The sequence below is a fragment of the Schistocerca americana genome, chromosome 4, assembly GCF_021461395.2.
Source record: "Schistocerca americana isolate TAMUIC-IGC-003095 chromosome 4, iqSchAmer2.1, whole genome shotgun sequence".
NCBI classification, from domain to species: Eukaryota; Metazoa; Arthropoda; class Insecta; order Orthoptera; family Acrididae; genus Schistocerca; species Schistocerca americana.
Window position 1 is genome coordinate 240,587,672 of NC_060122.1, and position 122,388 is coordinate 240,710,059.

The 122,388-nt window shown below is 39.9% G+C and overlaps 1 protein-coding gene across 1 annotated transcript; it reads left to right on the plus strand.

Moving 5' to 3' along the window:
- Positions 1–60,998: 60,998 nt before the first annotated feature.
- Positions 60,999–120,894, plus strand: LOC124612315 (structural maintenance of chromosomes protein 1B-like). The gene is made up of 4 exons (XM_047140439.1): positions 60,999–61,054; positions 82,645–82,823; positions 109,549–109,726; positions 120,715–120,894. The coding sequence occupies exons 1-4, from the start codon at positions 61,007–61,009 to the stop codon at positions 120,844–120,846; spliced, it is 537 nt and encodes a 178-aa protein (XP_046996395.1). The 5' UTR covers positions 60,999–61,006; the 3' UTR covers positions 120,847–120,894.
- The last annotated feature ends 1,494 nt before the right edge of the window (positions 120,895–122,388 follow it).

The following is a 122,388-nucleotide window of genomic DNA, read 5'->3' on the forward strand; positions in this document are numbered from 1 at the left end:
GGCTGTACACTTATAGGAGTAATTGAGATGGGATTGGTTGCAAATGTTGCAGGTTGGTGGCAACTGGAGGTTGGGACAGTGTTGGTACAGGTGGATCGCTTTGCAGTGGGAGGCAGGTAGGAGGATGTTTGCAGTCCGAAGTTAAACAATCATTGTAGATGAGGCATCTGTGGCAATGGTAGGCTCGGGATTGGGAGCAGGAAGGCTGTACTTTGTGTTTGTGGTAATAGATAAAGGCTCCATTCTGAAGGAGGTGATCAGTGATTGAGGGATCTTTGGAAAAGATGCAAATGAGGTATGTAGGATCAGAATGGTGATTAATTCAAAGGGCTTTTCAGATTTTGGAGTCAGGATTGGAATTTAGCTCCTGTTCAACTTCCCCCTCTGTGATCTTGGGACTTTTCAGATTTTGGAGTCAGTATTGGAATTCTCATGTTTAGCCTCCCCCTCTGTAATATTGGGGTCCACACACTTTATCACACCAGTGAAAGTGAAAGTTAACAGGGGGAGGGGGGAGGGGGGGGGGGGTGCTGAGTTTATCTTAGTCATTGTAGGCTGAGTGGCAGGAGGGAGCCATGTGGACCAAAATCAGGATCACGGCATTTGATGATTAACGGAATCTTTGCAAGGTATGAGTTGTGATATGTTGAGTTTCAGAAGGTACTTTTTTTATTTCTAGGGAAAGTGTTTTAGGATTGAAGAATCTGTGTAGGTGGTGTTTCTGCTTTTGTAGACAGCAACAACGGAGTTGCAGAGTATGCTGGAGTGGTAACATCTGCAAAAGAGGAGTTAATTAAGTTTGAGGGTGCAGTGTGTGAGAGTGGGAAGGCAGATGGGGACATCCAAGTAGTCGGGAGGGAAGGAAAGGAAGGAAGAGCTCCTACAGCGCAGAGCATTAGACGATGGCAAGAACAATTCCGCAGAAACTCGTTGTTTGTGTAAAGGCAAATCATCTGGCTGTCTCTGAGTGTCTGAAATAGACATTGAACGGATCTGCCATAGTTTCACAAGGAGTCCACAGACACCTGTTCGCCATGCAGCTCAACAGCTCAACATGCTCCTGATGTCCATCTGGTGTGTGTTGCATTGATGTTTACACATGAAACCATTTAAAATTCAGCTACTGCAAGCTCTTTGTGAAGGTGACAAACAACAATGGGTGGACTTATGTAATTTCGTTCTTGGCAAGATGGAGGAAGACAGTTTTCTTCCATGGTTAGAGTTTAGTGACGAGGCAACATTCCATTTAAAAGGAAAGGTAAACAAACCATAAACCATCATAATGTGAGTATATGGGATACGGAACAACCCCATGAAGTTGTACAACATGAGAGGGACTCTCCAAAATTTAATGTGTTCTGTGCAGTTTCGCAGGAAAAGGTTTATGGTCCATTGTTCTTTGCCAAGAACACTGTTACAGGAAGCACTTATCTCAGTATGCTTGGGAACTTTCTCTTCTCACAGTTGGAGACTGATTTGAATGACTTCGTTTACCAACCGGATGGGAAACCATCACACTGGAATCAGGAACTGCAGGAATTTTTAGATCTGAGGATTACTGAACAAGGCATCGGTTGCAGCTGATTAAATGATTCAGCCTTACATTACTGGCATCCACGGTGTCCGGAACTGACTGTGTGTATTATTTCTTGCCGGGGTTTATAAAAAAACTTGTATATGTGTCTCTGTTAACATCAACAATGAATGAACTGAGAAATTGCGTAACAGCAGCTGTAGAAGCTATAACTCAAGACATGCTCACTGCAGTGTGGGAACCATTTGAACTTCGCATTTTCATATTCCGTGCATCACGAGGGGCGCATATTGGACACCTACGAAAAGGTATGAAAAAAAGGACTTTTTGAGTTTCCCATTCCTCAAAAAAACATATATGTTTATTAGTTTCAGAAATATAGACGTGCCAAATCAGATGATTCTTTTTGATTCACGCTGTATAATACAAGAAGCTGTGATCCAAATCACTCACAATGAAAATCTTGCTTACTGTGCTAACGCTGTGTTACATGATCAATAACTTTGCGTATAGTCTGCATTTCCTGCTTTGTTTCAATGCTGGCTTTGAGCAAGAATTCAGTAAACATTTTGCCGAAATCTGTATAAAAACCAGTGTTGGAGGTTGTGATAACATCAAAGGAAACTTAAAATGTGGGAAATGTAATATGAAATCTTTAATGACAGGAAAGCATTGTACTGAGGGAATAGGGCTTCTGTTGGGACTGACAAAAGTCAACATAAAAAGCAGGGAAATGTTAAATACAGGAAAATAAAAGCGGGGTTTCACAGTATGTTGTATGAACATTAATTTAAACCACTAACTTTTCCTATCTGTGTGTTCTAACTACTTAATAGTTATGTTACTATTGGGTGACTACCAGTACATAATGTGTTGTGTGCTCTGTATATCTGCTGTCATTGCTGGCAAGATCAAAGATTTTTCTACAATACATCCTTTTCTGCTTGGTTTCATTTCCTAGAGTCCACCAGCTTAGCTTAGTACTAACATGCTTATCTACCATGCAGTGGGCCTGGGTTCAATTACTGGCTGTGTTGGACATTTTCTCCGCCTGTGGACTGTGTGTTGTGTTGTTGTTATCATCATCTCATCACCAAAGCACAAGTCACCCAATGTGGCGCCACCTGAAATAAGACTTGCACCTGACAGCTGAAGTTCCCCGGCACCCAGGCAACAATGCCATGTGTCCATTTCGTTTCATTTCCTAAAGTGCTGGGAAATTCTGCATCACTGGATAAATCCTTTACCATTTGTAGGACTGGTAAGTTTTACGGCTTTGAAGGGAAGCATGTTGTCACTTAACACTGAAATAATGTCATTTCCCCCAGAAAAAAGTGTATTTTTAATTGGGAGAACTCTGGGAAATTTCTTTTTTCTTGTCCATGTAATACACCTTGGTAAAGAAAGGTTTTGCATTTATATTTTCTGTTATTTCTTCACAAGCAATACAGAAATTGGTTTGAGGACGTCCAAATCACTGATCATAATTTTCGTGTAGGTACTTTCTTTAAGAGTCATATTTTACTTCTTTTGAAAGGTGTGGATGTTTTATTACAAAAGAGGTCATGCATGATTTTAATGTTATGTTCAGCACTCAAATCCTTTATATTCTGATTGTAGTAGTGTGTGTCAACAGGTAATTCGTTAATGTGTTTACACCAGTAAAATTTCTAATGTTATTCTGTATTGCATTACTGTGATATCCATGGTTGCCTCTTTTACCCACAGCAAACTGGTTTGCAGTAATGAACGACATTAATTGAAAGTTTGCTTTATTATTTACGCTAAATGCATTCTTTACATGATAAACAAAAATACTGTCTCATTTGAGTGGTGTTACTCTTTGAGATCACTTCCCTAAAGGTGATTTTCAGTAAATCAGCACCATTAAGAAAGTGTGCCACTCATTTTTAAAATATACGTCAAACAAAGTTTTGTAGCAAAGTTTCTTCTCATATGCACTTAACCTCTCAGTACGTTTATGTTTACAAGAGCGAACACCACTATTATTTGTCATAGATGGTACTGTTGCGCCTGTCCTATTACACATCACAAAGCTACATGTTTATGGGTAACGAACACCATTCTTCTTTTTTTATATAAACGAGAATGAAAGATCACAACAGCTCTAGACGTGTTAACGTGCTCACCTTTGTACCTGTCCCTGTGTATGCGTTGCCACGTTCAGAGTACCAAGTAAAAGGACTGGTGGTGTGTGTAAACACATTCAGAGCACACAGGGACAGGTACAAAGGCACACACTTTTAACACATTCAGAGCAGTTAAAGGGTTAATAGCTTTCAGATTTTATCCTTTGGTGAGCTAAAGTACACACATGCCCATGCCTTACATGCTAGTGACTAGACCGATAGTGCCAGTGCTCCTTTGCAGCAGATGAAATGGTTATGATGGTGATTGTGTCAGATGGGGTGGGTGGAGGGAGGAGGAGGCAGGATTTGGGTCGAAGGGAGGGAGGCGGATGGTTTGCTGGCTAGGAATGCCACAGGGGCGGGGGGTTGGCAGGTATTTATTCTGGCACAAACGTAACAGCCAGTGGGAAGCAGCACATGCTGAATGTGATGTGGAGACATGAATTGGGTGTGGACGACAGGATGGAGGAAGTAGAAACTTGGGTGGAGAGTGGCAGTGACTGTGAGTTACCTGTGATTGAGGCTCCTGCAGTCATCCTGGCCTCAGTCTCAAGTAACCCCTTTCTCTGCTTTCTCCACCCAACAGCTTCCCCTTCCTCCATACTGTCAGCCCCCCTTCCAGTTCACATCCCCATGTCACCCTCAGCATCGGTTGCTTCCCGTCAGCACGAAATGGGCAAAGTGCTGAATGGTGCACACCAGTATCCCCTCTCCAGAAAAGGGCAGATCAAAGGCCAAAGCCATGCTTATTGTCTTCTTATGCACACGGGATGTGGTTGAACACCACTTTCTTTCTGAGGGATAAACCTTCATTCGCACTTTCTACACGAAAGTGCTGAAGATGTTGAAGAAATGGGGGAACTGAGTGAAGGCAGTTACTGCTGTTAATTAGAAACTACATCATGGTACTGCAATAAACCACAGGCCATTGACTACCTGCCTTGGAATGGCATTGCAACATTTCCCTAGGCCCCCTGCATTACCGAAGTGGCCCAGCAGAGCTTTTTCAGTTTCCCTCAAATCAAGACAACCTTCAAAGTTCAATGCCCAGGCATGGTAAGAGAAATCAAAGTGGTATTGAAATAATTTCTGTAAAAGGTCTTCCAGGGCACCTTCCAAGATGGAAAATTTGTTCACAGAAGCATGTCAACACCTATATTTACTGTTTCAAAAACCTTAAATTGTTTGAGGTGATGTCTTCAATAATTTTTTTTCTCAAATTTGTGCTCATTACTCTTTATATAAACCCAGCATTCCACCCAGGATTTCCAAATATTGCATGAGTTGTATGAATCTGTTACAGACATAGAAATATGGTACATATCATGAAAATCTACCTGTTTAAATTGACGGAGGTGATTGCTATCAGCTGCAGCAGGACATTAAGCAGAATCAGTGGCAATGAACAAAAACGTGTACTGGGCCGGGATTCGAACCTGGGATCTCTTGCTTACTAGGCAGATGTGGTAACCAAAGCGCCATCTGGGACACGAGTGTTATTGCAACTGCATGGACTACCTTGGTATGCTTTAAGATCAATCTGCACGCTCATTAAATTCCATCTATCCACAGTCCTTGTCTTTTACACTCCTGCCCACTACTTAGAGATTCCCACAGGAGGTCGGACATATTTGTGCATTTGCATTGAAGAAAGTGGATCCATTGCCCAATCAGGCTTATGAATTATTTGAATGCTTGGTATCTGTTCCTTTGAAAGAACAGACACCACGCAGATCCATCACCTGTGAAATGCTGTATGTAATGTCCCGCTGCAGCTGACAGCAGTCATCCCCCTTCAGTTTACATGCAGTGTTTCACAGGTGCGGGGTATGCGTGGTGTCTGTTTTTTGAAGGAACAGATACCATGCATTCAAATAAATCTATACGTGTTTGTGATATATAGGTTAGTTATTTTATATGCACAACTTGCTTACATATGTAGATAAGGGATTTGATGTGGATGCTAACTGTGTGCAGTGGAATGTCAACAAGGAAAGGTTTCTATTTAAAATATTGTGTTCAAAAAGAAGTGTAATTTTATCACTTGCAATTTCCGAATATCATGTAAGATAAAATGTTTATATTGATGCAGACAAAATAGACCTGTGGACGAAAATAGTGAGGGAAAAGCAAGATATGTATGAGGATCTGCAAAAGGAGGAGGAAAGGTTGAGTATTGAGTTAGCAGCCCACAATGATGATACAGCTACTCTGGACAGAAAAATAAAAGAAGCAGAAGCAAGAGAAGAAATCATCTCAGAGAAAATTAAACAGGTTATTTTTCTTATTTATGTAATCTTCCTGGAATTTTTATCACCTTATATTATTAACACTGTGACATATTTACACTTCCTGCTTCCCAATAAAAAGTAAAAACTTGCAGATATTGTGTGCATTTGCATTAAAATCTGCATTTCACTTTTGTTTGGGGCTTTGGCATTCAGTGCTGTGGGATACATAAAATTTACAATATGGATCTCTTTTGTGTATTGACTTCCTGTGTTAAAACTGATTTCCGTTGTGATATGAGTAAAATTTTATATTGTGTCTGGGTATGAATGGTTAATATGAATGATTCAAACATTACACTAGAAGAAATGTGATCACTGACGGAATCCAGGAGCCACAGAGAAATGCATTACTGTATCAGCACTATGTTACAGTGCCAGTATTGCTAACCAATATACAGGGTATTACACCTGACTTTGCGACTTCATATATTACCGAAATGGAACAATGTGAATAATGCAGTTGGCCAGGGATGCCACTACATCATGGGCTTAAACACTGTGCCGGAATACATAATCCATAAAGGTCAATAAACACCACTTTCAGCACAAAGTTAAGTTTTTTATTAAACAGAACAACTATGCCTTTTCTGCAGAAATGAAAACTGGAGGTACAACTTAGTGATAAGACATGGTTCTAGTGCCATAAACACAATTATTAATAACATATAGCCCCCAGAAATTTCAAGGTTGTACATGACATCCAGTATGGAGAATTCACTTACAAATAACTAGTAACATCATGTCCGATAAACCTATTTCACCTCAACAGATGTTCAAAGTGCCCACCATTTGTATCAGTGCACCTGTGGAGACAATGTACAAGTGAGCGTTACAGAGATTGTAGTGTTTCCGCACACAGTGGTAATACATTTTTGTGTACCCTCTGCTGTCGTTGGGGGTTCATGGTACACACTTTCTTCCATCTACACCCCAGAGAAAGTAGTCTAATGGCATCAAGTCGGCAGATCAGGCTGGCCAGTTCACAGGACATTCCTGTCCAATCCAACAGTTTGGAAACATTGTATCCACAACTTCCCTAGGAACACTTGTGTAGTGTGTGGGGCATCCTTCAAGCTGTAACCACATTGACTGATGTGTTTCCAATCCCACGACCTCCATGAGAAGAGGTAGAGTGTCTTGCAGAAACTATGCATATTGCTTTCAGGTTAATGTTCCCTGATAAAAAGGGGGGCCTACAATACAGGTACCAGTTGTGCTGTACCAAACATTGACACCCCACTGTCGTTAAAGAGTTGCCACGCAGAGCAAGTAGGGACTTTGCATGGGTTGGTAGTGTGTGTTCCACATATTCACATGAGCATGATTTGTGAATGAAGCTTCATCCATAAACACCATATGATGTAGGAAGTCAGGATAACCTTGCAACCAGTGAAGTGCAAAATGACAGAATTCAGTGTGGGATACAAAGTCATTCCCACACAGTTCCTGCTGGAGTGAGATACAACATGGGTGAAATGAATGGCTGTGCAAAATTCTCCACACATTACTATGACTTATCTCTGAAGCGTGTGCAATCTGTCATAGTCTCACCTCAGGACTGTGCACTACAGCAACCAAAACAGCAATTTTTGTTGTTGTTGTTAGCTGTTGTGTTTGTACGTTGACAGTTTCTGGACGCCTAGCTGCCTTTTTCTGTGAGATTTGTACAGGTATTGGAAATTGTATGATGTGAAGGAGTCTGTTGATGTCAGTAGCATTCACTGTACATTGGTGCAATAGTGGTTGCATTTCTGTGACATTCACCATAAATAAACATCATATCTAGTTTTTCCTCATTACTGGAGACTGGCATATAGATGAGATGACCACAAATTTCACCAAAACAGGGAAACTGCCATCCAAAATGTATGTGCATCACATTGTATTTTCCTGTTTGACCATGATGGCAGTACAGCAGGTCCAAACAGGATACGCTAGTAGATTGAACAGTGTAGGTAGAGTGTGTCTACCGTTAGTGGTCTGTTTCACCAGGCTGCAGGACAGTGCAGGCATCCCTTGCCCTGCCCATTAGAGTAGAAACCGTGGCACTATTTTCATCCTTTAAAGGCTAATATTTTAGAATGTATGAGGCTTATAACATTAAAACCAAGTATACCATAATTAATTATACTTCTAGTTTTCATTTCTATAGGAAAAACATAAATGTTCCTTTTAAAAAACCTGACTTTGCGTGGAAAGGGTGTTCTTAAATTTTTTTCCGGTAATATGTGAGGTGGAAGAATTAGATGCAACACTTGTGCCCCCTATATAAATCAAATTTTTCAGCATTTGCTTCATTCCATGAGCTATTTAAAAGTGATTCTAATTTTTTTGTTTGGTGGTCCAGTCAGGACAGAAACTTGTCTCAGTGTTATTTTATTTGACAGAAGTCTTTTTTAAATAACAACCCAAAACAAAAATAAAATCACAAGGAAAAATGCACATAATTTGATCTCTTAATTCCATTACTATACTTTGTGGCTGTGGTTCCCAACTTTTATGAAACAATTATCCCCAAACGAAGACATCTAGAAACCAATACCCCTACAAGGTTTGGCATGTAACTAAAATTTAGAGTGGAGAAAAATACTGTTTATCCTATTTTTAAAGTTACAGAAAATTACAAACATTTCATCAATGTTCAACAAATGGAACATGTTTTGTAGGTGCTATATCAAAGAACTGATTGAACTTTGAACACAATTTACAATGTGCACTGGCTGACAAGGTGAAGGCCTCAGACATGGCCAACCGATTCAGTTCAAATTTGGCAGATCACTTGTGTACCCCTGCCCACTTTTGTGAAAATCACCCCTAAGGGTTATGATGAGCAATAAACCCAAAATTGGTGGGACCGATAGATAATTGTAAACAAAGCATTTTTTATCATCAGGTATGGGGTCTGCAAACACATACTTTTCCAGAAATCAAGGAAAGAAACTTTTACAGCTGCTGCTTATGTACCCACATGGTAAACACTTTTCAGCAAGAGCGCCAATAGTGCAGTGGTCAAGGTAACTGGCTGGGAAGCAGAGAACCTATGTTCAAATCTCGAGGAAACTGTACAGCTTTCATTTTTTTAAATTGTAGTTTTTTGTATCAGAATTCACAGGGATAGGAGTGTTAATAAGGTACACAACTCAACACGGAATAATTATAGTAATAAGATAGGCAAACTAATTTCCCAAACGACGTGGATTAGTAAAGAATTACTCTTTTAAGCCTTGTCACATGTAAACCGACTAAGAGTGCTGTAAGTTTCTCACGAGGGACCACAGATAGCCACCCACGTGACGTGGTTTACAGCAAGGCACGGGACAGAATGCACGCAGGGAGAGTTATGTTGTCCCAGTTGCCTGCTAGTCATATCATAGTTGTGAATCTCGAAGAGTGAGGGTGTTCAGCACAAACCTTATGGAAGTCAAAGAGTTGTTTTCTGTCATTAGGCTGCCAGGAACCTCGAGGATATATGTAATGATTTTTCATTGTTAATCCACCGAATAAAATATGTTATTTGAAAGAATACAGTGATCTTCCATAAATAACATATGACTTGTACAGTATGTAGTTTGTAGTAATTAGCTTCTCTGTTTATGCCATAGTAACTAGTTATTGTTTGTTGTCTCATATCTTTCAGTTGCTTAATCTGAATAATGGAGGATATATACGTTTCTACCAGCACTGAAATACATAGTTGGGAGCCTGTCTCAGACGATGGCAAGCAGGAAGTTACCGATGCTGTGTTTTGGTTTGTAAAAGTGTTGCAAGACAGATGTATTATCAATGCACTACTGGAAGAAGGCAGTTCTGTTTCTTAGCGCTCCAGAGTGATAGGAGTGGCTATCGTCGAGCAATTTTTGGAGCTGATGAACAAAATTACTTTTGTTGATACTGAATAACTGTACCATGAAGGCAAAGCAGAAGATGATTCAGTGGAAGATATCACGACTAGTGAATTGCAAAATGGTCATAACACTTTGGAAATGTCCACATTGCAAGCAGTCTGTGCTTCATCTGTTCCCGATGAGTATTACGAACCGGTTACTAAATGATTGAACTATGGCGCTATACCCCTTGAAGTAAAAGTAGAGGCGATAGCGCTAGCCAGGAATCGTCCAAATTGCGACATACAAACACTGCAAAAGAATGGAGCAGCAACAGCCCTGAATAGGAAGAAGGACCTAAAACTGTGGGAAAATGATATCATTAAAGGAGGGCAAGATACGACAAATACCAGGCGATAAATAAGTGTACATATGAACAATTTGTTGAATTCTGTCGTCATAACGAGAATGTAATGACGAGAATACTCCAGGAGTGGGCTCCAGGCGCAGTGCTCCAAAATACGACCAACAAGGATTTTAAATTTGCTGCATCATTATCTTGGGCAAGGAATTTCAAATCAGAATATAAAATTTGTCAACAGCACATTATTAAATACATCTCCCATAAGGAGGTAGAAAATATAGAAGATACACAGAAAGTGGCAGCTCTTTTCAGCACGCAAACGGCATTGCTTGTTACCGGATTTAATTGTTATTACGTGATCAACACCGATAAAACAGAATGTGAGTATTGGGTGAACATTCGACGCATGTAATCGCATAAGGGAGAAAAATGAACCCTTGTCACAGTTGGTAGTAAAAAAAACGTAACACATTCGTACAAGGCACAGTAGGGTACCACAGCCTCTGGAAAAGTATTGCCTAAGGTTTTCCTGTGTTTACAAGAAACGAATGTTACATTTGATCCTCGGGTTATAGAAGAGGTCAGTCGCTTAAGCAACTCGTTGAAAAATGTGTACATTACTTTCTCCAAATCCCAGAAATTGACAAATGCGATTTACAGAACATTTCTTGAGAATGCTTAACAAGCATACGTTGCTGATGACAAGTTTTGTCTAATATTGGACTCCTGGGGTGGACAAACTAACTCTCTAATGTATGACACCATGTTTATAGATGACAAGGGTCAACCGATGTGCACACTAAAATTAACTGCACACCTGTGTGTCAGCCGTGTGATGTTTATTTCTATTGCCAGGTTAAAAACTTTATTTCCAGGCTTCAGAATTGCAGTGTGCTTTTGAAAACCCAGTGGCAATTGCACAACCTCGTGGATGCAATAACTAATCACAACATAATTCATAACCAACTTTCAGCGCCGATTTTTCAGGCAATGATATTGTATGCATGGTATGCATCAAAATTAATTCCGGAAAAAGACATAGTTTAAAATGTAAACCAAGTTTGTTTTCCACCAACGCTTCAGAAGGGACAGTGCAGCTTTCGAAATATTACATTCATTACATGTTCTTGGTGCCGCGAGTATATTTGTTTCGGATGTTGATATGACAAGTACCATCCATCTAGTTGTTCGAAGAAAAGTGAGGGTACGTAACAGTGACCGGAAGAGCCATTGTAAAGTGAACAGGAGTAACATTTTAGTTGTTTACCATCCCAGTAGGTTTGAGAAATGTATGTGCCTACCTTTTTATCATTCCTTATCAATTTACTTACCTTATTAACCCTCCTATCCCTATCAATTGAGATATGGAAAAATATGAATGAGAAGAATAACATACACTAGGATCCTTGAGATTGCAACACAGGTTCATTGCTTTGCAACCAGTTACCTTGGCTGTTGCGCTATCAGCAACAAGGCATAAAAGTTTAATTCTTTAGTAATTCACATTGTTTAGGAAATTAGTTTTCCTACCTTATTACTATTATTATTCCATGTTGAGTTGCGTACCTTATTAACCCTCCTACTCCTAAGAATTCTGATACGAAAACTACAATTTAAAAAAATGAAAACCTTACAGTTTCCTCCAGATTCGAACACGAGTTCTCCGCGTCTCAGCTAATTACCTCTGCCATTGCATTCTTGGCATTCTCCCCAAAAGGCGTTTACCATGTGAATACAGAAGCGGCAGTTGCAAAAGTTTTCTTTCCTCGATTTCTGGAAAAGTGTGCATTTGTGGACCCCGTACCTATTGATGAAAAGTGCTCTATTTACAATTATCTATCGATCTCGCAAATTTTGGTTCGATTGCTCGTCATAACCTTTAGGGATGATTTTATCAAAAATGGGAGGGTGTAGAGCCAAAATATCGTATAGTTCTTTGTTTTAGCTTGTACAAAGGTGACCTGCCAAATTTGAGCCGAATTGGTTGGACATGTTGAAGGCCTTCTCCTTGTGAGACCAGAAATGATTAAATCAATGAGTTGGGCGGTACTGGTTATTTCTATGAACCTTTTTTTATATTCAGTTTGGTCTCGGCCAGTGCACATTGTAAATTGTGTTCCGAGTTCAGTCAGTTATTTACTTTCATTTTCCATCAGTTGCAAATCTAGTTTCATACCTATAAGTTGTGGAGAATGGGATCAATATTCTCATTGAGTTTTCTTATAATAATGTAAACTCATCTCCAATCTTTCTTCAAAATGTTGGTTATACTGTTTTAAAGTAATGTGTTTTCAGTGTGTCATCTGCAGACAGTCCCAGAAATTCTGCTTTGGCTGTAACTTCACTTTCTGCAAACATTTCTTCATTCACTGAAAACAGTTTTAAAAGCCAGGCATTTACTAGTTGATTCTCCGTTTTAGGAAAGTAGTGACAAAATTTATTATTCTATAATTATGACTAAGTTTTACAACATACTTTATTGGATCAGATACATTGATGATATCCATTGTTTAACTGTTGAATCTCCAGCAAAAATTGATCAGTTTCAAGCAGGTATAAACACAATAAACAAAAATATAAGGTTCACAATGGAGAAAGAACATGAAAACCAAATAAAATTCTTAGATATAACCATAAAAAAGAAACAAACAGCATAATTTTGAAATTTACAGTAAACCTACAACAACAGACACTGTCATATATCAGATTTCAAATCACCTACAGTCAGAAACAGTCAGCAGTCAGCGACATGGTTCATAGACTCAATGCAATACCACTCAGCACAGAAAACTCACAGAAAGAACTAGACGACAAACTAGACATCGTCGCACAAATAGGGACAAATGGTGGGTCCAAAAGCAATCTAATCACAAAGTTAAACAAAAAAATTGAACAACAAGTACAGTCAATAAACATGACACATACTCAGCCATAAACAGCAGAACAACAAAACACCACACAAACAAGCACACCCAGCAACAGAACAACAGCAACACAAAGAATACCTGAAAATGAGAAATAAGATTCTAGATGGTACACAATGACCTGCAAGTACAAATTCACACAAAAAAAAAAAAAAAAAAAAACCATTTTCATAAGACAAGGCATTCAAAACAGACAGTTCAGTCCAAAAGAATATACCAGACACCTACCAGGAAGCAGGAATATACCAACCTACAATGCAACACGTGATGGAAGATATGTAAGACAAACCAGCAGAACATTCAACACCTGGTGCAAAGAACATATGGAAATATGGGACAAGCCCTCAACTTTTGCGGAACATTTATGACAAAATAGAATAAATAATGAAAGACACCTCCTAACCCTATAAGAAAAAAATAGAATAAATAATGAAAGACACTTTCTAACCTTACAAGAAAATTATGACATATACAAAGCAAAGGCTGAAAGGAAGATCACTACTAAGTGACCAAGTGAATATGACTAACTACTGACTGTTTAACTGATTGATCATGTAATAGATGGTAATCCCAATAAATGATCTAAAATCCCATTCCTCTCACAAGAATATAAATGTATGTAAGAGAATAACGAAAATCCACTAACACACACAAGCAACAACAACAACGATAACAGAACTTACCTCTGCACACATACATCCACAGAAAAAAAAAAAACAGTTGAAAGTGAAACATGTGAAATTTGGCAACACTTACAGAACGAAATGCCACTAAAAACACAAAAAACGGCAGTTAAATTGCTATACCTTGAAAGCAGTGACCAAAACGAAAAGTGCAAACTGACAACCAGTTTGCCACATGAGAGGAAGCTGCCTGGGTTAAAAATAATGAATTAGACGCTGAACTGTGAATACTTCTTGGCTTAAAAATAATGAATTATATGCTGATTTGTAAGTACTTCTCCATTTTATTACAAAAAACCTCAATGAACTGTTTTAAATCTGTATCCTATTAGTGCAAACAATAACCAGTTATGTGTGAATGAAAAGAATCATGTAGTATTTTGGGACACCCACTACATATTTCTTTGTAACTAACATCTGGGTGAACAAGATAAATAAAAAAGACTTTATGTGTAGTATGCAAAAAGCGTTTCTCTTTTGAACTGCTGTAATTTATTATTGATTTACATCATGTATGAAAGAGTATTTTTCACTGCTGGCATAGAGTATCACTTTCAGTTCTGGGAACATTGAAATTTCTTGAATTTCCTTTCAGTTCTGGGAACATTGAAACTTCTTTAATTTCAGCCTGTGTTGGTAAAGCTCCAATCTGCAAAGAAAACTGGCAACTTTGTCTTGTACTGTGAGAATTATGCCTTATTTCCTAACAAGTCATTGTGAAGTGTGCTTCTACAAATAAAATCACAAGGCACTTCGGAAATAAATATATTATGTATTATTTTGGCATATAAGTCTTCTCATTTCCGTTCGTTACCATTTCCAGAAACAAAGTGGTTTCTTGTTGAAGCTTGAGCACTCTATGCAACACCTTGCCTCATTGTCACTACATGAGTAGGTACATTTCAGGTGCAAGTGTTTTCATTGCCAAAGCATAATGGCATATAATGCAATGGCTGAATGTTGCATTTGGAGCAAGTCCTTTCACCAGTGTGTGGAATCCAGAGTGAACCCTGAAATGGGAGGTGCTCAGGTGCTCTGCCTGTCCATACACCTACTAACTTCAATCTGTGCATTCTTATTCTTCACTGATCAGATAACATCATCAGCACATATGGTAGTATCCAGCGATTGCAAGAACACTTATTATTGTTTCAGGTCATCATTTTTTGTTTTCAAAAATAGACAGGCAGCTGGAAACAAGATGCAATATTGGTCGATTCATGTATAAATATAGTTTTATGCACCTGTCGTTTGTTTATTTTTCCACTATCCAATTCAGTGGTTCACACCATCATTTTCAGGTGGATAATTATTTAGTTACAAATCTAGTGGCAAAAAGTCTTGATCTTATTTCGTTGAGTACCATGTCCAAAATTTTTGAACACATGTCCCCAATGTGACTTCTAAATTTTAAGCGGCGGTAGCGCGCACAAAAGCAAGCCATGCCGCGATCGGCGACAGGCCATAAACACACAGTATCAGAGTACGACAAACAATGCATGACACAGCACAGTAATGCATTTTCTGCTTAGAGTGACGTAAACACCTATAACAAAGAAAACTGTGCTTATCAGATCAAAGAAAAATAAGCAATCAATTCAAACCAGATGAAGCACATGCAAAAGGAAGGGTACCCGTATAAATACGGATGGAGCGCCTGACGCATAGCAATGGCTCCCTGGTAAAGCTTAACTGCTAAGCTTACGACTCGAACAAAACTACTGTAGCTGTATCGTCATTCATTCAACCTAAATTGTCTCATATTACAGTGGACCAACTTTGTTTCGATTTGGAGATGCGGCCTAAAACTTTTCTCTTCCCTTGAATTTCGAGCCTCAAATTTCAGGTGCGGCTTAGATTCGGGAAATTTTTTTTCCTTGATTTCGAGTCTCATTTTTCAGGTGCGGCTTAGATTCGAGTGCGGCTTAGACTCGAGTAAATACGGTACTCAGGCTAGTATTAGGTCACTCCCTACACCCTCAGGTGGCATGGCTCCTAAAAGAAGGAAAAAGTGTTTAAAGTTCAAGTACTTAAGAGCCAGAAACTTACTATAATGCATTTAAAAAAAGTGTAGAAAAATTATAACATTATTAATCAATAACATAATGCAACTGACGTTTACTATATTGATTAAGTTTTTGTTTATGTCTGTTTGAAACTGAATTAATGCAATTTATATCTTGACATGCACATATTGCCTCAATTTATTATAAAGCACCTTCAGTAGTCTGGATTGTATATGTACAGGGCTATTACAAATGATTGAAGCGATTTCATAAATTCTCTGTAGCTCCATTCATTGATATATGGTCACGACACACTACAGATACGTAGAAAAACTCATAAAGTTTTGTTCGGCTGAAGCCGCACGTCAGGTTTCTGCCGCCAGAGTGCATGAGAGCGCAGTGAGACAAAATGGCGACAGGAGCCGAGAAAGCGTGTCGTGCTTGAAATGCACTCACATGAGTCAGTCATAACAGTGCAACGACACTTCAGGATGAAGTTCAACAAAGATCCACCAACTGCTAACTCCATTCGGCGATGGTATGCGCAGTTTAAAGCTTCTGGATGCCTCTGTAAGGGGAAATCGACGGGTCGGCCTGCAGTGAGCGAAGAAACGGTTGAACGCGTGCGGGCAAGTTTCACGCGTAGCCCGCGTAAGTCGACGAATAAAGCAAGCATGGAGCTAAACGTACTACAGCCGACGGTTTGGAAAATCTTATGGAAAAGGCTAAAGCAGAAGCCTTACCGTTTACAATTACAAGCCCTGACACCCGATGACAAAGTCAAACGCTTTGAATTTTCGGCGCGTTTGCAACAGCTCATGGAAGAGGATGTATTCAGTGCGAAACTTGTTTTCAGTGATGAAGCAACATTTTTTCTTAATGGTGAAGTGAACAGACACAATGTGCGAATCTGGGCGGTAGAGAATCCTCACGCATTCGTGCAGCAAATTCGCAATTCACCAAAAGTTTATGTGTTTAGTGCAATCTCACGGTTTAAAGTTTACGGCCCCTTTTTCTTCTGCAAAAAAAACGTTACAGGACACGTGAATTGGAAAATTGGCTCATGCCACAACTGGAGACAGACAGCGCCGACTTCATCTTTCAACAGGATGGTGCTCCACTGCACTTCCATAATGATGTTCGGCATTTCTTAAACAGGAGATTGGAAAACCGATGGATCGGTCGTGGTGGAGATCATGATCAGCAATTCATGTCATGGCCTCCACGTTCTCCCGACTTCACCCCATGCGATATCTTTCTGTGGGGTTATGTGAAAGGTTCAGTGTTTAAACCTCCTCTACCAAGAAACGCGCCAGAACTGCGAGCTCGCATCAACGATGCTTTCGAACTCATTGATGGGGACATGCTGCGCCGAGTGTGGGAGGAACTTGATTATCGGCTTGATGTCTGCCGAATCACTAAAGGGGCACATATCGAACATTTGTGAATGCCTAAATAAAATTTTTGAGTTTTTGTATGTGTGTGCAAAGCATTGTGAAAATATCTCAAATAATAAAGTTATTGTAGAGCTGTGAAATCGCTTCAGTCATTTGTAATAACCCTGTATTTACATGGTGCTTGACCCATTTATTGAGATGTGCATTGATCTAATTCAAAATCATCAACATAGTATTGCTATACTGTCTTGATCATAAGTTTAACATGGATGTCAACATTGTGCCTTGAGTCCCTGACATTGCATCTTGAATCTGGTGACTGTGGGACAGTATTTCATCAGTGTCTCAAATACTACTCAAAATAGGAAACAACAAGCAGCGAGTGAATATATCACAGTGCCCGAATACGGCGTGACAATTCAAAAGGTCGCTCATAATTCATAAGCAGCTTTTTGTTGCAGCTGCTGTGACGCTGTGACTGCCTGTATTCATATTATGACAATGTGTTCTCATTAAGTATGTAGTCAAAATGCAAAGAATCTAAAGAACATAAAGAACATTATAGACAAAAGCAAACATTATTCGAAGCTTAGGATAATAATTGTCCCATAAAAAAAATAATAAAAATGAAATTAAAAAAAAGATTGGAAATAGGTTGTGAGTGGTGTTGGCTGTGTTCAGTATTCATGGTTCAGATACAACAAATCTTCAGAGTCTTTGATAAACATTTTTGGACCGTCTCTTTTTGCAAGCAAGCAGTTCACTGGAAAGACTGTTTACACTGCACATTGTCCTACATTTTACTTTTCATGTTACCCACCAACAATAGATTTTTCCTCTCTGTTTAAATGAGAGTGCAGCACAATAAATACGGCACTTGCAATCTTGACTTACTCAAGCTGTGGCCCTGCATGCGCTACAACTGAAACCACTATGTGCGATGCAGCTCTGCATGTCACAGTGCAGTCCTGTCCAAACTGACTGCGTATGAATGCTCTACTTCTTTTGATGTACAATTGGCTGAATACGTTCGACATGGCACACTTATTATGTATATGCCTTAACATATGTAAATGTTAATTGTTTGGACACTTTGAAATTATACATAAGACAAATCTCAACAGGCAAGAAAGGTATGTAAAAGTTATTTCAATACATTGCTGTTGCGTATGCAGCAATATATAACATAAAGTGCAGCAGCTGAAAAGTAGCAACATTACTCATAAACATTACTGTATTCATGATCTTAAAGAAGGAAACAGGTATGCACACAATGCTCTTGAATTGTAAAAATGGAGGATGGAAAGGGATTCATTAATTTCTCTCAGGGGCATGATCTTGACACTTTAAGTAAGGACAGAATAGGATTCAAAAATCTCTTGCGGATGACTGCAGCTGATTTGAAAGACTGCTAAGAGATGTTGTATTGCATTGTATTGTATTTTCATTGGTCCTGTTGTCTACAAAGCAGCTTATGCATAAGACATTGGACAAGTCAAGTTATACAGCTGAAAGTCATTTCTAGGCATATGTATTTAGGGTTACAATAATACACTTATACATAAGTATTTATATAACACACTTCGTAAATTTAGGGGGATGAATGTCAAAAAAAGACAATTTCAGACTGCCAGTTTCTCTTTCCCTTACATTAGTTATCACACTCCACACTCAAAATTCACTGCTAATTTATCAGATGATGGGCAGTGAATTACTAAACTTCTAAATCATAATAAATATGACCACTGATGAATAGACAGCCACACATCATCAAACTGTGATGTGATGTGAGACTGTAAGATTGAGAAGACTCAAAATGTTTTACCGATTAGTCCCCCCGCAATCATTTGAGAATGATTGGGTGGGGGGGGGGAATACGTGAATCCAAGTTTTTTGATTTTTAATTTTTAATGCAAAATTACTTACAATGAAGAATTGCTGCAATGAAAGTGCATAGTGAACCAGTACATACTAAGTTTACAAGAGGAGTGCTGTTATGGGCAACACATCTGTATCATATGTGTTCAGGAGGCAGCTTGGCAAGCACAAGTGTCGTGATAAAATGAGATAGGCATACAGTGATATGTAGCACAAGCTGTAGATTTTAAATCTGTCGTTGGTTGCTTGATTGCAAGCAACGCCACTCACCATACTGTGATGATAGTGGATATTTTCTCTTTTCATGTTAATGATGCCATTTTAACACAATAAATTTCATAGATTTCTGTAAGGATTGTTCTCACTCTAAATTACCCTCTAATTCACAAGCTTGCAACCACTGTATGTCCATATTTGAGATCATAGACCTGTGTGTGCAACTTCTAGTCTGCTCTGAAAAAGCCTGGTGAAGCACTTGCGGAACTCAGTTCTTTCCTTACTGTGAAGTAATTTTTAGAGTGTAACTGTGTACGTCACTTTTGTTGATCTTATTTTGATTACTGTTCAGAGTGGCATCACAACTATGAAAAAGAAAAACATATTTATGTTCAATAGTTAAAAAATGGCAATGCTGTAAATTAGCAATTTCTTACCCAACAGTTGGTACTTGAATAGGGAACATTTCGAATGAAGAAAGAAACTCCTTTCTACATTCACATTCCTTAATTACAGTCCTTTGGCAGTATCAGGTTGCATGAGTGTTTTCAATTTTGCAGATAGAGAAGAGAATCAGTACCAGAGATCATGAGAAGTGGATGTTATCAACAACTATGGAAGTTCTTGAAACAAATTTGAAGCAGCAGCACCAGTGGCATATAAAATATTTGTTCGAGAGCAAAGTATGTCTATAACAGTATTTGCTAAATATTTTAATGATAAAATCTACTTAATTATAAAAAAAAGTTTGTAGATAGACAATAAATGTGATACAAGCATTATACCACTCATAGAAGTTGCCAAAATACCAAGTAGCTAAGTGCTCTCATTGTCAAATACGAGATCAGCATAGTTTGGGCAATTTGTGCTCCATTGTAAGCAGTAGTTAGTTTTTCAGTGCATCTCAATTTTTATGATGTCATACCTCTTGAACTATATGTCATACAAAGATATAAGTCTACAAGTACATTCAGTGGTTTATGTAGATACTGTCTGCAAAACATGTTGTGAATAGTTATTTCAAAAGAAGTAATAAATTAAAATGTCATGCATGATGCTGATGTTTTACTGAATGAACAGCAAAAATGTTGTAAACGGTAAACATTTCTCCTTTCATTGTTTTGTGTTGGGAGGAAGCAGGGGGGAAGGGGGGGGGGCAAGTCAATGAGAAAAATATTTCATAAAGGTTTGAAATTATGTGTAAAGTTTTCTGGAAGTCACTAAATGCTCTTATTCTCAAATTCTGGATGAATATTGTCTGGGTATTTTTGTGTCCCATGAGTTATGCTACCTCAAAACATATACACAGTTTCTGACTGTAATAACAATTGTCTTACTGTGTTAAACCTTTGTAACATAAGATTGTATCTCTTAATGAGTAGATTCAGTCAGCATTTTAATTCAGTCAATAATTGCATGAAGCATTGAAAATGAAGTTTGTGTTGGTCTTGGAAGCTGTTGATAGATAATCTGCAACTGGGATTGGATGACTGTGTCTGGGTTAGCCATGCTGTAATATAGATTAAAGAGATAGTCACAGTATCTCCCACAGTTTAACCCTGTAGCTTCCTACTGCAGTGCAGGCATGCTTCTGTTATTTGTTTTCTGGTATCAAAGCCAAAATGTTAAAATCATCAATTTCATTGTGCAGTTGGGACATGATTAGTGTCTTCAGAAGATTTTATTCTCTACGTGATGTAACACTTTTATAGATCTTACAAGAAATAAAAGAATAGAAATACATTGAGTATGGAAATTTTGTTCTTCCATATATTTGAAAGATTTATGCCACCTGGAAGTTTTCTCCTCTCTCCATTGAGAACCAAGAGTGGTGTCACTATCAGATTTCAGTTGCCTTCATAGCACTAGTTTCTGTGGAGAGTGATGTAAACTTCTGGTAGGCATGCCATATAAACAGCCACAACAACAGCACAAAACTTCTCATATTTATAGTATGGCTGTTGTATTTTTAAGAATATATAATTCAAGTGAATTTTGTAGCATAAACGAAAGGCAGAACAAACCTGCATCTATGGCAAACTATTGTGAACTGCACGGCAGAAGGTGCTTAGTGTGCTACCACATATTAGGATTTCTTCCTGTTCCAAGTGTGTATCGAGCATGAGAAGAAAACAAACAACTGAGCCTATGGGATCGTTTCATATCGTATCTCTATATCAAAGTATTTTTATGCATTGACTGATTCTAATTATGAATAACTAGTTATCACACGTGACTATTTGCATGTCAGTAGTTTTGTTATAATGACTGATAGTGAGTTAGTAAGCTATTGTATGTGCAATAAAGTCAGTTGCCCTCATGTGTCTTGCTGATTGGGCAAGTGTAGCTTATGATGTGCCCTATTCCAAACTGCCCCCTCCCCCAAACTACACCCCACCCCTGCACAGTGTTGGCACGCACAGCGTTGCTGCCAAGCATTGTGTGCAGAGGGGTGTGGATAGGAGTGTGTGTCCATGCACTGTGCCATTGAAGTAGCACATGTACATTATGTAACAAATTAAATAATTTTTTAACATTGTTTATGTTCACTAACATAAAAAAAGTTCCATTACCCACTTCACTGTCTTAGGGGTCAGACTTTTCTTTGTGTAACAGACAGAGCTACTCCTGTATTTACATGCTGGTGAGGTGGTTTGGGTGCTCTGGATCCAGAGGGCTATGCCGCAGTAGCGTAGCTACCAGCAGGGCTACCCATGCAGGACAGGCCAAAGAAGAGGAGTCAGACAAAGTGTGTCCCACAACGTCCTATTGATAACCTGTTCCTGTCCTATCCTATCCTAAGCCCATCCTTTTTCCTTATCATTTTCAATTTCTTACAACGTAGGGCAGGGAGGGCTCTAGAGGCATGGTGAAGCCAGTCTCCCTAAGGGACTAAACCCAATACAAATCCAAGCCCTCCAGGTTGTGGGTTGATCATGGGGCTAACAAACCCATATCAGAAAAAACATATTGTTACGAAACTCAAAGATAGGAACAGCTGGACTGATGATACTGATGAACAGCTCATGCAAGGAAAAGGACACCATAAACGGAAAAATGATATATACTTTGCTACTTGGAATGTAAGAACTTTGAACAAACCAGGAGTTCTACATGGACTCAAACAAGAGATGGAGAAATACTGTATAGGAGGAGGTCAGATGGAAAGGAGATGGGACCATAAGAAGTAGTAATTACACAATTATTTATAGTGGAGGAGACAGTGGTATAGTAGGTGGTACTGGCTTTCTTGTAGACAGTAAGTATAAAGCAGCAGTCATAAATGTTAACCCTCTAAATGAAAGGATGTGTACTTTGAGAATGAAGGCCCACATCTTCAACATCACTCTAGCATGTGTGCGTGCACCCACAGAAGATGATGAGGACGAAGTGAAAGATGAGTTTTATGGTCGACTGGAACAGGAATTAAAAGGCGTACCAAGGAATTATGTAAAGATAGTGATGGGTTACTTCAGTGCAGAAGTGGGAATAGAAGAAGCCTTTAGAGAAACAGTAGGAAATGAAAGCTTGCATGAGGTGTCGAATAAAAATGGACAAAGACTTATAGACTTTGCCATGGGCAATGCAATGGTAGTGAAGAGTACATGGCTCCAGAGAAAGAACATAAGGAAAGCCACACGGCGCTCATCAGACGGCACTACTTTTAATCAAATTGGCCATTTGGTAGTCGACAGGGAACATGTGTCTGAAATCCTTGAAGTTGGTAGCTGCTGGGGCCTGACTACGATTTGGATCATTATATGGTAAGAGTGAAATACAGACAACAGATAGCCGTATATAGATACAGAGGGAAAAGAAAAGCTCTGTAAAGATACAATGTTTTCAGATTGAATGAGAAGGGAGTATCCAAAAAGTATTAAACAGAACTGCAGAAGAAGTGTGAGGCTAAACAAAGCCAAGCCCTGAAAAGCATCAAAGGGAAGTGGAGTATGATTAAAGAGGCTCTATAAGAAACTGCTGAAGAAGTTTCAGGTTTAGAAGAGAAGCTGAAAAGGGCAGGATGGTACATTGGAGATTGTAAAATGGCAGTGGAAGAGAGAAATGAAGCAAGGAAGAAAATGATAAACAGGACAAAAGATCTAATATAGAAGAATTCATGAAGAAAAGGACAGAGGCAGATAGAATTTACAGAACAAAGAAATGAGAATTAGAGAGGAGTGGATTACGTAGCTAGAAGAGGAGTATAATGATCAAGAAGTAAGAAAATTCTACAAGAGTGTTCAGGAACTGAAGAAAGGCTTCCAGCCACGTACGGTGTTCTGCAGAGATAAAGAAGGAAATTTTATAGGAGGAGAAGAATAGGTTCTAGACTGATGGGCTGAATATTTCAGTGAGGTGCTGAATGTCACTACAGAAAGAGTAGTTCTGGAAGAAAATGAAACAGAGGGTGACCAACCGTGGCAGAATGTTAGTCACTACAGAAAGAGAAGTTCTGGAAGAAAATGAAACAGAGGGTGACCAACCATGGCAGAATGTTAGTCAGGATGAAAGACCTGTACCTATACCAACAGTAGAGGAAGTTAGGAAGGCAATTAAAAGCCTAAGGAATAATAAGGCTCCAGGTAGCAACAACATTTCAGCAGAGATGATCGAAAGTGGAGGTAAACATCTAACAAGATTGGTACATCAGCTGATAGTGGAAATATGGGAAAAGGAAGAGATGCCAGACCAGTGGAACATGGCCATTATATGCCCAATTCATAAGAAGGAGGACAAAGCAAACTCTGAAAATTATCATGGTATTGCTTTAGCCAGCGTTGCGTACAAAGTATTAGCCAAAATCATTGCTATGAGAGTTGCACCAGGATAGAAGGTGTGCATTGTGCTAAAGTGAGAGCAGGAATGGGATGGGCAATTGAGCACAGGGATTAGTGAGTGAATGGTGAGATCTGGAGGTTTCTGAAAATGAGAGCTATGTTGCAGAGAGAGAGAGCTCATGTGCACAGTTCAGAAAAGCTTGTGTTAATGGAAAGAATCCATATGGCATAACCTGTGAATAAATCATTGAAGATCAGGTAGCCTGAACCCCATTCTTCAGATACATATTCTGGCGGCACAAATTTGGTGACTAGATTGGGTGGGGACCTTGTCGTGTTGAAAGAACCTAGCCATCCTTGTAGACAAAGGAACTTCTTCCAAGAATGCTGGAGGCTCATTTTCATGAAAGTCTAGATAACGAGGCCTGTAAGATGATGAGGCAACACAACAGGTCCAGTCATCTGATTCCCTGTCATACTACACCATACATATAGAGAGAAGTGTCCTAGAGAGAATCTCGACAAAAGCATGTAAGTTTTTGTCATTACACCAATGTGAGTTACTTATTATTCATACCGTCATCAATAAACAATATTAAAGAGACAATTTGATGATTTATAACCATCCAGTGACAAAACTCCAACCATATACTTCCATCTTCTTCTCAAAGGTGTTTAATCCGCTGTAAATTATAAGGATAAAGGCTGTGCATACTTAATGGAACTTATTCTTGTATGTGTACATGTAAAATTACTTTGTCTACATTTTGAAGGGCCATGTTTTACCAATGGAGAAACATCTACTTATTCCACCCCCTGTTCATTTGTATTTTCAGATAAGGTATACTTGCTAGGCGTTGCACCATCTAACAGGGTTTAGTGAAATCACAAGCGAATGCACTTGAATCTAGCACTCTGCAGTCAGGAAATTGTCTACTGTACTGTCAATAAGCAACAGCATATCCATTACAAAAACATTCATAAATACCATGTCAGCTACTTATACTCAGTTGTGTAAACTCAAGCACAATCTCACAACGTTAACTTCCAAACAAAGCTGACAATCAATAACATAAATCAAAGTAACTGGAGTAGCAATATGCAAAATTATCTCTGTAACCAGTTATATTTATGTAATCAATAAAAATTGGGCACACACAGTATTTTATTCGAGTTAGTCTATACAACAACACCCTTCCTAAAATATTTACTATTTCTCATGAAACATCCTGTGTACTGACAACAAGTGTAAAGAACCTTACATATTATATCTAAAAACAAATATGATGTGACTTACCAAACGAAAGCGCTGGCAGGTCGATAGACACACAAACAAACACAAACATACACACAAAATTCAAGTTTTCGCAACAAACTGTTGCCTCAGGAAAGAGGGAAGGAGAGGGAAAGACGAAAGGATGTGGGTTTTAAGAGAGAGGGTAAGGAGTCATTCCATTCCCGGGAGCGGAAAGACTTACCTTAGGGGGAAAAAAGGACTGGTATACACTTGCACACACACACACATATCCATCCACACATATACAGACACAAGCAGACATATTTAAAGACCAATATGTCTGCTTGCGACTGTATATTAAATAATTTCAAACTATTAAAATATCATATGTTTCTTTTCAGATGAAGAATGTTGATCTGCCTTTTGTGAGAGGGAGTTTAGCTGATGTGTCATTAACATCATCTTCTTCTGATACTTCTGCAGAGAGGACAGTTCTTCGAAGTGATGAGTGGGTATTAATTTAGAAAGGCTACAGTCATGTTTTTGAAGAACCGCACTTAAATAAGCAGTGTGTTCGTTACGGAATCTCTACAGCAGGGCTCCTTATTTTGATTTTTGTGTTGAAAATGTTACTTCATTTACCTTATGGAAATTTAGTACTGTGTGTGGGGGGTGTTTCTTTCCCCCACTGCTGAGGTGAGGACTCATACAAGGAGATAGCTCATTACTAAAATTATACTCAGCACCCCCAGAGGAACATTTGAGGTTCCATAAAACAGTGATGTCAGACACCAGCAGGATTTTGGACAGTATCATATATGTGCTCTTTCCTGCTGCTTAGCAATGAATTGCCACTTTAATTTTCACTTCCATGCACCAGTTATTCTAAGTTCAAGATCGTATTTCCCAAATTTCAAATCTTTTACTTTTGGTCAAATGTTTACCTAGGTAAATATCTGATGAACAATCTCATTGTTGAAAATTCACACAGTATCATCAAGTGGAAACTTTGTATTGTTGCTACCGGTGGGAAAGTATTATAACTGAAGTTGTCAGTGAGATCAGTAGCTATGGCATTGAGACAACTGCCGTGCAAGTTTGCCAAGTTTTGTGTGAAGTTATAAAATAACAACAGTTTTTACGAAATTGTGTATTCTGTGGGGTAATCTCAGACGAAGTCGAGAATGTCTTAAAGCAAAAAAGGTACTAAAGTATTGTGTAATTACGACCCAAAACTTTTAGATAAAGCCTTACATGATTTTCAGTGTGGCAAATTGTCATAGAGAAGAGCGTGTGATTTGTGTGGTATACCTAGATCGACCCTGTAGAATAACTGACATGAGTGGCACTCTGTCTATGTAGTGTACTGTTGTATTCATTCTGTTTACAACACCACATCCTGAAAATGTAAAGTCCCCATGTATTTCCCACACATCCAAAAAGATTGAAGTACAACAAGTTCTAAGTAAGGAAGAAGAAGAAACATTGAAGTGATGTATCTTGAGGGCTGCATATTTGGGATTTCCTTTTACTAATTTGGGTATTAGATATTTAGAGAAAGGATATCTTAATAAATGTGGCCAAAAAGAGAAAAAAATTTCCAACAATCTACCTGGAGAAGAATGGACGCATTTAGGCCTCAAGCAGCATTCAGAAGATTTCTCCACTTGCCTAAGCGAAAATGTTAAAAGAGCTCATGCAGAAGTGAACAGAGTGACAGTTAAATGTATTTCTCCAGTATAAAGCAAATTCTGGAAAATCTGCTGCCTAAGCAACATAATCAACTATGACAAAACCAACATGTCTGATGATCTGGGCTAACAGCAGATAATTACAAAATGAAGGAGTAAGCATGCTGAAAAAGAGATGGATTCATTGAAATCTAGCATTTCAATAATGATGACAGCAAAACTGCTTCCTCTATTTGTCCTTTACAAATCTGAGCATTTGTGGGACACTTGGCAGGGATGTGGCCCGTGGGGACCAAGTTTCAGTAGAAATAAGAGCAGATGGTCTAATCTACTGATGTTTGAAGACTGGTTCTTTACAATCACTTTGTCCTATTTGAAGAAGCAAAATGGGCCAACAGTGATGACAGGGGACAACTTAACCAGTCACATTAACAAAGAGTGTTAGCAGAAAAATATTTAATTCATTCTCCTTCTTCCTAAAAGCACCCACCTCTTCCAACTGCTAGATGAAAGCTTTTTCAGACCAATGAAAGCAGTGTGGCAAGCCGTGTTAACTGGATGGAAGAAGTACACTTGTGGGACCATTTTGAGGATGCTTTTCCACCTCTTCTGAAGCATACACTGACTAAGCTTTCAGCAAACTCGGCTGAAAACATAAAAGAGTGGATTTTGTGCCACAGGCCTAATCTCATCTGATACAGATCACATCTTACAGAAGTGGTCTGATAACATGGAGTGCCGGCAAAGCAACACAGAGGCATGGACGTCCAGTTTTGAAGAAATTCCCAAAGAAGCTTGGTATCCTCCAGATAAGCCTGCAAACTCAGTGTTCCTCCTTGGAAATCGATTGTGTTCCATGACTTCCAGATTAACCAACACAGTACAGAAGCAAGTGGTAGTGCTTCTAACAGTAGTAAAAGTGAAACCAATCTAGCATCCAATGAAGTTTTGGTGCAGAAAGAAGAGACTTTTCTTGTTGTGGACTGTAAGTACATGTATGGAAACAAGGAGGACATGAGGGAGTATGTTGGCTTGGTCACAAATGTTGGTGCAAGGGAAATAAGTGTCAAATTCTTGCACCCACACAACAACAGTAGAAACATATTTATGTTTCCTAATGTCCCTGATGAAGAGACAATACAAAAAGAACAAGTTTTGTGAGGACATCCCACACCTCTGAGAAGATAGAGATGTTTATTTTTAGAGGAAATGTACTTAAGACGTGTTTGCCTTTGTAACTTTGTGGCCAATGTTTGAAGTATTCAACTTAATTTTGAATGTTGAGTAATAAAACTGATTTTGATCTTGTAATAGAGTTTCTTTGCTTTGTTCATGTTTTTAATATTTTGATTTAGAACTTTAAAAATTTGCAATTTTATTTGTTAGAAAATAACAATTGACCTCTAATATATAAAATTTTCATCTTCTCAATCCTTATTACTTATTCGTAATGATGGACACCTGTAAAACCTGCTAAAAGCCTTTAAAATCAAATACAAAGAATGGAGAATTAAAGAAGGGGGGGGGGGGTTAATTTATCTCGAAATTCCCCCATATACTTTGTAACTGGATAGAAATTAAAAAAAAAAAAATGTCCAAAATCATCCTAATTCATGGGGTATTTCAGACACTTTATTCGTCTGTCTCAGGCAAATATTCTACCTGTTTTTAGCATGTTTTATTCGTTATTCATGTACACAACCACATCAATAACAGACGATTCAATCTAACATAACCTATGCACATTGCAGTGAAAATAACCTCAAAACTGTCCAAAATCACCCTGTTTGACAATTCTTAATTTAGGAGAAAGAAGGAATATGTTTTTATGGTCAGTATTTGAACCATCATTGTTTTACTGATGACTGCACTCTGGTGCAGATAAACTTGAACAACAAATGGATGAACTGAATAGCACAGGTCTAAAATTATGTCTGAAAATCAATAGTAAAAAACCTAAATTCATTTATAAATTACACAACAAAAAGAAAATAGCTAAAATTAATAATGAAATCATAGATCCAGTTGAAGATAATGACTGGACAGACAGGAAAAATTACAAATAGATATGACCTGGAGTGCTTTCAGAAAAGTAAACTGTTTTTGTAATGAAGCTTGCAGTCTGGCTGAAACAGAAGGTTTAAAATCAGTATGTATTACTCAGCACAACAATGAACCATTTGTTTAGTGGCTTATTCTTGCGTTTCTTAGCATCCTGAGGCATAATATGAATGACATAAAGCCTTATCACCAATCCTTTTTTTAATTACCACTCAAATAAAAACAATGTATCTTTACTGTCTTCAATAATATGATTGTCTTATATATGCTGATTTAGTTAATACACTGGATATACCATAATTAGTGTCATAAAAGCATAGGGTTGATAATACATGGTACTAGAAGCAAATAAGTCTCAACAAACATAGATCCACAAACTAGGCATTTGCAAGATAATTGCAACTTTGTGGTTACTGGCCACCACTAACTTGATTTGGTGTAAACATCATCCCACTCAGTAAAAGGCAACAATACTGGACAACATTAGGAAGAGCTGTTAGAGGTAATTTTGTGGAAGTGATTAAGAAAAGCTATTACAGATAATTTGGTAGAAGTGCCAATGGTTTGAGTGACCATGAAACAGTTACATGATTGTAGTCGTAGCAAAAGGAGACGATCAAATTGTCGTTCTGGTACCCAGATACAGGCCTGTACCTGCCACCTTAATGAGTTTCGAATCCTTTCAACTAAGTTCGGATCATTTTGAAATACTTGATAAGCATTGACAAGTCTGTGCTTCAGTTCTTTAACTGTGTCAGCCGGAGTGGTGTACACTACACATGTAATCTGGCTGCAAAGTCAGAAATCCACGTGGTTTAGGTCAGGTGATCTTGGAGGCCTCTGTACAGGTCGTCCACACCCAGTCTATCTTGGCTGTCTTGTTGCATTAGATGTCGTCTCACCATGGCAACAAAGTTGACCAGTGCTCCATCATGCATGTACCACATCATCTGGCATTGCACTAATGGGATGTCCCCAAGCCATCCTGCAAGATGATGGTGCAGAAACCAAAGCTAATTTTGTCCATTCAATTTGTTTGGTAGGATGTGCAGCCCAATAAGATGGTCATCTGTTACCTGTAACCACACATTCAGTGAGGAAAGTCACCGATGTGAAAACTCATGCACAACTTGTGACTTTGAGCCTAGATGACATGAAAATTGTAGTAATCAAACACACTGTCACAAATGAACTCACTTCATCTGTAAATAAACAGTTATTGTGGAACGTAGGGTTGCCTACATCTTGTTGTAGCATTCCCTGGCAGAACGTTGGTCTAGGACAAAAATCCAACTCCATAAGACACTGAACTTATTGGAGGTGGTACGGGTACATTGCATTGTGATGCATTATTTTCCAACCACTATTGTGACTCATTCCAGGAATTCGTGTGGGAAGTCTCCACGTCAAGATTCCTAAGAGTGTTCTGTTTTTAGCAGCACCAGATCTTCAAGCACTCGTATAATTTGTGTAGACCTGCCCACTTATATAGCATGTGAAACACCCACAGTTTTTTGGAGACATTAATGCATCCATGTAAAACATCTGACTCTTGAGGTGCCTTCAGGCAGGGTATGCTTCTTGTTACAAGCATACAGCCTCCTGGACAGTGCTGGTAGCCTTACCACACATGAAATGCATATCCGCATACCTACACCTCAGTACTGTAATGTTCCACGTTACCACTAACACTCTACAACACAGCTGATGGTCCACAAACATTTGACATGAGTTACACACTGCCTCTGTACTATACTGTTGTATCCATTCAGTTTACAACTCCACATCTCAAAAATGTAAATAAAGACCACGCCACAAACTGACATGTGGTGCTGGCCGACAGTAGTCAGTAGTGGCTGGTAACCACAAAGTTGCAATTACCTCATAAACAGTTGTTTATGGTTCTAGGTTTACTGAGACTTTGTTGCTTCTATTAATTGTTCATTTTACAATTGCTGATGGCAGAGTGCAGAACTAAGCTTTGTTTTCACACTGACAAGGCCAAAGCTGTCCGACAGTACTTGACAGTACACGAAAGATGCACTTGGCTCGGCATTGTACAGTCATGTTATTGTCATAGAGTGTTACTACTGCTGTGTGTTCTTAGCATCCACTGAAATGGACAGTGATTGCACAAATATACGTTATTGAAGAGTATGTTCAGACAGAAAAGTCTTGATTAATAACATAGTTCAGTTCTCTCAAGAAGAAAAATGGAAAGGTTTATTAGTACTGTTAGAAAGAGCTCTGGAGAAAGCAGCAGCAACCATGGGAAAGAGTGCGAGGACAGTGCAAGATCTGAACAATGTTAAGACAGCCAGACAGAGTACTCAGGAAATTGTGACACGAAGAAAGAAGAGACTGAGGAAGAAAATGAAGTGTCTCGACGGCTTTGATAAGTGTTTACAGAAAAGAATGTCCTTGGAATGTTACGATGTTAAAAGAGAAATACCCACTATTTGAAAGCTTTACAGTGGGGTTATGGAGGATACAGACATGAAACAAACCAATTCAAGGGAAATTTTGAAGGATATGGGGTTTCATTTTAAAAATGTAGAAATAGCTGAACATTTCTGATTGAGATGGAGGACATTGTAACACGGGATGCACTCTTTCGTAGAGTGTTGAGAGGAAACAAGAAAGGTGCAACAAAACATGTTGTGTATACTGATGAAACATGGGTGCATATACATTATACTGTCAGTAAATGGTGGCAGGATAGTGACATGCCAGGTGTGTAGAAAAATGAAATTTCTGGACAAAGAGCAATAGTGGGTCATGTGGGAGAGAATGGGGATCATTGAGGGTGCAGAGCTACAATAGTGGGTCATGTGGGAGAGAATGGGGTTCATTGAGGGTGCAGAGCTAATCTATGATTTAAAATCAACATCAGAAGGATATCACAATGAAAAAATAGTTGCAAGAGTGCCTGATAACAGATATTCCAGGTGAAATTATTGTGGTATTAGACAATGCACTCTACCATCATGTTCACAAAAATAAAGCACCTAACACATCCTCTCGTAAAATGATACATAATCATGGCTGACTAAGCAGAAAATTCCATTTGATGCGGATTTAACACGCATTGAGTTCTTGGAAGTTGTGAAATGATCCAAAACAGAGCCAGAATATACAGGGGAGAGAATACTAAAAGAATCTAGGAAAGTACTTACAGTGTTACGCCTTTCACCTTACAACTGTGATCTAAACCCCTTTGAAATTATCAGGAATTTAATTGACAGAAAGTTTCATCAAACAACGTCAGCAGCATTACCCTTCTCCAAATTAAATGAATTACAATGACTGCAATATAGAGCGTTATGAAAAATGACTGAAAGAAAGCATTTCATAAAGTGAAGACTGTTGTGAACGAATACTGGCACTGGTCAATGAAACTATTGAGAGCATAATTGTTCAACTTCAACCAGACAGTGACAGTGAAATTTCGTCGAGTGGCTCTGAGGAGATATCGGACGAGGCAGATTCAGACTCAACGGAGGCAACTGCTTCAGACATCAGCAATAGCTCCACCAAGTCAGCAGATGAGGCAGAATTGTGTACAGAAGAGCTAGATGTTCAGCCCTTACATAAGGATTAAAGGTTGTTGGAAACATTATATTAACTTTTTTCTCTGGATCAAATTTTTTGTTCCTGTCTTCCTTTTTTAATTTGAAATCCTTGTGTATGTGATTTTAATTATTTTTATTTATGTATCACAATATCATAATATTTAAATGTTTGGAAATGCTGATGTATTGATTAAAAAACAAAAGTAGAATAATCTGTTTCTGTTGGTTGTGCAATGCGGTCAAAATGTATTTTTCAATACAAGATTTAATAATATTGTGATCAGAGTCATTTTGATAAAGATCTGAAAATTAAAAAAGTATTTTACAGCACCTGACAAGATTTGATCTCTCAATCTATTGCACAGTAAGCAGACATGTTGTCCACTTCACTACCTCAGCTGACAGTACGTGCCCTCCATTTTAATGGTGTAGATTCTCCTGCAAAATTCTGAAACTTCGATCCCTGTATATGTGTTTTATCTGCTGCACGTATCCCAAGTGCAGTTCATGAACCATGTTACATTTTCACTTAGCACAGTTATACCATTCGTGCATCATCCAAAACAACCAATAGCAGCATACATCAACGGTTCACAGTGCACTCAGTTATAATGGCAATTGTAAAATGAACATTTGATAGTATCATGTGCTTTTAACTGTATGTGTTTACACCATTAATTGTGACGCACCTGTACTTCTTATGTGAATAGGATAGTAAGGCAATGGATTAACATTAGTACAGAATAAACTGGCCTGCAAAGAAATCATTGAAGCCTGGAGAGAAGAACTTTTGCACAACTGTCATACTTCTGAAAAAAGTTCTGTTGCCACATTTATCCATTATGTTTGGCCTAAAGAAACAAGTCTTATCCAAACAATGAAATTGTTTCAAGTATCTGTCAGAAGTGAAATTACAAGAAGGCATGTTTGGTGGAGCCTGACTTTCAGAAAAGAATGTTCAATTTCAAAGTAGAATACAAAATGACTTTGTGTGAAAGGGAGGCTTGTGTATGATTCAAGGATGTTGTTACTAATTTCTTAGGTATGGGAAAGGTTCCAAATTACATTTCTGTTGTAGACAACAGATGGAACAGTTGAAGCACATAGGCTGCTTGCTGAGCCTCAGGATGCTAATTTGGAACAATCACTTTGATTTTTTTCTCTGAACATTTTGGCAGTGTCAGTGAGAAACAAGCTGAGGGTGTTTATCAAGACACCAGATTGGTGGAAAGATAATATCAGGTCTTCTGGAATATGAGTATGGTGGGAGACTACTGTTGGTCAATTCACAAATATCTTACAGAAGGTAATTTCTCAGAGAAAAATTTGTATTATACATGTTATGGAGAAGGTAGAGTGAAAAAGACCATGCAATTCTTACCTTATAAAGATAGTGTAATTGGATAGATAAAAAGATCTACTCACCAAGCAGCATCGGAGAACACATATACAAAAGGTATTAGAATTTGCAAGCTTTCAAGCCAGTGGCTCCTTGTTCTCTCAGAAAGGTTGAAGGGGAAGGATGAGGTGTGAAGAAAAAGAACTGGTGAGGTCTAGGAAATAGGGAAAGTATGGAAAAGTCACCCGGAAGCCCAAGTCAGGGGAGTCTTGCCAGACAGGATGAGAAGAAAGACTGTTTGTTGGGGATGCCTTGAATGAGATTTGCAAACCTGAGAGTTTAAAGGTGGAAGATAGGCTAATACACAAGGCAAAGATTACTGCCAAAACATCATGTATGAGTAAATAAGAGCAGAAAGCTAACTGCATTGTGTGTAGTAATGGTGGGAGGAGGTGGATGGGGGCATAGTCAGGTTAGAAAATGAAAGGTACAGAAAATTAAAAGGGAGTAAACAAAGGAATAGCTGCTGTGAAGAGAGACTGAAACCAAAGAAATTAACTTACATTAAGACCATGGGGCGGTGAGAACGGAAGACATTTTGTAACGCTAGTTCTTATCTGCAGAGTTCTGAGAAACTGGTGTGGGGGGGAAGAATTCAGGTTGAATGTGTGGTGAAACAGGCACTGAGGTTAAAACTGCTGTGTTGTAGAGCATTCTCTGCAACAGGATACTATGTGTTCCCACTGTACATCCTCTGCCTGCGGTCAATCATCCTAACTGATAACGTAGTGGTTGTCATGCTGATGTAAAAGGCAGAACTATGTTTACATAACAGCTGGTATATGGCATATGTTGTTTCACAGGTGGCTCTGCTTTTGATAGTGTATCTTTTGCCAGTTATAGGATTGGTAAAGGTGATGGCAGGAGGATGCATAGGGCAAGTCTTACAGCGGGGATGATCACAGGGGTAGGGTAGGGAAATGCATGCAGAAGTATCATAGAGCCTGACGGGGGTACTGCTGAGATTGCGAGTGTCATGAAAAGCTATTCTAGGTGTGGTGGGCAACATGTCAGATGGAATGGACCTCCAAGGACGATATTTCCAGGATTCCTGGACATAAGAAAAGATCAAGATGTTGATCTATGAAAAGTAGGTAGATGACAATAGAAAACATACCAGTTAGTGCCATGTTTGTACACAACATTTTGTTTGATTACTTTCTTGTATTTTGCAATGAATCATGACTGTTTTTTCCTTGTACTTGTGTCAACCCTGCTTCATTTATGGGGATGTAGAAAGTCCATAGTGATCAGTCTGTGTGCTTATCTTGAGGTCAGAAAAGAGTAGGGCTCGAGCAGTTCTGTATCACAGCTGGTAAAGAGAAATTCTGAATCCTCTGATATTGGTGAAAATACCATGAAGCAAATTTCGTGAGAATATAGAGGAACTTCATGTCTTCTACCACCAATAAAGAGTCACAGGGAGTAATAAGAAAGAAAATCCACAACTTCTGTTTAGTAAAGCAGTTATCAGCAGTAGCAGCCACACTGCAGAAACTGAAGACTGGATTGAAAAACTTTCCTGACACAAGTGGAACAACCCTTTGACATGCTAGTTGGAAACTGGGTTTCAGATACTAGAAGTTCAATGACATACATCTACAGATGGAAAGTAACAGAGTATCAGGAAAAAAGCAATGAGTTCTTATGGGAAATAAGACACTTGCAAAACACTGGATGCAGAATTTGTTACACTAATGAGAGTCGGTGAGGTGCAAAACATTCCAGAAAGTTTGGAAGACAGAAACAAAGAATGCTATATGTGTCAGAAAATTATGCAGTCATCACAGAGGAAGTGCTCAAGAGTGGAAAGGTGGGAAAGGAAGAATTAAAACGGCATCCAGTTCTGGAAAAAGGACTATAAAGTACAACATTCATGGAAAATTTTGTCTTGTGTTTTACTGGGCTTAAAGAAGGAGCTGATTATCATTCTGAGATGAATGCCAGACACTCCAAAGAGTGGTTTAGGATCATTCTCAAGAAATTATCAAACCAATCTGCAATTGTTATAGATGAGTCTCCATATCACTTGATGATGAATCCATAAAAAAAGCAGGGTTACTAGAACAACCAGGACCACACTTCAGGTTACAAGAATAATGTTTGGAAAGAATAGTGTGCTCAGTGGACAACGAAATTAAACTTCCGTGGTTAACTGTGCTGCATTGTGAATTCGGTGAGGCTGAACTTATTTGGACCTTTGTCAAGAACAAGGTAGCAAAGGACAACAAGAATTTTAAGATACATGATACTTTACAGTTGTGTTTCCCAAATGAAAAAACTTGAAAACAGATATGCACAGAGAGCCCACTGTCTTGACATAGCAATAGATGACTGCAATAGCAGCAGTGAGACCTCAATCAGCTGTCAAAATGATGAAGGGATATTTTATTTCAGTCAACATTGTTTTCTGCAATTTTTTTTGAGCTAATCAGTTTTTTATTTACGTTTAAAATGTATAATAATTTCACAGTTCATTTTTAGAGAGCTGCTTTATCAAGCTTTCACTTGCAATTTCCCATTTTATTACCCTCTACTCGCAACAGCAACTGAACATGGCAGTGCTATATTGAAATACGAATATAAAGTTGCCTTTCTTCAGTGGTGAATACTAACTTGTTGCACAGTACAGCAGTAGCAGTTTGTTGGTGGTAAGTTAACTACACTCCACCACAGTCCCACATAAATTGCAGCTACTGATGATGTTACTTTAAAAACTATTTAACTGAAAACAACTGGAGTGTTCATTACTATAGTGGACCTTCATTTTATGTTCTCTAATTTTATGTTTTTTGTGATTCTACACCATAAATTCGTAGCCCCTGTGAAATATCCATAAGATCAATGCTAAAAATTCTCCAATTTTACATTTCTTCCTAGTAAGGTTTACCATGATTCTACGTTCTTGTTTGATGTCTAACTTGACTTTGTTCCATTTTCATCCTATTGACTTCTGATGTGACTGAACAAAATATAAGTGTCACAAAAGACAGGCGGTTCACATAGCAGGTAGTGGCAGAGTTAAGGGAATATTTTAGGCCATTGTGGAGAGGAGAGATGTAAGAGAGGAAATGCTGATGTTATCCTTGACTGGCATTGCTAACACAACTTGCAATGTTTAACTTCAACGCACAGTTATGATACAAGTCCTGCTAGGTTGTGGCAGCAGTGGGAAAACAGGATAATCAATGCAAAGTGTTCTGGACCGAACCAATAAGTGACAAAAAGCTACAGCTCCCACCTTTTCTTGTGCCACATATAACTCAGTCTCATGTTCTTGCATTTATTTCCAATGTATTGTATTCGGCAACAATATCGATCATTAACCTTTCAAATTCAGACACTGAGTCTCGAAGAATATGCTCAATCAGAACCAAGGAAATGTTGACCATTTCCAGCTAGTGATCTCTTATGGGCTTGCAACTTGTTACGTCACCCAAAGCCAGTGCAGCTAACACACCACACTAACACGCATAATAAGGTTACAGACCTTAGCTTAAGAAGCATTTGAAATTCCTTAAGTACTGGATTATAAAGTATAAACAGGCACAAAAGCTATGAATCAGAGTCGATGCAAGAAATTCATTTTTCTCCTCCTAGGTAGCAATTTTACCAACACTGACATAACTAAATTGCAAATCCATGTACAAACAAGAAAGAACCTCATACGTCCTAGACTATTTTGCAATGGCGTGTTCATCTTTGTCGCAGTCTTCAATGGTGTTTAATGTGTTGTGACAGCAAATAGATTGTTATAAATGCAGCTGATTCATGAGACAGATAAACACTGAAATCACAGCAGGCTTAACTGTATTTCACATTCATTGGTATAAGTAAATACCACATGTGATGAGGGAAAACTTGTATATATATATATATATATATATATATATATATATATATATATATATATCTAAAAACAAAGATGATGTGACTTACCAAATGAAAGTGCTGGCAGGTCGACAGACACACAAACAAACACAAACATACACACAAATATGTGTGTGTGTGCGAGTGTATACCCGTCCTTTTTTTTCCCCCTAAGGTAAGTCTTTCCGCTCCCGGGATTGGAATGACTCCTTACCCTCTCACTTAAAACCCACTTCCTTTCGTCTTTCCCTCTCCTTCCCTCTTTCCTGATGAGGCAACAGTTTGTTGCGAAAGCTTGAATTTTGTGTGTATGTATGTTTATGTTTATGTTTGTGTTTGTTTGTGTGTATGTTTGTGTTTGTGTTTGTTTGTGTGTCTGTCGACCTGCCAGCACTTTCATTTGGTAAGTCACATCATCTTTGTTTTTAGATATATATTTCCTACGTGGAATGTTTCCCTCTATTATAACCATATATATATATATATATATATATATATATATATATATATATATATATATATATGTGTGTGTGTGTCTGCTTGTGTCTGTGTATGTGTGGATGGATATGTGTGTGTGTGCGAGTGTATACCTGTCCTTTTTTCCCCCTAAGGTAAGTCTTTCCGCTCCCGGGATTGGAATGACTCCTTACCCTCTCCCTTAAAACCCATATCCTTTTGTCTTTCCTTCTCCTTCCCTCTTTCCTGACGAGGCAACCATTGGTTGCGAAAGCTAGAATTTTGTGTGTATGTTTGTGTTTGTTTGTGTGTCTATCGACCTGCCAGCGCTTTTGTTTGGTAAGTTTCATCATCTTTCTTTTTATATATATATATATATATATATATATATATATATATATATATATATATATATACTCCTGGAAATTGAAATAAGAACACCGTGAATTCATTGTCCCAGAAAGGGGAAACTCTATTGACACATTCCTGGGGTCAGATACATCACATGATCACACTGACAGAACCACAGGCACATAGACACAGACAACAGAGCATGCACAATGTCGGCACTAGTACAGTGTATATCCACCTTTCGCAGCAATGCAGGCTGCTATTCTCCCATGGAGACGATCGTAGAGATGCTGGATGTAGTCCTGTGGAACGGCTTGCCATGCCATTTCCACCTGGCGCATCAGTTGGACCAGCGTTCGTGCTGGACGTGCAGACCGCGTGAGACGACGCTTCATCCAGTCCCAAACATGCTCAAAGGGGGACAGATCCGGAGATCTTGCTGGCCAGGGTAGCTGACTTACACCTTCTAGAGCACGTTGGGTGGCACGGGATACATGCGGACGTGCATTGTCCTGTTGGAACAGCAAGTTCCCTTGCCGGTGTAGGAATGGTAGAACGATGGGTTCGATGATGGTTTGGATGTACCGTGCACTATTCAGTGTCCCCTCGACGATCACCAGTGGTGTACGGCCAGTGTAGGAGATCGCTCCTCACACCATGATGCCGGGTGTTGGCCCTGTGTGCCTCGGTCGTATGCAGTCCTGATTGTGGCGCTCACCTGCACGGCGCCAAACACGCATACGACCATCATTGGCACCAAGGCAGAAGCGACTCTCATCGCTGAAGACGACACGTCTCCATTCGTCCCTCCATTCACACCTGTCGCGACACCACTGGAGGCGGGCTGCACGATGTTGGGGCGTGAGCGGAAGACGGCCTAACGGTGTGCGGGACCGTAGCCCAGCTTCATGGAGACGGTTGCGAATGGTCCTCGCCGATACCCCAGGAGCAACAGTGTCCCTAATTTGCTGGGAAGTGGCGGTGCGGTCCCCTACGGCACTGCGTAGGATCCTACGGTCTTGGCGTGCATCCGTGCGTCGCTGCGGTCTGGTCCCAGGTCGACGGGCACGTGCACCTTCCGCCGACCACTGGCGACAACATCGATGTACTGTGGAGACCTCACGCCCCACGTGTTGAGCAATTCGGCGGTACGTCCACCCGGCCTCCCGCATGCCCACTATACGCCCTCGCTCAAAGTCCGTCAACTGCACATACGGTTCACGTCCACGCTGTCGCGGCATGCTACCAGTGTTAAAGACTGCGATGGAGCTCCGTATGCCACGGCAAACTGGCTGACACTGACGGCGGCGGTGCACAAATGCTGCGCAGCTAGCGCCATTCGACGGACAACACCGCGGTTCCTGGTGTGTCCGCTGTGCCGTGCGTGTGATCATTGCTTGTACAGCCCTCTGGCAGTGTCCGGAGCAAGTATGGTGGGTCTGACACACCGGTGTCAATGTGTTCTTTTTTCCATTTCCAGGAGTGTGTGTGTGTGTGTGTGTGTGTGTGTGTGTGTGTGTGTGTGTGTATATATATATATATATATATATATATATATATATATATAAAACAGAAGCAAATAACCAGAGCCACTTCCTCATCCTCTCAAACCCAGAACCTCCCACAGAAGAACCACAAAAGTGCCCCACTTGTGACAGGATATTTTCCGGGACTGGATCAGATTCTGAATGTGGCTCTCCAGCAGGGATACGACTTCCTCAAATCCTGCCCAGAAATGAGATCCATCCTTCATGAAATCCTCCCCACTCCACCAAGAGTGTCTTTCTGCCGTCCACCTAACCTTCGTAACCTCTTAGTTCATCCCTATGAAATCCACAAACCACCCTCCCTACCCTCTGGTTCCTACCCTTGTACCCGCCTCCGGTGTGAAACCTGTCCCATGCACCCTCCCACCACCACCTACTCCAGCCCTGTAACCTGGAAGGTGTACACGATCAAAGGCCTTGGTGCACGGCCAGCACATCTTGGCACAGTGTTACACCGTCCGGGTTATCTGGATACTTCCCACTAACACCAACCTATCCGAACTCCGGAGATGGGAACTTGCTCTTCAATACATCCTCTCTTCCCGTTATCCACCAGGCCTCAATCTCCGCTAATTTCAAGTTGCCGCCACTCATACCTCACCTGTCATTCAACAACATCTTTGCCTCTGCACTTCTGCTTCGACTGACATCTCTGCCCAAACTCTTTGTCTTTAAATATGTCTGCTTGTGTCTGTATATGTGTGGATGGATATGTGTGTGTGTGCGAGTGTATACCCGTCCTTTTTTCCCCCTAAGGTAAGTCTTTCCACTCCCGGGATTGGAATGACTCCTTACCCTCTCCCTTAAAACCCACATCCTTTCGTCTTTCCCTCTCCTTCCCTCTTTCCTGATGAGGCAACAGTTTGTTGCGAAAGCTTGAATTTTGTGTGTATGTTTGTCTTTGTTTGTTTGTGTGTCTGTCGACCTGCCAGCACTTTCATTTGGTAAGTCACATCATCTTTGTGTGTATGTATATATATATATATATATATATATATATATATATATATAGAGAGAGAGAGAGAGAGAGAGAGAGAGAGAGAGAGAGACACGTGGAATGTTTCCTTCCATTATATATATATATATATATATATATACAAAGATGATGCGACTTACCCAGTCTCTCCCATCTACTCAATCTCCCACTTCCAGCACCACTCCCTCCAAAACCTCAAAATTCCAGTCAACACAATCTGGAACCACAACACCCTAATTCAGTAGTTAACCTTTCCTCCAAACCTCTCTCCCAATCCGAAACCTCTGTCCTATCCAAAGGCCTCACCTTCGGCCCCACTCCCAGATTCAACCAAACAGCCCTCGTCAAAGATTTACTGTCCTACACTCGTACTCTCTGCTGGAAATATCACTTTGCCACGGAGAAAAATGATCCTAATCCTACTCCTAATGATCCAACTCCCCAAGACACTATCCAAATTGAACCCTGCCTGGAACAGTTCTGTCCTCCGCCACAGCGGGACCCACCTCCTCTTCCTCAAGATCACCCTCTCCAAACCTTCCAGGAATTTCTGACTTCCAGCCTTGCCTCTCAATCCTTCTTAAAACACCTTAATCCTACTCCCAACTTCACCACTGCTGAAGCCCAGGCTATCCGTGATCTGAAGGCTGACCGATCCATCGTCATTCTTCCGGCGGACAAGGGTTCCACGACCGTGGTACTTGATCGTCGGGAGTATGTGGCTGAGGGACTGCGTCAGCTTTCAGACAACACCACATACAAAGTTTGCCAAGGTAATCCCATTCCTGATGTCCAGGCGGAGCTTCAAGGAATCCTCAGAACCTTAGGCCCCCTACAAAACCTTTCACCTGACTCCATCAACCTCCTAACCCCACCGGCACCCCGCACCCCTACCTTCTACCTTCTTCCTAAAATTCACAAACCCAATCATCTCGGCCGCCCCATTGTAGCTGGTTACCAAGCTCCCACAGAACGTATCTCCGCCTACGTAGGTCAACACCTTCAACCCATTACATGCAGTCTCCCATCCTTCATCAAAGACACCAACCACTTTCTCGAACGCCTGGAATCCTTATCCAATCTGTTACCCCCGGAAACCATCCTTGTAACCATTGATGCCACTTCCTTATACACAAATATCCCGCACGTCCAGGGCCTCGCTGCGATGGAGCACTTCCTTTCACGCCGATCACCTGCCACCCTACCTAAAACCTCTTTCCTCATTACCTTAGCCAGCTTCATCCTGACCCACAACTTCTTCACTTTTGAAGGCCAGACATACCAACAATTAAAGGGAACAGCCATGGGTGCCAGGATGGCCCCCTCGTACGCCAACCTATTCATGGGTCGCTTAGAGGAAGCCTTCTTGGTTACCCAGGCCAGCCAACCCAAAGTTTGGTACTGATTTATTGATGACATCTTCATGATCTGGACTCACAGTGAAGAAGAACTCCAGAATTTCCTCTCCAACCTCAACTCCTTTGGTTCCATCAGATTCACCTGATCCTACTCCAAATCCCATGCCACTTTCCTTGACGTTGACCTCCACCTGTCCAATGGCCAGCTTCACACGTCCGTCCACATCAAACCCACCAACAAGCAACAGTACCTCCATTATGACAGCTGCCACCCATTCCACATCAAACGGTCCCTACCCTACAGCCTAAGTCTTCGTGGCAAACGAATCTGCTCCAGTCCGGAATCCCTGAACCATTACACCAACAACCTGACAACAGCTTTCGCATCCCGCAACTACCCTCCCAAACTGGTACAGAAGCAAATAACCAGAGCCACTTCCTCATCCTCTCAAACCTAGAAACTCCCACAGAAGAACCACAAAAGTGCCCCACTTGTTACAGGATACTTTGCGGGGCTGGATCAGACTCTGAATATGGCTCTCCAGCAGGGATACGACTTCCTCAAATCCTGCCCTGAAATGAGATCCATCCTTCATGAAATCCTCCCCACTCCGCCAAGAGTGTCTTCCTGCCGTCCACCTAACCTTCGTAACCTCTTAGTTCATCCCTATGAAATCCCCAAACCTTCTTCCCTACCCTCTGCTCCTACCCTTGTAACCGCCCCCAGTGTAAAACCTGTCCCATGCACCCTCCCACCACCACCTACTCCAGTCCTGTAACCCGGAAGGTGTATGCGATCAAAGGCAGAGCCACGTGTGAAAGCTCCCACGTGATTTACCAACTGACCTGCCTACACTGTGACGCATTCTATGTGGGAATGACCAGCAACAAACTGTCCATTCGCATGAATGGACACAGGCAGACAGTGTTTGTTGGTAATGAGGATCACCCTGTGGCTAAACATGCCTTGGTGCACGGCCAGCACATCTTGGCACAGTGTTACACCGTCCGGGTTATCTGGATACTTCCCACTAACACCAACCTATCTGAACTCCGGAGATGGGAACTTGCTCTTCAATATATCCTCTCTTCCCGTTATCCACCAGGCCTCAATCTCCACTAATTTCAAGTTGCCGCCACTCATACCTCACCTGTCATTCAACAACATCTTTGCCTCTGCATGTCCGCCTCGACTGACATCTCTGCCCAAACTCTTTGCCTTTTAATATGTCTGCTTGTGTCTGTATATGTGTGGATGGATATGTGTGTGTGTGCGAGTGTATACCCGTCCTTTTTTCCCCCCAAGGTAAGTCTTTCCGCTCCCGGGATTGGAATGACTCCTTACCTTCTCCTTTAAAACCCACATCCTTTCGTCTTTCCCTCTCCTTCCCTCTTTCCTGACGAAGCAACCGTTGGTTGCGAAAGCTAGAATTTTGTGTGTATGTATGTGTCTGTTAGTGTTTCAATCGACCTGCCAGCACTTTCGTATGGTAAGTCACATCATCTTTGTTTTTAAATATATTTTTCCCACGTGGAATGCTTCCATATATATATATATATATATATATATATATATATATATATATATATATATATATATAAAACAAAGATGAGGTGACTTACCGAACAAAAGCGCTGGCAGGTCGATAGACACACAAACAAACACAAACATACACACAAAATTCAAGCTTTCGCAACAAACTGTTGCCTCATCAGGAAAGAGGGAAGGAGAGGGGAAGACGAAAGGAAGTGGGTTTTAAGGGAGAGGGTAAGGAGTCATTCCAATCCCGGGAGCGGAAAGACTTACCTTAGGGGGAAAAAAGGACAGGTATACACTCGCACACACGCACATATCCATCCACACATACAGACACAAGCAGACATATATATATATATATATATATGCTTTCACGAAACCTGATGTGTTGACATTACAGCAAGCGATGAGTTCAAAGTGCAAATGGCACTTATTGGCAATGCTGCAGAACGCTCCACTCCGACTGCTCAGCACATCAGTTAAGTAGGCTTCACACTACTTTTTGCAGTCATGATGTCACTAGTAGGCTTTGATTATTGATTTTTGCATGCACATGTGAAAGAGCCCAATGTGAACTGTGCATTTTGATTATTCATTTCCTTTGTATTGTGTGTGCTGCAGCAAGCCATTCCAGAGAAGTGGCACATCAAAAATGTATCACAAGCACATCATCCTCATCGTTAAAAGTCAGTTAATGAAGCATCAAAGATAAGGCTTCAATAGAAATTATGATACCCAAGCCAAGAGACAAAATTTAGACTCTTAATCCATAGCATAATGAATAACGTCTTTGTTTCTTGAGTTACGAAGTGGTGGGTTCTCATCATGCTGCTATGTAGTGTCGGAAGGGGAGTAGGGAATGGGCTAGGTGGGTAAGGACAGTGAATAACTAAGGTTGAGGCCAGGAGGGTTACGAGAACATAGAATATATTGCAAGGTGGGTTCCCACCTGCGCACTTCCGAAAAGCTGGTGTTGATGGTGGCACAGGCTGTGAGGCAGTCATTGAAATGAAGAACGTCATGTTGGGGGCCGTGCTCAGCAATGATGTGATCCAATTGTTTCTTGGCCACAGTTTGTCGGTGGCCATTCATACAAACAGACAGCTCATTGGTTGTCATATCCACGTAGAACACAGCACAGTGGTTGCAGCTTAGCTTGTAGATCACTTGATTGGTTTCATATGTAGCCCTGCCTTTGATGGGATAAGCGATACTAATGACCTTGGACTATTGCTATCCACCACCTCTACAACAACCTCCAAACCTCCCCCACATCCCCTCTAGCTGACAGACCCTGTATTGCAGAGGTGCTACATTTACTCCACCCTCAAAAACTCCCTCCCACCACTATAGCGAATCCAGAACCTTTCCTCCAAAAGCCTTAGCCCCACAGAAGTATCAATCCTTTCCAAAGGCCTCACCTTTAGCCCCACTCCCGAATTCAGTCATGGAGGACTTGTTAAAGACCTTCTCTCCTTGTCCCAGTTCCTTCAGTGGAAACACTTTTTTCCCATGAACCCTGCCAATCAGACTCTACTAAAGATCAATGTTGAACCCTGCATGACTCAGTTTGCTCCTCCATCCAACCATGATCCACTACCCCCTAGTCACCTCCTGTTAACTTTCCAGAATTTCTTGACCTTGAACCTTGCCTCTCCATCATTCCCCAAATCCCTCAACATGCAAAGTAATCTTGCAGACACAGAAAAAAAACTGCAGTCCACCACCTAAAAACTGATCCTGACCTTATAATCCCACCTGCTGACAAAGGCTCCACCAATGTTGTTTTCAACTGCAAAGATTACCTAGCAGAAGTACTGTGCAAGCTATCAAATTCATTCACCTACAAACCTTGCACATTGACCCCTTTCTAGAAATCCAGCGGAACTCCAGTCTTTCGTAAAATACTTAGGCCCAATCCAGAACCTCTCCCTGGAGTCCCTCTCTCTCCTTACCCCTACCACTCCCCACATCCCTACCTTCTATGTGCTTCCAAAAATCCATAAACCCAATTACCCAAGGCGCCCCATTGTGGCCGGTTACTATGCCTGCACCGAGAGAATGTCTTCTCTCATAGACCTACCTATTATCTGGAACCTACACTCCTATATAAAAGATACCAACCATTTCCTCCACCGACTCTCCACAGTTCCTGTTCCCCCCCACAGTTCCTGTTCCCTTACCACATGGTGCCCTTCTCATCAGTTTTGATACCACTTCCGTTTCAGTAACATCTCCAATGCCCATGGCCTTTCCATTATTGAGCATTACCTTTTCAATGCCCGACGGATTCCAAACCAACAACCTCCTTCCTAGTTGCCACAACCAACTATATTCGCACCCACAATTACTTCTCTCTTGCCGGCATTACCTACAAACAAGTAGGGGTTATGGCTATGGGCACCTGTGTGGTACCATCCTATGCTAACCTGTTCATGGGCCATCTACAGGAATCCTTCCTAAACGACCAGAATCCCAGACCCCTCACCTGGTCCAGACTCATTGGAGACATGTTCCTAATTTGGATTGAGGTTGAGGACAACCTGTCCACATTCTTCCAGAACCCCCCCCCTCCCCCCCCCCCCCTCCCCCCACTCGCTTCACCTGGTCCTACTCTGCCCAACAAGCACCTTTCCTCGATGTTGACCTCCACCTTAAATATGGCTACATCAGTACCTATGTCCATATCAAACCTACCAACAACCAGATGCAAGATTCATCCTCCCACCACCACCCCCTCCAGTCCGGTCATTAGCATCAACTATCCCATCAAAGGCAGGGATACCTATGAAACCAGTCATGTGATCTGCAAGCTAAGCTGCAGCTGCTGTGCTGCATTCTAAGTGGGCATGACAACCAACAAACTGTCTGTCTGCATGACTGGCCACCGACAAACTGTGGCCAAGAAACAGCTGGAACACCCCATTGCTGAGCATGCCACCCAATGTGATGTTCTTCATTTCACTGACTGCTTCACAGCCTGTGCCATCTGGATCCTTCCCGCAAACACCAGTTTTACTGAATTACACAGGTGGGAACTCTCACTGTAATATATCCTAAGTTCCCATAATCCTCCTGGCTTCAACCTTCATTAGTCATTGTCATTACCCATCTAACCCCTTTCCTTTTCCTATTCCAGCACTACACAGCTCTGTGTTCCACCATCACAGCCTCAGTCTTTTTACTTCTCTTCTTTTTCACTACCCTCACACCCTCCAGCTCCCCATCCTGCCCTTCCCCTTCCTCTACCTACCTCCCGCCTGCACCAAGCCGCACTCCCCCCCCCCCCCCCTCCGCCTCTCTACCTCGTCCTTGTATGCTCCCCCAAGCAGCCCTTTACAATCCCTCACCAGTAACCTGCTATCCCTCCCCCTCCCCACCTGAGCCTCCACTCTACCCCCATCACCCGGTTGCCTCTCCCATTTTGTGCTGCTGCTCACAGTCTGGCCTCAGCATCCAGAGATTGTGGGCATGTTTGTATCAGTTGTGTTTGCGTGTGTGTGTGTGGGGGGGGGGGGGGGGGGGGTGTTGCCCATTTTCGTCAAAGACCTTGTTGGCTGAAAGCTCACTTTTTGAAAGTCTTTATGTTGTGCCTATGTGCAGCTCAGCATCTCTGCTGTATAATGGGTAGGACCTGTCCTTTTCATAGTACTGAAACACAATATGTTCTGCAATATTTGCTCTTATTTAACATTTCTATTTGATCAGATATGAGAGGATGAAATAAATATTTGGCTATTTATTTGTGAATATATGGTGATTTCTGAGTGTGTAGTTAGGCAGGAACGTGAGAGGGCAGCATGCATTGCTGCAATTGAAATGAGGAGCAACAAAATTCATATTCTTCCTTGTCACAAATACTTCGCTGTTTATTTCTGAATATGTGGTGACTTGCGTGCGTGCCTGTTGAGACAGGAACCTAAGAGGATAGCTTTAATTGCTGAGGCTGAAATGAGTAGCAATAAAATTAATATTCTTCCTTCTCACAAATATTTGGCTCTTTGTTTCCAACTGTGTGATGATTTCTGAGTGTCTGGTTAGACAGGAACCTAAGGGGACTGCTTAAATTGCTGAAAGCTAAACAGTGAGCAATAACATTCATATTCTTCCTTGTCACAAATATTTCTAATGTTGTGCAATCATAAATACATTCCTGTAAAGAGTCCTCACTGCAACTGACATTCACCTGTCACTAACACATCCATAAATGTCATGTCGGCACTACAGCAATCGACAAATCGGTAGCCTTGTTTCGGGTCACCTTCACCGCAGATTACATCAGTTTTTACAAAAAGCTGTATAAAACATACTCGATGCCTCAGCACAATGTACAAGGAAAAGTTTAAAATCAGTACACTAGAGATCACAGCTCTCGTATGACTAGAGTATTCTGCACCAAACTGTGGCTGCACTGTCATTGGCTATGGGAGGAAAGTGCACACCCCACACATTAGATTGTGGCACCTGTCACTGTACTTAACAATTTTCAGTTCATTTCCCCAAATTCATCAATTATTGCTTTTTTTCTGGTTGACCACATAGGAAAGATATCTCAAAAACCCCTGCTTTGATGTATAATTTGTGGTTGTGGCATGTTGGAAAATAGCTCAATTATCTTGTACACAGATAACAATTTCGATTTTTTGACAAATTTTACTTTCCGTTGCACATCTGTGATTTATTTAAGAACAGATGGAATTCATTACCACAAATTGTTGTATAAACGTTGCACTATACATTAAATTTCATTCACTTATACAGATATTGCAAAATGTATTGGAAAATATTATAATTTTTAATTACATATGTTTTTGCTCACATTTTTGGGATTTTAACATTTTCCTTGACTCTGCATTTTCCTCAAATTTGCGTTTTTTAAAGTCTGGACTGCACTAAAATGTAAGATAGTGGTTTCACTGTAATGACATACAGTGTAACCAACTAAAGTTCAAGCTTTACACCTGTCCTTTCTCTGCTGCAATAGCTGCAATGGGAAGCTCAATCACAGTGTCTCACATTTGACATTGTAGCAATGAGATCACTAATCAGAAAGTAACTAAAATCTGCCTGTAAGTAGAAAAAGTTTGTATCTTAAATTGTGCAAAAGAAATTTTTCTCCTAGTGACAGTCTGGTGTTTATGACTTCCCAAAGATGAGTCACCAAAAAAATGCTCAGAAAAGCTTGCTTTCTCATAAATATTACCCTGTATGTTGCCCCCTTTTCTACTAATATGTAATATTCATACACCAAATAAAAGTAGATGTTTACATGATTATGATACAAATAATAGTTCTTGTACTCCATCTGTGTCTATCCTCTTCCCTGCTTCAACTTCAGCTCCACACATGAATTCTGTCCCCACCAGCCCACCTGCATAATCATTGTCTCATCTCTTCCAGCCTCTCCCTGCCACATCCCTGCATACTCCCAAGAGGCATCACAGCATCTTCTCCCACCCCTATTCAGCTGTTCTGCCACATCCCCATCCCACACCTCTTCTGCACTCCCACTACTCACCCCAGCCGAGACTGCTACTCACTTCAGTATGACCTCAGTGCCTGAAGATGAGAATGACCATATGTCTGTGTGTGTTGTGTACGTATGAATGGGTGTGTGTTTTTCATAAGTTGAAGGATTGTGTGTGATAGCATAGTCTACTTTTGAATGCACTTAAAGCTTGCCTGTTTGCTACTCATTGGCCCCTTTGGGCGGTGAGTGGAAATCTATCCTGATTCATATTGTCAGAGATGTATAGTGATGTCTGTAATGTTGTTTTGTATTTTTATAGGATTGAAGTAGATTTCAGTGACCTTACTGAAGAAGACAAGTCACTTTCTGCAGAAGATTTTGACAGTTTGATTGTTACTATGGAATCTGAAATTCAAGATTTGGAAAGCAACTCCCTGGATTCCCCAGACATAGCACAGGTTTGTATTATTGTGCCAGAATGTGGAATGTGGGCAAAAGACAGAGCAGTCAGAAAAATGCAAGCTTTTTGTGATTCTTTTGACATTTCACAAAAAAAAAAAAAAAAAATAAATAAATAAATAAATAAAATAAAATAAAATGCTCACAATGAAAAAGGTCAAAATTACCAAAAATAGTTTTGGAGACAAATAAAGAACCATATAAGGATTTCAACTTCACTTGTCCCAAATGCGAAACCTGTGACTGAACCAATGCGTCGTATTGCTCATTCACAAGTTTCTTTGATAAATTCACAACAAGGAAAATCAATGACTGTATAAAACATAATTTAATATTTCCTTGAAAATGAAGGGCTTATACAGAACACCTTAATCAACTGGCATTAGAAATACATAAAAATATGAGTTCCAAGAAACTATTCTTGACTGAAGGCAATAAGTTACTTACCTGAGCATGAATATGGGTTTGGAAGATGGGATTTCAGTCCTGTAATCCAGCATGATACAGATGAATGGAATAAAAAATGGCAACATTGATTTTTTTTAATGTGATTGCTGTTATTCTGTATAAAGTAACTGAACATTGCCCATGAAATAGAGAATTGCAAATTACAAAGGCGTGATTTCATGAAAAATTTATTCTTTGTTTTGTATTTTCCACACCTTGTATTGACCAAATATTTATTTACTATGCTATTCAATAAATATGTGTTTGCTGCAAGGCATGAAACATATGTCTGAGCTCTCCTGAAGCATTGTGTTATTCGACAAATTTTCTATCAGTTTAGCATTTTGTGAAACTGATTTTTAGAATTGGTGGAAGCACTATTGTGTGATTTGTGCATAAATATGGCTGTAGAAAGACTCATAAATTTTGCCAAAACTTTTTATTGCCACCAGTTGAGACGACTCATCTACTAAACAACATGTATCCACTGTTGACTTAGCCATGGTGAAAGTGCGTTCTAAACAAGTGCATTTGTCCCCTAAACTCAACTGACACGACGAAAACGTCCTCATTTATAGATTCTGTGGCACTGTCACCCAAAGCACAAATAAACGTATTAGACCAAGCAAAGGAAACGTATTAGACCAAGCAAAGGAAAATCCAGGATGGAATGTAACAATATTATGAAAAGGAAAGTTGCTGCTCACCATATAGCGCAGATGCTGAGTTGCAGATAGGCACAACAAAAAGACTATCACAAATAACTTTTCAACCAGCAAGGCCTTCGTCAAAGATAGACGAGTTGCAGATAAGCACAACAAAAAGACTATCACAAATAACTTTTCGACCAGCAAGGCCTTCGTCAAAAATAGATGACACACACACACACACACACACACACACACACACACACAACTGCAGGCTCTGAAAACTGAAGCTTCAGTTGTCAGAGACTGCAGTCAATCATGTGCGTGCGAGTTGCATTTGCTTGAGTGTGTGTGTGTGTAACTTATTAGGAATATAGGATAGAAATCCCCTGTCCATGTTAGCCCAAGCAAAAATATGGTGTCATACAGACTGAAATTCCAGCAGTAATAGTGGTAGTTATCCTAGTACCAGTTTGAAAAACATAGCAAAAACAAGAAAATTCTGCGCCAAGTGCTTCTGCAGTCACAGCAAGTGCAGTTGGCAACAGCATAATGCTATATGTTTTTCTTGCAACAAATATGGACATGTGAAAACTGTCTGTCCGGGCCGTCCATTGTCTTCACCATGGTGTGGTTCTACATTGCAAAGCATCACACTTCTGCCATCAACCCATACCAAAACTCCACTCAAAGATGGCCTCACTATTCGTTAACAATGTGAACATGGATTTCCAAGTGGATATCACAGCTTCTTCACTCCTAATTAATGCTGATACATAATGGTGTATCGGCCTTTGGAGGCAACTAAATATAATTTGGTGACATAAGTAACCAGCCTATTGCCTTAAAACGCCCAGTAACAGTCAGTGTTACGTATTGACGTGTATGTAGGCCATTAATATTCTGTTTAGTGTCTTCACCAGAAGACTAATATGATCCCCAAAGGCCTCAGCCATCTGAAAATTTCTTTCCTGGACACCAAGAGAAGTAGACCACTTGACAGGCTGTCATTCACCTACACTCTACTGTCAGACTGTCTAGAGGTAATCTCAAAAAATGAGGATTTCCAGTCAGCATTACCAGCTATGACTGTGGAGAAGTGCACACTGTGCACCACCCTCTCTACTACCAGCTCTGTCCCATATCTTGTGTTGATGCCTCTGACACAGATATGATAATAATAATAATTTAAAAACCAGTAGCAAAAAACATTTTGTTCTAGACTCCGTTACTGGCTTTGGTTTTCAAATACAAGATTCAGTATGCATCACATCTAACAGTATTCAGTTTAGTGATTTGATCACTTTATGTAAGAACAATTCTGATTTCTTTGAATGTAAGTGACTATATCATTAAAACATAATATTACTCCTCTTTGTTTCCCCAGAATATGGCTCTGAAATAGCAGTAAAGGAAGTGTTAAAGCAGAACTTGCTTGTTTGAATGTTTCTGCTGTTGTGGCATCAGTCATGTCTTGCAAATGGATAAAACACATGTATATAATTAAGAAACCTAGTGACACAGTTTGAATTCATAACGATTGTAAAGCATCTGTTAGTGCTCAGTCTAATGGCAATACCATGAAAAGGATTTATTGCTACTCATCATTTAGTGGATATGTTGAGCTGCAGACAGGCACAGCAAAAAGACTGCTAAACAAATAAGCTTTTGGCTGCCTCGATGGTCAGAGACAGTGGTCATGTATGTGTACGAGTTGTGAATATGTGTGTGTGTGTGTGTGTGTGTGTGTGTGTGTGTGTGTGTGTGTGTTCTCTACTTCATAAGGCCTTTCGGCTGAAAGCATACACAGTCAGCAGTCTTTTTGTTGTACCTGTCTGCAATTCAACATCACCACTATATGGTGAGTAGTAATCTTTCCTTTTCATAATATTTTTATTCCATCATGGATTTTCCGATGCTCAGTGTAATATAGATATTCATCTGCTTCTGCATCTGGAAGAGCTACTGCAGTGTTCCCCTTCCGTATGTGTGTATGGTGACTTGACTGTCACAGCATAAATAAGGAACACTGCGTGGCAGACTTTGTCAATTTGATGTGGTCTGAATTACCTTTTACTGTTCTCTTTCAAATATTGTCCCCTTTTTATTTTGTTCTTGCGGTCCAGCTACTCCGTACTACAGCCATGCACGAACTTATTCTTCTTGACTTCATCTCTTTCAGGGTAGTGCTGCAAGAGAGTGTCTCACTATTTCAAGCTGCTAAATGATGAACACATCTTCAATGATAATCATCTATATTGTTTCAACTGTGTACATTAATTGTGAAGACGGATCCAATTACCAGTGACTCGTACCTTCAAATACATCATTCACAACTTCTGACCACAACAAAGTCAAGTTAAGATTTAAGGTTTAGTGTCTTCCTCTGTCTTGAGCTTTTATGTTGCAGTATTTCTGTTTTCTCTGATGTGTTCATGACACCTTCAAGGTCCGCCATCAAGAAATAAATACCCACATCCAGCAAGTGTTACCTCACTCACCACACCATGCCTTACTGCTGCTTTGGACATGCACAGTATATTTTTCACACTGTATAAAATGTTTATAAAAGACATGGCCATATTTCGCCAGCATGAGTGTCTTAAGTGGAACATGGGTCATTCTCAAAAATAACCCATGTTACACTACAGATTCCCCCGCTGAGATGACAAATGTCATGTAGAACTCCTTTAACAGACTGTTTACAATCAATTCCTTTAACACACTGTTTACAGTTAAGTGTCACCTACTTGATATTTATTACAGTTTGTTATCCGATTTATTTTTCCTTAATAGGTGTATTGAATATTTTATTTAAATGTCCATACATAATTATTTATGTGGTCTCACAGAGTTAGCATGGAATGTGTCTATAGAAATCGAGCATACAACGGTGTTCGGGTTCAGTCAGTACGTACTCCATAGCAGTAATTGTGCTTCTCTCTTATAAGAGTGTGGGATGTATTTTCTTCTTTCAAACTGAAATATATTGTTAGGTAAGAGCAGTGGTTTAATAATAGCGATATGGTATACTTAATTTTATACTTATCCACACAAATCGTAGATTTTAAGACATCAACATACAAGGAATGCAGATTACCACATATTTGTTCCAGGGTAAATTGGTTTGCCCCTAACTAGTTTGGATACCCCCTTCGACGAAGTGAGCAATTGTCTTAATAACTGAGTTCAACCCTTTTTATTGGCAGATACTGTACAATCATTCTCCCTTTCAGATAAAATGTCCCCTATTCATTCCCTATCAAAACCAGTTTTGGCTCTCCCTCAGTGGCTTTGCCTAACTAAAGCCTAGGGACCTGTATTGGGTATACCTATCCAAGACCCTCTATAGAAAATATGGTGCAGATAATTTCTTTCTTGAATCCACCAGACCTTAGGCATAGGACAGACTCTCTATAGGTCTTCACTCACTCAGTTCAGCTAAAGCTGGATACACTTCATGATAACACCATAACTCAATTTCATGTCTCACATTCTGACAAGAAGATTTCCTTCACTTCTGATGTATCTTTACACCAGCTGCTTTTATCTGCTTGTCTGTACTACCAGAAAACACATCTGTTTTTGTTATAACTTTACGTAACAATATTCCCACATTATTTTCTTTTTCTCTAGATCATTAGGCTCACTATTATGTTTGTATTTAAAATCATTCCAACACATACAGCTCACTTTATCATTAAAAGTCCACAAGGCATTCTAAGTGTGGACTGAAATTGCTATTTTCACCTTTTGAGGAAGCAACAGATGTTATGTTGATGACAAAATCTGCTAGGGTAGTCGATGTAACTCTGTTTTTCTTTTCTCCATTCTAACTTATAATTATATATTGTTTATGTCTTCTGACGCTGATTGAACATTATGTTACTTAAATACAGCCTCATTTTTGTGTCCACTACTAAAATTATCTTGCTTTATTTGTTATGTGTCCGTGCTGTCAATTAATCGATTTCTCACTAGATGGCACTTTTATGTTATACTTGTTACGCTCATGTTAGCACATCATATTTCAGACCATTGTGCTGCACGCACGGGCTTTCCTCTGTTATCTCCCCCACAAGGTGTGACATGCCTAACGTGGAGCATACTGATGTCATACATAATACATGTATGGCACAAAAATTACCTACACTTGTCCAGCTCATATCGTCACACGTTTGTTGCTCCCCTTGGCCATCCTGTGACAACAGGTTGTGACAGAAACATGTGGAAAAGTGAAGGATTTTACCGACAGAAACTTTTGAATATGGCTAGAGGGTGGAGAGGGAAGAAAGGAAAGTAAATTATAGATTTGTTAAGGTTAAAGAAAGAAAGCAGATAAGCCTGAAAGACAGAATCCCTTACCACTGTCCACCCCAAGGAATTCCCATTTCTGCTAAAGTTCTCCGTTGTGTTCCCGGAGGGAGAGGTGTTTGGCATTCCCAACAGATCAGGCTTGTTACAACTTCGTCCTTGCAGACCCAGAAAATTGTTGTTAGCAAATCTCTGTTGGAAGCGTGGAGAGAAAGAACAACACCACATGAACAGAGAGAAAAAGAACAACATTAAATCATCTGAAATCACCATCAGAAGTGTCCGTCTATTGCCATCAATTACCTATAAAGAATCTCCATTGTAAAACTAATAGAAACCCTACCATTTTGTATTCTTCCTCTTACAAAAATATAAAATCGCAGTTGTACCCAACAGTATATCTAGATGTCATATGTACGTATCTTTTTCTGTTAGAAACATATTACACATTACTAGTACTAAAAAAATGATAGTTCCAGTTACCTGAATATGAACTTGGAGTGCTATATTCTTGCTTTTACAAACAAGGATAAAATGTAGTTATTAAATAAGATAGAATAGTAAGAGGTACAGAATATAGAATAGTGTAGGGGGAAGAAATGGCTTTGGAGAAAATGGAAGAAGAAATACCAAAGCTATTAACTTGATCTTCCAGGTGTTTTTCACCTGGATTTGTAAAGCTTGCAAATTCTCCTGGGGATATATATTTCTTAATCATATCAGCATTGTATAGTGTTGTACCCTGCTACTAGTGTGTGTGAGTGTGAGTGTGCCAAGTGTAGTGTCACTACTTAAATCATCCACCAACTGTGTCATCGCAGCCCAGCCACTAGAGGCTACCTGTAGAAAGTGTGCACATGACACGGTCCCGCCACACTGTGTACCAGCAACTCATGCCTATACACACAGGGAGCAGCACTGACTCAGTGTCACTATGTTCTTATAGTTCGTACAGCTCACATCAGTTGTTTTGTGGATCACTTACATTTGCACCTTCTGTAGGAGTCCTTTGCCTTGTTATGTGTGACTCATGAGAGGCTTATTTCCATTGTTGTTCAGAGGGATACTTGTGTTACTTGGATGGCCTATATCTGGACCAACCAGGAACAGAGCTTTAGGGTGTGGTGTTCCTACCACCTTAAAAGGTCCACAGTACCAGGAAAGAACTTGCATGTCTGTTTCTATAAGTTTGAACTATGATGGACATCTTTTACTAAAACTAGGTCATCTGTGCTAAATATAGGCACATCTGACATATTGTTATTCTTATGTAGTCTGCACTGGGCTGACTCATGTAATTTACTTATTGTCTATTACTGCTGTCTCTTCTTCCTTTGCCGGCCGAAGTGGCCGTGCGGTTAAAGGCACTGCAGTCTGGAACCGCAAGACCGCTACGGTCGCAGGTTCGAATCCTGCCTCGGGCATGGATGTTTGTGATGTCCTTAGGTTAGTTAGGTTTAACTAGTTCTAAGTTCTAGGGGACTAATGACCTCAGCAGTTGAGTCCCATAGTGCTCAGAGCCACTTAGCACTTCTTCCTTTGGAGGGGGCTGTGCAGAGGATTTTAGTAATGACTCTCCTATAAATTTCAGCATTTACTTCCTAATATTTACAGTATCTCCCAAAGAATTGGCTTTAATACAAGTCGATTCGGTCATATCCTGTATGTTTTATGGGGAAAGCTTTTGTAATCTCTCTTCCAAACTAGTCATGGTTGCTTGTAGACTCAAAATTTCAGTCAATAATTTTCCCTGCTCTATTTTATTTCAGCCTGCTCCTGTGTACCTGAGATTTAGTTTTCTAAGATTTGTACTTTATCATGAACTTCTTTCAAATGATCGTGTACTTCGTTCCTCACTAAATCACATTCTGCCGCCATAATGTCTATTTGACTTTGCAAGGAAAATCATTTGATTCTTTCTCCATAACAGTAATTTTATTACCCTGTACATTAATGGTAGATATCAACTCCTCTTCAAATGCTTCTGCCTGCAATTTAATTGCCACCAGCTTGGTAATGGTAGCTTCTGACTTGGTTGAAACTTTTCTCCACCTTCTTAAGAGTAGCATCTCCTTCAGCCTTAATGGTAGCTTTCACTTTGGCCTTAAGGGCTTCCTGTGAGCTTCTTAACGTGTCTTCTGACTTCCTGTTACATGGTTTAGTGTTGTCTTGCATAGATGACCAAAACCATTCTGGTGTCTCCATACTGGCAATTAATTAGTTAAACTAGGTGTTCACTGAGTTTCTTCACACACACACACACACACACACACACACGTGCGAAACTGACAAAAATCACAGCTCACGTGGTATGTTGAACAGTGAACAAAATGCTACCGTTGACTGCACATGTGAAGCTGGTGCATTGTGCCATGCGTAGACTTATTCTTCTTGACTCCATCTCCAGGCAGAGTGATGCTGTAAGTGTGTGTCTCACTATTTCCAGCTACTAAATGATGAGCGTGTCTTCAATGATAATCTTCTTTATTGCTTCCACTGTGTACTTTAATTGTGAAGACAGATCCAGTTATTAGTGACTCATAACTTCAGATACTTCATGCAATACATCTGACCATGCCAAACTCAAGTTAAAAATCTAATGTTCTAGAGTCTTTCCTTGTCTTGAACTTTCACTTTGCAGTATTTCCATTTTCTCTGATGTGTGCATGGCATCTTCATGGGGTGTCATCAAAGAATAAATACCCATGCCCAGAGAGTGTTGCCATACCATGCCGTGCCTTGCCCCTGCTGTGTTATCTCACTGCAAACGCACAATCTGCACAGATCACAGATTGAGGCACACACATTATATTTTTCACACTACATAAATTGTTTATAAGACAGGACCATCTTTTGCCAGCATGAGCATCTTCAGTGGAACACGGGTCATTCTCACAAATAACTCATGTTGCACTACAGTGCCTACTAAGTTATCAGGGGGCCAGGTCTGTTCCGAGATAGATTTAGTTAACAATTACCTGCATTTACCATTAGATGCAAAATCAAATGTTTTATGGTAACCAGATGTCTTTCGGGCTGCATCAATGTATGGTGTTGAGAGTGATACCACAGTATTTCAAAAATACCTGGAGCAGCTGCGAACTGCTTGGATGACGTAGTCACTAGGTCCAGCCGATAGTGAAAATTCAGACTTAGAGTTAGTGTTACTCTTTCCAACTGAGTGTTGAGTACCTTGGCCACATACTACACAAAGGTGTTCTCTGGCCCATGTCAGCTGATGTTGAAGCAAATACTACTCTTCCTGCACCTAAAGATTTGATGAAACTCCACTTCTTCTTGGCCAAGATAAATTTCTCTGGCAAATTTATCCTGAATGCTGTGCAGATATTATACCCCCTCCGTCATCTTAAAACAGGAGTTAAATTTCTGTAATTCAAAATTGTCAGGCGGTGCTTGTGAAGCTTAAAAGTGTTTGATGTCTGTTCTCAGTCTGACCACATTTACACGGGAATATAGAGTAGTGCTGTCAACAGATGTTTTGCAGTTCAGAATCAACACTGTTCTGTCACATAAGTCACTAATAGCACAAAACCACTGACTGCATATATGTCTGAAACACGAATATGTCACGAGTGAATTAAAGCCAGGTAGCAAAAGAGGCACTGGCTATTATTTACTGTATCAAAAAATGTCATGCTTTCTCATGTAATGCAAAGTTCCATCTGGTTACAGGCCACAAACCCCTGAGTGAATTTGTCAATAAGATGATGCTGTTTAATGATTACCATAATAAAATTCACTAGCAACCTAAACTTACACATGCCAGTGCCAATGCTGTGTTCCATCCGCTGATGATTCCAATAAACAACAGGTAGATAGCTACCAGGTTGGTGAAAACAACTAGACAAACTCAGTGCGAGGGCTCAGAAGGTGTCCATATACTCACAAATCAGGATTCTACACGCCACGAAATTGTTAAGTACACTCATTTAACTGGGTTGATCACCTGCCCAGATCACCAGAACCGGCACACTGGATCTATTTTTTGATGTGCCACAAAATCAATGTTAATCAGGGATACTGATGCTGGCTACAGAAAAGTGGTAATCCCAAGTATGATTCAGCCTCAAGTCCTGAAGCTAGTTTATGAGGCACACTGGAGGATGTAGAGGGTAAAAGCATTGGCAAGGTGTCGTGCAGTGGCTGAATGTGTGGTCCAGGCCTGCCAAATGTGGGCACAAAATCATATGGATTTGGCATGGCGTTGTTTCCCATGGTCTACTCCCAATCAAGGGGGCTCTATGTTATATTTTGAGCTGGTTGTGCTTCTCAGTTCATAGATATTTGAAATAAAGTCTTATTTCAGAACTGCTAAGAGCTGCTGATTGACTAAATCTTTATTAATTACTGTATCTTGCCTAGATGTCATCAACAGCATCAGCATTTACAGTCTGAAAACCAATCACTTGTTCTGCAATAGACGGAGTGCCACACACCATTATATTCCACAATGATCTACAATTCACAGCGAATTAGCTCTGTACCTTTTGTCAAAGGAGCAATATAGCAGATCTGACCACTGATCCATTTTGTACTGCATCTAACTCAGAACCAGACTAACTGGTCAGAATGCTTAAGGCCGAAATGACAATGATAACACCTTTGAAGAAGAAATTCTGACACGCTGCGTCCCTGTATGTTGGTCCACTCCCATACCCCAGCTGAGATAGTGCACAGGCACATGTATCTTTTCAATCTTTTGTGCCTAAGGCAGTAAGTCCAGTCCTCACATACATGCCCTAGTAGTGTAAGGGCTGACATTTGCAGCCATACACCGAATGGGGGCATTGAGCATTTGGCAGGATTGCCTACTTCTCGTGACACCACATCACAAGCCTGATTTCACCTCAGGCGCTACTGTCCTTATGAGCATGGGGTGGAATCTAATAACTCACCACTGAAGCGATACTGGTATAACCTTGGAGAGCACTGATGAGCACTTGTCCAGCAGGTAGGTCCTCCAGTGATATCTGTGACACCAGAGGTTACGATTAACATATCAAATGGTGATCATCAGTGGCTCACTAAATGAAATAAATATCGGGCCTGACAGATAGACTGGCAGTTTATATCTGGCCATTGAAACCTTAGTACACAAATTCTGGTTCAACCTCACTTTTGAGCCTGGACTCTAATTTTGGAATTCTGATTCTCCCTGTTATTGTTTACAATTGTGACTTCTCTCCTGCATTCTGATTTAAGCTCAAATTACTTGTAGTCATAACACTAGTTCACTACAATGATTTCAGCCATCAACTTAGTATCACTCTTGATTTCCACATAACTGGATGGTTTGTAGCATTAACCTGCCTAGTTTGTGTCAGTCCATGACCAAAAAGAATATATCATTCAGTTCAACATGATTATCATGTATCACTATATAACTTTAATTACTGTCTTTTTCTGCTTTTATCAGGTCACAGAAAGAGTGAACATGTGGGAGGATAAAATGAAAGAAATCAATTTCAAACTGAAGAGAGAGACTGCCAAGACAAACAATTTGAGAAATAATTTTGAAAATATTAAGAGAAGACGTTTTGAAGCATTCATGGCTTGCTTCAAACATGTGTCATCTATGATCAGTAATATATACAAGGTTAGCCATAGAGTAATATATACACAGAATTTTCTGTAGTATCAAATGTTAAGCAGAGACTGATATTTAGCCTCTAACTAGTACATTGCCATCCTTAATTTTTCTGTATCTTATTTTGGTATCTACATATACATGTAAATATATCTAAAAACAAAGATGCTGTAACTTACCAAACGAAAGCATTGGTATGTTGATAGAGACAAAAAAACACAGAAACACACACACAAATTACAAGCTTTCGCAACCCACGGTTGCTTCATCAGGAAAGAGGGAAGGAGAGGGAAAGATGAAAGGATGTGGGTTTTAAGGGAGAGGGTAAGGAGTCATTCCAATCCCGGGAGCGGAAAGACTTACCTTAGGGGGAAAAAGGACAGGTATACACTCGCACACACACACACACACACACACACACACACACACACACACACACACACACACACACACACATATCCATCCGCCATATCTTTCCCTCTTCTTCCCTCTTTCCTGATGAAGCAACCGTGGGTTGCGAAAGCTTGTAATTTGTGTGTGTATTTTGTCTCTATCAACATACCAACGCTTTTGTTTGGTAAGTTACAGCATCTTTGTTTTTAGATATATTTTTCCCACGTGGAATGTTTCCCTCTATTATATTCATATACATGTAAATATATACTCTGCAAACATCTGTGACATGCATGGCATACCTTAGCATGATACCACATAGTAGTGTTTCTTCCCATTCCAGCCATGTGAGGAGCACAGAGAGAATGACTGCTTAAATGCCTCTGTCATGCTGTTATTAGTCTATTTTTGTCTTCATAGTCACTGCAGGAGCAATACATGAGGAGCTGACGAATATCTCTAGAGCAGTAGTTATCAGACTGGCCCTCAGGCTGTTTGCAGTCCGAATGAAGTATTCATGCGGTGTGTAGTTCTTAGCCATATTTTATAATAATATGCATCTAGCAAGTAACAACCAAATCCAGAAAAATCAACTAATCTTAAGAACTTCTTAAGAGTGTAGTTTTTGTGGTCAGTAACAAACAGTAATATTTTAAGGTATGCTTGATTTTAAATAATATTGATGAATTCGGCTGTAAGCAAAGTAAAGTTAGCTGCTTACCTCAGATGCAGTGGGGTAAGTAGTGTGACCACTGCAGAGTTAGAGGGTTTTACAGGGGGAACGTTTTACAGTATTGACAATTGATGGCCATGCGTGATTGTTTCGTACTGATCAGCTGCTGTTGCATAAATTTGGACATGAAGATAACATGGATTTGTGAGTGCGCAATACGGTGATGGTTTTCTTCGAACAAGGTACTTATTTGCAGCAAAGAACATTAAATTAATTAAAGCTGTTGTAATACAGTGCAGTGAGTAGAAGAAAACTGGCATTTAAATCATAAATAAAACTTTTGTAATGGTGTCTCATATTCAATACAGTAATTAAATACAAGTACAAATACTGTTGTTTATCAAAGTTATTCATACATACAATAAAATCAACAGCACTTCAGCTTGCAACTCTAATATCATGACTGTTAGATTGCTGAAGTTTACAGCAATTGGAAACAGACCACAGTCAACACAACAGGCTCTGAATTGTACTGACTTTTAACAGTCAGTGCTTTGGGGCAGGTGGACAACTTATTTTACCCTTATTCTAAAGCAGTTCGAGGTGCCACCCCACAGTGTCAGTTTTGGCTCTTGAGCAAAAAGATTTGAAGATCACTGCTTTAGAATCTTCACTTAATATTGCTTCTTGATTGTATGTATTTTCAAGAGTCTGCCAATTTATGTTTTTTAACATTTCCATGACACACTCCTATCAGCCAAAGAAACTTGTGACCATTCGTGTCTCCCTTGTTCGTATACATTCAATATCCTCTGTTAGTCCTCTATGGTATGGGTCCCACACACTTTAACCACAATCTAAGATGGGATACATAAGTGTTTTATAGCAGTCTCCTTTGTAAACTGACCACATTTCCTGAGTATCATGCCCATGAACTGACGTCTACCACCTGATTTACCTACAACTGAACCCATGTGATCATTCTATTTCATATCCCTAGAAATTGTTCATCCAAGTTTTTGTGTGCATTGATTGATCCAAATTATGAGTCACTGCTGTTGTAGCCATAGGCTACTACTATTCTGCATTTTTTTAAATGCACAATTTTATGTTAGTGAACATTTGAAGCAAGTTGCCAGTCTTTGCACCACTTTGAAAGCTTATTAAAATCTACCTAGATACTTGTGCAGCTTTTTTCAGATAGTAGTTCATTACACATAATTACATCAATCTACTAGAATCTGAGGTTACTATTAATATCATCTGTCAGCTCAAGAAGTACAAGGTTCCCAACAAACTTCATGGAGCACACCTGAAGATACTTTACCTTTTTTGATCACACTATCCAAGATAACATGCCATGTCCTGCCTACCAAGGTATCCTCAATCCAGTCACAGATACTTTTTTTTGTCTGATCATAGTTTTGTTAATAAATGTATTACCAAGTCAGATGCATTTCAAAAATCAAGAAATACTGCATCTACCTGATTTTATTGATGCATGGTTTTGGGATGTCATGTGAGAAAAGCACAAGTTGGGTTTTGCATGATTGGTGTTTTTAGAATCCATGCTGGTTGAATGGAGGAGAACGTTCTGATCGAGGTACCCCGTTCTGTTTGAGCTCAGAATACAATCTAGGATTCTACAACAGATGGACATCAATGAGATTTGATGGGAGTGTTGTGGATTTTTTTCTGTTATCCTAGTTGTAGATGGATGTGATACGTGCTTTTTTCTAATCGACAAGCACAGCTTTTTGTTCAAGGGATTTACATCATATTATGATTCAAATAAAAAAAAGTCTTTATAGAATCTGTCAAGGTTCCTGGAGCCTCACTTAAAACGAGTGATTTTAACTGCTTCACAATGCCACTGATACTAATATCTTTCTCAGTTTCTTTGTAGTGGTGTGGAAAGTAAACCCAAGGGCTGTACATCTGTAGCATCCATAGTAAAGTAAAGGATCATTTGAAAATGATGTTCAGTATTTCTGCTTTTGCTTCACTACTCTCAATGTCAAGTCCTCCATTATAACAAGTGTCTGGGCACTAACTTTGGTGCCACTGACAGCCATTACATGTGATCTGAATGTCTTCCGTTTGTGAGAGAACAATAAGAATCTGCTATTAGTTACTGGAGGCTTCACACATTACGCCCTTGATGGCTAAAACATGTTTTATTCAGCATTGTGTCATCCATGGCCATTTGCTTTGCTTTACACCTGATAAGCAGACGTCACTATTTCGATATAGTGACTGCATAACATGGAGAGTGCCTCCAATCATGAACTGCTCTACAAGATACATATTAATCCCATGAATGATCAACTGCTCTTTTAATTTTTAGTGATAGTTCATCTACATGCATCTGTCTAGAGAGAAATGTTATGAATGCCTTTTACCTACTTCACTGAATATGTAAATCTTTGTACTTTTTTCTGCTCTTTGCACTTTAGAAGTCATTATGGCCACAACTATGTCATGGTCACTGATACCTGTTTCAGTATGGACATCCTCAACGAGTTCATGTCTGTTTGTTACCATTAGGTGTAATGTATCTTCATCCTGAATGGGCTCCCAACTATCTTTCCTAGTTGGATATCAGAGAAGGCACTTAGAAATGTTTCACAGGACGCCTTGCCACACTGACCACTTACAAAACTGTAATTTTCCCAATTGAATATTAGATGATTGAAGTCTCTTCCAGGATAATTGGGAAACATTCATACCAAAGAACTGAGGTTTTCTTCAAAATTTTCACTTACGCTGGGGGGGGGGGGGGGGGTGGTTGATAGAAATATCCAGTTACAAGTGGACATTTTTATCAGTGTAGTCTCTTACGCAATTTATGGTTGCGCAGAGGTACTTATAAAAAGTTACCATATGGAGAGATCATGAAAATTCGCATACTATAACTGAAGTATATCCCCCCCCATGAACCATGGACCTTGCCGTTGGTGGGGAGGCTTGCGTGCCTCAGTGATACAGATAGCCGTACCGTAGGTGCAACCACAACGGAGGGGTATCTGTTGAGAGGCCAGACAAACGTGTGGTTCCTGAAGAGGGGCAGCAGCCTTTTCAGTAGTTGCAAGGGCAACAATCTGGATGATTGACTGATCTGGCCTTGTAACAATAACCAAAACGGCCTTGCTGTGCTGGTACTGCGAATGGCTGAAAGCAAGGGGAAACTACAGCCGTAATTTTTCCCGAGGGCATGCAGCTTTACTGTATGATTAAATGATGATGGCGTCCTCTTGGGTAAAATATTCCTGAGGTAAAATAGTCCCCCATTTGGATCTCCGGGCGGGGACTACTCAAGAGGATGTCGTTATTAGGAGAAAGAAAACTGGCGTTCTACGGATCGGAGTGTGGAATGTCAGATCCCTTAATCGGGCAGGTAGGTTAGAAAATTTAAAAAGGGAAATGGAGAGGTTAAAGTTAGATATAGTGGGAATTAGTGAAGTTCGGTGGCAGGAGGAACAAGACTTCTGGTCAGGTGACTACAGGGTTATAAACACCAAATCAAATAGGGGTAATGCAGGAGTAGGTTTAATAATGAATAGGAAAATAGGAATGCGGGTAAGCTACTACAAACAGCATAGTGAACGCATTATTGTGGCCAAGATAGATACGAAGCCCACACCTACTACAGTAATACAAGTTTATATGCCAACTAGCTCTGCAGATGACGAAGAAATGTGTGATGAAATAAAAGAAATTATTCAGATAGTGAAGGGAGACGAAAATTTAATAGTCATGGGTGACTGGAATTCGAGTGTAGGAAAAGGGAGAGAAGGAAACATAGTAGGTGAATATGGATTGGGACTAAGAAATGAAAGAGGAAGCCGCCTGGTAGAATTTTGCACAGAGCACAACATAATCATAGCTAACACTTGGTTTAAGAATCATGAAAGAGGGTTGTATACATGGAATAACCCTGGAGATACTAAAAGGTATCAGATAGATTATATAATGGTAAGACAGAGATTTAGGAACCAGGTTTTAAATTGTAAGACATTTCCAGGGACAGATGTGGACTCTGACCACAATCTATTGGTTATGACCTGTAGATTAAAACTGAAGAAACTGCAAAACGGTGGGAATTTAAGGAGATGGGACCTGGATAAACTGAAAGAACCAGAGGTTCTACAGAGTTTCAGGGAGAGCATAAGGGAACAATTGACAGGAATGGGGGAAAGAAATACAGTAGAAGAAGAATGGGTAGCTTTGAGGGATGAAGTAGTGAAGGCAGCAGAGGATCAAGTAGGTAAAAAGACGAGGACTAGTAGAAATCCTTGGGTAACAGAAGAAATATTGAATTTAATTGATGAAAGGAGAAAATATAAAAATGCAGTAAATGAAGCAGGCAAAAAGGAATACAAACGTCTCAAAAATGATATCGACAGGAAGTGCAAAATGGCTAAGCAGGGATGGCTAGAGGACAAATGTAAGGATGTAGAGGCTTAACTCACTAGGGGTAAGATAGATACTGCCTACAAGAAAATTAAAGAGACCTTTGGAGATAAGAGAACCACTTGTATGAATATCAAGAGCTCAGATGGAAACCCAGTTCTAAGCAAAGAAAGGAAAGCAGAAAGGTGGAAGGAGTATATAGAGGGTCTATACAAGGGCGATGTACTTGAGGACAATATTATGGAAATGGAAGAGGATGTAGATGAGGATGAAATGGGAGATACGATACTGCGTGAAGAGTTTGACAGAGCACTGAAAGACCTGAGTCGAAACAAGGCCCCGGGAGTAGACAACATTCCATTGGAACTACTGACGGCCTTGGGAGAGCCAGTCCTGACAAAACTCTACCATCTGGTGAGCAAGATGTATGAAACAGGCGAAATACCCTCAGACTTCAAGAAGAATATAATAATTCCAATCCCAAAGAAAGCAGGTGTTGACAGATGTGAAAATTACCGAACAATCAGTTTAATAAGCCGCAGCTGCAAAATACTAACACGAATTCTTTACAGACGAATGGAAAAACTAGTAGAAGCCGACCTCGGGGAAGATCAGTTTGGATTCCGTAGAAACACTGGAACACGTGAGGCAATACTGACCTTACGACTTATCTTAGAAGAAAGATTAAGGAAAGGCAAACCTACGTTTCTAGCATTTGTAGACTTAGAGAAAGTGTTTGACAATGTTGACTGGAATACTCTCTTTCAAATTCTAAAGGTGGCAGGGGTAAAATACAGGGAGCGAAAGGCTATTTACAATTTGTACAGAAACCAGATGGCAGTTATAAGAGTCGAGGGACATGAAAGGGAAGCAGTGGTTGGGAAGGGAGTAAGACAGGGTTGTAGCCTCTCCCCGATGTTATTCAATCTGTATATTGAGCAAGCAGTAAAGGAAACAAAAGAAAAATTTGGAGTAGGTATTAAAATCCATGGAGAAGAAATAAAAACTTTGAGGTTCGCCGATGACATTGTAATTCTGTCAGAGACAGCAAAGGTCTTGGAAGAGCAGTTGAATGGAATGGACAGTGTCCTGAAAGGAGGATATAAGATGAACATCAACAAAAGCAAAACGAGGATAATGGAATGTAGTCGAATTAAGTCGGGTGTTGCTGAGGGAATTAGATTAGGAAATGAGACACTTAAAGTAGTAAAGGAGTTTTGCTATTTGGGGAGCAAAATAACTGATGATGGTCGAAGTAGAGAGGATATAAAATGTAGACTGGCAATGGCAAGGAAAGCGTTTCTGAAGAAGAGAAATTTGTTAACATTGAGTATAGATTTAAGTGTCAGGAAGTCATTTCTGAAAGTATTTGTATGGAATGTAGCCATGTATGGAAGTGAAACATGGTCGATAAATAGTTAGGACAAGAAGAGAATAGAAGCTTTCGAAATGTGGTCCTACAGAAGAATGCTGAAGATTAGATGGGTAGATCACATAACTAATGAGGAAGTATTGAATAGGATTGAGGAGAAGAGAAGCTTGTGGCACAACTTGACCAGAAGAAGATCGGTTGGTAGGACATGTTCTGAGGCATCAAGGGATCACCAATTTAGTATTGGAGGGCAGCATGGAGGGTAAACATCGTAGAGGGAGACCAAGAGATGAATACACTAAGCAGATTCAGAAGGATGTAGGTTGCAGTAGGTACTGGGAGATGAAGAGGCTTGCACAGGATAGAGTAGCATGGAGAGCTGCATCAAACCAGTCTCAGGACTGAAGACCACAACAACAACAACTGAATTATTGGATCTGAACTACACAGTCCTAAAAAATTTGTAATTCAGTTTTTTACGTATGCTGTGCTTTTTCAACAGTTTTCTTATTTACTGTGTTGGTAACTAATAGGGAGGTAGGGTAGAGAATATGTTACTGTGAACAGTTCAGTGATAGGGTTGTTCTTATCAGAATCTGCAGCAAACCAACATCAACAAAGATAGTTCAGGTATATATGCCGACATTGCAAGCTGAAGATGAAGAAAGAGAGAAAGTATATGAGGATATTGAAAGGGTAATACTGTACGTAAACGGAGATGAAAGTCTAATAGTCATAGGGGACTGGAATGCAATTTTAGGGGAAGAAGTAGAAGGAAAGTTTACAAGAGAATATGGGCTTGGGACAAGGACTGAGACAGGAGAAAGACTAATTGAGTTCTGTAATAAATTTCAGCTAGTAATAGCGAATAATCTGTTCAAGAAGGACAAGAGGAGGAGGTGTACTTGGAAAAGGCCAGGTGATATGGGAAGATTCAGTTAGATTACATCATGGTCAGTTATAGATTCTGAAATCAGGCCCAGGTGTACCAAGGAGCAGATATAGACCCTGATCACAATGTAGTAGTGATGAAGAGTAAGCTGAAGTTTAAGAAGTTAGTCAGGAAGAATCAGTATGCAAAGAAATCAGATACGGAAGTACTAAAATGGTGTATACGTCCCGGAACAACTGGGAAATCTAGGAAAAACCCATTAATTTTTTCATCCAGGAAAAACCCGGGAAGTTTTTGGAACTACAGGAATTTTTGATTGTTTTAGTTTTCAGTTAAATTTCTGTAATTTTGACTGGTGAGAACTGATACTCTAACAAATAATGTTACTGTATCCAGCTACTGGAGAATAATACTGCAGCAATAAAACATAAATGAAAAAATAAAATAAATAAAACTTTAGTTGCAAAGGAAATGCGCCATTTACAACAACAAAATGCCGTGCACACACAAGCCTCTGCAAACAGCAAAAATATGTCAAAGGTTTTAGGGTGAAGACTATGCAATGCTTCTTAACAATAAACTGCTTCCTATGAGCGTGACGTCAGAATTGTTTACAGTTGGTTCGTTTGATTAGTTGCCAGCGGGCTCATGCGCATGGACTCTCATATGAGCAGTACCTTCTTCCACTTCTGTCTGCCTGAAATGTGCTTGTTAGCTGTATTGGCAGTAGCAGCAAGCAGCCAGATGCTGATGAGAAAAATTTTTCTGGCACGCACTATCTGCCAGATCCACACATGTGCAGAGTTGTCTGAGTTGTAGTGGGGACGGGGGTAGCGTCCATGTGACCTGTGTTTATGTTAAATGATTTCACTGTTTCCACTTCATTTACAGCTCCCATGTCAAATGAAAACAAAGTGGATTTCTATGGCTGGGAGCTATCAAATGAATTAAAATAGATTCACATAATTACGAAAGGCAAAAATATGTTATTAGTTTCAGTTTTCTGATTTTATTTTATTTCCATGTTTTTGGCAGTCAAGCATTAATCACCTTGCAGAACAATGAAGTTATTTTTGTCGGTTTGCTAAAGAAATTTTGCTTTATTAATCTTTTCTGCTGAGGCAATAAATTTATTTGAAATGAAGTGTTCCATTCCACAGTATCGGCTAGTTCCAATTGTTTGCTGAATTTCAAGTGCACATTTTCATCTTCTGGCATGTATGGCATTATGCCATAATAAAGAACCAAACATGAAATAGTACAGTACTGGTACTCCAAGAAAATTTACATCCCAAAAACCACAATGAAAAGCTTAATATCAGGTGGGGCTTACTTCATTGTGAATCTAGACAAACCAATGTGCACTTCAAGCTGAATTATGCATTTCAGTATGGTTTACAAAATTCCAATGCTCTTGGAGTATGCACTGATGTCCCGTTTCTTTTATGGTTTAATGTAAGATCTCTTAATGCTTTATACCTTGGAACGTGTGAGCTTCCTACATCACCAGAGCTGCACACACACGATAATGCCCGTTTTCTGGTGCTCTGTGGCAACTGCTAAAACGAACCTATTTCTAACAGTCTCAGGAAAGTATTGCAATTGGTGATTTGAAACGCGTTACTTACAAAGTAAATTTCCTTTTATATAAGATGAATTATGTTACTTGCGAGAATGTGGGATGAATTTCTGAAATCAGAGAGCGTTTGACGCTCATTTAAAACTTAGCACTTTGAGGACCAGCTACTTAGAATAATTTTGAGTCCAGAAGACCAGACATTTATGTCATTATTTTAAATTTACTGGCACATTTGTGTGATGTATCTTAAAGAGTAACACATACACAAAAAGACCAATATCACTTGTGAAAAGTAAGCTTCTCTTGTAGCTTATTAATCTTTGAGACCAATATCATATGTGAAACATAGCTTTTCTTGTATCTACACTATGTATATTAATGTAAATCATTAACTTTTCGTCTTTGTATGTTCGCGCTACTTAACACTGATCTTGTTATTGGCTGACAGCAACACATGTCCTATGCTCTGAATATCTGATGTCATCAGCTGGCTAGGTCATGTCGCATGAAATATGATTGGCTTGCAAAAGGACATCGCAATCTTGATTTCAGTGCTCTGGAAACTAATGTGCTGCATTTGGTGGAATTAGAATTTATACTTTTGTAATATGAAAATATGCAGTGTATATGTCGCTGCACATCAAAGGTGTTCCCATAACTTCTCTCCTTTTTCCTTTTATCAAAGTTCTTTTGTGTTAGGTCTATTGGTCGATGTTGGAATAACCTTGCTGGGAGGCAGCCCAACAGCTAACGCAAAGAGTTTGAATCGGCATGAAATTTACATAATGAGAGATAATTACTACTTGTAGTACTGGAATTAATACATGAATTCTTGTTGTAACTAAAATGGTGCCATGAACGGTATTCTTCGCAGTGTAACAAAAATACAATGCAAAGTACCAATACTATTACTATATCTACAAACCATATTTTGCAGCAAACTTGGTGCTTAACAAAAAGTCAATTGTTCGATTTCTACACACACACACACACACACACACACACACACACACACCACTATTAAATTATACTGACATTATTAATTTACCTCTAATTTTGTGCGGTTGCCAATCATACAGTCCATCCACAAGTTCTTGATGATTAGCACATTTATATTTTAAGATGTATTGCAGGATGGAAGAAACGACTGCCTCTTCTTACGATTGCAGGCAAAAATCATGCTAGTGAACAAATATTGGCACAAATCTCACATCCTCTCAAAGACACTCTAAATAATTTTGTTTAATTCAGCATATTCTGTCACTCTCCTGTTAATGTTTGCTTGAAACTCTTGCTTTCCCTTTAATAGCTGCACATTTTGCTTCTTCTGGTCCTTCAGTACTTTTTTCTATTTGTGTAAGTACTTTTATTAAATTGTTACTCCTATCATGTATATCTATATAATCTTCAATTGTGAATATGTGGAACTTCTTGGTTTGTTTCACCAGTTACCCCTCTGTTTTGTTAAATACATACCACAATCAACATTTTTAATTTCTAAAACCTAATAGCATCTTTTGTCACCTTTTGAAGGTCTTTTATTGTGTAAATCAGGCCTTCTCCTTCTATGAATAGAGAGATGTCTTAATAATAGAAAAACGAGGATTACTTTATAATATGACGCAACAAAATTAACATTAAATGAAATGTCCTGCAACTTTCAATGCTTGCCTGTTCCTGTTCTTAATCTAGATAAATGATTTACCAAAAATCATAATGTTTGGCGATGACACAACACATACATACCAAATCTGACATGGATAAAGATCCATTAATTTGGTTCTGAAGTCTGATCTCTGACATGGTATACGTGTTTAACATATGTTCTTAAGCCACTTCAAATAACAATAAACATTAATTTAAAGGGCAAAAATTGTTACAGCTGGTTCTCAGCCAACCCTTAATCTTACAAATCTTGGTATTATGTAATGCCAACAAATCAAACTGACCCACAAGTACCAGAAGAAAAGATCAGTGAGTAAACAGTGGATGGGCCTCTGTATGTGAAATTTATTGGCATCCAGATGGATAACAAACTGAAGTAGCTCCAGGACATAGATTACTAAATGTAGGAGCTCAGTTCTTCCTGCACTACACTTGCAAATCTATCTCTTTGTGTTGACCTGCAGATTGGATAGTTAGCATACTTTGCATACTTTCGTTCAGTGCTGTCCAATGGCATAATCTTCTAGGGCAGAGACGCAGAGGTCAAAAAACTGCAGATGAATTTATTAAAAATAATGTGTAATGTTGATAACCAAACATGCAGCAGAAGCCACTTTACATTCACTGCATATACCTAATGGTATTTGTGATTAATAACAAGAGTTAATTTAGGATGAACTCTGCAATTCACAACCACATTACTGGAAGTAAAAATACTTTTCACGTAGTCCGGCAATTCCTGTGTAAGGTTCAGAATGGAGTTTTACTCTCTGAAGCAAAAGTGTATAACAGGTTGCTGGTAAATACAAGGCAGGAAATTGATACACACCAAACATTCAAAAACAAACTATGAGGGTGGTTTGAAAAGTTCTCAGAATGGAAAAGAAAAAAGTACTTACATCACTGAAACTCCTTGTAGATTAATGCACTTGGTCCAACAATGTTCCAATGCCTTGATCCCATCTCGAAAATGAGTTTCCTCCAGGCCTGCAAAATAGTTGTCAACTCTGGCTATCAGTTCGTCGTTTGAAGTGAATCTTCATCCATGAAGAAAAATTTTTGGTTTGGGAAGAGATGGAAATCTGACAGAGCCATATCAGGTGAATAAGGTGCTTATTTGCTATTATGTCAAGTGAACTTGCTGTCAATAGTTTGTGTAATTCTGCCATGGCGACAGCACGTGTTTTTGATCCTGTGTCAAGAGTCGTGGTGCCCATCTTGCAGATAATTTTTTTATTTCTAATTCTTCAGTTACAGTGTGATATACCCTTTCAGAAGACATCTGGAAAGTGTGAACAGTTTCACGCACTTTCAATCGGCGATCCTCCATGACCATTTTGTGCAGTTTTGCAATGATTTCTGAAGCAGTGACACATCTTGGCCGACCACTGCACAGATCATCATCTCAGTTCTCCTGACCAAATCTAAATTCATTTGTCCACTTGGCATCAGTTGAATATGAAACAGCAGAGTCCCCCAGTGTATTCTGGAAATCGGCATGAATGTCCTTTGCATTCATATCTTTCTTTACGAAGTACTTAATCACTGCTTAAATCTCTATTTTTTCCATCTTCGCAAATCACTGTGGCAACAACAGCAGAGCAATGTCACCGCCACAGCTCTCTTCCAAGAGCACTGATGTGGCACGTGTTTACAGGCAACAGTCCCATGAATATCACGTGAACAACTCGTTGTGCTAGCACTGACTTTTCGTGGTGATTCTGAGAACTTTTCAAACCACCCTCATAGAAGATTATCTCTTTGGTCACTCCTACAGTTTATTGAAATATTTGGACTCAGGGATGTAAATTCCTTACAACTCCAACATTTGTATTAAACAGTTCCTGGCTTCAGTCCAGTCAGTGAAGCAAAATTATGGAAAAAAATTTGTGTAGTCACAAATTTTTGCACGGTGGTAGGTCAGAGTGCCATGAATAACATACTGAAAATCCTGAGCAGCGGGATATGAGCATGGGGGTTGTTTAGAGGTCCATTTTTATGTTTTTATTGAGTAACTTGAAAATGCAACTTAAACTGAAAAAGTTCACCACCACAAAATTAAACTACATTATATTTATTACAATAAATGTCCGATTCATATTTTTTTTCTCTAGGGCTAACCATTTTGGCATTGAAGGCAATGAAACAATTACAGATCACTAAAAATAGTGTTTCAATGGCATAAAATAAATGTTTATTGTTTAATGGAGTGAATTAAGAACAAACAATAAATGTGTGCACCACAACTAAGTGCAGTAGAGCAGTATTAATGGATAATCTGTGCTATGGGGGTGTAACAGTGGAGGAGGGGGGTTGGAGGGAGGTAGTTGCCAGTTTGTTGTCGTGCGCTATTCTCCTTCATGTGTCTGCAAACTGAAAAGCAAACAGGTGATTCCTCACTCTCACTATCCCATTATGTGACAAGAAGCAAAGCAACTACAGGGTGTTCACAAATGCTACCGATCCTTCTGCAGCAGACACATATGCGTGAGAGGTGTTTATTTTGCAGAGACATTGTTAATACTACATACAATGCAGTACAAATCATTAATAACACTAACACAAGAAATGTATATGGATGGGATATGTGTAAATCGCTGCACACTGTTCTACACTGCTCTAGGGGAGACTGACTCTTCATCATCCTGTACAGCAGTTGTAGTGTCCTTCCAGGAAAGGCAACTTCCCCCACCAGGAGCACTGCACAGTTTACGCTCTGCCCCTCCCCAGCATTTCCTGTCAATCTGTCAAATTCTCTTGTCAGCTCGTTTATATATAGTGAAGTTATTTTCGATTTATTGAGTGCTTATTTGCTATTATGTCAAGTGAACTTGCTGTCAGTATGTGTTCAACAGTGTCAGTTTTATTGTGTCCACTGTCAATGGATAAAATATTTTTCAGAGCACCAGGGATATCAAATGGACTAGCCCAGCCTCAGCCCTCCAACATCTGAAGAGCCTCAGAGTCTTAAATTAGCTCCCTCTGTGATAGAAGTAGGTCTCCTAGTCATTATGAAGTGTCAGATATTCCAATATAACTCAGGCATTGCATTACAGCAGATTGCTGTTCTAGGCTTCAACATGACCAGTTCCATTCCATCAGACATATTCCCGCCTACATTTCAAGTTATACTTTGATTGTCTGGTAAGTGGCTCCACCTGGTGCAGCCCACCGTATAAGAGCCACCAGCTTCTGAATGGAAGAAATTCATACAGTCTACCAGCAACATGATTAATGATGAGTGAAGTGCAATAACTTTCTGGTCATTTATTAATTCACCACCAGATTACTACATTATGATTTCGCAGTTTCACAATAAATTGTCAGGGATAGTCAGCAGCAAGGTGCCATGTTCACCAGTCCAATCCCTTTCCCACCAACACTACATAGGCCACTAACAACATCCCACTTGCAAACTAAAATACATCTCAGCTACTGTTCATAGGAACATATTTTACATACAAGCTCACTTAACAAGTGCAAATATGACCACATGCCAGTGACCTGCCTTCTCGCATGGATCTTAGATGTAGTAAATGTATTTAATATTTGTTCGTAACCCACTTCATCCAACAATAAATATTAATTTTATATGATTAACACATTATTTTTCATAATCTGTAATTTTTACATTCCAAACGAAGTGGAAACTACTAATTTTAGAGAAAAAAATTAATAGGATCTTTTTTGTAGGAAATTTAATGTATTATAGTTTAAATGTATACAGGAATACATTTCTGCCTGAAACCGATGGTGAGTTATTCAAGAAAAACATAAAAAATGAAACTCTAGATTCACACCTGCCCCAACCCCCACCCCCAACCCACATGCTCACATCCCAAGGCACAGGAATATTAGTATGTTGTTCATGGTACTACTTTCTACCACAGTAAAAAAAAAAAAAAAAAAAAAAGTGCTGCTGCAAATCATTATAGATGGGAGAGATAACAAGAATCAGTGACCAGTGAATGGTAAAAAATTGGTAACTTATAGTATTTCCAGAAGCTATATATACAGGAAATTGTGCTCAGTCCACCCAGCATGCCTCTTAAGTCAAAGAAACCATTCTGAACAACTCATGAGAGCCAACCATTCAAGAATGAAGATATGTGGAATGAGAAATGGAAAAACAACTGCAACATACATCGGCACGGCCTCAAAAGCCCTACACATACACCAGGCTTTCAACTGCCTACAAGAACCTAATGTCAGCTGCACAGGATCCAATGTGGACATGCGAGCACTAAGCCCATCATCTGCAAATGGGGACTCTCATATTCCCTGTTGTAGGACTGTGTAGCTTCAGAGCTCATCGTTGACCACATCATAGAGAACTGTCCCAAGAGATGTTTCAGTGGATACCAGAAGGATATCACCAATGCCTCTCCTAACATTGGAATGAATAGAGTCTATAAGATCAATTGAGACCAGAGCCCATGTATTTTTGTCTTTATTTTGTAAATATTGCTGTGAATTGTATGTGTATATACAATAATAAGTAAACTATACTGCTTAATGCTATTTAGCTAAGTGTAATCAAATACATTAGAAAGAATGCTACTACTTTTAAAAAAGCTGCTGCCTTCTCAGTTATACTAAGTAGCTGCTGTTTATCTGTACTTGGTGGATTAATATTTACTTGATTACAATGATATTGTGCAAAGAGAATGTTTACACACATCTGTAAATACTGATTACTGTTTGAAGTACATTATGACTTGTCATGCAGCTGTACGATGAACACTGCTATGTGCCATGTAGCTAACAGAACTTTTCAATCCCTGAATCTACATAGATAACTTGTAGAAAGAGTTCCTAATGAGGCATGTTTTGAATATCCTTTGACTTGAATTAAATTGCAGATTATCTGAGAAGCCACCATCAAATGCTCAATGCTGAGGACAAAGATGTGGAGCACAAATGGAAAAAATTCAAAAACACTGTTCAGTATGCCTAGGACAAGTATGTTCCGAGAAAGGACTTCAGGGATGGGAAAGGCCACCCATCGTTTAATAACCAGGTCATAAAACTGCTACATAAAGAAAGAGAGCTTCATCACAGATTGAGGAGAAGTCTAAATATCTAACTGACAAACAAAAGCTGAACAAAGTGAAAATGAACATAAGGAGAGCAATGAGAGAAGCATTCAATGGCTGAACATAATTTTTTGTCACACAATATTGTAGTGATCCATGCCATTCATGGAAGGACATATACCACATACATCAAATACGCAGCAAAGACATGCATGATTGCAATTAGTTTGTCACATCAGGACACATACTGTGGGAAAGCACTACTCAGCAGGTACAGAGTCTACCTGCTGAAGAGCATTTGTAATCTCCATGGAGCAAGGAGGAATGAAGGAGCTCTGGTACCATGTAAGATCTCCGGCACCAAGAAAGACGAATATGATATATATAAGCAATTATTGTTTTATGCTATTCAGACATGTTAATGAGATATCTTGCCGGGTCATTTCTGGGCCAGGTGACTATTCAGCACATAGACCTCCTCTGTCTACTGACAAACTGCAGCCCCTTGTTCCAGAATTCCTGATACCTTGCTGCTATCTACTTCATTTTCAATTATTTTCACCACATGAAACACTATCTACATTCCTGACCATTACTGCAATGCATTGACTTTGTTGTCTGACAGTTTGGATTAAAATGTATAACATGCGCAGACAGACATAATTAAAATAGTGAATCATAAATAACTACCCTCTATTATACACATGACCAAGGGAAAAAATTGAAACACTTTTATTTCAGAGCCAATACACAGTGCTAAGAGGCACACCAGACATACATACAGTCTTAGAATACAGACAGCCTAATCATAATTTAGCATTGCATTAATGACGTAGAATAGACTAGGCAGCCACATTTATGTAACTGATTAACAGGTGCCAGAGTAGAAGACAAAGTTTATAATTTACTGTCACTATATTCAGTAATACTGCAATTATTGAATCAGGGTGTGTATTGCTGGTCAACTTCACTTTGGGGCTTTATTTGCATCAGGAAGTGCTATGTTGCTATAAAACTTGAGTCAGACAACTGATCACTCCAGAGCTCACATGGCCACAATGTCACGCCCCTTCCATGGTTGTCTTGTTGAAATGAAGCAATGCCATCCAGTGGCTGTTTGGTGATCTGCAGTTTCTGCCTGTAGTTAGTTGCTTCAATCATAGGTGCCACTTTTGTCACAGATAACGGCAAAGTACTGTAGAACCTTGCCAATCTGACATCGGGTGATCCAACTCCCTGCGTAGTCCAAAGATTACCATTTCCGGTGTTTTGTTTACCTACATGGGTCATTGCTGCAGTCAGGGCTGGACTTGTTGATGGCTCATCGTCTGCGATATGGATCAGTTGAGAGTTGACCGATGCCAGCTGTGATAGTTTGATCACTTTAAATATGAAATTTCTAATTCAATCGAAATATTTCTAACTCGATGTTTTTATAAATTAGTAACAGTGTTCTTCTTACATATTAAAGTGTGTACAACTAAATTATGGCACCAGTTAAACATCATATAATGCTATCTTTACAAGCAGATGTTGATCCCAGTGATGTGAGCAGATGAGTACAACTGATGTTGACTGCATAACAGAAGCAGAATCAACTGATGACCAATTCATTGATGCTGTAACTTGAACAACCAGTGACAAGGAGAAAGATGGTGATGACAATGAAGACAATGAACCTGTGGCTTGAGTATCATACATAGATGCTAAAAATGCATTTGATGTAGTCCTTCAACACATCAAACAAAGCTCCAGGCCTACCCCAATACCGGAGGACGACAGTTCAATCCCGCGTCTGACCATCCTGATTTAGGTTTTCCGTGATTTCCCTAAATCACTCCAGGCAAATGCTGGGATGGTTCCTTTGAAAGGGCATGGCCGACTTCCTTCCCCGTCTTTCCCTAACCCAATGAGACCGATGACCTCACTGTTTGGTCTCTTCACCAAACAATCCAAAATCCTACCCCAATACACATTTTGTGGATTAGGAAATGGCGAAACATGGTGGCAAAATCAAAGTTGGCATCTACCTTGTGGTTTCTTATGTTGTAAATAGTTAAGTCCAAATCAGTTGTGTATTAATGCAGTACTCTGATAAGGTACGGACAGGTGTTAAACTTTCACTCACTCACACTCACACACACATTTGTTACAGTACTCGCACTACCATACATTATACCTTTGTGTGAGATTTTTTAGTATGTGTATGCTTTCATTTTGTTACTGTTTTAATATGGAACGATATTTCAGACAGTATTTCCAGTTGAACATTAGAGCTGTGCTCTACTGTACTGTGATGTATTGGATCAATAAAAGTGTTCCTCTGATAATCTGGCCTTTTTTGTATTCCAACCATGCTCCCAGTCCTGTTGGGGACAGGTTAGTTAGGTTTTCCTGTGATATCACTGCACTCTAAGATTCTTTGGCATGCCACTCGTAACATCACATGACAATCAGCTTTTTGTTCACAGTTTTTTTATTAGTAAATTCCTTCACCTCAGGTTACATATTGATTCAAGGTAGCCATGTGAATGGCGTGAGGATTAAGAAAACATTGGACAGGTAACCCTGCATCCACAGTTCAGAGCCTCTCACACAACTAATAAAACACCATAGAGGCACTTGGACCATAATATTTAGAGGCACTTGGACCATAATATTTAACACTTGTGTGCCTAGACCACATACAAATGTTTTCCTCCATGGCACTTATCTTCTCCATGCTGCAACCACCAACTACAGCTTAACCTTGTCATTGTTGATTTAATTAGCTGCAGAATGGGGGAGCATGCATATAATGAGGACCATAAATGTCTGCTAAAGGTCCATGTATATGATATCTGTAAAAAATAATAATGTGGGTTGCACTATTCGCGTATTGTTGTAGCATTACAATAGTAGTCATACGTTGTGAATAGCACTGCAGCCAAAGTTGTCTAGTTGTGATGCATTGCAGCCTATTGTATTGTTCAAATACATTGTTCATTCAGTAGCCCTTCAAATGTTTAAAAGTCACTGTTATGATATTTAATTCTGTTTTTGATAGTTCAAACAATTTCTCTACCAATCTCTTTCAGAAGCATATGCATAAATGGTTTTTGCAATGCGGCTGCCTATTGATATTGCAACATGATACTCAAATGAAAGTGTCTCCACTCATGAATTTTAATTACATACAGTTTATAGGCATCCCTCAATTTAATGTTCACTGAATTATGAGAAAGTCCATGTCATTTGATTCTGAGACTGTCCTCGTGTGGCTGATTGTTACATTGATGGCCCAGCACACAAATGCATAACTTTTTGCTATAATTTCTGATACTTTTGGTGGTTGATACTGATATAAAACATGTAACTTCTTGGCACCACAACAGTTAGTATTTTTGTAGGGCAATAATCATGGCACTGACAACTAAGACGCACGTACAACCCACTGGCAATCACACTACAATCTTGAGGGAAGCAAGTACCAATTATGAGGTGAGCAGTGATACTGCAGTACAATTACAAGATGTGAAGGCAGATGGTGTAGATTTATCTCAGTGACATTGTGAAAAGGATAGTTGCTATTCATCATATAACAGATATTCTGAGTTGCAGACAGGCACAACAAAAAGACTGTTGGAAAGCAAGATTTCGGCCAGCAAGGCCATCGTTGAAAATTGACAACATTAAACACACACACACACAGTAATGGCGTTGGTGGAATAGAGGGCTGTGTAATGCTGGAATGGGAACAGGGAAGGGGCTAGATGGGTAAGGACAATGACTAACAAAGATTGAAGCCAGGAGGATTATGGGAATGTAGGATATATTACAGGGAGAGTTCCCACCTGCGCAGTTAAGAAAAGTTGGTGATGTTGGGAAGGATCCTTATGGCACAGGCTGTGAAACAGTCATTGAAATGAAGAACGTTGTGTTGCACGGCGTGCTCAGCAACAGCATGGTCCAGATGTTTCTTGGCCACAATTTGTCGGTGGCCATTCGTGCAGACAGACAGATTGTTCCTTGTCGTGCCCATGTAGAACAGTTGTAGCTTAGCTTGTAGATCATATGACTGGTCTCACATATAGTGCTGCCTAACCCACATGCTCCAGTCTGGTCACAAATATCAACTGTCCCATCAAATGCAGGGCTACATGTTCACATTCCAGCACTACACAGCCCTCTGTTCCATTATCACACCTTCAGTCTTTTTACTTCTCTCCTTTTCCGCTGCCCCGCCCTTAATCTAACCTCCATACTGCACCTAGCTATCCTGTTATTCCTCTGCCTCCCCACCCCAGCCTCCACCTTACCCCCACCATCCAGCTGTCTCTCCTATCATGCGCTGCTGCTTGCAATCTGGCCTCAGCTGCCAGAGAATATGGTTGTGTGTGTGACTTGTGTTTGACTGAGTGTGTTGTGTGTTTGTGTACATTTTGTCAGTTTTTGAAAAAGGTCTTGCTCGTGGAAAGCTCAATTCCTGACTTTTTTTGTTGTGCCTATCTGTGACTCAGGATCTCCACTGTATGGTGAATTGCAACTATCGTTTCTACAATATTCAACTATATATTATGCCCAAAAATGAAACACTTCCAGACCAAGAGAAAAAAATTTGAACATTTAACCCAAGACAATCAGTATTTATTGTAATTATGATAATATTTCTGGCTGAATGTAATTAGACTTTGTTTGCCAAACCCTAGTCCCAAATATTTTTGAGCAAATTTCCTGCAAGAGGTTAGTGACTCATTTTACACAGTATGAGGCATTAATTCCCTCTCAGTTTTGTTAAGTAAAGGATTAGCTACAGAGGAAGTCATGTATGGTATAACAAATTAAGTCCTGCAGGTCGCAACAGTAAAATTATTCTGTGACCTTGGCAATGCCATTGTGTGGCATAAAATTTGACACGTCCGCATGCTTTCATGGTCATTGCCATTGAATGACAGAAGAGAAAGTCTTCTGCGTGATTTGGCTTCCATCATGTTTCTGTTCAAACTTTTTCTTCAGTACTTGATATTTCAATTCCTCTGCTGGACCACAGAAGTCTTGTGGTGTCTCCTGTTAATAAAGAGCCTTGTAGGAAATGATACGAAAAGAGAAAAGTCTGATTGAAAGATTTAGAATAGTGCTAGACACTAGTCTAAGCAGAAAATATTGAATGAAAAATATTATGGGGCATTTTATGGTTTATTATTGATACGATATATCTAGAGCAGGGGTTCCTAAACTTTCACTTCGACAGAAAACTTCGAGAATCCTGGTAGTTTGATGGAACATCTTGTTTATTGTGAAGGTTATTAAAATATTAAATAATGAGAAAAACTTGATTATTTCAATTTTAAATCATAACCAATAATACACAAATTGTAATAAAATAAAAAATAATTTGCTTTGTCAAAATGTCAGAAAAAAACCACTCTGTTGTTAGCAGTTCTTTGCAGAGCACTTATTCACTTCCATTCAGAACACCATGTTCCATGGAACACAGTTTGGGAAACCCTGTTCTTAGCATTTCATTTATGCCTCTAATTTGTTAAAACACTTTAATTTTTAAGACCTGAAAATATTTGAATTAATTTTTATTTTAGGATTTAATGCAGAGTGACTTGTGTCATGTTATGCTGACACTTGAAAATGAGGAGGAGCCATACCTTGGTGGTGTACAAGTGTGCTTTGTAGAACATGGAAAGCCTTGTATTGGTATGGCATCATTATCAGGGGGTGAGGCTGTTATGGCTGGACTTGCACTCACATTTGCATTACACAGGTATGCTGCCTTGTTGATATTTTATTTTGGAGGTATAAAAATGTACCTGAAGTTAGTCAATACCTACAAATAGTAATTGGAGCAAGTCAGCAGAAACATAAGCATGTATACTTGAACAAGAAGATTATCAAACTGAATTAGCCAATGAAAATCCCAAGTGGAATATGAGTACCTCTGTGAGGAAAGATCGCTACCAATGAAGCAGAACTGGCATTTAGCAGCGAGACTGCCAATACTCAATGACCCAAACACAGCTCAAAAGAAACAAGAATGGCTAATTTCATCTGTCTGCTCCACCACCTTTTTTCCGTGTTCTGGTATTGCTAATCATTACAAATAATAGAAGTTGTAGATTACACAGCAAAAGATTCTTGGTATTTGCCTTGTAAGACCTTCAAAATTAATAGCTGCACAAGACGCAATCAGCTTATGAAATAAAATCATTAGAAGGACCACAACAACTTTTCTGTATGTTGTATCTCTTGTATTCTGTGTGTGTGTGTGTGTGTGTGTGTGTGTGTGTGTGTGTGTGTGTGTGTGTGTGTGTGCCAATTAATATTGTGACAGAAAACCACTGTTACACAAGTATAGTTAAATGTGATAATGTATGTAAAGTAAGTGCTAAAAAAAGTCATAAAAGGAATGTGAAGCGCTGAATGTCGATGTTGGTTCAGTGAGAAATGGTCAAAAATTTTCATACATCTAGAGTGAATGACTTTGCATGGTCGTGCCATACCTGTATCATGGAAATAAATGAACAGAAAATTATGAATGCTGTCAGAAACAAAATAATATAAGTGCTTGAGAGTGGTATTGTTACTGGTTATTGACATCTCTCCTATCACCTTTCTTATATAGGGGCTTAATTAACAATAGCATATTTCAGTCTCTCTGGAAAAATCCCTTGAGTTAGTGATGCATTACATATTTTGCATAAGGCAGGGCTTATGATATGGGAACAAATCTTTAGTACTGACTATTGGAAACATCATCAAATTCATTTGAGCATTTATTTTTTAGAGAATAAATAATTTTCTTAATTTCAGGAGGAGAAGTGGGTGATACATTCATATGACAGAATTTTATGAAATACTTCTTACGTCCCTCCAGCCAACAAATACCTTAGTCTTCCAACTGGAAATATTCCAAGAAATCAAACAAATGTAAATGGTCTTCTCCTTCGCCAACTCAGAGATCATCATTGATGGTTTCGCCACTTGATACCGTCGCCCAGCCGACCTCCACGTCACCAGTGCGTACCACCAACCATTTTTCTGCCCTGGACTCCACAGACTGACAGGAGAAGAATGCTGACGCCTCTGTAGATCTCATGGAGCAGGTTCCTCCAGCCTCCTTTTTCCTTGTCGTGACTGATCTCCAATGGAATGTTCGTTGCTTTCGAACCAACAACGAGGACTTACAGCTGCTCTTGGAATTGCAACGTCTGCTTGTTTCTGCCTCCAGGAAACAAAGTTGCATCCTCATGACCACTTTGAACTCTCGCATTTCTTCGTGGTCCACTTTTACCTTCCCCCCTAGGATAACATTCCATCTCGTAGTTGAGACATGCTGCTCATCTAGGATGACATCAATGGTCAGCCCATCTCCCTGGCTACCTGGCTTCAAGCTGTTGCAATCTGCATTTTCCTTCCTACTTGTACTGCTTACATCCCTCCATCATTTGGTGTCACCAGGGAAGATTTCCTCCAGCTTATTGGGCAACTCTCTCACCCCTTTCTGCTGCTCGGTGACTTTAATGTGCACCATCCCCTTTGGGGTTCTTCCAAAACCTGTCTGGCAGATGCCCTTTTCGCTGACCTTCTCAATCAACTTAATCTCATCTGCCTTAACATGGGAGCACCCACGTTCCTTTCAGACTCCCTCTCATCTGTTTCCATTTGGACCTTGTCCTGCTTGACCATCGTCTCAAGTCGTCCATTCTCTCTGACACATACTTGAGTGACCATTTCCCATGTTCAGTCCATTTGCTGACTCCTACCCCACCTACGTGCAAACCCAAAGGCTGATTGGAGGCTTTACTCCTCCCTGACAACCTTTGATGAACAACATTTCCCCAGTTGGGAGGACCAGGTATAATATCTTACAAATATTATTCTTACAATCACAGAACATTCCATTCCACACACTTAATCTTTACCGCCCTGTGTCTCAGTCCCTAGTGGACTGAGGCATGCTGCGACGCAATTCGCGTGTGGAGACATGCTCTCTGCATTATTAATCGTCATCCTACGATGGCGAACTGCATTTGTTATAAACAGTTGCATGCACAGTGTCGTCACATTCTTCGAGATAGCAATATAGCTATTTGGATTTCCTTTACTATTTCTTTTAACAGTTCCACTCCATCTCCCGTCATGTGGACCAATCTTCAATGGCTCTCTGCAACCAAGGTCCATTCCAAAATTTCTGGGCCGACAGTAGCAGATGATGTCGTAGTTGACTCTGTTGCTATCTCCAACACCTTGGGTCACATTTTTACGGAGATTTCTAGCTCCAGCCACTATCACCCTGCCTTCCTGCATCGAAAATGAGTGGAGGAGGCTTGGGTGATTTCTCTCAGAATAGTGAGTTCTACAGTGCAATGCCGCCTTTACTATAAGGGAGCTAGATCACGCTCTCACTTCATCTTGGTCTTCCACCACAGGGCCAGATGATGTTCATACTGTAGAACCTTTCTCTTGCAGGCAAGAACTTCTCCTTCATAAGTACAATTGCAGCTGGGCAGAAGGCACGTTTTCCAGACACTGGCATGAAGCCATTATCGTATCCATAGCTAACCCTGATAAGGACAAACACCTTCCTTTTAGTTATCGCCCCGTTTCTCTCACCAGCTGTGTTTGTAAGGTAATGGAATGCATGATTCATGCCCGGCTGGCATGGTGGCTCAAGTCTCACGATATACTGGAAAGATTCCAAGAAATCAAACAAATGCAAACTGTCTTCTCCTTCGCCAACTCAGAGATCATCATTGATGGTGTCGTCACTTGATACCATCGCCCAGCCGATCTCCACATCACCAGTGCGTACCACCAACCATTTTTCTGCCTGCGAAGTGTGGATTTCAAGCATGCCATTCTGCAATTGACCATCTCGTCACTTCAACCCATGTCATTAATGGTTTCCTGTGGAAATACCAGACTGTGGCTATGTTTTTTTGATTTGGAGAAAGCCTACAACACCTGCTGGAGGACGTATCCTCCATACTCTGCATGTGGGGCTTCCATGGCAGCATGTGCCATTTCCTTCAGGAATTTTTAAAAGATGAAGTTTTCAAGGCACATGTGGGTTTTGCCTTGTCGGGCACCTGTATCCACAAAAACGGTGTGCTTCAGGGTTATGTCCTGAGGATTGTCCTCTTTGCTATTGCCATTATCCCTATGATGGCCTGTCTCCTGCTGGACCTCCACCTCCCTTTTCATTGACCATTTTGTGATCTATTGCAGTTCTCCATGGACTTGTCTTCTTGAGCAGCGTCTTGAGCCATGTCTCGATCATCTTTATTCATAGGGCATTGACTATGGCTTTCGTCTTTCCTCTGACAAAACCATTTGTATGAATTTCGGGTGGCACAATTGGTTTCTTCCACTGTCTTGGGCCTGTTGCTCTTCCATTTGTTGAAACTACAAGATTGCTGGGGCTCTTTCTTGGTCCCCCCACGTATCTTACATGGCCGCCCACTGTACGCTCTCCCTCAATGTCTTATATGTCCTCAGTCATACTTCCTGGGAAGCGGATCAGATCACCCTCCTCCATTTGTACCAGTCCCTTGTCTGTTCGAAACTAGACTATGGTTGTTTTGTTTATGCATCTGCACATCCGTCCCTCTTGTGCCGTCTCAATACTATCCACCATTGTGGCATCTGTTTAGCCACTGGCGCCTTTTACACTAGCCCAGTTGAGAGTCCGCATGCAGAAGCTGCCAAACTACCACTGTCATACCGCTGTGACTATCTTCTTAGCAGGTATGCATGCCACATGTCTGCCATGCCTGGTCCCCCAACCTATGCCACCTCCTTCGATGACTCCTTTGATCGCCAGTATGGGGCAAGTCCCTCTTCTCAGTTACCTCCTGAAGTTCACTTTCAACTCTTGCTCCAGCAGCTTAACTTCAAGCTACCTGCCACTTCCCTGATGGGTGTAAACCCTTCACCACCTTGGCTTCATATGGCGGCCTGTGTTCACCTTGGCTTTCATTCGCTTCCTAAGGACACTACTCCAGCCTTGCTCTATTGCCGTAAGTTTCATAACCTTTACATGGAACTTTGTGATAGTACCTTTGTGTACACTGATGGCTCTTGGAGTGACCGTAGTGTCGGGTGTGCCTTCGTCATTGGCACCAATGATTTTTGGCATTGACCTCTGGAACACTGCTCAGTATTTACAGCAGAGCTTTTCGCACTGTATCCTGCCATGCAGTGCATCCTGAGACACAGACTTTTCAATTGCATCATCTGCTCTGAGTCCCTCAATGCCCTTCAGAGCCTCTGTGTGCTGTACACTGTCCATCCCTTAGTGCAACGGGCCCAGGAAAGCTGTCACTGACTCAGTCTTGATGGAGCCACTCTGATGTTTATTTGGGTTCCTGGTCATGTCGATCTGACGGGAAATGAGGCCACTGATGTGGCTGCCAAGGCTGCAGTCCTCGTACCCTGGTCTGCTCGTTCTTTCATTCCCTCCAATGACCTTTGTGTTCTTGTCTGTCAACAGGTGGTCTGACTTTCGCATCACCACTGGTCCTCCCTTAGTGGGAACAAGCTCCGGGGAATTGAGCCTCTTCTAATGGCTTGGAAAGCCTCCTCTCCGTCCTCTCACCATGAGGAGATCATTTAGCTAGGTTGTGTATTGGGCACTGTCTTTTTAGCTATTGCCATTTGTTAAGTGGTAATCCCCCACCACTTTGTGCTCATTGTCTCAAACTTTGACAGTCCACCATTTCCTGATTTAATGCCCTTTTTGTAACCACTCATGTTCTCATTTATGTTTTCCGTCTTAGTTATCGGCCATTTTAGTGAACGACCATATTTTACTTTTTATCCATCATACCAATATGCCAAGGACAATTAATATTTAGTTCAGGACCTCCATTTCTCTCTGACGTATTTTATGGATCTTTCTCCAAGTCCAGGTTTTAGCTGTCTTTCCTTCTGTTGATTGGACTTAACATGTAGTCATTTTTAACTCTCTCTCTCTCTCTCTCTCTCTCTCTTTGTGTTCTACAGTTCTGGCATGGATAATTTTTACCTTTATATCATTTTTGACAGAAGTTTAAGCCCAAGTACACAATTATTATATATTACTTATATGTCAACAATTTATGTCTAACCATATTTGATTCAGTCACATATTATGTATTAACCATTTGTTAATGATTGGGGTAGTCAGCTCTGATGCTGTTCACCACTAGATGGCTTTACCTTCCCTTGCAGTGCGAAGTTGCTAGTTTTGTGTGTGCCTACATTGTAGCACCCCGTTAAACCAGCCCGTGTTTCATTCTTACTAGCTCAGCCATATCAATTTCCTGTCAAAATCATATTTACAGTTTCGCAATGAACCCCCACTATTATTATAACAAACACATGTTGTGTGGTATGCAGACTCCTATTGTACTTTCTCCATTTCCCTAATGCAGTCTTGTTCACTTTAAGATGCAATCTTGCTCACTTAAAGATGCCCAAAACTGATCATGACTGAATGAATAAAATATTTACAACTGAAGCAGTTAATTACCTGATTCCATTATCAATTAGGGTCCTAATGTCTTCATCCACCTGTGTTGGAAAGTTAATTACTGAGCTCAAATTGTAGGATCCAAATAAGGTTTCCAGATTATTTTTCCTGTTATAATCCCTCAGAAAATGTACTTTGAAATCATCACAGCCTATTAACTGCTTGCTGCTGTCTGACAGATAGCATAGTAAAGAATCCAAATTATTCATAAACAGTTCAAAATTTCCCAGTGGGTACCTATACATGGTTAAAATTAAAAGCAAACCACTTTCAGTATTAATTCATAAGTGCACATTTAAGTGTGTTGGTCACCAGAAAATCTAATGCCTCAGTGTTTTTGAACCTGTGTTCTGTCTTAATATCTGTAACACCTCCTCCTTTTTTAATGTAAGCCCTATGTGTGCAAGATGCTAAAATGTAATCTTTTATCTCCATTTCGCAATTGTAGCAACAGGCATGCCCTCATATGAGATATCATTTGAATTAGCAGCAGTCTTCTTAACTTGGTGTTCACAAGACCCACGGAAGTGGTAACCCAAGGCTAATCATGGTGCCCGAAGACCTCCACAAAACTCCCATTTGTGTTTGTGTAGTTGCTACTCCTATTTCTTCCGTGTCACCTCTAATGCTATAATTTCTGTCTTTAATCTGGCTGTTCCCTGTTCCACCTACTATGATAACCTGATCCTTATTGTAAAAATCTTTGCCAAGTTCCCTATGTCTCCTGTCACCTTATCTTCTCATTACTTGTGATCTGCTGCCCTGTTCTGATTCGTTCTGTACCATCAGTCTAACCTCTGCCATTGCTACTACCTAGCAGTAATACTATTTTCTAGCTACTCTCTGTTGGTAGTGATCTACACTTAGTGTCTTTGCTAGAAGTCTGCTGCACTCTACTGTGACTTAACAGTTTTATCCTACTTCAGGCAACAAATCAGATTTATTTGATACCGTAAGCTGATGAGTAAATGAAGAAGTTAAAAATCTGTTTCCCTTTTGGCCATGGCTTGTGCTCTTTACCCAGTTCCCACAATCTTTTTCCTCCTTCAACCTATCCAGTTCAAATTTTGCATGTTCTAATTCAGCCTGAAGGAACAAATCTTTGCTGTGTGTTCAGCAAATCTCCTGTCCTTTTCGCAAAATCTACAGTTCCATTGTTATCTGTGGTACTTAAATGTGTGGCTCCCTCGGCTAAAACACAAAATATATTATAGTGCTCAGTGTGCTTGCTTGTGAGACAAGAAAGTGATCCGGACCAACAGTTTTTAGGCAGTTTATCATTCTCTTTCCGGCCACAGAAAATATGCTAAACAAACAGTTAACATATGAACCCACACAGAACAAAATTTACACAATTCACAAACATGTGGCGTGCATGACTTCTCCCCCTAAGATAACTGATACTAAAGTGACAGGAAGGACATCTGGCCACAAATTTGCCAGTACTTGAGAACACGATCCAGACAACAAGTTCCAAGAAGTTCAGTGTCTGTAGTGGCAGTTTTAACTAACAACTGTTAACAACAGGTGTTCAACCAGTTAGTTATGAGCAGGCATTGTTAAGTAGTGGATGTGCGGCCATAGTGTATCAGCATTGGTGATCAGCATTGTCAGGTCAAAAATTGCATTACCCAGCTTGTTTCTGCCCAGGTCTGGCTGGTTCAGGAAGATGACTGGCAAGCAGCCGGTGACAGCTGGTGATAACAGCCCCATGTGTACGAAGGATGAAATGACTGTTGTCGTCATACATCTACATCTACATCTACATGGATACTCTGCAAATCACATTTAAGTGCCAGGCAGAGGGTTCATCAAACCACCTTCACAATTCTCTACTATTCTAATCTCGTATAGTGCGCGGAAAGAATGAACACCTATATCTTTCCATACGAGCTCTGATTTCCCTTATTTTATCATGGTGATCATTTCTCCCTATGTAGGTCAGTGTTAATAAAATATTTTTGCATTCGGAGGAGAAATTTGATGATTGGAATTTCATGAGATGATTCTGTCCCAATGAAAAATGCATTTATTCTGTCCCAACGAAAAACACCTTTCTTTTAATGATGTCCAGCCCAAATCCTGTATCATTTTGGGATAATACAAAACGTGCTGCTCTTCTTTGAACTTTTTCAGTGTACTCCGTCAGTCCTATCTGGTAAGGATCCCACACCGTGCAGCTGTATTCTAAAAGAGGACAGACAAATGTAGTGTAGGCAGTCTTCTTAGTAGATCTGCTACATTTTCTAAGTGTTCTGCCAATAAAACACAGTCTTTGGTTAGCCTTACCCACAACATTTTCTATGTGTTCCGTCTAAGTTGTTCGTAATTTTAATTCCGAGGTATTTACGTGAATTTACAGCCTTTATATTTGACTGATTTATCGTGTAACCAAAGTTTAATGAATTCCTTTTAGCACTCATGTGGATGACTCACACTTTTCATTATTTAAGGCCAACTGCCAATTGTTGCACCATTTAGATATCTTTTCTTAATTGTTTTGCAATTTGTTTTGATCTTATGATGATTTTATTAGTCGATAAATGACAGTGTCATCTGCAAACAACCTAAGACAGCTGTTCAGATTGTCTTCCAAATCGTTTATATATATAAGGAACAGCAAAGGGCCTGTAACACTACTTTGGGAAATGCCAGAAATCACTTCTGTTTTACTTGATGACTTTCCGTCAATTACTACAAACTGTGACCTCTCTGACAGGAAATCACAAATCCAGTTACATAACTGAGACGATATTCCATAAGCACGCAATTTAACTTCAAGACGCTTATGTGGTACAGTGTCAAAAGCCTTCCGGAAATCTAGAAATATGTAATTGATCTGAAATCCCTTGTCACTAGCCCTCAACACTTCATTTGAATAAAGAGCTAGTTGTGTTTCACAAGAACGGTGGTTCTAAACCTATGTTGACTATGTGTCAATAAACAGTTTTCTTTGAGGTAATTCATAATGTTCGAACACAATATATGTTCCAAAATCCCACTGCATATTGATGTTAACGATATGGGCCTGTAATTAAGTGGATTACTCCTAATACATTTCTTGAATATTGGTGTGACCTGTGCAACTTTCCAGTCTTTGGGTACGGATCTTTCGTTGAGCGAATGATCAATTGTTAAGTATGGAGCTAATGCATCAGCATACTCCGAAAGGAACCTAATTGGTATGCAGTCTAGAGCAGAAAACTTGCTTTTATTAAGTGATTTAAGTTGCTTCACTACTCCGAGGATATTTACTTCTATGTTACTCATGTTGACAGCTGTTCTCGATTTGAATTCTGGAATATTTACTTTGTCTTCTATTGTGAAGGCATTTTGAAAGGCTGTGTTTAGTAACTCTGCTTCGGCAGCATTGTCTTTGATAGTATCTCCATTGTTATCACGCAGAGAAGGCACTGATTACTTCTTGCCGCTAACATACTTCACGTACGACCAGAATCTATTTGGATTTTCTGCCAGGTTTCGAGACAAAGATTTGTTGTGGAAATTGTTATGAGCATCTCACATTGAAGTCCGCACTAAATTTCGAGCTTCTGTAAAAGATCGCCAATCTTGGGGATTTTGTGTCTGTTTAAATTTGGCATGTTTGTTTTGTTGTTTCTGCAACAGTGTTCTAACCTGTTTTGTGTACCAAGGAGGATCAGCTCCGTTGTTTGTTAATTTATTTGGTATAAGTCTCTCAATTGCTGCCGATATTATTTCTTTGAATTCAAGCCACATCTGGTCTACACTTACAGTATTAATTTGGAATGAGTGGAGATTGTCTCTCAGGAAGGCATCAAGTGAATTTTTAGCTGCTCTTTTGAATAGGCATATTTTTCGTTTATTTTTGGAGGACTTGGGGATTGCAATATTCAATCTCACTACGACAACCCTGTGTTCACTAATCCCTGTATTGGTTTTGATGCTCGTTATTAACTCAGGATTATTTGTTGCTAAGAGGTCAAGTGTGTTTTCAGAACTGCTTACTATTCGTGTGAGTTCATGAACTAACTCCTTGATATAAGAGCTGCAAGCTAAAGGAGATGTGGACTATCTCCAGAGAGCCAGTAAGGAATCACAACAAATAAGCAACTGAGTCAGATGTGAACTGTACTGACGGAGCAGCAAATTCACATGGTCAACAGTGGGGTCAGCCTGGTGGAGTTGCAGTGCAAGCAAGCAGTGACTTGGTGTCAACACGAAGCATCAGTTCCTATTACTGGCGAGCTGACTGTACCGGCATCTCGGCCCCTGGGCGGGTCATGCTGACGAGACACAAGCAGATGTTAATCACCATGTAGACTCTTGGATGTTGGTGCATAAGAAGAGTGTTGTGCCAGTTTTGCTTGACAGAAACATCAGCGTGTAGACTCTTGCGATTGACTGTGTTTCAACTTAAGCTGTGCTAGTTGTTCTACTGTTATATTGGCAGGCTGCTGCAAGGTGTAGGTTTTAATAGGAGAAGATTCTAACTGAATTGTATTCTCTGGGTGCACTTTATTCTGTTATTAGTTGTGCTAAGGGATTTTCCTTTCTGACATTTATATTGTTGGCCTTGTTTTCAATTACTGGACTGATTTACTTTGTCCTTTTACCAGCATTCCATTTGTACATTACCTCTTGTTTATCAGCTGCATTTGTATAAGTAAGTTTTGGAGATTTTGTTTTTCTGCTCTATTTGGTTTATTTTTGGCTATTGTGTTCTCAGCTATTCTAGCTATTTTATTTTTATTATTGTTCCTTCCAGCTTGTGTGGTTATTAGCAGTATGGTTGGCTGTTGTTTGATCCAATCCTTGTAATTGTAATGTTAAATTTATGTTAAATATTAATTAACGTGGATTTTGTAGTGCCACTATAATTTTGTTGGCAAATATGTGGGATACATGGTGAAGTACTGCAGTAGCCACTGGCCACTGGTGAGTGCAGAGTGTTGGCATTCTGATACCGTAACAGAGCTTTTGGTTTGGGCCATGTTCAGTTACAGTAATGCACATTATGGATAAGGGGATTTTTGCACCAATGTATTATAGTGGCTTTGCCAAGAACATGACTTAAGTGGCACATTGGCATAACAGATGTGCAGCTATCTTGTATAAGTGGCTTATTTTTGGTAGCAGTTTTGGGCATAGCCCAGCAGTTCAACCAGGATGTGGGGGCTACAACAGATGAGACGATCACATGGATTTGCCAGTAGTAGTCACGTGTTCAGGTCTCCATCATGTTACCAGCTTCCAGCATCATGTCAGCCCTCGAAACATAGTGCCATGGTGCAGCATGCTATCCCAGGCTCACTCCATCAGCAAGCAGGACTACTTTTCCCAGGAACGGAAGCTGTTTTCTGCCAACACAGTGGGTGTGCCTCTGGGCTACACGCCAATGGCTGCTAGGATGCAGTCATTCTTCACAAAGCTGGCTGCCACAACAAGATCCCCAACTGTCTATGTGCACTGCTGACATGAGCTGTTTGTGATGCACATACAATGAGCACAGGTGTCAGCAAATCTCTCTCTCTGTGTGTGTGTGTGTGTGTGTGTGTGTGTGTGTGTGTGTGTGTGTTGGAAACAGTATCATCGGGACCCCCTGAGTTCACAATGCTGTTTATCATGATACTTCATGGTTGTTAGAGCGTGTTTATACTCATTCAACAATTTTTCAACTTCAGCATAAAATACTGCATTAACAAAAAGATAGGCACTCTTGTAGATACATTGTTTTGACTTTAAACATCTTGGTGCTCTGGGTAGTTACATTTGATGTAGTAGGAGTAACAATAACATGGAATGCACTTCTAAACAAAATCTATTTTGCCTAATTCCATTAAAAATTCTTAACAATTTGTTTTAGGGATTTTACAGTGCTTCAAAAAATGGCTCTGAGCACTATGGGACTCAACTGCTGTGGTCATAAGTCCCCTAGAACTTAGAACTAGTTAAACCTAACTAACCTAAGGACAGCACACAACACCCAGCCATCACGAGGCAGAGAAAATCCCTGACCCCGCCGGGAATCGAACCCGGGAACCCGGGCGTGGGAAGCGAGAACGCTACCGCACGACCACGAGATGCGGGCTACAGTGCTTCACAAGTTAATTATATTGTCATTTGATTTTAAACAACACAAAGAGTAATTGCCATATATGAAAAACAAAACATAATTATTTAACAGAGAAATTTGGCAGACTGCCACACAAATAGAGAAGTTATTTTATTCTATTTTCACTACCAGTGTTCGAAATTCAATATGCCATCTCTTCAGGCCCCATACGCACCTCTCCAGAACTATTGATATCGGCATACTGAAGCCATCTGTTCTGGATGTTGTGAGTTCTCAAGTGCATTTGAGAATTCGTGACATGCGGAAACAATGGCCTGTTATGCCAACATCAACATTAGTTTGTGTTTCTTCATCAGGTGATATATTTATCATTAATGACCTGTAGAAGTGATGGCAGTGCTCTGGTATGGTACCCATGTTGCAAAGATCTAGAGGAGCCTTAACCTTTTCTTTCGGTATGGGAACTGCAGATGAATACAAAGGCTGAAGTGAGAAATATTCTTGCAACCTTGTTTTAGCTATGCAGAATGTTTCCGTTATTTTAAACTCTTCAGAAGTATTGTTCCTGTATTTAAATAAATGTGTAGAGTTTTCTTCTTGATTCTGAAACCAGATTGTCTTGAGCCAGTTGACGTTATTTCCATCAGTGTCAGCTTTTCTTTTCTTAATTTTCTAGCATCTCATTTCTGGGAAGTCCAGAACATCCTTCTGCTGAACTTCAATACCATGGTATTCTTTTATTTGTCATTCTGGTGGCAGAGAACCATCCTGATGGATCAAATATGTGAAACGTTTTATATTTTACTCTATTGAGGCATGAACTGAGTCACACTCCGTTTGTGCGTCCTGGCTTAAAGGATATATGGTTTGTTACAGGAATAAGAGGAGGAGTCTTTAATGTCCCATTGACAACAAGGTCACTGGAGATGGAGCACAAGCTTGGATTAGGGAAGAATGGAGAAGGGCAGCGGCTGTGCCCTTTTGAGGGAACCATCCCGACATTTACTGTAAATGATTTAGCGATATCACAGAAAACCTAAATCAGGATGGCCAGACATGGCTTTGAACTGTTATCCTCCCAAATGCGTGTCCCATGTGCTAACCACTGCAATACCCCACGTGGTATATTACAGGGATACCAACTGCTCAACAGCAAATTGAAGCATAGCAGACATGTTTGTAATTTTTCCTCCCTCTCCACAAGTATTGGAAAAGAAATTCCAGTTGTTACCATTTGTATTTGGTTCTAGAAAATTAAATGAGCATGACCCAGTTTCTACAGTTCCACGTTTGGCTGTCCACGTCTGGCATGCACAGCTTCTCTTGAAACTGTTTTATACAGACAGGTTGTACACAGCAAGCCTTTGTTGACAGAACAATTCCATAGCATCTGTCTTTGAACTGTAGCAAATAGCCTCCAAATCAAATATGGCTAAATGGGCTTTTCCTGATACAGCTTCCAACTTTAAGCTGTCTCTTCGTTCTCAAGCTAAACACTTTCAATCTACATGAGCCTGAACAGTGAATTTCTTTCTATGTGGCATTCATATAAGAGAACCTGTAGCATGTATCAGACATGTCATGTTCAGGCACTTGGAAGGATAGGTTAAATTCTGTATTAAATATGTTTCAATAAAAAGATCCAATATCAGGGGTGATGTTATTATTTTCATAAGTTTTGACATACATTTGGTAAATTTTTTGAAGATTTAGCTCATGAGACAAGTACACTTTCCCAAAATCCTTCGTAGCATAATGTGTGTGAAGGGAGTTTTTGAAAGGTATTGATTTCTTTCACAGTATCTGATTGAGGTACAGCTAATTTGTGCTGCCCTCTTTGATCTCTAGGAATTATGTTGTGATCATGCCAAATGAATGAGTCAAATCCAGCATTACAAGAAAGGAGGACTGACAGACCTGTGCCTTTTGACCACTTTTGTGACATTCCTCCTAGATGAGTCTGTAGGAAGTCCTATTACTGTACTTATATTTCTTTTCTAAGAGTGAACTGATGTATGACTGCTGTTAGTCTGTCTGTATCATGTAAATTACAAAATTGTTTGTGAATGTTTAGTCACCCAGCTCAGTGAAATTAGAGCTGCATTTCCTTAAGCACTTTGAGCAATCCTTTGGTTTAACTGACCGTCCAGAGATATGTTTGCCTTGGGAAGAAATATATGGTTTCCCCGATTGTCATTTGGTCTTTTTGTCATTTTTCTTGCATTTCTCGAGTTGGGCAGTTCTACATCTACATCTACATTTATACTCCGCAAGCCACCCAGCGGTGTGTGGCGGAGGACACTTTACGTGCCACTGTCATTACCTCCCTTTCCTGTTCCAGTCGCGTATGTTCGAAGAACGACTGCCAGAAAGCCTCCTTGCGCGCTCGAATCTCTCTAATTTTACATTCGTGATCTCCTCAGGAGGTATAAGTAGGGGGAAGCAATATATTCGCGTCCTCATCCAGAAACGCACCCTCTCGAAACCTGGACAGCAAGCTACACCGTGATGCAGAGCGCCTCTCTTGCGTAGTCTGCCACTCGAGTTTACTAAACATCTCCGTAACGCTATCATGCGTACCAAATAACCCTGTGACGAAACACATCGCTCTTCTTTGGATCTTCTCTATCTCATCTGTCAACTCGACCTGGCACGGATCCCACACTGATGAGCAATACTCAAGTATAGGTCGAACAAGTGTTTTGTAAGCCACCTCCTTTGTTGATGGATTACATTTTCTAAGGACTCTCCCAATGAATATCAGCTTGGCACCTGCCTTACCAACAATTAATTTTATATGATCATTCCACTTCAAATCCTTCCGTACGCTACTCCCAGATATTTTACAGAAGTAACTGCTACCAGTCTTTGTTCCGCTATCATGTAATCATACAATAAAGGATCCTTCTTTGTATGTATTCACAATACATTACATTAGTTTATGTTAAGGGTCAGTTGCCACTCCCTGCACCAAGTGCCTATCCGCTGCAGATCTTCCTGCATTTCGCTGCAATTTTCTAATGCTGCAACTTCTCTGTATACTACAGCATCATCCGGGAAAAGCCGCATGGAACTTCTGACACTATCTTCTAGGTCATTTATATATATTGTGAAAAGCAATTGTCCCATAACACTCCCCTGTGGCACGCCAGAAGTTACTTTAACATCTGTAGATGTCTCACCATTGAGAACAACATGCTGTGTTCTGTTTGCTAGAAACTCTTCAATCCAGACACACAGCTGGTCTGATATTCTGTAGGCTCTTACTTTGTTTATCAGGCGACAGTATGGAACTGTATCGAACGCCTTCCGGAAGTCAAGAAAAATAGCATCTACCTGGGAGCCTGTATCTAATATTTTCTGGGTCTCATGAACAAATAAAGCGAGTTGGGTCTCACACGATTGCTGTTTCCGGAATCCATGTTGATTCCTACAGAGTAAATTCTGGGTATCCAGAAATGACATGATATGTGAGCAAAAAACGTGTTCTAAAATTCTACAACAGATCGATGTCAGAGATATAGGCCTATAGTTTTGCGCATCTGCTCGATGACCCTTTTTGAAAACTGGGACTACCTGTGCTCTTTTCCAATCATTTGGAACCTTCCGTTCCTCTAGAGACTTGCAGTACACGGCTGTTAGAAGGGAAGCAAGTTCTTTCGGGTACTCTGTGTAGTTCATCTGTGTTTTATCTTTGTCTTATTCCTTCCGTCACGTTTTTCATTTACTAACAGCTTTCTACAATTACTGAAAATTTTTGAAACATCCTGATCAAAAATTTTGTTCAGATTGTTCTCTTCTTCCAAGAACACATTTGGATCACCATTAGCAATGGTTTGTCCACAGTATTTGGCAGTGGCATAGTGTTTAACAATTCGTGAAGACAAGTTGTAGAATGATCTAAAAATATGGTACAACCATAATTTACTGAGGGAATGTAATAAAGAGGGTGCAAAACTTACAGAATAAATATTCTTAAATTTATAAGGCAGATGCTTTGAGCAGAAAGGTAGCAATAGTGCACGTACTGGATCATGACCTTGCTGAATGCCAAGCAGCACGGAATGCTGGTAGTGACTGCAGGCTATACAAAATGCTACAGTAGTTTAGCATATGTGATTAAAATGACTTGGTAAAGCCACAGGTAGTGGTGCTGACTATGTTGAAGAAGGAAGTACTGAATAAACATGTCTGGTCATGAACGGTGCAAAATAACAAACTGAAGTGTGATTGACAGATATTGGTGGAAAGGGAGATACAGATCAGTACGTGAGAAACTGCGTGCGGTGTGCAGACCTGTGTGATAACCAGATACCATTATAGAGACCCCAGAAACATAGAAGCCACTTGAAATAATTGGGATGGATATGTTAGGATTCAGCTGGGCTCCAGCAGGGAACCATTTTGTGATGACAGTAATAGTGTTTCTCAGTTGTTGTTGTTGTTGTGGTCTTCAGTCCGGAGACTGGTTTGATGCAGCTCTCCATGCTACTCTATCCTGTGCAAGCTTCTTCATCTCCCAGTACCTACTGCAACCTACATCCTTCTGAATCTGCTTAGTGTATTGATCTCTTGGTCTCCCTCTACGATTTTTACCCTCCACGCTGCCCTCCAATGCTAAATTTGTGATCCCTTGATGCCTCAAAACATGTCCTACCAACCGGTCCTTTCAAGACACTGTCCATTCCGTTCAACTGCTCTTCCAAATCCTTTGCTGTCTCTGACAGAATTACAATGTCATCGGCAAACCTCAAAGTTTTTACTTCTTCTCCATGAATTTTAATACCTACTCCGAATTTTTCTTTTGTTTCCTTTACTGCTTGCTCAATATACAGATTGAATAACATCGGGGAGAGGCTACAACCCTGTCTCACTCCTTTCCCAACCACTGCTTCCCTTTCATGCCCCTCGACTCTTATAACTGCCATCTGGTTTCTGTACAAATTGTAAATAGCCTTTCGCTCCCTGTATTTTACCCCTGCCACCTTCAGAATTTGAAAGAGAGTATTCAAGTTAACGTTGTCAAAAGCTTTCTCTAAGTCTACAAATGCTAGAAACGTAGGTTTGCCTTTTCTTAATCTTTCTTCTAAGATAAGTCGTAAGGTTAGTATTGCCTCACGTGTTCCAACATTTCTACGGAATCCAAACTGATCCTCCCCGAGGTCCACTTCTACCAGTATTTCCATTTGTCTGTAAAGAATTCGCGTTAGTATTTTGCAGCTGTGACTTATTAAACTGATAGTTCTGTAATTTTCACATCTGTCAACACCTGCTTTCTTTGGGATTGGAATTATTATATTCTTCTTGAAGTCTGTGGGTATTTCACCTGTCTCATACATCTTGCTCACCAGATGGTAGAGTTTTGTCATGACTGGCTCTCCCAAGGCCATCAGTAGTTCTAATGGAATGTTGTCTACTCCCGGGGCCTTGTTTTGACTCAGGTCTTTCAGTGCTCTGTCAAACTCTTCACGCAGTATCGTATCTCCCATTTCATCTTCATCTACATCCTCTTCCATTTCCATAATATTGTCCTCAAGTACATCGCCCTTGTATAAACCCTCTATATACTCCTTCCACCTTTCTGCCTTCCTTTCTTTGCTTAGAACTGGGTTGCCATCTGAGTTCTTGATATTCATACAAGTGGTTCTCTTATCTCCAAAGGTCTCTTTAATTTTCCTGTAGGCAGTATCTATCTTACGCCTAGTGAGACAAGCCTCTACATCCTTACATTTGTTCTCTAGCCATCCCTGCTTAGCCATTTTGCACTTCCTGTCAATCTCATTTTTGAGACGTTTGTATTCCTTTTTGCCTGCTTCATTTGCTGCATTTTTATATTTTCTCCTTTCATCAATTAAATTCAATATTTCTTCTGTTACCCAAGGATTTCTATTAGCCCTCGTCTTTTTACCTACTTGATCCTCTGCTGCCTTCACTACTTCATCCCTCAGAGCTACCCATTCTTCTTCTACTGTATTTCTTTCCCCCATTCCTGTCAATTGTTCCCTTATGCTCTCCCTGAAACTCTCTACAACCTCTGGTTCTTTTAGTTTATCCAAGTCCAATCTCCTTAAATTCCCACCTTTTTGCAGTTTCTTCAGTTTCAATCTGCAGTTCATAACCAATAGATTGTGGTCAGAATCGACATCTGCCCCTGGAAATGTCTTACAATTTAAAACCTGGTTCGTAAATCTCTGTCTTACCATTATGTAATCTATCTGATACCTTTTAGTATCTCCAAGATTCTTCCAGGTATACAACCTTCTTTCATGATTCTTGAACCAAGTGTTAGCTATGATTAAGTTATGCTCTGTGCAAAATTCTATAAGGCGGCTTCCTCTTTCATTTCATCCCCCCAATCCATATTCACCTACTATGTTTCCTTCTCTCCCTTTTCCTACTGACGAATTCCAGTCACCCATGACTATTAAATTTTCGTCTCCATTCACTACCTGAATAATTTCTTTTATCTCGTCATACATTTCATCAATTTCTTCATCATCTGCAGAGCTAGTTGGCATATAAACTTGTACTACTGTAGTATGCCTGGGCTTTGTGTCTATCTTGGCCAAAATAATGCGTTCACTATGCTGTTTGTAGTAGCTAACCCGCACTCCTATTTTTTTATTCTTTATTAAACCTACTCCTGCATTACCCTTATTTGATTTTGTATTTATAACCCTGTAATCACCTGACCAAAAGTCTTGTTCCTCCTGCCACCGAACTTCACTAATTCCCACTATATCTAACTTTAACCTATCCATTTCCCTTTTTAAATTTTCTAACCTACCTGCCCGATTAAGGGATCTGACATTCCACGCTCCGATCCGTAGAATGCCAGTTTTCTTTCTCCTGATAACGACGTCCTCTTGAGTAGTCCCCGCCCGGAGATCCGAATGGGGGACTTCTTTACCTCCGGAATATTTCTCAGTATGTGGAGATTATTACTACGCCAAACCAGCAAGCTGTTACAGTTCCACAAGCAAAGGTCAGAAACTGGATATTTAAGTTCGGCATGCAAGAGACAATGATTACACAGCAGTCTTATGTCAGACTTGATATAAATAAATTATGTTACATGTGAAGAAACTGAAAACTAGTCCAGGATAAAATGGGTGCATTGTGCGATCAGAAGATTGTTCAACTACTATGTGAAATCACACCATAGTGACTGGGACACGTATATCTCATTTGTCATGTCAGCATACAATAATATAAGAATATGATGTATGAGATGGCAGGAAAATGCCATAATCAATTGATATGATTAAGGCAAGAAGGGGTTAAGGATGGAAGGTCAGTCCATGATTTTGTGAGACGGTGAAGGAAGTATGGAGATAGGTGGAAGGAAAAAAAAAAAATAATAATGCATTGAAGAGACAAGAGGAAGCTGTGAAGCTCGTGGGAAGCTAACACCTTTTAGAGTAAAGCCGTCGGCACACGGACCGTGCATCCAAATGTTGAGCATGCCAATTTTCTGACACCATAGCATGAAACAGCACGTTTGGGAGTCTTTTCTGAACGTGCAGAGCAATATCTAGCATGTCAGATATTCTGCGTGTGTATCTGATCATTGATCAATGAGATGGCACAACGCCACCTACATCACATGCGCGCTATCTCCCTTCAGCACAAAGTTATGAGGCGCCATATTGGCATTCATTTCAAGCCTATACGTATATATGCCATTTCTGAGCACCTGCAAATTGAGAATCACTGGAAAACCCGTTGTTAACTGTGTGATCCATTGCAATAAAATAATGAGAAACATCATATTCATGGCAAAAGTATTATTGTAACTTGCGTATTATGAGAGTATGCTATTTGAAGGCAGCGATACACTGAGGATCCACCCAAAATGCATTGTTCTTGGTACAATTTGTTACAATTAAATTTCGGTAGCATAGCTACGATTAAAGCTTTCAGCAAGTCTAAGATCCTAGGAATGGCAACCAGTCATGATGTTGGATTAGCGTGGTGAGTAGTGTCAGTGATTTGTAAAATTTCTATGTTCAGGCGGTGGTTCGCGGCCCTCCACTTCCCAACTTATTTTTCCTAACATTTGCGTTTTTACGAGGTTCTGATACTTTATTATTAGTTTCATATAAGTATATACTATAATTTTTGATGTATGTAAATATAAGTTCACCTTTCTTTGGATGTTTGATTGGCTTGATCTACAGGACAGCCGTGTACCGCAAGTCTCTAGAGGAACGGAGGGTTCCAAATGATTGGAAACGAGCACAGATAGTCCCAGTCTTCAAGAAGGGTCGTCGAGCAGATGCGCAAAACTATAGACCTATATCTCTTACGTCGATCTCTTGTAGAATTTTAGAACATGTTTTTTGCTCGCGTATCATGTCATTTCTGGAAACCCAGAATCTACTATGTAGGAATCAACATGGATTCCGGAAACAGCGATCGTGTGAGACCCAACTCGCCTTATTTGTTCATGAGACCCAGAAAATATTAGATACAGGCTCCCAGGTAGATGCTATTTTTCTTGACTTCCGGAAGGCGTTCGATACAGTTCCGCACTGTCGCCTGATAAACAAAGTAAGAGCCTACGGAATATCAGACCAGCTGTGTGGCTGGATTGAAGAGTTTTTAGCAAACAGAACACAGCATGTTGTTATCAATGGAGAGACGTCTACAGACGTTAAAGTGCGTGCCACAGGGGAGTGTTATGGGACCATTGCTTTTCACAATATATATAAATGACTTAGTAGATAGTGTCGGAAGTTCCATGCGGCTTTTCGCGGATGATGCTGTAGTATACAGAGAAGTTGCTGCATTAGAAAATTGTAGCGAAATACAGGAAGATCTGCAGCGGATAGGCACTTGGTGCAGGGAGTGGCAACTGATCCTTAACATAGACAAATGTAATGTATTGCGAATACATAGAAAGAAGGATCCTTTATTGTATGATTATATGATAGCGGAACAAACACTGGTAGCAGTTACTTCTGTAAAATATCTGGGAGTATGCGTACGGAACGATTTGAAGTGGAATGATCATATAAAATTAATTGTTGGTAAGGCGGGTACCAGGTTGAGATTCATTGGGAGAGTGCTTAGAAAATGTAGTCCATCAACAAAGGAGGTGGCTTACAAAACACTCGTTCGACCTATACTTGAGTATTGCTCATCAGTGTGGGATCCGTACCAGGTCGGGTTGACGGAGGAGATAGAAAAGATCCAAAGAAGGGCGGCGCGTTTCGTCACCGGGTTATTTGGTAACCGTGATAGCGTTACGGAGATGTTTAATAAACTCAAGTGGCAGACTCTGCAAGAGAGGCGCTCTGCATCGCGGTGTAGCTTGCTGTCCAGGTTTCGAGAGGGTGCGTTTCTGGATGAGGTATCGAATATATTGCTTCCCCCTACTTATACCTCCCGAGGAGATCACGAATGTAAAATTAGAGAGATTAGAGTGCGCACGGAGGCTTTCAGACAGTCGTTCTTCCCGCGAACCATACGCGACTGGAACAGGAAAGGGAGGTAATGACAGTGGCACGTAAAGTGCCCTCCGCCACACACCGTTGGGTGGCTTGCGGAGTATCAATGTAGATGTAGATGTAGACAGCTTGCGCTACTTGTATAAAGATATTTTGCTCCTTTTTTCTTTTCCGCTTCATAATTCACATGTTGCAAAGATTCTGTTACTGGGTAGGAACAGTGATCAAGTAAGATTGACATTGGGGTTTTACTAAAATGTGGGGATGATTAAATAATGTTTGTTTTATGTGAAGAAGTATTGCACATTTGTATCACACTGTTTGTAATGGAACTTTTATAAGCTTGTGTCCTTATTGATTGGACATGGTACTTACCTTTTCGTGGACAGTGGAGGAAATGTGCGTTTTAATAGAGCTAACATGGGAATTTTATGTGCGCCCGTTTAGTAAACAGTGTGATTTACGAACTAGAAACTTCCCGCAACTGCGCTCTATAGTGCATTGTAATCGCGTGTACCATGTTGGGGCCCAAGTACTGTATGCATAAGTTGCATCATTCCTGAATGTTCAGCAGCACGTTGAACTCAGCACACTCAACGTTGATGTTCGACAGCACGATCCGTGTGCCGATGGCTTAAGGCAGTGGATATGTTTTCAAAAGCTTACAAGCCTAAGGGTGAGACTACGAAATTCAGCACACTCAACGTTGACGTTTGACAGCACGATCCGTGTGCTGATGGCTTAAGGCTGTGGATATGTTTTCAGACACTTACATGCCTAAGAGTAAGACTACGAAATTCAACACGTGGTACCAACGATCTTACCAAATTATGTCACCAGTCAGTGTTATGCTACAGTTACCAACAACATCAACAATAGTGCATGTTAGACACTTTTGACTATTCCATGTTGCTCTGGATTCTATCCCAGGAGTGTTAAGAGCAGAGCCTGTGAAGGTCGCAAAAGGGAAGAAACGGAGGAGTAGACATGAGAAAGTGGATGGACCCGTTCATGAGGTACTATATGCAATGAGGTCAGGTCAAGGAAGTGACAGAGGTATTTTATTGTGTTTGTCAGTAGTAAAGTGCGAGGTGTCAGAGTGTAATACATTAATGATTTGTGTTAGAGTGAGGGGTCTTTTAGTTTTGTGTGGAAGTGCTGACCAGTGGCGGCAGACTTCTGAGGGGTCAGGGAAGATGATGACAGGTATTGTCCTCAGGCTTCTGTACACCAAAGTCAAGGATGGAAGGGATGCTAGTCATGGCAGTGCTACACCTCTTCACATGGAGCAGAGTGGGTGGCACTACCTGGCAGGGGGAGTCCTTTGTGCCATACAAGGGGATGTGGTGGTTACCAGCCACCAATTGACACTGAGTTTAGTTCTTAATGCATGGGAATCCCAGAATGAAGTGAAGAGGCAGGAGGAAATGTTTTCTGGGTTTCAACAATGAGCCAAAAGCAGGGGAGTGTTTGGAGTAGTTACTGAGGAATGTGAGAAGTTGCGTAAGTCTTATGAACAGTTATGGGAACAGATGCAGCAAGCAGTGGAGGTGGTGCCACATTCGCTACCTCAATTGAAGAGGGTTTTGATATGCTTGGGGTAGAATTCTGAAGATGTTGTTTGGACCATCAGATACCTGTGACGTCAGAGAATGGAACAAGACGGTGGAAATGGTGAGGAAATTGGCAGAGGGTAGTAAGTTGGTAGTGGAGTGGCATGCTACAACACATACTACAGAAGCTGATACGCAAGGTGATGGCAGTACGCAAAGGCATCAGAGGGCACTGTTAATCGAGAACTGGTAATCATGAAAGCCCAGGTAAACATGTTGGATGCAGGAGTAACTAAGAGAGGGCTCTTACAATCACTAGCCACGGGTGGTGATTGTGAGCTTACAGGAGGTTATTCATCCCACATTGCATGAACAGCTGAGTCCCATCCTGTCATCAACAGAGAAATACTTGTCAACATTGTGAAGAGTGCAGGGGGAACTACCATTGGAACTGGGGTTGACTGCAGAGCCCAGTAGGCAGTGCATAACTCTTTATTATCATGTGGCATCATTGGAGATGAGGACTGACCAGGCACAATTGTACATACTCGTTGGGTTCCCAGCATTGGATATATTTGCACAATTTAAATGTTATACCATTCACCCGGAACCAGTGAGATGGGGAGCTAATTAATTGATACGAGTGGGGAAGAATTTTGATGATGGTATTCGGACCATCAGAGGCCTGTGACATCAGACAATCGAACAAGACGGCAGAATGTACCGAATCTTGTGAAATGGGGAGCCCTAGGGATATTTGTACAATTGAGGACAGATGCTGTGTTGTTAATTTCAGCAGGAGGAGAAAGGCATGTAGTGATGGCAGAGTTAGAACCACAACATTGTCAGAATCTGCCCGGATGATTGAAAATGGTGAAAATGCACACACAGTGCAGCTGTTTGTTGGTAAAACAAGTGGGTGAGATTGTCCAAGGGACATGGTGGAACATAAACCATATTTTCAGCAAACAGTATTACACAGGATTTATCCCATATATGACAGTGTGTTAGTGGTGAAAAGTTGCTATGAACAGGGACGGCACACAGAGGCAGGACAAGTAGAGGCTGAGGGATAGTGGGTTGTTGATTAACGGGCCAGTGTGTGATCTAACGGAGACAACCTTCTATCTGCAGCCAAGGTAAGAGGAATTACCCGGTTGAATGAACAAAGTCATGGTTGTACTAGCCAGGTGAATCACTAGAAGGAGTCCCGATACATAATGTAATCTTTCTGAATAACACATTGAAACTAGACCTGACCCATTCCCAGAACCAATTAATAGTCCCACAAGAAGGGCGGATATCAGCAGAACAGTTGATGCAGCATGTTAAGCAATTTAGGGAAGGGCAGCACAAGTGAGGGTGACCTTGGCTTCATGATACCTAGCACTCTTTGCCTATCTGAGGTGGAGAGCTATTTTTCAACTCGATCCACTGTAGTACAGTTTCAGTCGTCGTCGGCTGATACTCGTATCCGAGTTTTCATTTCTCTCCTGAGATTTCCTTTGTCACGGTTCAGGCGTGGAAGTGTCGTTGATGGCTTAGCAATCCAATCCTAGCGTGGAACAGGCGGCCACAGACATTACAGCTGATGGAAGGTGGAGGACGTGGCTGAGCCTGGAGGAGTTTACGTCTCTGGCGTTTGTCATTCTCCATTCTTCGACGTTCCAGCTCAAAGTTTTGAAGAGCATTTGAGGTAACTGAGCGCCAGCGACTTCGGTCTTCTGCTATTGTGGACCAGTTACTCGGATTGATGTTCAAGTTTTTCAGATTTTTCTTGTACTGATCCTTATAACGTTTGAGAGGGGCACCTCGTGGCCTTTTACCTGTGCTCACTTCGCTGTACAGCATTTGGCGTGGAAGTCTGTCATTTTTCATCCGCTGGACATGTCCGACCCATCTGAGTTGATGCCCAATGATAAGAGCTTCCATGCTATGCATTTTTGCTTTCTCTAGAACAGCCGTGTTGGATATGAAGTCATCCCATTTCAGGTTCATGATATATCTTAGCTTCTGTTGGTTGAAGCGTTCTAGTTTCTTCAGATCGCAGCGATATAACGTCCAGGTTTCGCAACCATATAGCAGGGTGGAAATGACTACAGCTTTGTACACCATCAGTTTGGTGTACAGTGTTAGGTCTTTATTCAGGAAGACACGCTTTGTAAGACGACCAAATGCTACATGTGCAGCATGTACTCTATTCTCCACATCTTTTCCAGATGAGCAGTTGGATGACAGTATGCTTCCCAGGTAGAGGAAATGGTCCACTTGTTCCAGGAGTATCATAGATGGATATGCTGAAGTCAGGAACGGAGGAGCCAGGAGTTGGCTGCGCCATCACCTTTGTCTTTGAAATATTGATGGAGAGACCAAATCGTTCGTACGCCCTGCTGAAGGAATCAACTGACAGCTGCAACTCTGCAGGTGAATGAGCTGGAGAGGCATTGTCATCAGCATACTGCAGCTCTGTAGACTGGATCCAAAGGGCATGAAAGCAAATGAATATGGAATATTGTAGTGTGAGTGTTGACAACGAGTTTAAAAGGATATGAGGCCACGGAACGAGCCATGAGCTTATGTAAAGAGAATTGCCAAGAGAACATGACTGACAGGATGTAAAAGGATACAAACACAATGCAGTGTTCCAAAGAAAATAAGAGAATAATGCACTATTAAGTGGGCAACTGAGTAGCTTAAGATAAGTCTACTAAGTAAGGTGTATAGGTTAAATGCAGTCTCAGAACCCTGTGTGTTAAGCAGCCAGACACTTTTGTGGTACAAACATGTTCTGCAAATGTGATATGCTGTTGCAGATCGGTCTTAAATGAAAACTAGGGTGGCTGGGTCTTTCTGTGTAGTGGGCTAGTTTACTGCCACTACCATGTTATGGGCAAATCTGTGGGGATGTACGATGAAATATTGCATCAGCCACTGGCCGCCAGTGAGTACAGGATGCAGGCATTCCAATTGTAGTAGCAGAGCTGTTGACTAATTGTGAGATGAGCCAGGCTCACTTGGTGAAACCTGCTTGCACAGTGGGTAAAGTACAGTGCAGGCGAGGGGACTACTTCTCCGTGTTCTAGTGGCTTTGCTGAGAATGTGACTAAAAGTGGCACGTTGGCATGTGTAAATAGCTGTCATTTTGATAGCAATTTCATTTGCAGCTCAGCAATTCTGCCAGGATGTGAGGGCTAGACCAGACGACGGGCCATGTGGAGCTGCCACCAGCAGTCATGAGTTCAGGTCTCCATCGCAGTACGAGTTTCCTGCACTACGTCCTCCTTCCAGGCTTGGTGCAGCGGGCCAGCCCAGGCTCACTCCATCAGGAAACCAGACCTCTGCCCAGGCGGCAGCAGGTCATAGCCCTTTCCACTCCCACCGTTTCCTGTACCACAATATTTTGTTCTAAACATTGATTATTTTCATTGATACATTACCACATGACGAGTAATTCTCATTCTGAATATTATTTACGATGGGAGAAATGAGTACAGAGCCAAAATTGTGCTACAAAAAATATATTATGTAGCACATTTAATTTTTTTTTTTTTTTTTTTTTTTTTTTTTTTTTTTTTTTTTTTTTTTTTTTTTTTTTTTTTTTTTTTTACTTGCAGTGACAGAGCAAAGCAATATAATTATCCAAATTTTTACTCAATATTATATCTCTTAAAATTTTGTTAGTTCCCTCTTACTGGAGTCGGTGGGGCCATTCTGTTTCCTTGGTGAATCAAATGGTAAAATCTCAGGTTTCTGAGCCAACCAACCCTGATACGATAACCATTTAACATACACATGTTTGGCTGTTTCAAAGAACACCAATTACTTTAAATTTATGGTCATACTGTTTGTGTGTATTCCACGGGCCTGGAATAATGTTTTAATTATTAACTAATCAAAATACTTTATTTCATTTACAGCTTCTTACCGTCACCATTGCTGATATTTGATGAAGTGGATGATGCACTTGATGCAAATAATATTGACAGACTTGTGAGATATGTAAACAGCCACAAAGATTCAATGCAGATTACAGTAATCACTCTGAATAAAAAGATTGCTGCTGAGTGTGATGTTATTGTGGGAGTGTGCCCAAATGTAAGTTTTGCAGCCTATTTCTGGTTAATGTAATAGCCTAACAGTCTAATGTTACGGTTGACATATACATAAAAATGCAATATGTGCAGCAAAAATTCAGTGGTGTTATAGGTTGAAGGAAGTCGTGCGTTAACTGCATGCTCTCTCACAATAAAGTAAGTAGCCAGACAAAAAGATTGTGTAGTATCTTAGGCTATTAGAATAAACATCTGCATCCTCTTCTGGTAAAGAGGAAAGTAGAGGCTGATTATACGTGAAAAGTAAGACAGTTGTCTTCTGTTTCACTTCACGGAGTAGGCTTAAAAAGCTTCGCAGAAGCTGTCTGTTGCTTGGCCATCCTACATCTTGCTTTCCTGTTGTTTTATAACTGATTCCTTGTTTTCATTAGTTTGTGTCCTGGGTTGTTGATGTGTTGTTTCCATTTTATGCAGCCTTGTTCTTTTTTCATTTGTCATTATATATTAAGTTTTGTTTTATACTATTTGTTTGTATTTGATCTCAGAGTGTAAATCATTTGAGTTTCCTTAAAAATTTGATTTCAGCTGATGGTATTTTTCTTCTGTCTTTCTTAATCAATGTCCATGATTCTTTTCCTTATATTAGAATAGGGGTAGCCAAAACTTTGTAAACTTTGTTAACTTTGCATTATTCTTTATATTGTCACTCAGTGTTCTGTGTTTGTGCTCCATATCATTTGAAACTTGAATTAAAAGGAAAATTCTACATGTACGTACACACTCCATAAGCCACCACAGGGTGCATTGTGGAGGATACCTTGTGCCATTACTAGTTATTCATTTTCCTGTTTGACTTGCAAATGGAGCAAAGGAAAAAGAACTGTCTATTTGGTTCCATAGGAGCCCTGATGCCTCTTATCTTGTCTCCATTGTCCCTATGCAAGATGTGCATTGGTGACAGTAAAATCACTCTGCAATCTGACACAAATACCAACTCTCTAAACTTTCTCAATAGTGTTTTGCATAAAGAATGTGTTCTTCAATCAAGAGATTCCCATTTGAGCTCAAAGAGCTTTTCCCCTGTTATTCATGTGTTGACTGAAACAAATTGGTAACAAATGTAGCTGTTAGCCTCTTAATTGCCTCAATGTCTTCCTTCAGTCCAACTTCGTGGTAGTCAGTGGTTCACACTAGTGTTCTGTACATGGTCTGCTTTGTGGATGAGCTGCATTTTGTTAGAATTCTCCCAATAACTAAAGTTGACCATTTGACTTGCCTATAATCGATCTTACATGATCATTCCACTTCATATTGCTGTGTAATATTACACTTAGATATTTAATTGATGTGACTGTGCTAAGCAGCACACTACTAATACTATATTTGAATATTACAGAACATTCTCCCTACTCATCTTCATTAACATACGTTTTTCTACATTTAGAGCAAGCTGCCATTCATCACACCAAATGGAAATTTTGTCCAGGTCATTGTGAAACCTGCTAGTCACTCTGTGACATTTCCCTTAGAAACATTGCAGCTTACTGCTCACCCTATCAAAGAAATTATTTATGTATTTGGAAAGTAAGAGGGAATCTACCACACTTCCCTGGGGCACCCAATGATACACTTGTCTCTGATGAACATTTGACATCCAGGATAATGTATTGGGTTCTGTTACTTAAAAAGCCGTAGAGCCACTCACATATGTGAAAACCTGTTCCGTCCTCATTAGCAGCTTGCAGTGTGGCACTGTGTCGAATGCTTTCCGGAAATCTAGAATTATGGAGTATTTCCCTGTTGTCCTTCATCCGTGGTTTGCGGTATACCATGCAAGAAAAGTGCAAGCTTACTTTCACGGGAGCGATTCTTTCTTAAGATATACTGCAATGCAAACAAATATCATATTTGCAAAGCCAGACTAAAAAAAAATCGTAGTTTATAATACCAAACTGACCTTCAAAATCCCTGAAAATCATCATCTGAATTTTCTTCTCCTTCTTCCTCTTCTTCATCATCATTGTCCTCTTCGTATATAAGATGGTCTTCCCTGCCATCAAGAGCATTACATATGCCATACTTCTTGAAAGATTTAACAGTAATGTCTTTTCTCACTCTAGACCACAACTGTTTTATCCACTGACACACTTGTTTGACTGTAGGTCATTTTAAAGCTCTACATGGTGTGAATTCATGTTGGGTTTTATCCAACATCCCTTTGTTCCATTTCTCTGTCATATAAACTTTAAATGGTTTATTTATCGAGACATCAAGAAGCTGCAGTTGTGAAGTGAGTCTTCCTGGAATAACAGCAAGCTCTGCATTTCCCTGTCTCAATTTCTCTTTCACAGAATTTTTCAAATGAGCACTAAACTGATCTAACACCAGAAGAGAATCTTCTTCAATAAAGCACCTTGTTTTCTCTCACACACACTGTGTTAGTCCAAAATTCCATACCAGCCCCAGCCATCCAACCCTTGTCATGTACGTGAACAACAACACCCAGCAGTGTTTCAGAAGGATTTGGCATTGTTTTGTGCTTGCAAATGATCATTGGGTTCAGTTTCGTACCATCAGCACAACTTGAAAGGACGAAAGTGTAGTGCATTTTTTCATGTCCACTTGCTTTTATAGTTACAGTTTAGAGCACCTTTCGTGGCATCAGTTGTGCTGTTTGGCACATCAAATGTCATAGGAGTTTTGTACACATTTGGTATGTGGCTTAGTTCCACACTTCCCCCAATGTTGAATGATAAAGTGATAGAAAGATAATATTTTCTCTTCATACTCTGTAGCATATTCTGAGATATTTTGGTTTTGGTTTGCATGCTAAGTCCATGATGCTTCATAAACCTGTAGCACCAACCAACTCCACCCGTAAAGTCCACTCTACTGTTAACTTGATCATGTATTTCCATTATTTTTTAATTAATTCTAGTGCCATTTTGATGGTGTCCTTGAATCCATTTCAGTATGTCATCTAGTTGTGGCTATATTGCATTCAGTCCTCTATTTGCACATTTAAGACTCCCCCCCCCAGTTCATCTTTACCATCCTGCCAATTGCGAATGGTTTTTTCTGTTGGTGGAGGACTGAAATGCTGCTTTGTTTCCATGTTCTTATGCATACACTATTACTTTCAATTCATAGCCATCACAATATGAATATGTTTTATTTTTTTACATTACGAAACTTAACTACTTACAAAAATATAGTACTGTTACTGATAACGCAAACCATATTCAATTCAATTTCACTGGCACTGTAGACTGTAATGATGCATCATAGGCAAGACAGTGTTCTGGGTTTGTGATAGTGGGGTGGGAGGGAGACTGTTAGTAAGCTTGTGAATCTCTGCAACTCAGTTTTGTTGCATCGATACACTGCTGTCCGCAGTTGAATCCAGTGTTGCCAGATAGTGTTAGGTTTCCTGTGGCATTGAATATGTGGCCATTTTTAAGACTGGCACAGGGTTTTAACCCTCCAGCAGGCGCGTCAACTTTCATGACGCCACTAGTCGCGATGTATCTCGTGGATACATGCGACGATTTTTGTGGTTTTTTGTTTGTTTACAGGTTCTTTTTCTTTTGTTTTTGTTTTAAATTGCAGTTACCTTTATTGTTACAGATTTTACAAATACTGAAGTGAACATCACGCTCATTACACTTTCAAATTAACAGAAATATTTGACATTTTGTAATGGAGAAGTACATGAAATTCTTTTAAAAACTGATTTTATTATAGATACAAATAAATTATTGAACTAATCAAAGCATGTCTCTTTTTACTGATTGCCCTCTACAGAAAGACATTGTTCACAAATTATTTTTGTGCGCTTTTGCAAACAAAGATGTGTACCGCATTTTTCGCATGTATACTTGCTGAGACAAGTCTTTTTTGTCTCCCTATAGCATGACTGGCACCTTTTTCTTTTCTTGTTTTCTGATTCCAAGGATTGTTCAGAGTTTTCTTGCTCTTTTCCTTTAGGTTTGTACATCACTAGCATTGACTTTATATCATCAGGTAGAGTCATAATAAGAGCTCTTCTTTTGAGATGATCTTGCAGTAGAGTCAGAGCCATACTTTACTAGCATTGACTTTATATCATCAGGTAGAGTCATAATAAGAGCTCTTCTTTTGAGATGATCTTGCAGTAGAGTCAGAGCCATACTTTACTAGCATTGACTTTATATCATCAGGTAGAGTCATAATAAGAGGTCTTCTTTTGAGATGATCTTGCAGTAGAGTCAGAGCCAACGTTTTTAGGTACTCGCGCCGATTTGAGTATTTATTCTTGTTGCCCAAGAAAATTATTCTTGAGTCAATGCCTGCAATGTTCAACAGGTGGAAAAAAATCACCATAGGCCATCTTCTTGTTGACCTAGCTACATTGTAGGTTGCACAGAGTTTGTCAACTACACCAACTCCAGATTTGGTGCCATTATAGCGTAGAATAATTGCTGGGTTTTTCTCTAAACCCTCCGAAACCTCACTTGACGATACATGCATACTCGAAAGGAGGACTACAGTTTTCCCTTTTTTCGGGACATACGACACAAGGGTTTCATTCTTGCTGTAGCCAAATACGCTATCATATTGCTGTCTACGTTTAGGTGCTACGAATTTCGATGGCAGTTCCTTCTAGTTTTTTTCTAATTGTGCCTACAAACGACAGTCTCCTTTTATGCATTTCTCTTACTAACTCCAAACTAGTGAACCAGTTATCTGCTGTAATGTTTCTACCCGTCCCATATATTGGTTCGGCAAATCTCAGAACTACTTCTTTGGCAGAGTTGTTATTCTGAAAGGGTCCTTCTGGTTGTAATCCACAATATATTTCCATGTTGTAAGTATAATAAAGCTTGGCATCACATAGGCAGAAAATTTTGATGCCATATTTAGATGGTTTGGATGGTATGAACTGGCGAAATCCACACCGGACTCGAAATGCTGGTAGCTGCTCATCAACTGTGACGTTCTGACCGAGGGAGTAATGTGTCTCGCAGTTATTCAAACACATGGTGAACATTTCCCTCACGGCTGCTAATTTGTCTGTCTTGCGCCGTTCTTGTCTTGTGGCTCCATTATCAAAACGAATGCATCTTATTAGGAACAGGAAACGTTTTTCGGACATGGTCATTCTAAAAATATTCAGACTGAGGTCATCTGCTGTCCAGAAGTCATGAACATTCTGTCACCCACCACAGAACACACCAGCAATGTATAACAAGCCAAGAAAGGCTTTTATTTCGATTGCGTCTGTGTCCTTGCAGTCACTCTCGCGAGCAAAGTTTCCTTTTAGATCAGCTATATGCCTGTTAGTGTTGACCACAATTAGATCTAGGATATCATTACTGATGAATAGGCTCCAGCAGTCAATTTCAGTTACCATTTTCGTTGCGTCTCCAACTACCCCAGGCAGTTTGGTTAGTATATTATGAGGCCATGTCTGTGTTGCTTTCCAAGGCACTTTCCTCCATTTAGTTCCATCCTTACCAAAAATAAAAAAATAAGTACATTACACCATTATTGGATATTGTTATTATTACATCTGAAAGCGTATTTATTGTCTTTTCTGCTCACCAAAATAGTAATGTTCATCAGTTTCCTGCGCTTCATTATTTTCCTCTTCATCAAATTCATGATCTGTGTCTGAGTCTACAGATCGCGTTTCGAGTATATCTTCGGTTTCTGAATCAGTTTCTGCAAGATCGTCTTTATCTTCAGTGGATACCTCGTCGTCGAGAAGAAGGCGATGAACTTCTTCCAAATCCTTAGGATTTTCTAGATCATATCGTTTACTCATTTTGAAAGAGAGTACATGTAGCTACAACGAGACGTTGCTTCATTTAGAAGGCAACAATGCAACTGCCAACTTGCGTATGCTGCAAACAATGCAACAGCTGCAGTCATTAGCGGCGACAAAGCGTTACCCGAGTAGGCGCGCTGTATCTGAGAGATACAGGCAGTACACGTTCCCACACCTGACTCATGGATGACCTTGTCAGTATCGGGATAAGACTGAAATTCCTGTGAAGCAATAAGATAGGTATGACACAAGATGTCGTGGGCCAGCAAACCGTTACCACTGTTCATTGCGGTAATATTAGAGAAAAAGTAGGTCATGTATCTCACAGATACATGCGCGACTGTCGGAGGGTTAAATCAAACACTTTACATATTTATATTAATTTCACATATAAGATGCACCTGAATGTTGGAGGCAATTTTTCAAAGAAAAAAGTGCATCTTATAGTTGGTAAAATACAGTATGGTATTAAATAAGCATAAAAACCTATTTTAATAAATATTATTGTGTGTTTAAATGTTAATGTGATCATGGTATTACGTCATTATCACAAAATATATGACACAATTTGATCATAATATGTTTCTCATGATGACATTAAATCAGTGATAAGGATGCAACACGTTCTGGAAGTCAGGGAAATCAGAGAATATCAGGGAATTTGAAACATGTCAGAGAAATCAGGGAAATTTGAAAAAAAGAAACACTGGAAAAAATCTCGTTTTTGTCTTAGTAGATGAAATGGTTTGTTTACTGAGAGGTCTTGCATTGTCGCTGGCTGGACGCAGCTGAGAACATGCACGCTTCACCAGTCCATCATTCTTACTACTTTTCCCTTTCCTACCACTCCCCTCAGCTTTCAGTCAGTGCTGCCACCACTTCTTGCCATTATCTTAGCAGCTGCCAACGAGATGCAGGAAGGCATGAGGAGTGCTTTGTTTGGATCTGATTTTTCAGAGATTGTTGACACAGCGGCTGGAGACAGCGGTCATGTTTGTGTGTTTGTCTATTTTTACGTGCCTGTCTGTGGCTCAGAGATCATCTTTAAGGAGAGTTGCTACCTACTCTCATTAATATTGATTTTCAAGTGTTTGCGCAAGTTGTCTGTTGTATGGATTGATCACCAAGGTCTCATTTCATCAACATACAGTCTGTGACACATGAATAGCTGGCCACACGTGTGGATTCCTGTGATGGACCAAAATGCAAGCCATTTCTGCAGGTACCTCTAATGGATCAGGGCTGCAGATCTGAAGCCCATCGTGCACTAATGTGCAGGCCCTACCCATCGCATCTAATCTCACCGATCTGCCCTTAGACCTGATCTGTTTGTGTGTGGCTTAATATGGTGGATTTTCGTCATTTATTCTTGGACCCCTCAGCAGGCCAGAGACCATGGGCAATGGATTTCAGTAGTTGCAACTGTCTCACCGCAAGTACATTGTACAGTGTGGCATTTTATAGATATTTTATTTCTTGTAGTACATTTTGGCAATTAGAAAGTACTTTATATATTAGAAAGTATGGACAATAACAAGAAGAAAATTATGGCAGTGCTGGCTGTTTGTACACCATATACTCATATATTTCTGGAAAGAAAACATTTTATTGGCGGTCACTTATAGTGTTGGTTTACAACTCTTTCCTGCTTTATCAGTGTTTATACGACCCGGGAGATCTGGGAAAATCCCAGGAATTTTTTCGTCCAGGAGAAAACCAGGAAAAACCCAGGAATTTTTTAGAATTCCGGGAATTTTTCATTGTTTTTGTTTTCAGTTAAAATTTTTGTAATTTTGACTGCTAAAAACTGATACTCTAATAAAGAGTATTACTGTATCCCGCTACTGCAGAATGATAATGCAGCAGTAAAACATGAACAAGAGGAAAAACGAAAATAAAACTTAAATTGCAAAGAAAATGCGCCATATACAACAAGAAAACAGTGCTCATACAAGCGTCTGCCAACAGCAAAATGTCTCAAGGCTTAAGGAAGACTCTGCAATGCTTCGTAACAACAAATTTCTTTCCGATGTGCGTGACCTCACAACTGTTTACATTAGATTCGTTTTAACAGTTACGAGTGGGATCATGCGCATGCACAGTTGAGTAGTACCTCCTCCCGCTTCTGGCTACAGAATTGTGGCCGTTGGCTGTGAAAGCAGTCGCAGCAAGCAGCTAGATGCTACCAGGAAAAATGTTTTGCAAAGCGCCTAGCATCCACTGCACGTTGGTCTATCGATTATTCATATGACTTTGAAACACATCCCTGTCGATTTTCGAACACATTCTAAGTTGATTTCTTAATGACTCATAAGTTGATTTGTGAATGCGTACATAGTGATTGGGGGGGGGGGGGGGGTCGCCACTATTTAGTATTGCCCCGGCTCGGAAATATCGTAGATCCGGGGCTGATGCGCAGAGCAGTCTGACAAAGTGGGGAAGTGGGTAATCTTCACGTGACCCGTGTTTACATTTAGTGGTTTCGCTGTTCTCTCTTTGTTTACGGCTCTCATGTCAAATGAAAACAAAACGGTTTTCTGTGGCTGGGAGCTATCAAGTGAATTAAAGTACGTTCACGTAATTACGGAAGGCTAAACTATGTTATTAGTTTCAGTTTTTATTTTATTTCCATACTTCTGACAGTCAAGAATTAATTCCTTTGCAGAACAGTGAAGTAATTTTTGTCAATTTGAAAGAAATTTTCTTTTATTAATCTTTTCTGCTGAGGCAGTCAATATATTTGAAACGAAGTGTTTAATTCCACACTGTTGGCTAGTTTCAACTGTTTGCTGCATTTCAAGTGCACGTTTTCATCTTCTAGCATGTATATATATGCCATAATAAAGCACCAAACATAATACAGTACTGGTACTCCAAGAAGATTTAGATCTTGAAAACATCACTGAAAAGCTTACTATCAGTTCGAGGCATACTGCACTGGGAATCTTGACATACAAATGTGCACTTTAAATGTGCACATTTCAGTATGGGTCACAAAATTCCGATGCTCTTGGAGTATCCTCTGATGTCTTGTTTCTTTTATGACATAATGTAAGATTTTTTAATGTTTAACACTTACGAACATACGGGCCTCCAATGTCATCATAGCTGCGCAAGCTTGGTGGCGCCTGTTACCTGGCACACTCTGGCAACTGCTGAAACGAACCTATTTCTAACAGGTTGCAGGAAAATAGTGCGAATGATTGTTTGAAAAGCGTTACTTTCAAAGTAAATTTCCTTTTGTGCAAGTTGAACTATGAGTGAGAATATACGATGAATTTCTTAAATCAGAGAGCATATGACTCTGATTTAAAAATCAACTCCTTGATGACTAGCCATTTACACGAATTTCGAGCCCAGAAGATCAGACATTTAGGTAGTTATTGAAATTTTACTGGTGCATTTGTGTGATATATCTTAAAGTGTAATACACGCATAAAAGACCAACATTGTATGTGAAAGCTAAGCTTCTCTTGCAGTGTATTAACCGTAGAAACCAATATTATATGTGAAAGCTTTGCTTTTCTTGTAGCAACTATGTATATTAGCGTAAACCATTAACATTTCCTGTTTGTGTGTTCGCACTACTTAACAGTGATGTTGCTATTGGCTGACTACATCACATGTCCTAAGCTCTGAATATCCACTGTTATCGGCTGGCAGGATCACGTGGCATGAGCTATGACTGGCTTACAAAAGCGCATCGCAATCTTTATTTCAATGCTTTCGAAAGTAAAACGTAGTGTTCGGTGGAATTCGAATTTATACTTTCATAATACAAAAATGTGCAGCGTACCTCTTTCCAAAACGTGTCTTTTTCCCTGAGTTTCGTTTTCTAAAGTGCCGGGAAATTCTACGCCCTTGTATAAAACCATAACCATTCAAAGGTATGATAAGTTATACAGTTCCGAGGGAAAATATACTGTCAGTTAACAGGGAAAAAGTATGTTTTCACCTGGGAGAAAATGTATTTTTAACCGGGAAATCCGGGAATTTTTGTTCCTTGTCCGTATATACACCCTGTTTATACACTTCTTTCAAGAGGTTTACTTTTTTCCAAGGTTATTTCAGAATTCAGTGAAGGTATTTTAAATCTATCTTGTGACTCCAAGGAAATGCATATTTTTATCATCAGATGTGTTTCATTTTATTGAAATAATAACAACAGTGGTCCTGATGAAACACATATACCATCTGGCTTGCTTTCCTTATCTGAAAGCAGTTCATTACCAAAGATGTTGATGTTAGTATTTAAGATTTTTGCTCAGACGGGGGAGAAATACAGAAGTCCTTACTTTTTTTGGTCAGCATATGTCTTTACTTACAGTTGACATCCCAAATTTGTCAGGGAAAAATTCTAAAACTTGTCTGGAAATCGGGGAAATATCAGGGAATTTCACTTGAGGAAACATGTGACAACTCTGAATATTGTAAACTGGCTACCCTACATTATTTTGTACATCTAAGTCTTGTTAAGATAAAGCTGAATTTTGATCGCTAATAGTGTAAAAATATTTGGTGATTATTTGAATATGATAGAGGGAAACATTCCATGTGGTAAAAATATATCTAAAAACACAGATGATGTGACTTACCGAACGAAAGTGCTGGCAGGTCAATAGACACACAAACAAACACAAACATACACATGAAATTCAAGCTTTCGCAACAAACTGTTGCCTCATCAGGAAAGAGGGAAGAAGAGGGAAAGACGAAAGGATGTGGGTTTTAAGGGAGAGGGTAAGGAGTCATTCCAATCCCGGGAGCGGAAAGACTTACCTTAGGGGGAAAAAAGGACAGGTATACACTCACGCGCACACACACACACACACACACACACACACACACACACACACACACACACGCACACACACACATATATCCATCCGCACATACATAGACACAAGCAGACATTTGTAACGGCCTTTACAAATGTCTGCTTGTGTCTTTGTATGTGCGGATGGATATATGTGTGTGTGTGTGTGTCTCCGAGTGTATACCTGTCCTTTTTTCCCCCCTAAGGTAAGTCTTTCCGCTCCCGGGATTGGAATGACTCCTTACCCTCTCCCTTAAAACCCACATCCTTTCGTCTTTCCCTCTTCTTCCCTCTTTCCTGATGAGGCAACAGTTTGGTGATTATTTCTAAGACAAACATTCCTGAATTTCAGTTTTTTCATTTTCATTCTGTGGTGCAAAACTGTATCTTTTCTCTTTCCTTTCAGCATATCTTCAAAGAACATTTAGTTACCAAAGTCATAACACTCAATTTAAGTTTGTATCCGAAAGATGGAGAAACACAGTTGAAGAAACTAATAGAAAAATCACAAGCTGTGAGAGAAAAGGAAGGTCAATAACCAGTGTTATCATACGCAGATAGAAACAATGTAGGACTCTTCAGCAGAAAGGGGAATTTAAATTATCAGATACATTTTCTTAAGTTCTGTTATTGAGAGTAATTTGAAGTGCCTTACTGTTACCTTCTGTAAAATATACGAACTGTTGTCAGTAAACACGGATGAATAGAACTTATAAATTCCATAGATTTATATGCAGTTGTTTGGAATACTAGTATGTTCCTTCTTTCCTATCAACTTACACAAGGTTAATGATGTTATGATACTTTAAGCATGAATATTTTGGATTGATTTTTTAATCAAGTGTAATGAAAAATGGTACTTATAAAGCATGAGCCTGATGTGGGCACTGCAAAAAGAGCAGTCAAAGTTGCATGAGAACTGAGTGCGGCATATCTATTTTGGCTGTTTGATTAGTGATTTACTGAAACATTTCCTCCCTATTTATAACGCACTTCTGTCAGTACATAATATTTTTCTTTCTTATTTCAATACACTGAGCATGGAAATTGGAAGTCAGTTTAGATGTTGTAATATTTTGTGTTTCTTTTAATATATATTCTACAAACATTTTATTCCCGCAATTTTCTAGGATGGGATTTCCTAAATTTTTTCTTTTTTTGATTTTGCATTTCATTATCTGTTTAACATTAGGCAGCATGTATATGTATCTGTATTTGTTTAATGGTTTTCTTGACTTTTCTCTGTTCAAATGTCTTTTTCCTATATAACTACAACCGTGAATATTTATCTATGATTCATTTTATGTTATTCTGATTGCATATATCATTTACAAGTAACCATTTTGTAAAACCAGCTGCCTGACAATAGTGTCTTACACTATTTACGAGGTATGTCCACAAAGTAAGTTCTGTTTGGTTATATAAAACAAACGTGTACAGTTACAGAAAAAATATTTATTGTACAAAAATCTACAACTGTTAAACTACTTTATTATAGAGCTTCTGAAATTTTGTAGGCTCTTGTCATAACGTGGCACAAGTTTTTGTATGCCTTCTTCATAGAAGGTTGCCACCTGCATATTCAGCCATGTGGTAACTTGTTTTTTCAGATTGTCATCATCGTTGAAGTGTTGACCACCAAGGACAGATTTTAGATTTTAGGTGTAAGAAGAGATGAAAGTCACTAGGAGAGAGGTCCAGGCTGTACGGAGGGTGATCAAACAAGTCCCAGTGAAATTCACGTAAGAGTTGTTTGGTCACATTCGCCGTGTGAGGTCAGGCATTATCGTGGAAAAAAACACCACCTTTTGACAGTAATCCTCGGCGCTTGTCCTGTATCGTGCGGCGCAATTTCTTAATGGTCTCACAGTGACCATGTGCATTGATTGATTGGCCTCATGGTAAGAAATCAATCAGCAAATTGCCTTTTCTGTCCCCAAAAAACAGTGCGCATGACTTTTCGAGGTGTCAAGATTTGCTTAGGCTTAACCTTCATTGGGGATGAAGGGTGCCTCCATTCCATTGATTGCCGTTTTGTTTCAGGGGTGTCTTACGATACCCAAGTTTCATCCCCATTGAC

What these genes read in the sequence shown, in the direction of transcription:
- LOC124612315 (XM_047140439.1), top strand. Translation starts at nt 61,007, where the DNA reads ATGGCTTGCTTCAAACATGTGTCATCTATGATCAGTAATATATACAAG. An exon ending in TGATCAGTAATATATACAAG is followed by an intron (nt 61,055 to 82,644) that starts GTTAGCCATAGA and finishes TTTTTATTTTAG; the next exon opens with GATTTAATGCAGAGTGACTT. An exon ending in CTCACATTTGCATTACACAG is followed by an intron (nt 82,824 to 109,548) that starts GTATGCTGCCTT and finishes TTTCATTTACAG; the next exon opens with CTTCTTACCGTCACCATTGC.